Source organism: Bubalus bubalis, chromosome 20 (assembly GCF_019923935.1).
Source record: "Bubalus bubalis isolate 160015118507 breed Murrah chromosome 20, NDDB_SH_1, whole genome shotgun sequence".
In the NCBI taxonomy this organism is placed as follows: domain Eukaryota; kingdom Metazoa; phylum Chordata; class Mammalia; order Artiodactyla; family Bovidae; genus Bubalus; species Bubalus bubalis.
The window spans coordinates 10,903,317-11,046,142 of NC_059176.1; the positions used below are offsets into that span (position 1 = coordinate 10,903,317).

Consider the following 142,826-nt stretch of genomic DNA (forward strand, 5'->3'; position numbering starts at 1 on the left):
CCCAATAAATTCCCTTTATGGTTTAAGCTGTTTGACCTGGGTCTTCTGTCACTCACAGTCTAATCCCCTACCTGATACATGCTCTCCTGGGGACCACACAGGCCAGCCTCCTGCATGATGAGAGCCTTCTGGAGGCTTGAGATGTTTTGAAGTTGCCTTCAAGATGCTGGCTGCAACCTCTGAGACTTTGACACACTCTGCTTTCCAGGGAAGCCTGAACATGGACCCCTACCTGGGTCCCAGGACCCGGGGCCAAGGCTCTGGCTTTTGCCTCCAACTAGGCTGAGCTTGGCAGTAATAGTTGGGAAGCCCAGATTCTCCAGCCTGTGAACTCTAAAAAGTTCTGTAACGGAAACATCTGGGCCCTCTGCTGGCCCCAGGGTGCACACCCCTGAGACTGCCATAAGTCACGACGGCACGTCGAAGGTTTTATTGCAGTTATGAATTATGGATATGGCCTGGGCTATGCACTTTTCATTATTTTTTTCCTGCTGCAATTAAGCCACAAATCATACTTGAGAAATGGGAGGGTGACCGAATTAGTCAGGATTCGTTCCTAATAAGCTGACCCTGGAAAAGTCATCCAGGATGGGTCAGATGTTTGCCAGGTCCCAAGAGCGCAGGCCGGGAGACCAACACTATCTCCTCGCCCAGGTTTCCAGATAATGGACTCTGTACATCAGAGAGGCTCATGCTGCCTAAACACACGTTTAACCCACTCGGTGCCTCTGTCTGGCCTTAGCTGGAAAGCAGAGAGACCCCCAAGGAGGATGGATGAAAGTGGGGGCTGGTTTGATCCAGGGCCCTTGACTGATGGCTGTCAGACTGAAGATCAGCTTTCTGATCCCCTGAGAGGTGGTGATGAGGGGTGAGTGGGGCATCCTGAGTTCCTGAGAATCTGGGATAAGAGGGTTTCTACCCTGTTGGATTTTGAGCATAAACTTACTAGCATGGAAAATGAGTGCAATTGTCCAGTAGTTTGAACATTCTTTAATACTACCCTTCTTGGAAATTGGGATGAAAACTGACCTTGTCCAGTTCTGTGGCCACTCCTGGGTTTTCCAAATTTGCTAACATATTGAGTGCAACACTTTATTAGCATCATCTTTTAGGATTTGAAATACTTCTGCTGGAATCCCATCATCTGCACTAGCTTTAATGACAGCCTACTCATTGGGAAAGACCCTGATGCTGGGAAAGATCGAAGGCAGAAGGAGAAGGGGCTGACAGAGGTTGAGATGGTTGGATGGCATCCCCAATTCAATGGACATGAACTTGGGCAAACTCTGGGAGATAGTGAAGGACAGGAAAGCCTGATGTGCTGCAGTTCATGGGGTCGTAAAGAGTTGGAGACGACTTGGGGACTGAACAAGAACAACCCTGTTGGAGCATGTGAGTCCTTACTTTTTTAAAATTAATTTTTTTATTGAAATACAGCTAAACTTATGGTGGTGATCATTTTACAATATATACATAGATATCAAGTCATTACGTCTTACACTGAAAACTAATACAATGTTATATGTTAATTATGTACCAAAAAAATAAAGACAAAAAAAGAAATACAATGTACACATAGCAAAAGTGCACTGCTTGATGAATTTCCTACCTAGGCAACGGGCACCCAGATCAATGCAAGACTTGGCCTCTACAGAGAGGAGTGAGTCACGCTCTTGGCCCTTAAGGAGCTCACAGTCAGCTAAAGAAAAGGATGCATAAATAACTCACAATAATATTAATCCAAATGAAGCCAAGGTATAGCGGTGCCAGGCCCATTGCACTTTACACAGGACAAGCCTTGTGGTCCTATCTCCTGCTGCTGCTTAGAACGTGGTGGATGTAATTGGGCTTTCTGACTCCCGTGCAGTTGGGTCAGGTGATTAGTTCTGGCCAATCAGTGTGAGTGGGCATAACCATAGTCTCTTGTGGGTGAAGGATTTAATTGCTGGAGGAGACTCTCCAAGGCTCTTTCCCTCTGCAGTGGTGATTAGTGGTATTTGAGATGGGGATCTTGGAAGGGGAAAAGGTTGAGCCAGAACCTTCAGTTGACCTCAGAGGACGAGGACGTGCTGATAGATTCCACTTTCCTGATAAGCCATTGAGATTGTAGGGGAGGTGACTTTCTTTCTTTCTTTGAATTTTATTGTGGTTTACTTTCTAATCTTTTTTTGTCTTTATTTTTTAATTGAAATACAGGTGATTTACAATGTCATGTTGATTTCAAGTGTATAGCAAAATGATTCACTTATATATCAATTTTTAAAATTCTTTCTCAGATTCTTTCCCATTATAGGTGATTACAAGGTACTGAATGTGGTGCCCTGTGCTACCCAGTTGATCTGTGTTGGTTATCTGTTTCATATGTAGTATTGTGTGCATAAGTTAATCCCAAACTCCTAATTTATCCTTCCAAAATTCTTTCCCATTTGGTAACCATAAGTTTATCTTCTATGTCTGTGAGTCTATTTCTGTTTTGTAATTAAGTTCATTCATTTTTAGATTCCTCATATAAGTGACATAGTATGATATTTATCTTTCTTTGTCTGACTTATTTCACTTAGTATGATCATCTCTAGGTCCATCCATGTTGCTGCAAATAGCATCATTTTATCCCATTTTATGGCTGAGGAATATTTGTAGCGTTGATGGTTAACACAGCAGAATCAAACACATCCTTATGGTTCCAAGGCCTGCTCGTCCTTATAAGATTTTTGATGGCAACTATGATATTAGATCATAACCAAAGCTGACAATTAGGAATGACTGATTAATCTCATTTAGCAATCGCTGACATCAGTAGAATATTGGTGTCCTCATCTTCCAGCCATCCAGGTAAACCATGAGGACATTCTCTGATGTGCCATCTGCATCCCTCCTGTCTTATCCCCATGGCCAAGCCAGTGCTCCCCTGAGCTGTCTCTCATATTTCTTTCCCTCTCTCCATCGCCATGGCCGCTGCCTGAGTTGAGGCCTGGTCACCTGTCACCTGGACACTGCAGGGGCTGAGAGAGCCTCTTTGCTTTCCAGTCTTGTCCTGACACCCAGCTCCAATCCCTCCTCCCCATCACTGTCAGCAATCTTTCTCAAACACAGATATGACCATGACTGCCCCTGTCCACTTCCCCACCTAAAAATCCTTCAATGACTCTGTTGTTTACAGCAGGACTTTTCAAGAAAGTCAGCACACACAGTTGTAACCTGTACTGACTCTAAAGCTGGACAGTCCATGTGTGAATCTTAGCTCTGTCATCTGCGTGTCACTGAGTGAGTTGCCCAACCTCTCTGCACTTCAGCGACTTCATCGATAAAAGTGAGGGGAATAGTAATAATAATAGGTAATAGCAATACCTACTCCACAGGACTGTGGTGAAGATTAAATAGCATGTTCCAGTTACCTATTGTTCCAATAATAGAACACCCCAAACCCTAGCAGCTTAAAATGATGATTTTATTAATGTTTCTCACATTTCTGGGGACTTACAGAGCTTAGCTGGGTAGTTACTTGGGTCTCTCACATGGTTTTAGGTAGATGGTGGCTGGGTCTGTAACCATCTCCAGGCTTCCTCTCTCATCTGTCTTGCGGGAGATATTGGCTGTGGGCTGGGATCTCAAGGGTTGGGAGAAGAGACTTCTTGGTGCAGAAGGAAGGCTGTCAAGGTTATGTTATAAGAAAAGCATGTGAGACACAGGAGTCTGTTATGACCATCTTGGAAAATACAGTCTGCCACATAGTGGACAGCAAGTGCATAGCAAGTGCTCCATAAATGTTAGGCAATCCACTCCAGTACTCTTGCCTGGAAAATCCCATGGATGGGGGAGCCTGGAAGGCTGCAGTCCATGGGGTCGCTGAGGGTCGGACACTACTGAGTGACTTCACTTTCACTTTTCACTTCCATGCATTGGAGAAGAAAATGGCAACCCACTCCAGTGTTCTTGCCTGGAGAATCCCAGGGACCGGGGAGCCTGGTGGGCTGCCACCTATGGGGTTGCACAGAGTTGGACATGACTGAAGTGACTTAGCGGCTTACTACTGTTATTATTTTATGAACACAACCTTCATTTGGAAGAGAAGTATATGAAAAACAATGTAGAGCAATGGGGTGGGGGGTGAGGGTGACACAGAAGCCCCCACATCAGCCAAAGCTTTGAGGAAGCTTTTCCAACTCTAAGGTCTCTGCCGTACCCAGTGGAAAGGCACGGGGTTACCCCCATCAGAATGCTTGGTAATAAGCAACAGAACTCCTTGAGTAAGTTTAAAGCAAAAAGGAGGTTGTAAAAGGACTCTGAAAACCCTCCACGGCTCCAGGAAAGCCTGCAGTGCAGGCTTGGAGGCTCACAAGCAGAAGCCATGGCTCCACTTAGAGGAGGAGCCTGTGCCACTGCCCCTGAACAGACAGGAAGCTGGTGCTGACGATGTGGGGCGCTGTGTCTCACCATGCTCAGCAGGATGGAGTCTGCAAGGCCAACCTACAAGGTATCCATGTTGTACCATCAAGTCCCCCATGGCTGTGTCTGATCGGTGGATTCAAGGTCACATGGCTGTGCCCTAGCTGCAAGGGAGGCTGGGAAGAAGCATCACCAGGTTCTGCCTTGGGAAGCCTGGGCTTTCCTGGTGGCTCGGCCATAAAAAATCCACCTGCAATGCAGGTGGACCCCTGGGTCAGGAAGATGCCCTGGAGGAGGGCATGGCAACCCACTCCAGTATTCTTGCCTGGAAAATCCCATGGACAGAGGAGCCTGGTGAGCCACAATCCAAAGGGTAGCAAAGAGTCAGGCCTGACCAAAGCAGCTGAGCATGCATGCACCTTGGGAAGGCTAGGACTTTTAAGAGGGTTACTCTTAAGTACAGGAAGAGAGCTCAGAGGTTCTGGGAGGCTAGGGAGCAGCACGCATGCCTGCCATCTCCACACCAGCCCCTTTCCAGTCCCATGAACCTTCTCACACTCCACTGCCCCACTGCCTCTCGTGGCTCCTCCTCGTCCTTGTTCCCTGGTCATCTCTGACCCAGCTCCCCTGCACTAAGCTTCTTCTGCCTCCTCTCCTGCCCCTCCTTTGTGCTCCATGGTACCCATGCAGACCTCCTTCTCAGCATCCACAGAAGCCAATTGCTCTCATTCATTTTCCTTCCGTCTTTTCCTTGGGCTGAGTCTCTCAGGCTGTCGCCCTCCTTTCCATCTCTGACTCCATGTATAGCATGGAGCTGGCATGAAGTCGGTGCCCCTGGTACGTGTGTGAGGAGACGAAACGAATGACAAAGTCTGCATCACAGAAGTTTATGCTGCCCTCTGCTGAGGCATCTGGAAGCCCTTACTTGGTCTGAGATCTGAGGTTTCTAAGTGAGCCCACATTCACCAGGCTGCTTTTCTTTCCATTCCCCCAAGAAAATAGAATTCTAGGAGGTCTTCCTCCCATAGAATAAGACTTGAGACTATAACCAAAGGAAAATATGCCAACAGGAAGCGGGGCTGTTTCCTGGCTGAGTAATGCCCCTGGAGTGCGTGGTGACCCTGCCTTCCCAGCTAAACATTTTCCTCCCAAAGTCAGGGGATGGGTGAGAGGTCCAGCCTCATCTGGTTTCCTCTTGATTTATCCTGACCTACCCGGGAGGAAGGCCGTGCCGTTGGCAGGGACTGGGAGTTAATCCAGCACTAAGTGAGTAATTAAAAGTGAGGCCTTGGGTATTTGCGTAATGAGCTGAGAGTGCTTCCCACTGAGCTGTTGGGCAGTTTCTCCAATCAATGTCATCTTCACTTTTAATGGCAAGTGACACTGTTTATATAAAAGGAAGGAGAAGAAGAAGGCACCTGGGTCTCCCCCGGCCCAACCTGTCTGCCCTTCCTTCCCCTCTATGATTTCAACTCCCTCAACCCTCACTACGGGGCTGGGCCACAGCAGGCCGGAACTTGGGTCTATGGTGGCAAACACTTATAGGATGGTTCCAGAACCCAGTATATGGCGTTCCATTAGGCTCATAGCTCAGTTGGTAAAGAATCTGCCTGCAATGCAGGAGACCCCGGTTAGATTCCTGGGTCGGGAAGATCCACTGGAGAAGGGATAGGCTACCCACTCCAGTATTCTTGGGCTTCCCTTGTGGCTCAGCTGGTAAAGAATCTGCCTGCAATGAGGGAGACCTGAGTTCGATCCCTGGGTTGGGAAGATCCCCTGGAGAAGGGAGGGGCTACCCGCTCCAGTATTCTGGCCTGGAGAATTCCATGGACTGTATAGTCCATGGCGTTGCAAAGAGTCAGGCATGACTGAGTGCCTTTCACTTTCACTTTCATTATATTCTGTAATAACCTAAATGGGAAAAGAGTTTGAAAAAAGGATCCATGTATATGTATAACTGAATCACTTGGCCATACACCTGAAACTGACACAACATTGATATCAACCATGCTCTGATATCAAATAGAAATTTAAAAAAGAAAAAGGACACTGTGATGAATCCCCAGTCCGATGAGGGAGACACCTGGTCCCTGATTCATAGGTGAGAAGACAGGAGCCCGGAGAGGTTTAGTACTGATGTCCCTTGGCCTCACCTGAGTGTTGGGGTCCAATGGCAGGCGTGTATCAGAGCTGGTTCTGTCTGCCTTCTTATCCAGGGCCTCACAGCTTGGTGCTGACTAGAGGGGGCTCAGCCTGCATCCACTGGTCCTGCCCTGAGGTGCAGTGTGTTTTAAAGACATCTCAGCAGAGAAGAGAGACTGGAGAACCATGTGTCATCTTGACAGTGCTGATCCCACCCCAGGAAGGGGCAAGAAAAACAAAAGTGCTGAGACTTCGTGTTTTCTCACCAGAGGAGGACCCAGAACCCTGCTCTTCTGGCCTCCATGGGGAGACAGACTGGGAAGTTGTTCTGGTGGGGCTGGGGGCTCACTCCTCCTGTGACCTGGTGACAGTGACCACCCCCAGACAGCCTCATGGCTCTGCTCACAGATGTTCTCAGAGCTTTGCCTCTGGCTACAGGACACTCATATTCTCCAATCCCCTTCTGGGCTAGATCTGATCTACTAGGGGTGTGTGTGTGTGTGTGTGTGTGTGTGTGTGTGTGTTTTAATTTAATCCTATATTGCCCTTCAAGCTTAGTAGTGGTAGTAGTGAAGTTGCTCAGTCGTGTCTGACTCTTTGCGACCCCATTGACTATAGCCCACCAGACTCCTCCATCCATGGGATTCTCCAGGCAAGAGTACTGGAGTGGGTTGCCATTTCCTTCTTCAGGGGATCTTTCTGATGCAGGGATCGAACCCAGGTCTCCCACATTGTAGGCAGACACTTTACTGTCTGAGCCACAAGGGAAGTCCCCAAACTTGAGGATCAGCACATTGACATTTTTGGCAAACTAAGGTTCTAGTTCTGGGCTTCTAGTTCTAGTTCTGGGCTTTCCTGGTAGCTCAGTTGGTAAAGAATCCACCTGCAATGCAGAAGACACCAGTTCAATTTCTGGATCGGGAAGATCCCCTGGAGAAGGGAAAGACTACCCACTCCAGTATTCTTGGGCTTGCTTGGTGGCTCAGTTGGTAAAGAATCCGCCTGCAATACAAGAGACCTGGGTTCAATCCCTGGGTCAGGAAGATCCGCTGGAGGAGGGCATGGCAACCCACTCCAGTGTTCTTGCCTGGAGAATCCCCATGAGAAGTGGAGCCTGGTGGGCTACAGTCCATGGGGTCACAAAGAATCAGACATGACTGAGTGACTTTTACTTACAAGATTCTAGGAGGGCTTCCCTGGTGGCTGAGATGGTAAAGAATCCTCCTGCAATGCAGGAGACCTGGCTTCACTCCCTGGGTGGGGAAGATCCCCTGGAGAAGGGAATGACAACCCACTCCAGTATTCTTGCCTGGAGAATCCCTATGGAGCTTGGCATGCTACAGTCCATGGGGTCGCAAAGAGTAGGACAATATCAAGCAACTAACACACACACACGCACACACACACACACACACACACACAGAGGTTCTAGGAAGCAAATCTTCCCAGCAGGGATGGGCTTTTGGCTCTAAGAGGGAACCACAAGATAATCATGTCTGCTTAGGGCTCTGCCCCCACAGACCTTTTGCCAATGTTGTGTTACCTTTGTGGGCACTCCGAAAACGCCTTGGGCATTGACTTGTCCTTATCAAAATGTGAGTCCCAAATCTGGATATAGTGTGTTCCATCCAGTCCAGGCCCAGTCCCTGCAGAGAGCTCACCTGTAGTGAAACACCCCAGGCTTCCTCTTTGAATATCTGTCCTTGCTTTCCCTCAAGTTTGCCGGGCACACTGGCATGGGGTTCAGGGCATGTTTGCCTCTGCCTGACCCGTCTGCTCCAGGTTCTCCAGAGCAACCCCACGTCTTGGCTCCAGTGTGGCTTTCCCAATGAGACCATCTCTGAGCAACCCCTCCCATCCCCACACTGCTCCATCCCCCCATCAGCCTTGCGCTACAGTGACTGGCAGGTCTCATCTCCACCCCGTACTCTACACATCTCATATTTACACTGCTGTTGCCACTTGTCTCCTAGCTAAAATGGAAACACCATCAAGGCAAGAACTTGGCTGTTTGCTCACTGCACTGTTCCTAGCTCCTGGGACATTCATGGCACGTGGTAAGTCTCCAGGAAAGACCAAAGAGTGAAGGAAAGGCTACCCCAAGCCCAGTGGATTTTCAGCTTCCTTTGTTATCAGGCTCCGTGGCCCCAGAGTTCAGTCTTCCCACCGTGAGTATCCCACCTGATGTCCTAGGTGTAATTTCCAGGTCACGTGTGTGTCCTCTAGACCCAACGCTACTGCATATGTGGACGTCTAAAAGGTTTGTGATCCTTTCTCTTTTGTTTCTTCTAAAGACTAAGTCAGATTTTCAAAATTTGACAGTTGATGATAATTGCTTATATGTGGGATCTAAAAAAATGATACAATTGAATTTATTTACAAAACAGAAATAGACTCATAGACATAGAAAGCAATTTATGGTTACCAAATGGGTAAGGGGAGGGATAAATTAGGAGTATGGGATTAACAGATATATTCTACTATATATGAAATAGATAACCAACAAGGACCCAGTGTATAGCACAGGGAACTGCAATCAACATCTTGTAATTGTCTATGATGGAAGAGAATCTGAAAAAGAATATCTATATCTGTATATCTGAATCACTTTGCTCTACACCTGAAGCTAACACAGCATTGTAAATTAACTATACTTCAATAAAAAATAAATTAGATAAAAAATGTTTTTAGTTTGATGGTTTAGACTTTTTTCTTTCTTCCTCTCTTCCGCCATCTTCCTTCCTTTCTTTCCTTCTTTCTCTTTCTGCTTCCTCAGATAACATGACTACAAGAACGTGACATCTTTTTTTCTCTGAAATTACTGTACTGCGCTGCCAGGCTTGACCCCTCCTCTGCACTCCAGACCTTTATTTCCAACTGCTAACAGCACCTCTCCCCGCGTACAAGCACACCGCAACATAGAGGTGGGGTCCTGATTTATAATCCAGATGAAGGTGAGACTGAGTGGCCCCTTCTCCTTCCATCCTGCTTGAAGCCCGCCCTGCCTGCCCCCAGGCTGTAACTCCATAGCACCTCAGGGCACAGAGCTGGAAAAGCAAGCTCTTGTACTAGCTCCCAGGATAAATCTGGGCTGAATTGGAGACCTAAATATAAAAACAAGTGAAAAAATGTAAAAGGCCACAAGGAAATAGACATGATTATTTATCTTATCTCAGAGTGGAAAGACCTTTCAGATGTATTTATTTGAGTAGTTAATATGCAGTAAGCAGCTCAACAGGCCCCAGCTGACATGAACAGGCATGTCATCATCAAGTACATTTCAACCACTCTCCTCCCCTGAACTTCCTCCCAGCTCCTCACTCAGAGTCTTTATTTTAACAATTATTGTCAGTTTTTTTGGATATATTTTTATTAAAAAAATTTTTTTTAATCGTATGTAGTGGCATGAGCAAATCTATCTCAGTTCCTCGACCAGGGATTGAACCTGTGGTCCCTTCAGTGGAAGTGCAGAGTCTTAACCACTGGACAGACAAGGAAGTCCATGTTATCTCTTTAAAGATATTATGTGTATTTAAAAATATGGAAGCACATTACACACACTGCTCTGCATCTTTCTTCTCATGCAGCAATTTATTATTTTTTATGAATAGTCATAGATCTACTTTCTTTTAAAAAATTGTTTAATGTATTTTAATAGCAAAATTATAGGAATAGCACAGAAGACAGTATTAAAATTTGCAGCATGCAGGTCAACTCAGAAATAGGAAAAGATGGAATTTTCTGCATGATAAAAACAGTACAAACATACAAACACCGCTTGTTTGCTATCAGGGGAAAAAAAAACACTTGTCCTTTTCTGTGTTTTAAATTCAAATTCTGGGTTGTCCAGAAAATTTTAACAGGTTTATTTACAATAAGTTGAACTGTTGAAAGTCTTGCTGAAACACCCTGACCTGCATTACTGCTCTATGTCCCTGCACGTCTATTGGAAATTCATGTACGAAGAAAATGGAAAAACTGCCAATATTTGATTGCTGACCCCTACTTTTCTACTTGCAGTCATTTGCTTCAGTACCTCTGATCCCATGGTGGGGCAAAATTGAACATTCAAAACTGCTAATAACAAGGAGAAGGGATTTGTTTTTTTAAAAAATAAGATGTGTCCCACCACAGTGAGGTCTTGAGTGTGTTCTCCTTGAGTGTGAAACGAAAGTTGCATGTCTTTCAGCGTAATGCTTAACATTACGGCATGCAGAGCGCAAGGTCAATGTCTTCAAAAACTTAATGACATAGGTTCTACAGCCAGGAAGCCAACTGCTTTGCAAAAGCCATGAATTAGAGGCCTCTTTATTGGTTCTCCATCTCCTTGGGATGGAGCTCAGCCAGCTGACATTTTCGGGTCCCTTTGCCATATTGAGTGTAGAAGTTTTACATACTCAAATCCATCAAATTTCCTTTTATGGCATTTGGATTAGGGTCATGCCTATGAGAAAACACACACATACACACAGAGGTATATTCCATAAATACAAACAAATTTTTCCTATATTTACTTCAATACATTTTTTTAAATTTCATTTTTTTCATTTAAATTGTTGCTTCATTTGAAGCATATTTACATAGAGAATGAAGAAGCAGTCCCAGATAATGAAAGAGTCATTTCCTAGGCAGGTTGATAAGGAGTCTAGGGGTCCCCAAGGAGAGAGGGGTCTGGAATTCTCAAGGAGGAAGAAAGGACAAACTTTTTTCTTTCTCCACATTCCTTAAGATTATATAACAATAATGTATCCTGCCTGAGGACAGTCTTTGGATTAAACCTTCTGGCTAATTCTGTTATCTTAAAATGTAAATTATGGAAGTAGGTCTGATGAGGTCTTTACAACCTCCAGACATTCTTTGAATTATATAACTTCATTGTTAACACTAGCAAGAGGGTACTCTTTCTGCCCCTTTCTGATGCCTATGTCAGAAGCTTTCTCTATCTCCTTTATACTTTAATAAAACTTTATTACACAAAAGCTCTGAGCGATCAAGCCTCGTCTCTGGCCCTGGATTGAATTCTTCTCCTCCGGGGGCTAAGAATCCTGGTGTCTTCTCGTGATTTAACAACAGCCTTTCATCTTGGGGGCTCATCTGGATCCTTCAGGACAAGGTAAGGATGCTTGGAGCTTTAGTTCTTTGTTCTCTTAGCGAACACGTTTTCTGCTGTGCTTTACTAACTCTACGGTGTGCTTGTGTGAATGAATGGCATGCCCTGCGTAAAGCAAGTAAGGAGCCCTGCTCTGCGGTTCCAAGGTAATCTCATACGGCTCATGGCAGAAACCTGTCAGGGCATTATATTGACCTGCCAATGCCAAGAGGCACCCAATGTCTCCTTCGGGAACCAACCAGAAATGGGCAAAGTGTGTGGACTCTCCTTTCTCGGTCAAACTTTTCGGTCTCTTTGACCATTTCATAACTCCTTGGGAATTAGAAGTACTAACCTAATCTATCGGATCATAGACTTTCAAGGCACTTGTGATCTATACTGTTACTGTGTACTGTGGCTTAGGTCCCAAACTTGGATTGATATTCAAGAAAGCGCCTAGCCTCGCTAGGAATCGAAAGTTTGGAAGCTAGATGGAGCTCTAGATCCCAGAACATCTCTGAGGTTAAAGGTTACTCAGATTGGGACTGCAATGGGTTTTTTTCTTTGGTAACGCTGGCTCTTAGTGGATCAGAGGAGGCTATTATACTGGTGTGGTGATGCTTGGAAAGAACATCTCAGTTTTATGTTCATGTCCGTCTTATTGTGGTCAGGAAATACTCAGGGTCGTGCACAGGCACTCAGGTGATGAATGTTTCCCACAGCGGTCTTAGCTTGGGAGGCATTCCAGAAGGTTACTCTGATTCACCCCGGGTGACATCAGAGGCAAGCAAGGTTAAGGGTAAAGAGCTGGACATCAAGTAGGGATGCTATCAAGTCTACCCCTGGTACATCCCCACTCCATCTCGGTGGTAGAACCCGGAGGGACGAGTACGGCGCCTGAGTCGGTAAGGAACAGACTAAGTCTGACCAGGAAGGAAAAGCTTTTGGTGTAACATCTGTCTACACCCCCATCTAGAGCAGGGAGGGACACCTCTGGTAGAAAAATGGCGCTGGTCGCTTTTTTTCTCTCTTACAGATGGGAGCTAACAATTCCAGCCTCACTCCTTTGAACTGTATCCTGAAAAACTGGGATAGATTTGATCCCCAGGGCTTAAAGAAGACACACCTGGTCTTCCTATGTGATACTGCATGGCCACGGTATCCATTGGAGGATGGCGAACAGTGGCCAGTTGGAGGGTCTCTTAAGTATAATACTGTTCTACAATTAGACCGGTTCTGTAAGGAACAAGGGAAATGGGTAGAAGTAGCATACGTGTTGCCCTTTTTCTCTCAGCGAAATATGCCAGACTTATGTCCTAAGGGTATAGATTTGGGCATGAAACCTTCAGCTCCCTCCTGTCCTCTTACTTTGCCCCTGTACCTGGGACTTCAAACTGGGATTCAAACTGCCCACATGGAGGTCCAAACAACTCCTGTCTCAGTACGACCTCAGACTACTCTGGTTTCAGTAGAAACTCAGACCATCGAAGTAAGAGGTGAGATGGAGGACAGGAGACAAAGAGAGGAGGAAAAACAGGTTTCTCCAATCTATCCCCGGGATCATATGCACAGAGCAGCCAGAGAGACTGAGGAACAGCCAGCCACACAAGCTGTTGCCTCTTTATGAAACATCCACCGGAAGAAATAATCAGTCTGTGAGAGTTAATAAGCCTTTCTCTTATCAAGAAATACAAAGAATCAAGGAGGATCTGGGAGACTATTTAGATGACCCAGAAAAATATATTAGAGCTTTTAAAGGTGTTACTTTGCTTTATGACCTCACTTGGAAGGATGTGATGTATATCTTGGGACAAACGCTGACTCCTGAGTCAAAGACTCGAGTTTTGGGAAAAGTGGTTGCTTATGGAGATGAATGGCTGGTAATGAATCAGTAGGGAAGAGGGAGAATGAGATAGCGGCCCTCCCCACTGGGAATCAGGTGGTCCCAACTATAGAACCAGACTGGGACTACAACACAGCTAAAGGAAGATGGGATCAGAGTCATTTTGTTAGATGTATTCTTGAAGGACTTAGGCACGTGCGTTCTAAGCCTTACTATGGCAAATTGGCAGACATAGAACAGGAAGAGAAGGAAGCTCCTGGTAAATTCCTAGATAGACTGAGAGAAGGCCTTCGCAGATTCACTGAGATTGATTCGGAAAGTGAAGAGGGAAAAGTGATCTTAAAGGATAGATTTCTCACTCAGTCGGCTCCAGATATCCGCCGTAAGCTATTAAAACAGGCGTATGGACCAAATCAGTCTTTAGATACTCTGTTACAACTGGCTCAGACAGTCTATTATGGTAGGGAATATGAAGAAAAGAAAGAAAGGCAAAAAAAGACAAAGGAAAAGGCGGAAGCCTTCTCCATGGCTATGAAAAACGTTCTTAAACAGCCTGAGAAAAATGCCCAGAGGGACCCAGGTGAAAAGGGCTGGGCTTACTATTACTGTGGAAAGGAGGGGCACCTCAAGCAGGATTGCCCTCAGGCATCTAAGCCGCCCCCGGCTCCATGTCCGGTCTGCAAAGGACCACACTGGAAGAGAGACTGCCCCCAGAGGCGTAGGTCTCCGGGGTCAGACTCTCAAGACAATCAGGACTGAAGGTGCCCGGGGGTCCCTACACAAGCTCCCGTCCTAATTACACCTGAGGAATCCCGGGTATTAATAATTGTGGGGGGGGGGTGCCAATCCGTCGATTTCCTTGTAGATACTGGGGCAACTTATTCTGTGCTTACTGAAGCCCCTGGCCCACTTTCTTCCCGATCCGCTTCCATAATGGGACTGTCTGGACGAGCCAAAAGGTATTATTTCAGTTATTCTTTATCTTGCAACTGGGGTTCTGTGCTGTTTTCACACGAGTTTCTGATCGTGCCAGAATCTCCCTCACCCCTTTTGGGAAGGGATATACTGAGCAAGGTCCATGCCTAATATGGAGTCCTTCCTTTCTCTCCATTTAGTTGAACAAAATGTAAATCCTAGAGTATGGGCTGATGGAAAATCTGTGGGTCGAGCACAAAATGCTATTCCTGTAGTTGTTAAGCTCAAAGACCCGCACGTATTTCCACATAAGAAGCAGTATCCACTGAAACCTGAAGTTAAGGAAGGGTTAAAAACCATCATCGAAAATTTAAAGGAGCAGGGACTATTAATTCCCTGTAAGAGTCCTTGCAACACTCCTATTTTGGGTATAAAGAAATCGAATGGTAAATGGAGACTAGTTCAAGATTTACGAATAATAAATGAGGCTGTAGTTCTTTTACACCCCGTGGTGCCTAATCCTTATACTCTATTGTCTGAAATTCCTGAATGGGCCAAATATTTCTCAGTAATTGATTTAAAAGATGCCTTCTATTCAGTGCCTTTGGCGGAAGAAAGTCAATTTCTATTTGCCTTTGAAGACCCTACGCAGCCAGCTTCTCAAGTTAACCTGGACAGTTTTGCCCTAGGGATTTCGTGACAGTCCTCACTTATTTGGACAAAGTTTGTCACAGAATCTGCAAAACTTTAATAGCTCTGAAGCGGTGGTGTTACAATATGTAGATGATATTTTGCTCTGTGCTGAGACAGAGGAAGCTTGTTCGCGAGCCTCAGAAGATTTCTTAAACTTTCTGGCAGGGAGAAAAGGCTCAGCTTTGTCAACAATCAGTTAGATATCTGGGTCTAATCATATCAGAAGGGACTAGGGCCATAGGCCCTGAGAAAATTAAACCTATACTAAATCATCCCCTACCTATGACTTTAAGACAATTGAGAGGATTTTGGGGAATCACAGGTTACTGTCGCATTTGGATTCTGGGTTACGGGGAACTTGCCTGGCCTTTATATAAACTTATAGCTGAAACTCAGCAGGCCCAAACCGACAAACTGGTTTGGTCTCCAGAAACTCAAAAGGCTTTTAAGGTTCTTCAGATTGCTCTCCTGCAAGCTCCAGTTCTGAGCTTGCCCACAGGGTCAGAATTTAATTTGTTTGTCACTGAAAGAAAAGGTGTGGCATTGGGAGTTTTGACACAATCCCGAGGGCCTCACCAGCAACCTATTGCTTATCTAAGCAGAGAATTAGATGTAGTTTCACGTGGGTGGCCCCACTGCCTAAGAGTAATTGGGGCAGCGGCTTTATTAGCACCTGAAGCTTTAAAAATAATTAATGGACGAAAGCTTACTGTACTGACTTCTCATGATGTGAGTGGAATCTTAAATTCTAAGGTTAATATTTGGATGACAGACAGTAGGCTTCTTAAATATCAGTCACTGTTGTTAGAAGGACCAGCAACTAAGCTTAAAGTTTGTGGAAATCTAAATCCTGCCACTTTCCTTCCTGAGGAGGAAAATGAAACACCTGATCATGATTGTTCTCAATTCCTAACTTTAAACTATGCGGATACCCCATTAGACAATCCTGACATGGAACCAGTGCTCAGTTAGCGGAGCTTATGGCTCTGACCCGAGCTCTAGAGTTAAGCAAAGGGCAGCAGATGGGCCTGATAATCTGTGTGAGTCTATTTCTGCTGACTCCAAAAATCCTGAGTCTGCAGTTTGATCCTCAAGACAATGTCTTCCTGTCCTGGGCTCACCCCTATGCTGCATTCCACAATCAGTCTAACTGCTGGGTCTGCGGAGCACTCCCCTCTTCATCAGTGGAAGGCTTCCCGTGGTGGACATCCCCACTTCAAGGAAAAGACTTTCTCCGAGTCTGTGAATACCTTTGACAACAATCACATGCGATGCCTCTTCTTCATCTGATGACATCTACCAACCCTAAAATGGACTGGTGCAACACTTTGTACTTTAATTATGGACATGATGTGACTTTTAATTTCGATTTTAACTTGTTTTAATGACTATGTTGCCTGCATCTGTAATTGTATAACTGGATTTGTTTCTAGCCGCATGAAAGCTTTTAAGTTACAAATGGTTGCTCAAACTCCTGCTACTGCTGTAGCTTCCTCCAACTACTATTTGGGGCCCCTGGATCAGATATCCTCAATATGAGGATTAGGAGAATATGTTGCCTCACCAATTTAGGGACAACGCCCCTTGTCAGCTTGGAAGCAGTTATGGAACGAGAACGACGCCCCTTTTCCCTAGGCAACATAATTCTCCTAAAAGAAAAGGGGGGAATGAAAGAGTCATTTGCTAGGCAGGTTGATAAAGAGTCTAGGGGTCCCCAAGGAGAGAGGGGTCTGGAATTCTCAAGGAGGAAGAAAGGACAAACTTTTTTTCTTTCTCCACATTCCTTAGGATTATATAACAATAATGTATCCTGCCTGAGGACAGTCTTTGGATTAAACCTTCTGGCTAATTCTGTTATCTTAAAATGTAAATTATGGGAGTAGGTCTGATGAGGTCTTTACAACCTCCAGACGTTCTTTGGATTATATAACTTAATTGTTAACACTAGCAAGGGGGTACTCTTTCTGCCCCCTTCTGATGCCTATGTCAGAAGCTTTCTCTATCTCCTTTATACTTTAATAAAACTTTATTACACAAAAGCTCTGAGCGATCAAGCCTCGTCTCCTGCCCTGGATTGAATTCTTTTCCTCCGGGGGCCAAGAATCCTGGTGTCTTCGCGTGATTCAACAACAACCTTTCAATAATTTTGTCAGTATCATTTCAGTTCAGTTGCTCAGTTGTGTCTGACTCTTTGCGACCCCATGGACTGCACGCCAGGCCTCTCTGTCCATCACCAACTTCTGGAACTTGCTCAAACTCAAGTCCATCGAGTCAGTGATGCCATCCAACCATCTCATCCTCTGTTGTACCCCTCTCCTGCCTTCAGTCTTTCTCAGCATCAGGGTCTTTTCCAATGAGTCAGTTCTTTGCATCAGGCAGCCAAAGTATTGGAGCTTCAGCTTCAGCATCAGTCCTTCCAATGAATATTCGGGACTCATTTCCTTTAGAATTGACTGGTTGGATCTCCTTGCAGTCCTAGGGACTCTCAAGAGTCTTCTCCAACACCGCAGTTCAAAAGCATCAATTCTTTGGTGCTTGCTTTCTTTATGGTCCAACTCACATCCATACATGACCACTGGAAAAACCATAGCTTTGACTAGACAGACCTTTGTTGACAAAGTAATGTCTTTGCTTTTAAATATGTTGTCAAGGTTTGTCGTAGCTTTTCTTCCAAGGAGCAAGCGTCTTTTAATTTCATGGCTGAAGTCACCATCTGCAGTGATTTTGGAACCCAAGAAAATAATGTCTGTCGTTGTTTCCATTGCTTCCCCATCTATTTGCCATGAAGTGATGGGACTGGATGCCATAATCTTAGCTTTTGAATGTTGCGTTTTAAGCCAGCTTTTCCACTCTCCTCTTTCACCTTCATCAAGAGGCTGGAGAAGGGAATGGCAAGACACTTTAGTAGTCTTGCTTTGAGAACCCCATGAGCAGTTTGGCAGCATACTTGCCACATTATCCCAACAACATTGGCTGAAAAGTGCATCTTTCCCCCCACTTTACTGTCACAGTTACCATGGCTTACACTGGGGAGGATTCTTTAGCCTACATGTGTACCATACAAAGTTGAATAGTTTTACATTTTACAAATATATAGCTTTTACAATAAAAAGTTACAAATCAAGGAGCATCTTGGAGACATACGTAGATTGCACTTTTGTTGAATTGGTGCTGAGAATGGGTTTCACAGGTTAGAAGCAATTGGAATTGGGGAAGAGGGTTGGGACAAGATCATTAAGGAGCTAAGGAAACAAATGGGCTTTTGTTTTTCCTCGGATGGATCTGTAATCACACCAGTACACATTGTTTTAATTAATGTAGATAGATAATACTTTTTAATAACTGGGAGATTAATGAATGTGTTTCCCTTTTGTTTGAAAGAATTCTATCAGCTGCTCTAACTTTTTAAAAGAGTCATTTTATGTCTACTACTGTCAAATTATGAAAAGCTCCTGTTGGTTTGACTGTTATTGCATTAAATCTTTATTTCATTTGGGATAAATTGGCATTTTTTCCCCATCTTGTCTTCTTATTCAGAGACATGTTCTCTTGATTTTCTTAAGTCTTCTTTTATGGCCCTCAGCAAAGCTTCATATTTTTCTTCATAGAGATTCTTCCATTATCTTTTTAGAGTCGTTCTTAGAGATTTTATGTTTTTTATTGTTATTGTAGAGGGAGTCTCTTTTTCTCTTTATGTCCCCTCATCTGTTATTGCTGGTATATTAAAAAGTTATTAACTTTGGCATTTTTATCATAGATTTGGCTATATTATTGCACTCTCATTTCTTTTTAATAGCTTTTCAGATGATTCCCTTGGGTTTTCTTGATATATTAGATGATCTAAAAATAACTTGGTTTCATCTCTTCCTCCAGAAATTATATCTCTTTATTTCTACTTCATTCAGAATTGCATTGGGTGGAAATTAAAGAACAATGTGAACTAATAAAAATACCCCTGGCCTCCTTTTCTTGTCCCGATTTAATGGCAGCATCTGGGATACTTGACCATCAAATGTGAGATGAAGTTAGATGTTCGACTCTTCCTAGTTTTCCAAAATGTTGCAGAAACTGAAATTGAGAATAAATATTAAATTTTATCAACTGCCTTCATAGTATCTGTTAGGACTGCTTGGTTTTATAAATGCATTACATTAAATTAATAGTTTATTAATTATTAAACCACTTTGCCTTGCAAGTTTCTCTGCAATGTCACAGAGAACATTGTTACAACTAATTTGAATTTTGGCTTGCTAATGTTCATTTGTTCTTTTATTCACAACTTATATAATATAAACTGGGCTTCCCTCCTGGCTCAGCTGGTAAAGAATCAGCCTGCAATGCGGGAGACCTGGGTTCGATCCTTGGGTTGAGAAGATCCCCTGGAGAAGGGAAAGGCTACCCACTCCAGTATTCTGGCCTAGAAAATTCCATGGACTATACCCATGGGATCGCAAAGAGTCAAACACAACTGAGCGACTTTCAGTTCACTTTATATAAATAACTGCATGTGTATCAAGAACTGTGTGTGAAGGTCTATCCTGACATTCACAGAACCTAGAGTGAGACTGTAAATAAAGGCCCTGGGATCAGAGTATAACTAGAAGTCCACACAGCATGTGCTTAAGCATTAAAAAGTTGTGAACCAAACTAGTGAACCACGAAATCATATATAATCTATCCTACCATTTCAAATATACCTGTACAGTAACAAAGCAAATAGTCTGCAGGGTTATAACTTTATGATTAAAAGTTGGCAAAATAATTGAGAAAGATGAATTTATATATAAAATATATATTATATATAAATACAATATATATTTATATAATATAATAATATATTAATAATTATATAACATATATAATATATAGTAATAGTATAAATATATTATAGATAATACATTATAATATATTATATATTATAACATATCATATATCACACAATATAATACATTATATTATATATTATAATATATATTATAGTATAATATAATAATACATCATATTATATATTATAAAATAATATAATATAATATTACATTATATTATATAATTATAATATATTTATTAGAATTTTAATTATATAATATAATATAACATATACAATATATATTATATATTAATATAACATATGATGTAATATATAATAAATATATTATTTTATAAATATATAAAAAAATATTGTATATGATATATGTTACATATATCATATATAAAAATATATATTATAGATATAATGTATATATATAATATATATAACAAATTATATATATTATATATAATTATAATTATATAATTATAATTATATATAATATCAATTATAACATCAAATTATCATATATAATATCAATAATTATATAATAAAATAATAATATATAACATATGTAATATATAATATGTAAATATATATTATATAAATTTGTAATATAATATATTATAATATTATATATAATATACTATAATATATAATATATCATATTTAACATCATAAGCTGGAATCAAGATTGCTGGGAGAAATATCAATAACCTCAGATATGCAGATGACACCACCCTTATGGCAGAAAGTGAAGAGGAACTCAAAAGCCTCTTGATGAAAGTGAAAGTGGAGAGTGAAAAAGTTGGCTTAAAGCTCAACATTCAGAAAACGAAGATCATGGCATCTGGTCCCATCACTTCATGGGAAATAGATGGGGAAACAGTGGAAACAGTGTCAGACTTTAGTTTTTTGGGCTCCAAAATCACTGCAGATGGTGACTGCAGCCATGAAATTAAAAGACGCTTACTCCTTGGAAGGAAAGTTATGACCAACCTAGACAGCATATTCAAAAGCAGAGACATTACTTTGCCAACAAAGGTTCGTCTAGTCAAGGCTACGGTTTTTCCTGTGGTCATGTATGGATGTGAGAGTTGGACTGTGAAGAAGGCTGAGCGCCGAAGAATTGATGCTTTTGAATTGTGGTGTATGAGAAGACTCTTGAGAGTCCCTTGGACTGCAAGGAGATCCAACCAGTCCATTCTGAAGGAGATCAGCCCTGGGATTTCTTTGGAGGGAATGATGCTGAAGCTGAAACTCCAGTACTTTGGCCACCTCATGCGAAGAGTTGACTCATTGGAAAAGGCTCTGATGCTGGGAGGGATTGGGGGCAAGAGGAGAAGGGGAGGACAGAGGATGAGATGGCTGGATGGCATCACTGACTCGATGGACATGAGTCTGGGTGAACTCCGGGAGTTGGTGATGGACAGGGAGGCCTGGTTCAGTTGCTCAGTCGTGTCCGACTCTTTGGTCGCAAAGTCGGACACGACTGAGTGACTGAACTGAACTGAACATACACATGGGGGTGTGCAAATGTGGCAAAATTAAGGACTAACAAAACTAGGAGCAGTGAATCTGGTTCTTTTATTTTTCTTCCAGTTTTATTGAGATATAATTAACATACAGCACTGGTTAAGTTCAAGATGTATAGCATAATGATTTGAGTTGCATACATTGTAAAATGATGATCACAATGAATTTAATAACATCTATTTATGGCTCAGCTGGTAAAGAGTCCGCCTGCAATGCAGGAGACCTGGGTTCAATCCCTGGGTTGGGAAGATCCCCTGGAGAAGGGAAAGTCTACCCACTCCAGCATTGTAGCCTGGAGAATTCCATGGACTGTATAGTCCATTGGATCACAAACAGTCAGACACGACTGAGTGACTTTCACTTTCTTTCATTATATCATATATATACAAAAGTAAAGCAACAGAAAAAATACTTTTCCCTTGTGATGAGAACTCTTAGGATATACTCTCTTAACTTTCATATATAATGTATATCACAGAATGCTAATTATCTTTCCCGTGTTGTATATTATAACCCCAGTACTTAACTGATCTTACAACTGGAAGTTTATATCTTTTGACCACCTTCCTCCAATTCCGCCTGCCCCCTCACTCCGCCCCCTCACTGTGTAACCACAAATCTGCTCTATTTTTCTATGAGTTTGTTTTTGAGTATAATTGACCTACACCATGGTTAATTCCTATTTCCCAACATGGTGATTCGATATTTCTATACGTTTCAAAATGAGGGTATATTGTTTTTAATTGTGCTATTCTTTTAACTTTTCTACACCTTTGATCTTTTTCTGCCTGGAAAATCCCATGGACAGAGAAGCCTGGTAGGCTGCTCCATGGAGTCACAAAGAGTCAGACACGACTGAGCAACTTCACTTTCTTTCTTTCATTTTTTTAACTTTTCTACACCTTTGATCTTTTTCAAAATAAGATGGAAGAAATATTTCATTAGTTTCTTCTCTGTTTTCTTTGTAGAATACTAGAAACTTCTGATTTGATTTCAGTGCTTGTGTGGAAATCTCTCCAGAATGTCTGAGCTGGTCTCTCTTGGAGCCTGGCAACAGAACTAAATCTCTTGCTTGTTGATTGGATCTGTGGCACTGGGGTTCCTCAGAATCAGCATCTTCTCTGAAAAGTGATGCAGGTATCAGCATATTTGGAGGTTTGCATATTTTGAGGGGTGAAGGGGGAAAGAGAATTAGCGAGAAATGCTAGGGAATAGTTGAAAATGGATACAGACTCTTAGCTGGTTGAAGAGGGAAATGAACACAAGAGAGAGTCTGAAGAAGGGGGGAAATTGGTAGTCAGGGATTGGATAATTTAATAGTCTGAAAAGGTATTGGAATGGAATGCTTAGAGTGAGCATGCTCTAAACACAGAAGCTAGTGGTCCAGGGCGAGAGGCAGATATTCTGAGAGCATCATGTGAACTGCAGTCAGTTATTGGTCATGACCAAAGCTAGGGGGCAGCTGTGGGAACAGAGATCCCAAAGGGTAGAGGAGGACTTCCCTCGTGGTCCAGTGGTTGAGAATCAGCCAATGCAGGCTCCATGGGTTTGATCCCTGGTCCGGGAAGATTCTACAGGCCCAGGAGGTCCACATGCCACAACTGCTGAGCCCACCCTCTAGAGCCCAAGAACAGAAACTACTGAGGCCCGCCCACCCTAGAGCCCTTACTGCGCAAGAGAAGTCATTGCAACAAGAAGCGCTTGAACCACGGTGAAGAGTAGCCCCACTTGCCACATCTAGAGAAGCCCTTGTGCAGCAACAAAGATCCAGTGCAACCAAATAAATAAATGAAATGGTATTTATAAAAAACAGGATAGAGGAAAAGATGGCTGGAAATGTAGGCATTCACTGAGAAGCAGAATTCAGCGTATTGTCTAAACCCAACAGAACACATTACCAGCTGCCTGATTTTGGACTAGTTACTTTACCTCCCTGAGACTCAGTTTCCTCATCTGTAAAACAAAGACAATGAGGTAGGACACAGTGGCCCCTGGGCTGGACACCTGGTATTTGTCAAGTGGAGTAAAATTCAAGCTTTGTTCTCACCCAGACACTCCAAGGATAGACAAAGCTAGTGGTAAAGGCTGAGCTCTGCTAAAGCAAAGAGATAAGGTACCCACTCCTGAGGTTAGGGAAGACTTCTTTGTCTGCAAATGTGCAGGAAGGCTTTTGGGGGGTCGAAAAGGGAGGGACCCCCAAAGGGAGGAGGCCCCACCACATAATAAGTGTGGACATTCACCGACTGACCTCTGTGGTGGGACCCATCTTAGCAAACAGCTGGACATGCATCTTGGGGAGGATCCATGGACCAGTCATGTGTGAAGAAAGATACAAGATAATTGGCCAAAGATAAACAAAGACCCGGAAGGACTGTCCTATACAAGTGATTGCACTCTTCCTCATTCAGGACGCTCACATTCTTCTCCAGGTGTGTGTTTCTGCCTAGTTTCTGAGTTGAATTAGAGAAGGAAATGGCAACCCACTTCAGTATTCTTGCCTAGAGAATTCCATGGACAGAGGAGCCTGGCAGGCTACAGTCCATGGGATCACAAAGAGTCGGACATGACTGAGCAACAACACATGCTTCACTCCCATACATTATGCTGTGTCTTTAATAATAAACTTTGCACCTGCTCTTACAGATTTTTGCCTCCTTGAAACATTCTTGCTTTCAAACAGGGGCAAGGGCCAGGGCCATTTTGCTTCTAGTCCCTGGTGGCCTAGTGACTAGGTCTCTTGGTTTTCATCCAGGTTGCTATTATTATTGTTCAGTTGCCCAGCTATGTCTGACTCTGCGACCCCGTGGACTACAGCATGCCAGGCCTCCCTGGCCCATGCTATCTCCTGGAATTTGCTCAAGTTCATTACCTAACACACGAGAGCTGCCTCTGCAAATGTGTTTCAGTGATTTCCAAGAAAAGACCCCCAGTTTATTACCATCTCCTTCCGCTCCTCTAAAGTAGAGTAAAAAATGTCAAATGACTTCCAAAAGCAAATGATGTGACATTTTTTATCCTAAAAAGTTATGGAAAACTGCTTACTTTGTTGAGGTAGTACCTTGGTGTGCACACAAAGTTTAAACCTGGTGTGCCCAGGTTTAGTTCCTGGGCGGTGAACTAAGATCACTGCTCTCCCTCTGAGATCAACAACAGCCCTCACTCACAGGATGTGCACTTGTTAAGCACAGAGGACGGTGTGCAGTGTGTGATGCATGCTCAGTGAATATCATCTACAGTTATTGGATTGAACTATTTGAAATTGCTAATATTCAATTGCTTTTGTCCACCCAAGATGGCTATTTCATAGGCTTTAATCTAATCCTATAACATTTTATTCTTTTCAATAAATGTCATGTATTGTATTTCCAACACAATATGGTTTAATACTTACAAACTATTTTGCAATTTCCTGATTTGAGGGTGGAAAAAACATGATTTACTCAGGCTTTGGAGATTCTGAACCTGCTTGGAAAAAAATGCATGTACCACCCACTAGGGACCCCCCTCACCTGTGGCCTTGGATCAGCATAGCTTAGGCTCAGGGAATTGATTTCTGTCAATCCATGAATCTCCTTGAAGGAGATCCAACCAGTTAATCCTAAAGGAAATCAGTCCTGAGTATTCACTGGAAGGACTGATGCTGAAGCTGAAACTCCAATACTTTGGCCACCTGATGCAAAGAACAGGCTTATTGGAAAAGTCCCTGATGCTGGGAAAGATTGAAGGCAGGAGGAGAAGGGGACGACAGAGGATGAGATTGTTGGATGGCATGTGATGGACATGAGTCTGAGTAGCCTCCAGAAGTTGGTGATGGACAGGGAGGCCTGGCGTGCTGCAGTCCATGGGGTCACAACTGAGTGACTGAACTGAACTGAATCCATAAATGGATTTCTCTGTCTGGATGTTAGCCAGCCTCAGGGATGACCTCTAAAGACCTGGGTGTGGGTGAGGAGCTATATCATGGTGGTGAGGGAACTGGGATTCAAAGGGCAGGACGAGATCATGGGTCCTGAAGCACAGGAGGAGGTGAGCCATAGTGGATGCCTTGAGAATAGGGCTACCCAGAGAGTCTCCACGATCAAGGCTTCTCGGGCAGACGGTTCTGAGTCCCAGAGGATCTCTGAGTCAGGTTGCTTCCCCATTGGGCTCGAGAATTCCATTAATAATCTGATTACCATCAGCACAGAATGTTTTCTCCTTGGCTCTGCAACTTTTTATTTATTGTTCCACTTCCTGTGGCGTTTCTCTGCTGGCTGAATGTCAAGACCCAGCAACAAAGAAGAACTTGAAAATAGACTTTGAGTGCACACCAAGGTACTGCCTCAACAAAGTAGGCAGCTTTCCATAACTGTTTAGGATAAAAATGTCACATCATTTGTTTTCGGAAGTCATTCGAAATTTTTACTCATCTTTAGAGGAGCAGAAGGAGATGGTAATAAACTGGGGGTCCTTTCTTGGAAATCACTGAAGTTTATTTGCAGAGGCAACTCTTGTATGCTAGGTCATGAAGAGTGGCATAAACATGAGGCAACAATAATAATAATTATAGCTATAGTTTATGGCAGCTATTATGTGCCAGGCAGTATGTGAGACACGGTCATTATGTGGTCTTAGGACCACAGCCTTGTCTAACTCAATGAAACTAAGCCATGCCCCTGGGGCAACCCAAGATGGGCGGGTCATGGTGGAGAGATTTGACAGAATGTGGTCCATTGGAGAAGGGAATGGCAAACCACTTCAGTATTCTTGCCTTGAGAACCCCATGAACAGTATGAAAAGGCAAAATGATAGGATACTGAAAGAGAAACTCCCCAGGTCAGTAGGTGCCCAATATGCTACTGGAGATCAGTGGAGAAATAACTCCAGAAAGAATGAAGGGATGGAGCCAAAGCAAAAACAATACCCAGCTGTGGATGTGACTGGTGATAGAAGCAAGGTCTGATGCTGTAAAGAGCAAAATTGCATAGGAACCTGGAATGTCAGGTCCATGAATCAAGACAAATTGGAAGTGGTCAAACAAGAGACAACAAGAGTGAATGTCGACATTCTAGGAATCAGCGAACTGAAATGGACTGGAATGGGTGAATTTAACTCAGATGACCATTATATCTACTACTGCGGGCAGGAATCCCTCAGAAGAAATGGAGTGGCCATTATGGTCAACAAAAGAGTCCGAAATGCAGTACTTGGATGCAATCTCAAAAACGACAGAATGATCTCTGTTCGTTTCCAAGGCAAACCATTCAATATCACAGTAATCCAAGTCTATGCCCCAACCAGTAATGCTGAAGAAGCTGAAGTTGAACGGTTCTATGAAGACCTACAAGACCTTTTAGAACTAACACCCAAAAAACATGTCCTTTTCATTATAGGGGACTGGAATGCAAAAGTAGGAAGTCAAGAAACACCTGGAGTAACAGGCAAATTTGGCCTTGGAATACGGAATGAAGCAGGGCAAAGACTAATAGAGTTTTGCCAAGACAATGCACTGGTCATAACAAACACCCTCTTCCAACAACACAAGAGAAGACTCTACACATGAACATCACCAGATGGTCAACACTGAAATCAGATTGATTATATTCCTTGCAGCCAAAGATGGAGAAGCTCTATACAGTCAGCAAAAACAAGACCGGGAGCTGACTGTGGCTCAGACCGTGAACTCCTTATTGCCAAATTCAGACTGAAATTGAAGAAAGTAGGGAAAACCACTAGACCATTCAGGTATTACCTAAATCAAATCCCTTATGATTATACAGTGGAAGTGAGAAATAGATTTAAGGGCCTAGATCTGATGAACTATGGAATGAGGTTCGTGACACTGTACAGGAGACAGGGATCAAGACCATTCCCATAGAAAAGAAATGCAAAAAAGCAAAATGGCTGTCTGGGGAGGCCTTACAAATAGCTGTGAAAAGAAGAGAAGTGAAAAGCAAAGGAGAAAAGGAAAGATATAAACATCTGAATGCAGAGTTCCAAAGAATAGCAAGAAGAGATAAGAAAGCCTTCCTTAGCGATCAATGCAAAGAAATAGGGGAAAACAACAGAATGGGAAAGACTAGGGATCTCTTCAAGAAAATCAGAGATACCAAAGGAACATTTCATGCAAAGATGAGCTCGATAAAGGACAGAAATGGTATGAACCTAACAGAAGGAGAAGATACCAAGAAGAGGTGGTAAGAATACACAGAAGAACTGTACAAAAAAGATCTTCATGACCCAGATAATCACAATGGTGTGATCACTGACCTAGAGCCAGACATCCTGGAATGTGAAGTCAAGTGGACCTTAGAAAGCATCACTATGAACAAAGCTAGTGGATGTGATGGAATTCCAGTTGAGCTATTCCAAACCCTGAAAGATGATGCTGTGAAAGTGCTGCACTCAATATGCCAGCAAATTTGGAAAACTCAGCAGTGGCCACAGGACTGGAAAAGGTCAGTTTTCATTCCAATCCCAAAGAAAGGCAATGCCAAAGATTGCTCAAACTACCGCACCATTGCACTCATCTCACACGCTAGTAAAGTAATGCTCAAAATTCTCCAAGCCAGGCTTCAGCAATATGTGAACCGTGAACTTCCTGATGTTCAAGCTGGTTTTAGAAAAGGCAGAGGAACCAGAGATCAAATTGCCAACATCTGCTGGGTCATGGAAAAAGCAAGAGAGTTCCAGAAAAACTTCTATTTCTGCTTTATTGACTATGCCAAAGCCTTTGACTGTGTGGATCACAATAAACTGTGGAAAATTCTGAAAGAGATGGGAATACCAGACCACCTGACCTGCCTCTTGTGAAATCTGTATGAAGGTCAGGAATCAACAGTTAGAACTGGACATGGAACAACAGACTGGTTCCAAATAGGAAAAGGAGTTCGTCTGGCTGTATATTGTCACCCTGTTTATTTAACTTCTATGCAGAGTACGTCTTGAGAAACGCTGGACTGGAACAAACACAAGCTGGAATCAAGATTGCTGGGAGGAATATCAATAACCTCAGATATGCAAATGACACCACCCTTATGGCAGAAAGTGAAGAGGAACTCAAAAGCCTCTTGATGAAAGTGAAAGAGGAGAGTGAAAAAGTTGGCTTAAAGCTCAACATTCAGAAAACGAAGATCATGGCATCGGGTCCCATGACTTCATGGGAAATCGATGGGGAAACAGTGGAAACAGTGTCAGACTTTATTTTTCTGGGCTCCAAAATCACTGCAGATGGGAACTGCAGCCATGAAATTAAAAGATGCTTACTCCTTGGAAGGAAAGTTATGACCAACCTAGATAGCATATTCAAAAGCAGAGACATTACTTTGCCAACAAAGGTCCGTCTAGTCAAGGCTATGTTTTTCCTGTGGTCATGTATGGTTGTGAGAGTTGGACTGTGAAGAAGGCTGAGCACCGAAGAATTGATGCTTTTGAACTGTGGTGTTGGAGAAGACTCTTGAGAGTCCCTTGGACTGCAAGGAGATCCAACCAGTCCATTCTAAAGGAGATCAGTCCTGGGTGTTCATTGGAACGATTGATGCTAAAGCTGAAACTCCAGTACTTTGGCCACCTCATGTGAAGAGTTGACTCACTGGAAAAGACTCTGATTCTGGGAGGGATTGGGGGCAGGAGGAGAAGGGGAGGACAGAGGATGAGATTGCTGGATGGCATCACTGACTCTATGGACGTGAGTCTGAGTGAACTCTGGGAGTTGGTGATGGACAGAGAGGCCTGGCGTGCTGCGATTCATGGGGTCGCAAAGAGTCGGACACGACTGACTGATCTGATCTGAAACCTTTTAATCCATGGTCCAAAAGATGGAAAGAAATTGAGACCGTCTGTCTAAACCAGATATGACTCAAAGAAACCAACAAACAGACAAAGTCATCTCCAGAGTTTAAAAAGAGGCAAGAAAAAGGTGCCCAATGTAATGTATGTGTTGAGTGGCATCAACACAATTACAGCATCAACCAGAATTTTAAGACCCATGAGAGAGAGATGGAGCTTCTGGTAACATTCTACTTGAAAGGAACTTGAGTATCTCCAAGTGCAGTTGGTGAGAACTTGGTAATAGATCCCGTTGAGATGGCATCTAAGGGCAAATGGACAAGGATGAGAAAGTCAAGCCACACAGCACAGTGTGCAGTTCAGGGTCCAGAGGAAAGAGAAAAAGGATGCATGTCAGCCATAATGGAGATTGTTCTCTCGCCCTCATGGTTAAAAGTTTTCATTGCTTCCTTGATGCTGAGGAGCTAGAAGCACCATGAGAAACCCCAGACAATATCCACAATGCTTATACTTGTCTTAAATTAACTTAGTACACTTCTTATTCCAAGACATGGAATCAATGACTCTCAGTGAACTTTTCTTTTTCTTATATACAAGAGTTCTAGGCTTCCCTGGTGGCTCAGCACTAAAGAATCCATCTGCAGTGCAGGAGATGCAGGAGACCTGAGTTTGATCCCTGGCTCAGGAAGATCCCCTGGAGGAGGGCACGCAACCCACTCCAGTATTCTTGCTGGGAAAATCCTGTTGAGTCCTGCACCAGGTCACAGGTTCAAGCCCTGACACCACAGTCACAGAAGCAGAGCTCTGAACCAACATCACCTCCAAAGCTTACTGAGACCCTTTGTAACTGTTGCCAAAAGCCCCTGATCATCACTAACAAGTTTCCTGACCCCAAATTAGGCAAAGATGTCCGCTCCAGTAAACACCGTATAGAGCCCTAACCAATCACTTAACACCAACCTTCCAGTAGGAATTGCTTTTTATCTTGTGGCTATAAAAATTGGCTCAATTCAAGAAAGCTGTCAACTCTTCCTATAAAAGTTAGGAGACCTCCTGGTCTACCATGAGGCATTATCAGTGCCTTCATTGTCTGCTCTTTGTTCTTAATCAACTCACTCCGGTCTGAAATGCTCTGTGTCTGGAAATTCTTTTCCAACATTTCAAACTGCCTCAACAAATCCAACGGACAGAGGAGCCTGGAGGGCTACAGTCCATGGGGTCACCAAGAGTCGGTCACAACTGAAGTGACTGAGCATGCATGCACACAGAATTCCAGTTAAAGAAGCTTTCAAAATGTACAGAACTCACCTAATGTGATTAATTTAGTCAAGATTTGGGTGTTCAGAGTGGGCAAGTTAGATGATTCCTCTGGAGAGTCTTGGTTATCTACGGCTGCTAAAACTTCCAGATACCGGCATGGGTGGGACTAACCTAGATGGAAGCAGAGTGTGGAGCTAAAGGGACAGTGTCTGGGGGCCAATAGGGGACCCATAACTGAGCACAAGTGTCATTTTGATCCAAAGGATCTGGGCAGAAAACAGAAGGCAGAGTCTGAGCAGAGGAGCTGCAGAGACAGCTGCTCTTGAACAAGTAGGTTCAAGTTGAGGGATTGAGACAATGCCTGAGAAAGCTCCCCCGCCCATGGACACATACTTACGTGAGTCAACAGGTTGGGACACAAGAAAAGCAGCATCTCCAGCAAAATATTAACTTAATGTATTCAGTCGCACAGTTGTGTCCAACTATTGGGACCCTGTGGACTATAGCTGCCGGGCTCTTCTGTCCATGGGGATTCTCCAGGCAAGAACACTGGAGTGGCTTGCCATGCCCTCCTCCAGGGGATTTTCCCAACCCAGGGATCAAACCCAGGTCTCCCACATTGCAGGTGATTCGTTATCATCTGAGCCACCAGGAAGCCCCCACTAACCTAATAGTGATAACAAAAATAATAGTAGATAATTATCTTATCCCACCAGTTTAGGCATATGAGAAATGTTGTAGCCTTCCTTTAAAAAAAAAAAAAAAAGTAAATTCCTCTAGCTCTGAGTCTCCATCCAATTGATTGGAAATTCATTTCTAAAGTGTGTTGCCATTCCCTTCTCCAGGGGATCTTCCCAATCCAGGGGTTGAACCCAGGTCTCCTCCATTGCAGGCAGATTCTATACCGCCTGAGCCAACAAGCAAGCCCTATTAAATTGTAGGCAGCCCTCAGTTCTTCTGCCCTAGTGGTGCTTTGGGGATGCTCATTGTCAGGATCCTTATTGTCATGGTCATGCTGCTTGATTCTCCAATATCCATTCAAATATGAATCAGTTGTTGTCATCTGAGCCTCTTGCCACATTCAGATGGTTTCCTAATGTGAGGGATTCTGCGTAAAACTCTCAATGAAAGTGAAAGTCACTCAGTGTTGTCCGACTCTTTTCAACTCAGGGACTGTATAGTCCATGGAATTCTCCAGGCCAGAATACTGGAGTGGGTAGCCTATCCCTTCTCCAGCAGATCTTCCTGACCCAGGAATTGAACCGGGGTCTCCTGCACTGCAGGCGGATTCTTCACCAACTGAGCTATGAGGGAAGCCCAATGAAGCATGGATTCAAATCTAGGTCTTTCTGATCTAACGCTTCTTCTCAGGCTAACTCTATGTACAATGTCCTTAGAATGGGCAACGTAGAGTTGGGGTGGAACACTGGGTAGGAGGCCCCATTTCGTCCTCCTATTGAAGCATCAGAGATATCTGATGTATCATCACCCCTCTGCCCAGGTAATCCAGGTCAGTATTTCACCTGAAATTAGTGGTTTAGATGGATAGGAAATTCTCTATTTGGGCAAAGGCCTTTGTGGCCTCTGTTGAGAAGGAAGCTGTGAGTACAATCTCCATGGGAGCTTTTGTCTAAGATAAGAAGATAAAAATACATTTGATACTCTGGAGCAATTTGATGGCTTTAGTTAAGGAAATCTCAGCTGAAGTGGAATTAGAGTCGACCTTTTAAAAAAGATTTGGCTTTAGCTTTTCTGAAGAAATGGCTTCCAATTCTGAAATATAGAAAACCCTGTGCAGTGGGAAATTATGATCAATTGCCTTGAACCTTCCTGGTATGAAATATCAAACCCATCTAGGGTTACATAATTGTTTCCAATACTTGGAAACATATAAACACTTAATTTCATTGTTTGATGGGTCCTAGTTGTGGTCTCATGCTGGCCAATTCTAGTTACACTGTAACCAGTTACACTCAGAGAGCTTTTGTTCTCCACATTATTTAAAGTTGCTTTTTGAAGAGATAATTTTGACATCACTCAAAATGAATTAAAGGAATACAGTCAAATCTGCCTCAAAAACTTCCCCAGACACCAATGTCCCCTTCCCAGAGGCAAGCATGTTTTTAACAACTTGAACGTATTTTATCCAGATATGTTTTGCTCATATACAAATGGCAGTGTAGTTTACTATCGTGCACCTTGCTTTTTTAATGTACTTAGCGGTATTTTTCACTTTTCACTTTCATGCATTGGAGAAGGAAATGGCACCCCACTCCACTGTTCTTGCCTGGAGAATCCCAGGGAAGGGGGAGCCTGGTGGGCTGCCATCTATGGGGTCGAACAGAGTCGGACACGACGGAAGTGACTTAGCAGCAGCAGCAGCAGCAGTATTTTAGTGATCTTTCCCTATCAGTTCACAGAGTCACGATGAATGTGTTCATTCTTTTGTCTGCATTAGATTCCATTATATGCACAGAATTCCATGCATTATATGCAGGGACTGTTACTTACGCAAACTGTTGCTTATTGATGGTGTTCTTAGGTTGTTTCCTTTTCTTTTTCTTTCCTTTTTGCAATTTCAATGAAGCTGCAACGAATAACTTTGTTTTACATATTTATCACCATTGTAAGTATACCTATAGAATAAATTCCGAAAAATGGATTGCTGGGTTAAAAGGTATGTATAAATTCACTCAGTCATGTCTGATTCTCTGTGACCCTGTGAACTGTAGCTCTCCAGGTTCCTGTGTTCATGGAATTCTCCAGGCAAAAATACTGGAGTGGGTTGTCATGCCCTCCTCCAGAGGATCTTCCCAGCCCAGGAGTCGAACCTGGGTCTCCCGGATTGCAGGCATATGTACTTAATAATTTTCAGAGTTATCATCAGATATCTATCCAGAGAGGCTGTTTAAATTTAAATTTGCTGAAAGAATATATGAGTCCCTATCACTATTTCACAATTTCCTACACTGTCATCAGTACCGCATCAACTATTTTTTCCCTTTCCTGACTGTGCCAGGTCTTAGGGGCAGCATGCGGGATCTTAGTTCCCTGACCAGGGATTGAACCCAGGCTCCCTGCATTGGGAGCAAGGCATCTTAGCCACTGGACCACCAGGGAAGTCCCAGCATCAACTTTGGTCTTTGCCCAGTCTAACAGATGAAGCAGAGCTTCTCATTTGTAGTTTTAATGTGCATTTCTCTTAATCTGAACAATATTTTTATAAGTTTAAGAGTCAAGTTCATTTGTTTTATTATGAACAATTATAATTTTTTTGTCAACTGTTACATTGGGTCATTAGTCTTTTTCATATTGATTTATAAGAACTCTTTAGATAAAAATGAAATTAGTCTTCTTTCCATGATATAAATTGTGTGTGTTTCTCCTAGTTTTTTTCCTTTGTATTTTGACTCTGATTATGATAGTTGTCATGCAGAGACTTTAAAAATTTTATATGTATCTAAAATTATTAATCTTTTAAAAACAGTTTTGAGGTTTTATTGCTTAGTTACAAAGGCATTCCCTTCTCCAAGGTTTTAAGTTCTTTTATGATTTCTTCTAGTACTTTTTGGGTTTCACTCTTTACATTTAAATCTTTCATTTCTATGAAATTCATCCTGGTGTATGCTGTGAATGCAACAGTTAGGATAATCTCGTGTATGCTGCGGTAACAACCAGAAGCCTCATCACTGAAAACAACAAAGGTCAATTTCCTACTCCTATTACCTGTTCACTTGGGTTAGCTGGTGTCTCTGGGATCCAGGCTGACAGGGAACATTGTTGGTCTCTGTGCCAGGAACATAGAGGTGTGGTGGCTCATGCCCTGGCTCTTAAAGTTGCCCCTTGGAAGGAACACATTTGTGTTCACATTTCATTGGTCAAAGCAAATCACATGGTCAGAGAAAGAACTGGAATATTTGTGAACAGACTCAGTGATTACGGCCAGAATTATGATCCAACTTGTATTTCCAGATAACCACTTTGTTGTCTCAGTTCTACTGACTAATCCACATTTTTCCCACTGATTTGAAATGCCTTCTTCATTGTGGTCTAAATTCCATTATGGGTTTGGAATTATTCTATTAACTCCAATGATCAGTCTATTCATGCAGCATTTGGTTTTATTTGTGTTTATAATTAATAAATTACAATTTCATAATTTATTAATGAGTTATATAATATGTTTTAATATGTTAGTCCTCTCCCAATATTTTCTTTTTTCTTAATATTTTCTATTGTTTCAGAATCTTACTGACTGTTGTTGCTTGCTTATTTTTTTCAAATGAATTATAGAATTAGCTTGTTCAGTTACAATATCCTACTGATGATTGTATTGAGTTCCCATTAAATTTCTAATTTAACATGGAAAGAACTGACATTTTTATGATGCTGAGTCTTCCTCCCCAAGATCATGTTGTACCTCTCCTTTTGTTTGGAACTTCTTTTTGTTCTTCAGCAGCATTTAAAATGTTGCCTCCATTACCATGACATTTCCCAGGTTTGTTCCTGGCTGTGTTGTCATTGGTATTGCTGTTGTATAAGAAGAAGCTCTCCCTCCTTCCCTTCCTTCTTTCCTTTCTTCCATCTTTCCTTCTATCCTTCTTCTTCTCTTTCTTTCTCATTCTTTGTATGTGTGAAAGTTACTGATTGCTCCAAACTTGGTAGAGTGGATAGGCATGACTCAGTGTTGACTCGGGGTAAGCTAGAGTTGCTCACAAATATTTCAATCCTGCTTTTAACCTGCAGAGATCATTGTACAATGAACTCGAGCATTATGGTTGTTATTCACAAGGTTTGTTTATTTGAAAAATTGGCAAGAGGGAAGTAGGTTAATATCAAGGGGGAAAAGAACCTTATCTGAAAACTCCCAGCTTAAGCCACTCAGGCATTTCCTAAGCAGTGAAATAAATGAAAATAAGTGGACCAAAGTCCTGACACAGTGCTTGAAACCTATTAGATGATTTATCAGATATTTCTGGAGTACAGCTGAGTCCAGGGACAGACTTTTAGAGCTTGAAGGGGCTTGAGAATGGCTAGAATAATGACTTCTCAACTCTGGTTGAGTTTGAGAATCACTGAGAAAAAAAGCACTGATATCTGATCCCACTCCAGACCAGTGACATCAGAAACTATAGGAGTGAGGCTGGGGGAGAATGGGGAAGAAGACCTTTTATAACTTCCCAGTTGATTTTATTTTACTGCCAAAGTGGAGAACCAGGGCTTTAGACCAGTGTTCTTGCTGAGCAGGTGAGGAGAGAGTGGGGAAGTCGGAGGAGGTGTCTGTGGTTGAATTGAGACCAGAACTAGGTCTCAGGGTGCCCAGCCCAGGTGAGAGCAGCTGTGCTCCCCAAGATTGCCCCTGGCAAGCTCCTGAGGGCAATGGGGTAAGCAACTCATTTCCCCACTGCAATGACCCCATGAAGGAGGGACTACACGGTCCCCATTTTACCAGGGAGGGATATGAAGCCAGTTCTGCAACTCACCTATGGTGACACAGCTAAAAAGAATCAGAATTCGGCAGAGCACCCAGGGCTGCCTGATTCAGAGGTCCCTGTGCCCCAGGCTGGCCGCTCGTCCGCTCCAGCCATGAGGCTTAGAAATGTTACCAACCTCTTTCCCTTCCCTGGGGTAGCAATCCGTTATATCTTACAGTGTCATCAGGAATTGCTTAGCCTTTAATAGTTTAAGCAGTGTGACTTCTTTCTCAGTTGAGATTTTACTTCAAGAACAGGGAGCATGGGACTTCCCTGGAGGCCCAGTGGTTAGGATTCCCAGCTGTCACTGCTGTGACCTGGGTTCAATCCCAGCTTGGGGAACCGAGATTCTGCAAGCTGCATGAGCCACCAAAAAAGAAAAAGGAAAAAGCAGGGGAAGGAATGGCCCAGCTTGGAGCAGAGAGGGGCCACCGAGTGTCTCCTCTCTGCTCCATCGTCCTATCATCCTCGCCTCGGAGGAACAGTGTTTGAAAAGCACAGGGGTTTATGCTTGTGGGATCTTTTTCTGCTCTGATATCAGAGGGTGAAGGCTGAAGACAGAAAGAAGGAAAGAATGAGAGGAATTTGTTATCCGTTCAGCCAACAATGGACATTGAAGGTGGCCTCTACTTCTGTTCCATTGTCAATACGGCTGCAGTCAATGTGGGGTTGCAGATATCTCTTGCAGATCTTGATTTCAATTCTTTGGGGGTAAATATCCAGAAGTAGGATTACCGGATCATGTGGAAATTCCTTTTGAAATTTGTGGAGTATCCTCCATAGCAACTGTACCATTTACATTCCCACCAACAGTGCACAAGTGTTCAGGTTTCTCAACATCATCGCCAACATTTTAACTTTCTGATAACAGCCAGTCTAAAAAGTGTGGTGATTTTTTGTGGCTTTGATTTGCATTTCCCTGATGATTAGTGACCTTGAACATCTCCTCTCCCTGTTGACCATTTGTATGTCTTCTTTGGAGAAATGTCTATTCAAACCCTATGTCCATTTTTTTGTAGGCTTATTTCTTTTTTTTTTTTTGCTGAGTCATAGAAGTTCCTTATATATTTTGGATACTAACCTCTGATGAGATAATAGGGTTTACAAATATTCTCTCCCATTTCGTAGGTTTTCTTCACTGTATACCTATGGTGGGATATTATTCAACCTTAAAAATGAAGGGGATTGTGTAATAGATGACAACACGGATGAAACTGGAGGACGTTGTGCTGAATGAAATAGGCAGGCAGAGAAGGACAAGCCCTGTAAGATTCCACTAATATGAGGTCTCAAAACAGCCACACTCATTTAAGAGCCAAGAGTAGGATGGTGGTTACCAGGGACTGTGGGAAGGTGAGGTGGGAAATTGTTGTCCAATGGATAAAACGTTGAAGTTATGCCAGATGAAAATGTTCTAGAGATCTGTTGTATGGTCTTGTGCCCGTCATTAACCATACTGAGTTGCACACTCAAACATTTGTTAAAAGGGAGGTCTCATGTGAAGTGTTCTCACTACAACAAAAGGCGGGGAAAAAAGGGAGGAATTCAGCTGACCCCCTTCACTTCACACTGCATTTCCTCTCCAGCCGCACCTGAGATTTCTGTGCTTCAGTTTTGCCAACTCCAGATCCTGCAGACCGAGCCCCCTCCTTATCGAGGGCCTGGTTTTAAGGGCCACACCTTCGGGGCTCTCAGGTTACACACCCACCTCTCCTAATGAGCAGACGGGCATCTGGGTGGCGCGTGGGGACCAGCCATATTGGACCACTTTTCTCTGCCACTCCTCCCCGCCGGCTCAGGGCAATCAGAGGCCCGGATGCCAAGCCTGGTTTGGGGAGATTTTCTCCAGCAGGCTCCCTCCACCCCTGCCCACCCCTCTACCTCCTCCGGGCCCTGGCAGCTGCAAGGGGACCTTTAGACCCGCTAAGTGACAGGGCTGCAGGGGCCAGAGCGGGCAGCTTCAAGCTACTTCTGGAAACAATTTCTTCTGCTCTGCTTTGGGAGTCTGCAATTTTCTCTCCTGTCTCCCTGCTGCCTTTCGCTGGAGCTATCCCTGGGGTTCTGCTTTCCCTGTTGCCCTATCCTGGCCCATGTGTATGTATGTGTATGTGTGTGTGTGTGTAAGACAGAGGATGGCTCTGTGTTAACACTTCTCCCCTCACTCCTAGATTCCATCTCTCTTTCTCCTCTGCTCCTCATGTGGGAACAGCCCAAATCTGCCGGAATTCCAGCCAGCCAGGGTCCCCTGATTGCCCATTCTGGCCTAGGCATGCTTTGCAGCCCTGAAAGATCCAGATGTGGCCCAGACATGGTCCAGTCTGTGGTCCGCATCAGAGGTGGACACAGGCTAAATGCCCAGGGTGGGACTCAAGGCTCGGGAGAGATGTAGAGGGCTCCGAGGGACCGGGGGTGACATCGCTTCCATTTGGGGGGCTCAGAAGTGGGGCTTACTCAAGCTTTTCCATCCCTGGGCTTCCACTACTGTCAAATGCAAGGGACCCATCTCTCATGGGATTGGGGTGAGGGTGGATGAGGGGTGTCAAGTATCGCTGTGGCCGTCATGTTATATACAGATGGACTTGCTCCTGGTCACACAACCACTAGCTGGTGTCAAGCTGTCACCTGGGACCCCTGGCTCCCCAGGTCTTTCTGAAAGGCCATCCTGCCTCGCTTGTCAAGTTAAATCCATCCTCAGTTTACCCTCTGTTGTAACTGTGGCTGACATTCTGCCAGTTCCATTGGGAACTCCTGGAAGGCAGGGCTGGGTTCCCCTGTGTATGGAAGGATGATCTTTGCCAATGTTACCTATACTGCCCATGTGCTTGCCTGTTCCAGAAGGCTCACCAGTGTTTGAGCTTCACTGTCGCAGGATTTTTGGGTCCTGGAACTGAGAATCAGATAGGAGAGGGTCCCCTCACGTTTGGTATCATGGATGCCTGAACTCATGCAGAGACTTGGACCAGATTGTCCTTCAGGGTGTGGATGGGGGATGGGCAGATCAGAGGGATGAACAGGAAGGAGGCCCTTAAACCCAGAAGAGAGGAGACAGGGCACATGAACAGGGGCTCCAGCACTTCCATCCCTAGCAAAGGCCTGGGGGGTGACCAGACCTTGTACAGGGCCCCTCAGGATGGGCGAGAATGGTCGGAAATGTGGACATATGAATGCTGGTGCTGCTAAGTCACTTCAGTCATGTCTGACTCTTTGTGACACTATGGACCGTAGCCCATCAGGCTTCTCTGTCCATGGGATTTGCCAGGCAAGAATACTGGAGGGGGTTACCATGCCCTCCTCCAGGGGATTGTCCCGACCCAGGGATTGAACCCGCATCTCTTACATCTCCTGCATTGACAGGTGGGTTCTTCACCACTAGCACCACCTGGATACTGGCTGGCTTCACAGCCCCTGCAGGCCTGGACAAGGAGTGACTCAGCAGGGCCTCTGAGAGTGGCGTAGCATGCGACAGGACCAGGAATCTCCCAGCCAAAGAAGGGCCTGGAAATGAGCCTCAAATGGCCAGAAGAGACTCTCTGCCAGCTCCCAGGATGGAACCCAGATTAGATCTGACTCTTCCGGTGTTAGTCGCTCTGTCAGGTCTGATTCTTTGCAACCCCCATGGACTGTAGCCCACCAGGCTCCACTGTCCATGGAATTCTCCATGCAAGAATACTGGAGTGGGTACCCATTCCCTTCTCTAGTGGATCTTCCCTACCCAGGGAACGAACCTGTGTCTCCTGCATTGCAGGCAGATTCTTTACTGTCTGAGCCACCAGGGAAGCACCATATGTATGTGTAAGTTTTCAGTGGTTTCCAGTTTCTCTTCTAAAATGAGACCCCTCAGTCTGTGGCTAGACACATGGTCACCCAAGACAGAAATGATACATCTCTGCCTCTATTGCAACTTGAAACACCATGTGACTAAATTCGGGCCAATTGGAGATGAGCTAATGATACATGTGTAACTCATGGGTTGTAACTTTTCCCTTGTTCCTTTCCAGTGGGCTGGAAGGTGGAGGCCCTAGTCTGTGGTCTTTAAGCTTGCAGGTGAGGACAATACCCTAGGCATGGCAGACCCACCATTTATAAGAAGCCTGGATAAAGCAGAACTACCATGCCAGCTCACTTTTATGTACGATCAAAATTGAAACTTGTCTTATCTAAGCCACTATCATAGGCAGGCCAGCTTTGAATGCCCGCTTTAGATGAGATGCAGTTTACCACAGTCCCCACTCAATCTTATGCATTCCCAACATCACCTCAGTTGACATCCAGTAATGAACTTGTGCTTTTATTTTTTTTCCCCCTAATCCCCCCTTGGCCCATCTAGCCCCATAGCCATTTGAGATTGTCGTCCCCGCTGTCAACCCTCAAAAAACAAAAAAGGACACACTCTTCCCCATACTTTTTACTCCTCTATTTTGACTCCAGGGCGCCCCCTTCTGGTAGGCTAGCAATATTGATTCATTGGTGCTTGCGGCACGTTCTCACTGGAGATAAGAAAAAAATCAGTAAGTTTTTTTTTTTTTTTTTTTAAGCATTTGACAATCTCTTCTTGATTGCAAGGAACAAAAGCCAAAGGCTAAATTCATCTCTAATAAATTGCAAAAATACTTGGGGAAGTAACAATGTCACGAATTACCCATATAGTGGTTCAGACAGTAAAGAATCTGCCTGCAATGCAAGAGACCTGGGTTCTATCCCTGCATCAGGAGGATCCCTTGGAGAATGGAATGGAAACCCACTCCAGTATTCTTGCCTGGAGAATCCCATGGACAGAGGAGCCTGGTAGGCTATAGTCCATGGGGTCACAAAGAGTCAGACATGACTATCACTTTCACCACACCTCACAGGAAATCAACTAGGTGACTGAAATGCATTTCTGGAACTAGAACAAGTACTGGGGGGCAAAAATCACAGTCCTGCCCACAAGGATTTTTTATTTCACATTTTTATAATGGAACAATTCAGGCATAAACTAAGCCTAAGCAAGAATCAACAAAGTTACCTTGTGCTCCTCTCAGCTATTATTGCCTACGCTGCGGCCATGATGTGTTTTAAGAAAATAAAAACCAATTCATCTCTGACAGTAAATGTAAAATGTTAAGTGAGAGTGAGATGGGATCGCATGTCACAGCCCCTTGACCAGCACTCAGCCTGGTCTTAGGGTTGTCTGACGGCCGCATCACTGCTCCAGGAGGGCATCTGGTGAGGCAAGGGCGGGATTCGATCCCAGCTGTGTCTGTTCCCAGATCCTGTGTGGCGCCCTTGTGTGCAGTTAGAGAACAGGGATTTGAGCCAGCTGGCTGCCCAAGTCGCCGTTGCTGTACCTGACATGAAACAGAGCCCACAGCCAGTGACAAGCACCCACCGTAGCTTAGAATGGGGAAAAAGCCTTTATTTAAAACACGATTTTCCCTCAAAACTCGCGTTACTACAACAATCTTTGTCTGCAGGCTTCAATGGAGAAGGCAATGGCAACCCACTCCAGTTTTCTTGCCTGGAGAATCCTGTGGACAGAGGAGCCTAGTGGGCTGCTTGCTGTCCATGGGGTCGCACAGAGTTGGACATGACCGAAGTGACTTAGCATGTGTACATGCATTGGAGAAGGAAATGGCAACCCACTCCAGTATTCTTGCCTGGTGAATCCCAGGGACAGAGGAGCCTGGTGGGCTGCCTGTCTACGGGTTCGCACAGAGTCGGACATGACTGGAGCAACTTAGCAGCAGCACCAGCAGGCTTCAAAAAGGTATTGCTATGATTTAGTTCAGCCTCACACAAGCACTGAAGGGTCAGTGCCACACTAGGGCCCTGGTGACCACACCCACGTGACCCCTCCTGCCGTCACAGGGGCGGGAGCTTTTAGCACCAGCTACTTGGAGCGGGGTCACCTGGCCAGAAGCCTGGGCGTCCTTGACCTCATGAGGAATGCCCGACCTCAGTCCCCAGGTCACACTTACTGAATCAAAATCAGCTTTTTAACAAGATCCTCAGAAAGGCTGTGCACACAAACAAATTTGAAAATCACTGATCTAGAAAATGAGTGAGAGAGGAAAGTCTAGCTTTGAAATAAAACACACCTGAATCCCTTCTCAGCTATTTTCTAGCTGAGTGAGCTGGGGCATGCATGTGTCTTTCAAGCTCTGAACCTCAGTTCAGAGAAGAGAGAAATAGTGGAACTGTATGAAATTGCCTTTTCTGCAGGTGAAAAAAAAAGGCCAAATAGAATCAGTTTCATATGGTTCAACTTAATAGTTGTTCAGATGTTGTGGAAATTAATTTTAATTAATTAATTATTTTTTGGCTGTGCTGGTTCTTTGTTGCTGCTCATGGGCTTTCTCTAGCTGTGGTGAACGGCAGCTATTCTTTATTTGTGGTGCACGGTCTTCTCATTGCAGTGGTTTCTCTTGTTGGGGAGATGGGCTCCAGGCCTGAGGGCTTCAGTGGTTGCAACATGCAGGCTTAGTTACCCTGGGGCATGTGGAACTTTCCGGACCAGGGATCGAATCTGTGTCCCCTGCACTGACAGGCAGAGTTCCATCCACTGTGCCACCAGAGAAGTCCTGGGAATTAATTTTAAAACAAGATGAAGTGTATAACGCACCTGGCTCACAGGTGTGTTCTTAGTGGCACAGCCTTGACCTCCCTTGGTGCCCTCACCCCAAAGGTTCCCACAGAAACCAGGCAAGGGAGCCAGGGTACATGGGATATCTCATTAAACCCAATTCTGCAGCAGAATCTCCCAGCACGTGGGCCAGTGATAATTTTCATGGTTGTATCAAGCTTGTACAAGAGTACCTGCCTTCATCCCTGCTTCAGAATATTTCCCATTTCACATCTAGATGAAGAGGTGGAATCCTAGATGCCAGGTGATATATCCAGGGCCACGTGGAGACTTGGAAGCTGACTGGGTCCCCAGAGTGGTCTCTTACTGTCTTCCTTCAGAGTCATCCAGTGCACCCACAGGGGGCATGATCCCAGTGGGTTGACAATCTTCCTCCCTAAAATCAGGGAAAATTTCTGTGTGCAAAGTCATCGCCAGGAAAGGCCAAATGAACTCAGCACCTGGGTGGGGGGTGTGGGGTCAACATGGAGGTGAGGTCTGAGAGCGAGCTAGGGGCAGCAGCAGCCTCTGAGCTCTGCTTATCCAGAGTCATCACAGTCTGGTGAGTGGCCAGTAAGGAAAATTCTGAAATCATCACTTGACCCCACAGGAGGAATTCACCAGGGTTTATTTCTAGGGAGTCCCTGAAAGGCATCTTGAGGAAGCGAGGACTGGAAGATGGAGCAGCAGAGAGCCAGGAAAGGGATTTTCAGGCAAGAGAAGAGTGTGATCGAGGTCACAAGGGAAGGCAAGCCAGCACCACACAGGCTGTGCCCACATGTGTGGCTCTTGGGGCATGTGGGGTCATGGAGCACGTGTGTGTCATGTGAGGACGTGGCCGGCTCACCAAGCTGGCTGGGGCCGGGACTCCAGCCCCACCTGCGGCCCCACACTCACCTGAAATAGAAATGTTCACCTGAACCTTAGAGAAGCTGGGGACAGACAGAAGGTCTGCAGGTACTTTGACACAGAAGCTCGTCCCTGAGGGGGAATAGTGAGAGGCTGGCCTCCTGGAATAAGGCTCCCTTGGCACATTACCCACCTTTCAGCATGACCAACAGTGAGGAGAACAACCCTGAGTGCAGGATGTGTGGGAATCCGTGCATGGAGGAGACAGAGCTGTGAGCATGGGAGGTGTTGGGACCTGAGCTGAGTCTCAGGTGTTTGCAGCCTGACTCCCTGAATTTCAGTTTCTTCCTTTGCACCCCCCTGACCACTCAGGGTTGCCATAGAGATGAAACCAGAGATGCAGATGGCCATTCTTTATCCCTGGTGGCTCAGATGGTGAAGGATCTGCCTGCAGTGCTGGGGACCTGGGTATGATCCCTGGGAAGGGAAGATCCCCTGGAGGAGGAAATGGCAACCCACTCCAGTATTCTTGCCTGGGAAATCCCATGGACAGAAGAGTCTGGCGGGCTACAGTCCATGGGGTCGCCAAGAGTCAGACACGTCTGAGCGACTAACGCTTCAACGAGGGAAGGCAGAGCTCATGGAGCCATGCTCCAGCCTCTCCTGGGACATTTGCTCCTGCACCTCCTGCTGTGATGCTGTGCCCATCACCAGAGTGCAGGCCAGTTTGTCAACCTTGCCTCCTAGGAGCCTCTTTTATGACTCTTTCAAACGTCAAGGTGGCTCATTCATTTGGCTGGAGTGGTTTTTAAATGGTAAATATGAAACAATAGGACTTTCTATTTAAATGCAACATTAACAGAAAAGTTAATATGTACTCAACAGAAAGAGTATTTGCAAAACTTCTGCAACTCAAAAGCTTTGTCCTTCCTGAACTGGCTTGGCAGCAGGGGTAGCACCCAGGTGGCCTCCAGCCTGAGTGCTGAAGCAGGGTGAACATGGATTAGTGGGTGCCAGCCAGACTTCATTATCCTCCACATTTATTTATTATGACTGTATTTTTTAATCTGCTCATCCACTGTCTGGACATAAACATGCACAGGCTCACTTTTTTCCTTGACTTCTTGAGACTGTCAATTCTTTCTCTTGATGTTTACTAAAGGGAGGCACAGCAGGTGGTTATTCATGGTTTCATTCATTCATTCTTTTAATTTTATTTTTTAACTTTACAGTATTGTATTGGTTTTGCCATATATCAACATGAATCCACCACAGGTATATGCCTACTTCACACTGACGATGCATTAAGTACTGGGGAATAAAGCGCCATCCTGATTTCAAGGACTTTTTTTTGTTTGTTTCATATTATTATTATGGAAGAATTCAAACATAGACAAAAATAGAGAGGATGGCTTTATGAACCCCACATAGATACAATCTACTTCAGTCACTATCAACACGAGACCAGTGTAATTCTCTCCTACCTCCAATCCCTTTACTCCTTGGGTTGTTCGAAGGAAAACCTACACAGAATTTTATTTTTTATTTTATTTTATTTTGGCTGCACTGGGTCTTTGATACAGTGGGTGGACTTTCCTAGTCGTGGTATGTAGGCTCTCGAGAGCAAGGGTTCAGTTGTGGTGTGTGGTCTTAGCTGCCCCATGGCATGTGGGATCTTAGCTTCCTGACCAGGGATGGAACCCATGTCCCCTGCATTAGAGTGTGGATTCTTAACCACTGGACCATCAGGGATGTCCCTTTGATAGTGTCTTTGGACTTGAAAAGCTCTAATTTTGATGAAGTCCAATTTGCCTCCTTTTATTGTCGTTGCTCATGCTTTTGGTGTCAAATCTAAGAATCCTGTTGGGGGCCAGAGTGAGGCACTCGGCCCGTGGCAAAGGTCATGAGGAAGGAGGCTGGACATACGCAAAGGCGGGATCGAGTCTCAGGAGTCCCCCTGGAAATCCTCGAGCATCTACCCCCATAACCAGAGCCTGCCTGCTTTACTACTTTGTGCTCTCACCTACACCTCTGACTTTACGGGGGGCTGTCCCCCACCACCTCTTTTGGAGAAGGAGTTAACTTAGAGCTCCAGTTAATAATAATTCCTGGGCGTGATAGGAGTGTTTCAACCTACAAACTCCTCTGAAGGTTCTCTAGCCTGCCTGACAGGCTTGTCCGGCCACATGTGATTGCTCACAGCCTCCCAACCGTGAGAGGCACGAGATGCTTTAAACCTTCTAAAAACAGGTTCCTTAGAAAAGTTAGAAAACTATTAGTATAAGTATAGTGGGCTGATTAGAAATTGTATTGGTGAAGGGTTTTTCATTTGTTGAGCCAATGTTTGTTGCTAAGTCTCCACATCCCCTGCCCTTACACACATTAATGAATATATAGAAGAAATAAGTATTAACCTTTGATATTAATCATGTTAGACCTTACGCTAAGTAAATTCTTTCCTTAACTAAAACCCACTACACCCTCACCCTATAGGAATGTAACTGTATTTGGGTGGCATCTGTTTTAAGAATAATCACCCCTGGAGAAATAGGTGTCCTGGTTGACTGACCGCTGTCACAAGGAGAGGGTCATAAATTGTCAGCAGGCCCCCTGGCAAGAAGATGATATAACACCCCTAAGACCTCTGTATACATTTATATGAAGCACCTGACTTTGATAAAAGTCAGGACTGCTGACCCTGCCTGACTTTTGCATAACATCTCAGTGTATAAAAGTAGACCATGGAAAATAAAGAATTGGGATCAGTTCCTCGAAAGACTGGTCTCCCCATGTCTCTCTTTCTCTCACTCTGGCTGAGTCTCCATCTGGAGCGCAGAACCCATCATGCTTGCTAATTATGCCTGGGCTTCTAAGATCTGACCGGGGAGGCCTCAGTGTCTCCTCTCCTTCGGGAGAACGGAAGGACACCTGTAGCCTACGTAAGTGGTGCAAGCTTCTTGTCTTGAAGTTTTATTGGTCTCCCACGTAAACCAAGCTACTCAGCCTCTTTTCTCCACTGAATTTTCCTACTGAGCTATCCTTATTCTATTACTCTTTATATCTTTAATTAATATCTAATTGAAGCTATTGTATCCTGACCCTCGCCGACGCCGTCCCCTCTTCGAATACCCTGGATCAGCCTGGGCTGGACCCCGGCAGAACCCACTGTCAAATCTAAGGTTGTGAAGATTACCTCTTTGTTCTAGGAGTTTTTATATGTTACAGTTAGCTCTTCGATCCATTTTGAGTTAATTTTTATACATGGTATGAGGTAGGAGTTCAACCTGACCCATTCTGTTATCAAAGAATATATCACAATATATTTTCACTGAAGGTACTTATCTGTGTACATTGCTACACTCAAAGCTCCTTGAGAGCTGGGACTCTGACACTTCTGTACACCACTGTATTCCAATAAGACTGTAGTGATTAACAGATACTAGGTACTCAATAAATATTCAGTGAATAAATGAATGAATGAGTGAATAAATTGCTATAGTTTTTGCTACAGAATGTGAACACTGATATGTTTAGCGCAGACTTCTAACTTTCTGTTTGTTTTCTTTTTGATTCCTCTATATTTTTTACTTTTTCTCTTGCCATATTTTTGGGTTATTTGAAGAGTTTTTATGTTTTTGTTTTACTCAACTGTTGGCTTATCAGCTGTATTTCTTTGTCTTACATTTTTTCAGTAGCTTAGAAATTGACAATAAATCTTTAACTTATCAATGTGTACCTTCAAGTAACATTATACTTCTTTGTGTAAAATGTAAGAAACTTACATCAATATTTTTTATTTTTTCCTTTTGTACTTGGTGCTATTGTTGTCTTTAATTTATATACATTATAAACTCCACAACATATTGCAGTTTGTTGTTGTTGCTATAAACAATCGACATCCATCAAAGAGTTCCAAAATGAGAAAAAAAAGTCTACTTTTCCTATTTTTGGTATTCTTCATTCCTGGGTTTAGGTACCAAATTCTGTCTGTGTATTTTCCTTCTGTCCCAAGAACTTTCTTTTCCATTTTATGTAATGCAGGTCTGCTGGCAATAAGTTGTCCAGTCTCTTGTTCGTCTAAAAAAAAAAAATCTGTACTTTGCCTTCAATTTTGAAGAATACTATTTTTGTGTGTAGAATGTTGGTAATAAGACAACAACCATTTTCTGTTACTAATTCTCGCATTTCTGGCATTCAAGTCTGACTAGGTGGTTAGAATCTTTCACTCTGGGTGTCTCCTGTGGCTACTCGTGGACAATGGCTGACTGAAACCATCAAAGGCTTCCTCACCCACATGTCTGGTGGCTGATGCTGGCTGTGAGCAAAGACCTCAGCCAAGCTGCGGTCAGGACACCTACATGAGTCCCTTGCATGTGGCATGGCCCTCTTCACCGCACTGTGCTAGACCACAGGTCACACAGTCACTTGCACACCACCCACCATATTGGTCAAGGTCATTATAAACTACCACCCAGGGAGTGCCAAGGTCACTCTGTGGGACAGAAAGTATGGTTTTGGTTCTCTCTGGGAAATTTATTCCTCCATGTGTTGTAGCTGTTCAGTCATTCAGTTGTGTCTGACTCTTTGCGATCCCATGAACTGCAGCACACCAGGCTTCCCTGTCCTTCACTATCTCCCAGAGTTTGCTCAGACTTATGTCCATTGAGTCAGTGATGCCATCCAACCATCTCATCCTCTGTTGCCCCCTTCTCCTCCTGCCCTCAATCTTTCCCAGCATCAGGGTCTTTTCCAGTGAGTCAGCTCTTCACATCAGGTGGCCAAAATATTGGAGCTTTAGCATCAGTCCTTCTGATGAATATTCAGGATTGATTTCCTTTAGGATGGACTGGTTTGATCTCCTTGCAGTCTATGGGACTCTCAAGAGTCTTCTCCAGCACCAGAGCTTGAAATCACAATTTAGACTTATGATATATTGCTTTCTTGTTAGTCCTTTTTCTTTTCTATATATTTCCTACTTTGACTAAAATTCTATTCTTTTATCTTTTTTTTTTTTTTTTTTTTTTTTGCCAATGACCATTTGGAGAATAAAATAGACCTATATATATTTTTAATATTTATGTTCTTTTTCTCAATGGCCATAATTGGATGTATGTCTCAATTATCTTTGGAAATTGCTGGGAGCCAGCACGGGAGATCCCACCCATGACAAGGTCATGTGGAAGAGCCATGACGAGCAAGGCAGATCATGACTCGAGGGACCCCCGGATCTGCTCGAGCATCTACCCCAAAACCAGAATCTGTCTGTCTTACTATTTTGTGCCTTTCACCAACTCTTCTGACATTAACAGGGGGCTATTTCCAACCACCTTTCTCTGAAAAAAGTCAACTTAGGGCTTTAGTTAATAAGTCTCCTGGGCATGATAGTAGTGTTTCAATGCAAACCCCTCTGATGGCTTTCTAGCTTGCCTGACAGGTTTATCCAGGCTCTTGCAGCTACGAATGTGATTGTTCACAGCCTCCCAATTGTGAGAGACATGGGAAGCCTAAAACATTCTAAAAATATAGAGCCTTTCGAAGAGTTAAAAACGATTAGAATAGTGCTGGTGTAAGATTTCATTGTTGAGCCAATGCTTGCTGCCAAGTTCCCATACCCCTTATCCATTGTGAACCTGGGAGTGCATTGGTTAACATAGTTGGAATGTAAAAAAAACAAGTAGCAGCCTTGAAATTAACCACATCAGACCTTTGAGCTAACTGGCTCTTTCTTTGTTGTAACTCACTGCACCTTTGCTCTGTGAGAATGTAACTCTGTTTAGCACTTTCTGAGGCTGACATAGATTAGAAATATAAAGAAAAAACACTTCAAGGGAAAATAAGTATTCTGGTTGAGCAGCCTTTATCAAAAAAGGGTCATAAAATGTCCACAGGCCTCCAAGGCCAGAAGATAATGTATACAACATTGTTTATGGGAAAGGTATGCAGAAAAAATCCTGTTTTCAATAAAGACAAAACAGATGTAATGTTTGGGCTGACTCTGCATAACTTTGCATCTTTCATTTCCCTCTATGTACAAGTCAAAGTATAAAATTTCCTTTTGAAAATAAAATTATGGGCCTCGCTCACCAAAGCTTGGTCTCCCCGTGTCATTCTTTCTTTCCTTTTCTTTCTTTCTCTCTCTGTTCTTCTTTCAGGATGACTCGTTGGGGTGCAGAGGCTCTCTGAGTTCACTTTTTTGCTTGGGCTTCTAAGACCCGATCGGGAAGGTGCCCTGCGTCTTCACCGGGGAGAGGGCGTCCTGCGTCCTCACTCCACCGAGAGGGCGCCTGCGGCCTCCGTGAACAGAGTAAGTTCCGTGTCAGTTTTATTGGCTTTCTGTGTAAACGAAGGAAGATCAAGCCTCTTTCTCTCCCCTTTTACTTTCCTTATTGCCGGTGCCGTCATCCTGAGGGATTCCCTGGATCCTACCGGGGCTGGACCCTGGCAGGAAATTAGATACCAACTCTTTATTCCAATCAAAATATACTATTTTTTACCCACCAATTTATATTAAGCTCCACCTGTCCCAAATCCCATGCCTTTTTCTCACCCTAATAAGATGAGACCATCAACAATACTTAACCCTATTTTTCTTTCTCAGTCTCTCTCTCTTTCTGTGTCTCTCTCATTCTTCTTGCTCCTGCCTTTATGAAACATTTGAGAGTTCCTTATTTCAATTGTTTTTCTTTGCTGTCCCTTGTGGTAGACTGAAAACTGGCTCACCAAAATATATCCAGATTTGAATCCTTTGAAATTTGTGAATGTTACCTCTAGAGCAGAAGAAAATAAAAGATGTAAGGGTGGCAGGATTTTTGCAGATGTGATTAACTGAAGGATCTTGAGATGGAAGATAGGGAGTTTATCCTGGATTGTCCATGTGAAACTTCAGAGTTATCACAAGAGTCCTTGTAAGAGATTGGTTCAAAAGAGAATCAACCCAGAGAAAAGGAAAATCGGTGTGACTATGGAGGAAGAGATGGGAGGGCTCTACCCTCAAGTCAAGGGGTATTGGCAGCCAGCAGCACGTGCAAGAAGCAAGGAGTGGAGGCTGCCCTAGAGGCTGTGTTTCAAGTCACCCAGTATGTAGCAATTTGTATAAGCAGCCATAGGAGCTTACACACCACTCAGGCCCTGGGTTTTCTTAGATATAAAGATGAAAGGAGCAGCATTCTCTCTTGCTACACTGTTGTGTTGAGTGCCACCTCTTGGAGATTCCTGGGTAGTTCTTTGTTCTCTGGCTTCCATATTCTTGCTCAGCCCCAGGGACAACAGACTCAGCCTAACTATGTGTGTTCATTTGCTCAGTTGGGTCCAACTCTTTGCGATCCCATGGACTGCAGCACTCCAGGCTTCCCTGTCCTTCACCATCTCCCAGAGTTGGCTCACATTCATGTCCATTGAGTCAGTGATGCTATCTAGCCATCTTGTCCTCTGCCTAGCTGCTGCTGCTGCTACTGCTAAGTCGCTTCAGTCGTGTCTGACTCTGTGCGACCCTATAGATGGCAGCCCACCAGGCTGCGCCGTCCCTGGGATTCTCCAGGCAAGAACACTGGAGTGGGTTGCCATTTCCTTCTCCAATGCATGAAAGTGAAAAGTGAAAGTGAAGTCGCTCAGTCGTGTCCGACTCTTAGCGATCCCATGGACTGCAGCCCACCAGGCTCCTCCGTCCATGGGATTTTCCAGGCAAGAGTACTGGAGTGGGGTGCCATGCCCTCCTCCAGGGATCTTCCAGACCCTGGAAGCCCACATCTCCTGCATTTCCTGCACTGGCAGGTAGACTCTTTACCATGGCACCACCTGGGAAAGATTGAAATTTTTCCTTCCTCCCAAGTCCCTTCCCTGGAGATTGACACTGATGAAGATGTAATAATCAAAATCATCAACATGAATTGGAATCATACCTAAACAAAGAGGCAGTCATTTGTGGCCCACGGGGGATTATCTAGTAGATTTTCTGCCTGTGGAATAAGCAGCAGCCACCTGGCCCCACCCAGAGAGTCCCATCTGAAGCCTTGTGGGACTGAACAGATGATTGGCAATCTGACTACCTGCTCAGGAGCTAGGAGAAGGGGGCTGGGGAAAAAGAAGGAAGCAGAGGATTTTTCAGGACCAATAGGCCATAGAAGAAGAGCAAGAAGGAGACAAGAAGGCAGAGAATGAGAAGATTCCACTGGGGAAGGGTTCCCTGCAGTTGCAACGAGGGTGGGATGGAATGGGGAGCTGGAGGAGGGGCAAAGAAATACACCAAAACCCCATAACATGCATGGCTGAAAGCCCTGATGTGAGCCTGAACTACCGCAGGGAAAAGCTTCTTCACATCCAGAGTCCAGATTTTGTGGACTCTGGGGCTCTGACCACCTCCCAGTAAAACCAGGTCCCTGGCCAAAGCTCCCTACAGATTGTTTCTGTGTATCTAACAAGCTAATAATTATATTTTACTAGAAATCAGCGAACTGAAATGGACTGGAATGGGTGAATTTAACTCAGATGACCATTATATCTACTACTGCGGGCAGGAATCCCTCAGAAGAAATGGAGTAGCCATCACGGTCAACAAAAGAGTCCGAAATGCAGTACTTGGATGCAATCTCAAAAACGACAGAATGATCTCTGTTTGTTTCCAAGGCAAACCATTTAATATCACAGTAATCCAAGTCTATGCCCCAACCAGTAACACTGAAGAAGCTGAAGTTGAACGGTTCTATGAAGACCTACAAGACCTTCTAGAACTAACACCCCAAAAAGATGTCCTTTTCATTAAAGAGGACTGGAATGCAAAAGTAGAAAGTCAAGAAACACCTGGAGTAACAGGCAAATTTGGCCTTGGAATACAGAATGAAGCAGGGCAAAGGCTAATAGAGTTTTGCCAAGAAAATGCACTGGTCATAGCAAACACCCTCTTCCAACAACACAAGAGAAGACTCTATACATGGACATCACCAGATGGTCAACACCGGAATCAGATTGATTATATTCTTTGCAGCCAAAGATGGAGAAGCTCTATACAGCCAGCAAAAACAAGACCGGGAGCTGACTGTGGCTCAGACCATGAACTCCTTATTGCCAAATTCAGACTTAAATTGAAGAAAGTAGGGAAAACCACTAGGCCATTCAGGTATGACCTAAATCAAATCCCTTATGATTATACAATGGAAGTGAGAAATAGATTTAAGGGACTAGATCTGATAGATAGAGTGCCTGATGCACTATGGAATGAGGTTTGTGACATTGTACAGGAGACAGGGATCAAGACCATCCCCATGGAAAAGAAATGCAAAAAGCAAAATGGCTGTCTGGGGAGGCCTTACAAATAGCTGTGAAAAGAAGAGAAGTGAAAAGCAAAGGAGAAAAGGAAAGATATAAACATCTGAATGCAGAGTTCCAAAGAATAGCAAGAAGAGATAAGAAAGCCTTCTTTAGCGATCAATGCAAAGAAATAGAGGAAAACAACAGAATGGGAAAGACTAGGGATCTCTTCAAGAAAATCAGAGATACCAAAGGAACATTTCATGCAAAGATGAGCTCGATAAAGGACAGAAATGGTATGGGACCTAACAGAAGCAGAAGATATTAAGAAGAGGTGGCAAGAATACACAGAAGAACTGTACAAAAAAGATCTTCATGACCCAGATAATCACAATGGTGTGATCACTGACCTAGAGCCAGACATCCTGGAATGTGAAGTCAAGTGGACCTTAGAAAGCATCACTATGAAGAAAGCTAGTGGAGGTGATGGAATTCCAGTTGAGCTATTCCAAACCCTGAAAGATGATGCTGTGAAAGTGCTGCACTCAATATGCCAGCAAATTTGGAAAACTCAGCAGTGGCCACAGGACTGGAAAAGATCAGTTTTCATTCCAATTCCAAAGAAAGGCAATGCCAAAGAATGATCAAACTACTGCACAATTGCACTCATCTCACACGCTAGTAAAGTAATGCTCAAAATTCTCCAAGCCAGGCTTCAGCAATATGTGAACCGTGAACTTCCTGATGTTCAAGCTGGTTTTAGAAAAGGCAGAGGAACCAGAGATCAAATAGCCAACATCTGCTGGATCATGGAAAAAGCAAGAGAGTTCCAGAAAAACATCTATTTCTGCTTTATTGACTATGCCAAAGCCTTTGACTGTGTGGATCACAATAAACTGTGGAAAATTCTGAAAGAGATGGGAATACCAGACCACCTGATCTGCCTCTTGAGAAATTTGTATGCAGGTCAGGAAGCAACAGTTAGAACTGGACATGAAACAAGAGACTGGTTCCAAATAGGAAAAGGAGTTCGTCAAGGCTGTATATTGTCACCCTGCTTATTTAACTTATATGCAGAGTACATCATGAGAAATGCTGGACTGGAACAAACACAAGCTGGAATCAAGATTGCCAGGAGAAATATCAATAACCTCAGATAGGCAGATGACACCACCCTTATGGCAGAAAGTGAAGAGGAACTCAAAAGCCTCTTGATGAAAGTGAAAGTGGAGAGTGAAAAAGTTGGCTTAAAGCTCAACATTCAGAAAACGAAGATCATGGCATCTGGTCCCATCACTTCATGGGAAATAGATGGGGAAACAGTGGAAACAGTGTCAGACTTTATTCTTCTGGGCTCCAAAATCACTGCAGATGGTGACTGCAGCCATGAAATTAAAAGACACTTCCTCCTTGGAAGGAAAGTTATGACCAACCTAGATAGCATATTCAAAAGTAGGGACATTACTTTGCCAACAAAGGTCCGTCTAGTCAAGGCTATGGTTTTTCCTGTGCTCATGTATGGATGCGAGAGTTGGACTGTGAAGAAGGCTGAGTGCCAAAGAATTGATGCTTTTGAACTGTGGTGTTGGAGAAGACTCTTGAGAGTCCCTTGGACTGCAAGGAGATCCAACCAGTCCATTCTGAAGGAGATCAGCCCTGGGATTTCTTTGGAAGGACTGATGCTGAAGCTGAAACTCCAGTACTTGGGCCACCTCATGCGAAGAGTTGACTCATTGGAAAAGACTCTGATGCTGAGAGGGATTGGGGACAGGAGGAGAAGGGGACGACAGAGGATGAGATGGCTGGATGGCATCACTGACTCGATGGAGGTGAGTCTGAGTGAACTCCGGGAGTTGGTGATGGACAGAGAGGCCTGGCGTGCTGCGATTCATGGGGTGGCAAAGAGTCGGACATGACTGAGTGACTAATCTGATCTGATATTATAAATTCTATTATGAAAATATTTTAAAGTTACATTTAACTTTGATTTGAAAAGTTTGCTAAAACAAAAGGAGAAGGGAGAGGAAGCGGGGGAAGAGAGAAGGTGACTGAATGTGGCTTTAAAATGTAAAATAGTTGCTATCTGGCCTTTTACAGAACACATCTGGATTATGGACCCCAACTCCATTAAGGATGATATTCCAGAACTAGAGAGATGACTCACCTTGAGCCCTGTTTTGTTCCCTCCTGGATGCCCAGTTTCTAGGTGAAAGCCTGGCTCATGAAATCACCTTTTGTAAATATTTGTCAGATAAAAGAAGTGAGGTAGGAGATGATGGGTCCTGGGCTACATAGCTGGGGTTTGTCAAGTGGAGTAAAATTCAAGCTTTGTTCTCACCCAGACACTCCAAGGACAAAGCTACCAGCAGAAGCTGAGCTCTGCTGAACTAAAGAGATAAGGTGTCCACTCAGAGGTCCAGGAAGACTTCCCTCTCTGCATATGCGCAGAAAGGCTTCTTGGAGGTCAAAAAGGAGGGGCCCCTACCCCACAATAAGTGTGGACATGCACCCAGAGGCCTTTTCAGTGGGATCTGTCTTAGCAAAACGTTGAGCATGCATCTTGGGGAGGGACCAAGGACCCAGTCTGGTGTGAAAAAAGAAACAACATAACTGGCTAAGTGTAAACAAAGATCCAGAAGGCCTGTCCTGTATAAGTGATTTAAATCACCTTTTTATTTCGCTTCTCATTCAGGATGCTGCCACTTCTTTCCAGGTGTGTATTTCTGTCCTGCTTCTGAATTAAAGAAATGGCTTCTCTGTGTGCTCCCCCATACACTGCACTATGTCTTGAATAACAAACTTGTACCTGTTTGGCAGGTTTTGCCTCATTGAAACAGTTTTGCTTTCAAATAGGGTACAAAATCAGAGAACTTTGCTTCTAGCCTCTAACCCTTGATGGATTGGCAGTTAGGTTCAATGCCTAGACAGGGAAATAAGATCTGTCCCTCCCAGAACAGATGGAATAAAGGAATGAGCAATATTACAAATGTGCTTGTAACCTATACCGTCCATGGGTAACAAGGACAAAAATGAATATTAAAAAAAAAAATCTGTGGAGCTTTCTTTCTATGGAGCGGAAGTTGGTCTCTGTCTTGGACAAGACCCTCCATGCATTCTGGGAGAAATGCTTTCTTTTACTTCACACAGAGGAAGAACCAATCTCAAATCTCTTCTGTATCATAATTTTCTTATATTCTCATCAGTACCTAGAAAACAGAGTTCCATGACCATCCTTGCAGAAACAGTGCATGTGGAATTGAAGAAAAAGCCAGTATCAAAAACCCTGCAGGTGGCAACTAAGACCCTCTGTAGCAAAGTAAATAAATATATATTTTTAAATAAAAAAAATTTTTTTTTTTTTAAACAAAGCAGACCAGTAAGCTGGAGTCAAGATTGCCGGGAGAAACATCAACAACCTCAGACACGCAGATGACACCACCCTTAAGGCAGAAAGCAAAGAAGAACTAAAGAGCCTCTTGGTGAAAATGAATGAGGAGAGTGAAAATGTTGGCTTAAAATTCAACAGTCAGAAAACTAAGGTCATGACATCCGGTCCCATCACTTCATGGCAAATAGATGGGGTAACTGTGACAGACTTTAATTTTTTGGCTCCAAAATCACTGCAAATGGTGACTGCAGCCATGAAATTAAAAGACACTTGCTCCTTGCAAGAAAAGCTATGACAAACCTAGACAGAATATTAAAAAGCAGACACATTACTTTGCCAACAAAGGTCCATCTAGTCAGTGCCATGGTTTTTCCAATAGTCATGTATGGATGTGAGAACTGGTCTATAAAGAAAGCAGAGTTCCAAAGAATTGATGCTTTTGAACTGTGGTGTTGGAGAAGACTCTTGAGAGTCCCTTGGACTTCCAATCGATCCTCAAGGAAATCAGTCCTGACTATTCTTTGGAAGGACTGATGTTGAAGTTGAAACTCCAATACTTTGGCCACCTGATGTGAAGAACTGCTGCTGCTAAGTCACTTCAGTCGTGTCTGACTCTGTGCAACCCCATAGACAGCAGCCCACCAGGCTCCCCCATCCCTGGGGTTCTCCAGGCAAGAACACTGGAGTGGATTGCCATTTCCTTCTTCAATGCGTGAAAGTGAAAAGTGAAAGTGAAGTCGCTCAGTCGTGTCCGACTCTTTGAGACCCCATGGATGGCAGCCTACTAGGCTCCTCTGCCTATGGGATTCTCCAGGCAAGAGTACTGGAGTGAGGTGCCATTGCCTTCTCCAGTGAAAAACTGACTCATTGGAAAAGACCCTGATGCTGGGAAAGATTGAAGGCAGGAGGAGAAAGGGATGACAGAGGATGAGATGGTTGGATGCCATCACCAATGGATATGAGTCTGAGTAAGCTCCAGGAGTTGGCGATGGACAGGGAAGCCTGGCATGCTGCAGTCCATGGGGTTGCAAAGAGTAGCACACAGCTGAGCGACTGAACTGAACTGAGACTAATGAGGACTATAGGAGCTCAGGGAGAGGCTGAGAGATGATGGCCCTGGAGCATTAGTCTGGAACTCCAGGGGACAGAGGACATCCAGGACAAATCAGCCCCCCACAAACATTCTCAGCAGCACTCAGAAAAACGGAAAATTCTTTAGCTTTACATCAACTGGAGTTCAGACTAAGTCAGTTCAGTCTTAAGGAAAATAATGGCTCTCCTGAGGCCAGAGAATTTGGGAACACTTGGGGAAAATATTGGGGCAATAATTAGCACTGATGTGTAATGTCCATTCTCATGATGTGCTCAGCATATAGATTAAACAAACAGAGCAGACAGCTCTGTCCTACTCCTTCATGAGAAGTGCCGGGCTGGATGAGTTACAAGCTGGAATCAAGACAGACGGGAGAAACATCAACAACCTCAGATATGTGGATGATACCACCCTAACGGCAGAAAGCAAAGAGGAACTACAGAGCCTCTTGATGAGGGTGAAGGAGGAGAGTGAAAGAGCTGGTTTAAAACTAAATATTAAAAATCTAAGATCATGGCATCTGGCCCCATTACTTCATGGCAAATAGAGGGGGAAAAGGTGAAAGTAGTGTCAGATTTCCTCTTCTTGGGCTAGAAAATCACTGCGGACCGTGACTGCAGCCATGAAATCAGAAGCTGTTTGCTTCTTGGCAGGAAAGCTATGCCAAACCTAGACAGTATGTTGAAAAGCAGAGACATACTCTGCCGCCAAAGGTTCATACAGTCAAAGCAATGGTCTTCCCTGTGGTCATGTACTGTTGTGAGAGCTGGACAGTTAAGAAAGCAGAACACTGAAGAATTGATGCCTTCAAACTGTGGTGCTGGAGGAGACTCCTGAGAGTCCCTTGAACAGTAAGGAGATCAAACCAGTCAATCTTAAGGGAAATCAAGCCTGAATACTCATTGGAAGGACTGATACTGAAGCTGAAACTCCAGTATTTTGGTTATCTGATGTGAACAGCTGACTCATTGGAAAAGTCACTGATGCTGGGAAAAACTGAGGGCAGAAGGAGAAGAGGGCGTCAGAGGATGAGATGCCTGGATAGCATCATCAGTACAATGGACATGAACTTGGGTAAACTTCAGGAGATGGTGAGGGACAGGGAGGCCTGGTGTGCTGCAGTCCGTGGGCTTACAGAGTCAGACAAGTCTGGCCAACTGAAAAACAACAACAAAAATGTCCATTCTCATTTTCTCTCAAAGTAATGCATGTTTATCTGGGACATGGCTACACAATGTAGAATGTTGGCTGCACTGAACAGCCTCCCCTGCAGCTAGGTGTGGCCCTGTGACCAAGCAATGGCCGATGGAACAGAAGTGGAAATAACATAGGCAACATTTAGGACATTTCTTTCAAAGGTAAGGTTGTGCTTTTCCCTTCCCCACTTCCCATTAACTGGAAGGTTGACGCAGCAATGGGCCACCTGGCAAACAAACCTTAGTAATGGAGAGCAACAAGCTGGAAGGAACCTGGGTCCCTGACAAAGTGAAACCACCAGGTCCTCCTGCAGACCCTGCCGGCATCTGGAGTACGTGAGAGGGAAGTAAACTGCAGCCTTGTTTCAGCCACTGTTTCTTAGGGATTGTGTGTAACTTAATATATATTATCAGTTCTGCGATATATGGAGCCTGAAAGGACGCATCATTTCAGAAAGATGCGATCAAACTCTCCTTGGTCACCTCAGTGTCTTACAGTCAAATGAATGTTTATTACGTCCTCTAAGGATGCAGTACCGCACAAAACAAGTGAAAAATCCTGTCTTAACAGAGTTTACATTTAGAATTATTTCACTTAACCTTTTAAGACACCCCTCCTTTCCCAGGGAAATGCATCTGCCTTTAGAGATGAGAAGATGAAGGTGGAAGGGTTTCCATAAAGGTTTTGAGGTCACACAGCTGGTGAGTAGACTTTCAGGATTCAGGTTTATCTTCTGCCAAAGCCACATTCTCACCACTAACACAGTGATCTCCAAACGGAGTTCGGTGGAGTCCCTCGGGGTAACAGAGGTTTGTGGTGGTCTTTCATGGACGGATGGTTGTGAGTGTAAGAGATGAAGGGGCAGATGTTCCGCCGCTAGCACAAGGAAGGCTTGAGATTAGTTCAGAGAGTGTCCTAGGAGACCCCAAGGGCAAGAATGAGGGACAGCCGGCTCTTGAAGTGAACCGATAGTGAATGGCAACGGGACAAACCAAAGCACGGCAGGCGCCCAAAGACAGATGGCACCAGATACCAGAGGCCCCGACACTTGCGCTTCTGACCCTCTAAGGGACCCTCGGGCGGAACAGCCCTGTCTGGGAATGGGAGCACATCTCAGCGTGCAAATCGAGCCATATTCACATAAAGGGTCCTGCATTTCAATTTTGTCTGAGTTTGTGTTTGGGGATCCTGATCACACACCCACACTTGCACACACACATCAAGACAAGTGAGTCGTAGAAGAAACGCAGTGTTAGCCAAAGGTGTCCCAGAGTGACACAGCTCTGGGGAATATTTTCAAATATTCTTTCCATTTTCTGGGTTTTTACATGGTCTTTAATGAGGATATGACAAACGGGGGGAAAAAAACTAAGAAGAGTCAATATATATATTTTTTAAAAGAAAAAGAGTCAGAGATATTTTTCAACGTCCCTTTTTATATATTCTGAGCTTTCACACACCCCTCAATGGATTTTCCTAAATGGGAGAAATCACTCTCAAGGCAAATTTCTGTTTATTTTTAGTTTAGGTTTTCTGGTGGGGAGGGACAAAAAGTGAGTGGTTTCTGTAACTAGGTTGTTCAAATAGATCTAATAAACTCTGTTATTGGAAATGGTAGGCTGTGAATTTCCAGTCAGAGGACATAACATTTCACAAGCCTGGGAGGAGAGCTTTGCATGATAAACAGGCAGCAGCACCCGGATAACTCCAGCAACCGGGCAGGCGGCGGCTCTGGATTCACTGTCCACATCCCACTCTCGCAGGGAGGTAATCCGTGATGCTCCCACACTGGGAGCCAAGGGACCCCTTTCCCAGGGTGGTTCTGGCCTCAGTCAGGGGTCAGTAGAGCCTGAGGCAGGAGGGAGGCAGGAGGATGTGTGTCTGATGCTGGGAGGGTTCTGAGCCCTCTGAAGACCAGTCCTCTCTCTGGGTCTCTGTTTTCATCCTGCAAAGGCAGGGATGTGCCACCATGGCTTCTGGGGGCATTTTTGCTTTTGAGTCTTTGGGGTTGTGATTCAACCCCGCTGTGCCCCATCCAGCTGTGCATCCAGCGTCAGGTCAGAGCTCCCCCATGGCTCCTGAGGTGAGTCTCCTTGCCTGGCATAGGGTGCTGCTCTCAGAGAGCCCTGGGGATGGAATTAGTACAGTGGGTCCATCTGGGCAGAGGCTGCGGGGTCTCCAGGGGGTTTTCTGGGCTCCATTGCCTCTCCAGGGACCCTGGCAAGCAGACAGGAGCTGAATCTGCCCAGCACTGAAAAGACAGACGGCTCAGAAACAGAGCCAGCCCTCCAACCTGGCCAAATGCTGCTTTGCTTGCTTAATTACCAAGTCGTGACCGACACTTTTGGAACCCCATGGACTCTAGCGTACCAGGCTCCTCTGTCCATGGGATTCTCCAGGCAAGAATACTGGAATGGCTTGCCGTTTCTTCCTCCAGGGGATCTTCTTGACCCAGGGATCAAACCCATGTTCCCCGTGTCTCCTGCATCGGCAGGCGGGCTCTTTACCATCTGACCCACCAGGGGAGCATCTGGCTAGCTATTTTTCCAGGAAGAATTTTGGGGAAAAACGTTTAATTCTTTGTGAAAGAAACCATTGCATCAGCTCTGCATACACAAACTTTTGGGAAGATTGATTGCCCCTGTCCTCAGGCTTGCTCCTAGGCCTTTCCCCTGGGCTTGAGACTCAGCTCAGGCTCCTCCCTCCCACCTCCTCCTCGCCTTCCCTCCCCGCTCACCACCCCTGCAGTGCTCTCTCCTCTGAACCCTGAGATGAGGGGCAGAGACCGAAGGGAAACAGTCCTGTTTGCTGAGGTCACAGCTTTGACCTCAGTCTCTCCTGAGGCATCTGGGCAGTAGCTCGGTCCTCTGTCCCCAGGGATCACAGTCTGGCTTGTAGAGTCCTAGAGAGGGTGGCCAGTGGAGGGGGTGACACGTCTGGAACTCCTCTTAGGAGCCCAGCACCCTCATCCTGTATGTCATCTGAGTCATTCCACGTGTTGGACAGAGGTGGGAGCTGAGGATCAGAGAGGTGCAGTCACTGCTCGTCACCACACAGCACTCACAAGTGGTCCAAACAAAATCCTCGACCAGGTCCCTGAGACTCTGAGGTCACCCTGCTTCTCCCCACTAGGAGGCCTTTCCAGGTTCTTGATGGAAACACCCTCCATGTGTTCACATGGCAGAGGCTGAGCTTTACACCAGCCCTCCTCAGGGCAGCCAGGCTCCAGCACGGCTCCCACTGCCTGTGGCGGCCTCTCTCCTGAACGCTCACTGCGACCAGGTATCTCGACGGGAGAGCCTCCCTGAGGTCACACCCTTGTCCTCAGAGACGGGGAGAGGTGCTGTGTCCTCTGATCAGTGCAGGGCTCCTTCCTGGGGGGACAGAGAGGGGACACGGTGGGAAAGGAGCCCTGCTTCCTAGGCCCCTCTGACAGTGTCAGCTCCCGGGAAGAGGGAGATGGGTTCTTGCTGGACAGCACCTCACACCCATCACCAGCTTCCCCACCCTGGAGCCAGGCACCCCAGGCTCCTCACCCTTAGTACTCCACTGCTTGCTGTGTGACCTTGGAAAAGCCCCTTCCCCTCTCTGTGCCCAGTCTCTCCACTGGGGAAATTGCTAACGATCACAGCCCTTGATCAAAGGGTGAGAGGGAGCCCAAGAGCCTCCTCGTGTGTTGGGAGCCCAGCAAGGTGCCTACCCCTGAAAGGTCCCAGAGCAGCAGGGCAAGAGAACAGAGACCACGGGGGATAGAGGGTAGGGGTTGGGACATCATCTGACAGGTGGAGACTGAAAGGAGCTTTGCTTTTCAGACATGAGGGCAGAGAGAATGTCCCCTCTCCTGGCTCTGGGGCTCCTGGTGGCTGGACTGTGCTCCAGGGTCCACTGCCTCCCGGAGAATGTGACCCTAGAAGAACAGCACAATGGGACGTCTGTGGATGACCACTCATTAGCCTCCAGCAACACTGACTTCGCCTTCAGCCTCTACAAGCAGTTGGCTTTGGAAAACCTCAATAAGAACATCATCTTCTCCCCTCTGAGTGTCTCCATAGCCTTGGGCTTCCTGTCCCTGGGGGCCCGTGGCTCCACCCTGACGGAGATCCTGGAAGGTCTCAAGTTCAACCTCACAGAGACCCCCGAGACAGAAATCCACCGGGGCTTCCAGCACATCCTGCAGACGCTCCATCGACCCAGCAATGAGCTGCAGCTGAGCGTGGGCAACGCCATGTTTGTGCAGGAGCAGCTGACGCTTCTGGACAAGTTCAGGGAAGACACCCGGGTGCTGTACTCCTCCGAGGCCTTCCCCACTGAGTTCAACGATTCCAATGCTGCCATGAAGCTCATCAATGACTATGTGAAGAATAAAACCCAGGGGAAAATTGAAGACTTGTTCAAGAACCTTGACTCCCTCACGAAGATCATCCTGGTGAATTACATCTACTTTAAAGGTGAATACCTGGATTGGGGTTGGGGGAGACGCACATATAGTTCTCAGGCTTCAGTATCATTTCTAACCCAGCTCAGCCAACTATGTTACCAGCAACCCACTATAGAGAAATCTCCTCGTGGCTTGGGGGGCTTAAACACCAAGGCCCACTCTGACCATAGTCTTTGTCTATTTTAGCTTTTTCCAAATTGCTTTTCTCATTGTAGAGCAGTGATTCCCTTATGTGAGGCAGAGGGATGCTTTTTTTATTTATTTATTTGTTTGACTGCCTTGGTTCTTAGTCACAGCACGTGGGATCTTTTGTGGCAGCAGGCAGATTCTACAGTTGTGGCAGGCAGGTTCAGCAGTTGTGGCAGGCTGGCTTTGCCTGGAGGCGTGTGTTATCTTATTTCCTGACCAGAGGTTGAGCCTGTGTCCTTTGCATTGCAAGATGGATTCTTATCCACTGGACCACCAGAGAAGTCCCAGAGGGAGACTTTATTCTGAGTTAAACTTGCCTGCCTGCCAAAAGAAGGAGAGCTTTCCTTTCAGATCTATCCCGTGGGGGATGGGGACTCCAGCTTCCTTCCTGATGAGACACTTTAGGACACGCTCAGGAAGGCCTCGGCTCCACACACTGGGGGCTGTGTCAGACGTGGAGTCCCTCTAAACAGACCTTGTCTCTGGGGGTTGAGGTGGGGCTGGTGGCCATCTTCACAGTGAGACAGCCTCTGAGCAGCCTGGCCATCTCAAGATTCTTCAGTGGTGGGCTTCTGCTATCTTGAGGCAAGACCACATCTGGGGAAAGTCTTGGGGTTGGACAATATCTGGGCCACAATATCTTCTTTTTCTTAATTCATTTATTTTTTAATTGAAGGATAATTGCTTTACAGAATTGGGTTGGTTTCTGCCAAACATCATTATGAATCAGCCATAGGTATACACATGTTCCCTCCCTCTTGAAACTCCCTCCGGGGCACAATATCTTTCCAGATTCTAGCTGGTCCCATGCGCAGTCCCATTGATAGCAAGTTGCTATGGCAAACCTCAGCCAGGAGATTCATAAGAGTTAGAGTGAAGGCAGAAAGACTTCACCCAGGGAGCCAACAGTGCAAAAGGGACTCAGAATAGATAAGGCACAAAAAATTATCATTGAATCATGAAATGGTCAGGTGTCTAATAGACCCTAGCTGTGGCGGACAAGTTAGCCCTGAGTTAGGGGCTCCTGGATGAGTCCAGGGGTACCCTTCCTTCATCTGTGTTTTCATCTGTAAATAAAGGCACGGGATGGCATTTCCTTGGAAAAGGAATCCAGGCATGATGTGCCGTGTTTGTTACCTGTATCTCGCATGCTTTCTTCTCCTAACAACCCACTCCATCTTGAGAATTTCTCCTCTAAAATCTCCTCCCCAGGGGCACCCTCTCTGTCTGCTCCTGCCTCTCCCCATGGGGACACAGGCAGGGATGGAATCAAAGAAGGAGGTGGGGATGGATACACACCCCAGAGCCCTAATCTCCCATAGAAGTCCCTGCCTCAGCAAGAGACTCATTCTCCTGGGTGGAGACTTGTGTTGACCCCACCCTGCCCTCTGGGTCCCCGTGTGGCTCCTGCTCCAGTTGGGCTCACAAGGCCGTGGGGACGTGTGTCCTCCCTATAAAGCCAACAACTAACCCCTGGTCACTTGTTCCCTTGAAGGACCAGGAGGTCCCATATCTCCCCAGGCCCAGCCTCATCGCCATCTCTCACTTGCCCTCCACATTTCAGGTTGACTTTGCATGTAGCACAACTAACTAGCTTTGTTTCATGCCCCCCTTCTCAATCCTGACCTGCGGGGTTCACCCCATCCCCAAGGGCTTACCCATCTTCCCAGGTGTACGTGCACAGCTGGCAGGCCCACCCCCAGAGGCATGTGGTGTGGGGCGCTGCTGGCGCAGGCAGGGCTGAGGAGGGAGAGACTTGCACTCACAGACTCCTCACTTGTCCGCCCGTCTCCAGCCAGGTGGAAGATCCCCTTTGACCCCAAGCTCACTGAGCAGGCAGAGTTCCACGTGAGCGAGAACAAGACAGTGGAGGTGCCCATGATGAGCATTGGGAGCCTGGTGACCCCTTACTTCAGGGACGAGGAGCTGGGCTGCACGCTGGTGGAGCTCACGTACAGCAGCAACGACAGCGCCCTCTTCATCCTCCCCGACGAGGGCAAAATGCAGCACCTGGAAGCCAAGCTGACCCCGGAGACGCTGACGAGGTGGCGAAACTCCCTGCAGCCCAGGTGACTGTCCCCAGGACCCGGAGCTGTGGGTTCACCTGCCTTCTCGGTCCTTCCCCCTCTTCCTGGACTCCTGACCCCCAGCAACAGGGCCTCAGGAATGTGTGGGACTGGGGACAGAGAGCCTGTACTGAGATATCTTTGCCCTTTGCTGCCTGGGTGGCTCTGAGCCTGATTCTTTCCTTTTGGAAGATGATGGCATCAGAGGCGACAGGGCCTTCCTCTCACACTAACACGTGCTGTGTCGTGAGGATCCTCAACAAAGCCCCCAACACGCGTGCTGTTGTCTCATGTCCCCACCTCTTGGGTGGGGGAGCAGATGGAATTGTATCAGCTGAGGGCTCAGGTGAGATAGACGCTGAGAATCAGCTTTGCATGGGCTGCACGTTCATTCATTCATTTATTTAACCAACCATTCAGCACTGCTTTCACAGGCTGATTGAGAAGCTATTGTGTGCCAGGGACTAATTATGCTCTGAGGGTAGGTCAGCAGATAGAACAGTAAATTCTCTGCCCTCGTGAGCTTACTCTGTGATTGAGATAAACCTACGAGAAATAAATGTAATGAATAATTTGGTGTGTTGAATGGTTAGAAAGGGAGAGACAGGGATAGTAAAGCAAAAAAATAAAAAAGAAAGAAAATTGGACCCAGAGGTATTTTGTGATTGTAACTAGGGGCGCCCTTAGCTGGTGTTTGAGGTGAGGGACTGAGCCATGCAGATGTGCTGGGAAAAGCCCTGTTGGCCGAGGGAACAGCCAGTGCAAAGCCTCTGAGGCAGGAGCGAGCCTGGTGTGGTTGAGGATTAGTGAGGCCAGAGCAGGAGAGCAGAGGGAGTGAGAGGGGAAGCTGGGAGAGGTCGGGGTCCTCAGGGAGGACTAAGGTCACCTAAGGCCTTGCAGACACTTTGACTCCCCCACTGTCTAAGGGAAATGGAAACTCATCACAAGGTTTTGGGTCAAAGAGTGAAAGATCTGAGCGATGCTTTAAAAGGATCATTGAGGGTGCCGAGTGGAGAGCAGATGGCAGAGGACATGCATGGAGGCAGGGAGGCCACCAGGACCCCAGAGGGGTCACTCAGGGGAGGGCACTGGGGGCTGGACCAGGAGGAGCAGGAAGTGTGGGGAGGGGTCGAGTTCTGGGTAAACGGAGGGTAGACACACAGGCCAGGAGGTGGGATTCAGGAGACCTATCTTAGGGGGACAAGGGGAGAGACAGTGCTGGGCCAGGGTCTGCAGGGGCGGGTAGGGAGGGGGTGAGGGCAGCATGAGGGGGGCGGGGGTACCCCAGACCCAGAGTCCCACTCCCAGGTTCACACTCCCCCGGCCACTCCCTATGCTTCTCTGGGGCTCAGCTCCCTGCTGCGAGGGGAGGGGTGTCCTTGACCCTCTGTTCTGAGTGTGGGATTTGCAGACCCAGGAGGGATGGATGTGGGAGGCACTTCATAAAGCACAGGGAACTGGAGACCTGCCTGCATGTGAAGTAGAAGCTGCAGCCCCTTCCCGACTCCTGTCCAGGGGACCTGAGGCTTTGGGGCTCCTGACTCCCAGCCTCCCCTTCCTGCAGATCCCAGGAGACCCAGGACAGGGGACCCCCTCGCCCTGCCTGTGCTCCCTTCCCAGCCCTTCCCTCTCCAACCCCAAGAGCTACCACAGGGCAGCGGCCCAGTGAATAGCTGTAAATGGAGAAAATATGCATCAGACACCTTGATTTACAATCACTGAGGAGACATGTATCTATACATTCCTGGCCCATAAAGGATGCTCAGTAGGAATTTATTGACTCGTGTATAAAGGGGGGAGGAAGGATGAATGTAAGGAAGAAAGAAAGTAGGTCAATGAGGAGGAACAACTACCTCCGTGTTACGAGGGACCCAAGGTTTAAGAGGAGCCTCAGTCTCCTCGCATTTAGCATCTGTCAGACCAGTCACCATGGTAAGAGTCTTAAGGGAAGTACAGACAGAGAGATGGGGAGGGAACCTGGGGGTGGGAGACAGCATCTCTTACTCCAAGAAACTGCTGGCGGCTCTGCTCAGATGCAGCAGCCCTACCCACAAGGAGCTCACTGGGAAGGCAAGACAGAGACTCTGAATTGGATGATTCAGGCCCCCCAAACCCTTGAATGCAGCCCCCAGCCCTCCATGTCCCACTGTTGTCCCTGCCAAGCCCCTCACCACCTTGCAGCAGCCCCTCTTTCCTGCAAGTGCCTCCACCTGCCTCGTGGCCTCCTCTTCAATCAGCCCACTGCTTCCCCTCCCCAGGGACTCAAACTGGATGCCACCTCCTGCAAGAAGCCTTCCTGGTGACCCTGGTACATCCCTCCCGGTGCTCCCTCCTTCCCCTCCCCCAAGCACGGTCTCCCAGCAGCTGTGGAATCCGTGTTGGAGAAGGGTGATTCCTGAGCCCTGTAGGCTTGCAGGGGAGAAGCAGGGCCAGGTGGGGGCAAGCCCACAGCCCCTGCCTTGGCACGCTGCCCTGAAGGTGAGATAGCTGCAGACAGGAATGTATAATGAAGGAATTAAAGAGAGTTAGCCTGAGGAATCTGGAAACTGAGGAAAGGAGTGCTTATTCCAGGGAGAATGGGGTGGATGGAGACGAAACCCAGGAAGACCTAGCTGAGATGTGGGAGAACGGTGAGCACCAAATTGAGTAAGCCATCAAGTTTATTTTCTCACCTCCTAGGTTGATAAATACCCTCTACCTGCCAAAGTTTTCTATCTCCAGTGACTATAATCTGCAACACTTCCTTTCTGAGCTGGGCATCCAGAAAGTCTTCACCTCTGAGGCTGACCTGTCAGGAATCACAGAGGTCATGGACTTAGAAGTTTCCCAGGTGAGTTTTTAAACTTTGGACATTTCATCTTCCACATGGGAGCTTGAAAGGTGACAGCCAGGCAGACCTTTGGGTAATCTTGAATTCGCAAAACAACTACATTGCTCATTACTCAGATCAGTTCAGTTCAGTTTAGTCACTCAGTCGTGTCCAACTCTTTGAGACCCCCATGGACTGCAGCATGCCAGGCCTCCCTGTCCATCACCAACTCCCAGAGTTTACTCAAACTCATGTCCATTGAGTCGGTGATGTCATCCAACCATCTCATCCTCTGTCGTCCCCTTATCCTCCCACCTTCAATCTTTCCCAGCATCAGGGTCTTTTCCAATGAGTCAGTTCTTCGCATCAGGTGGCCAAAATATAAGAGCTTCAGCTTCAGCATCAGTCCTTCCAATGAATATTCAGGACTGATTACCTTTAGGATTGATGAGTTTGATCTCCTTGCAATCCAAGGGACTCTCAAGAGTCTTCTCCAATACCACAGTTCAAAAGCATAAATTCTTCAGCACTCAGCCTTCTTTATGGTTCAACTACACCTGTACATGACTACTGGAAAAATCATAGCTTTGGCTACACAGACCTTTGTCAGTAAAATGATGTCTTTGCTTTTTAATATGCTGGGCATTACTCAGTTACCCTGCCTGCAACCCTCAAGCCCACAGGAGCTGGGTTTTAACCATCTTGGGGGCTGGTTCTACCTTCTTTGTAATGAATTTTGGGATAGACATCAGTCTTGGGAATGTGCCTGAGGTGGAATCAGCTGTAAACCCCCATCCTTTGCCGCACCTTTTACTGCCTATGGGATAAATTATTAAAGCCCTTAGTCCTGAATCTTGTCATTTTTAAAAGACATGATAGTTCTTCGCTCCTGTGCAGTGCTCAGCAGAGCAGGTAAGAGGTAATAGGTATAACAGTGGCTCAGGGCCATCGTGATGAATATACACTAAGAGCAGGAGAGAAGAACACCAGGGGTCCTGGTGCTGCGATCTGAGAAGCAGAGAAGTCAGAGTGAATGAGGGGGCGGGTGCTGGGCAGCCCTGCAGTCTCCCCTGCGCCCACCTGCCAGGGGACCTGATAAAGCAGACACAGATGCTATGGGGCTTTGTGGTCCAGGGATGGGAAGCCAATCCTAGGCAAGGTGGCTGAGGGATGTGTCAGCTGGGGCAGGAGAGAAGCAGAAAGCAGTGATTGCCCATCTGCTGCTTTGACATAGAGGGACTGTGGGCAGTTCCCTGAAAGAAAAATGCCTCTATCTGCCCCTCCCCCTACACTAGGGAGTGTTTGGGGACAGCAGAGTCTCTGGACTCAGACAGAGGGGATTCAGATCAGGGAGCCCCTGTTCTTTGCTTCTCTGACCCTGGGCGCAGGACTTACAGCCTTTGACTGCACTTTGCACAGCCGTGGGTCATGTATATGTGAACCCGCTGACAGGTTTGTTGGGAAAAACAAAGTTGAAAAGGTAGACAGCATAATGACAGGCCAGTGGCAGAAGGTGGATGAATATCAGTCCCCTTAGAGGCGCTCAGGCGACTGCTCACCTCCTGCCCACCCCGTCTCCAATCGGTAATACTCTGCTGTCCCCACAGATGGTCCACAGCGCTGTGCTGGACGTGGACGAGGTGGGCACGGAAGGAGCTGCTGCCACGGGAGTAGAACTTTCCTTCAAGTCCGCATTTAGAATTGTGCGTTTCGACAGGCCCTTCCTGATTGCCGTAGTTCTCAAAGACACCCAGAGCATCACCTTTTTGGGGAAAGTCACCAACCCCAATCAAGCCTAGAGCTCTGCTCTGTGTTGTGGGTCCCCTCCCTAAGGAGCAGGGTGCCCAGGTCCCTGGGTGCAGCCTGGCCCCTGGGAACTGAGGATCCACCCTGCCTGTCCCCACCTGCTCACCTCTGGGGAGGTGACAGTGATGATGCTGGGGGCTCTACATGCACAGGGAGTCTGCGTCCTGGTCACGAGGAGGCTCCTTCGACAGCAGTAAACCACCTTCCTTGGACTGCACTTCTTCCTGTGTGTCTCTGCCCTGATCCACCTGACTCCATGCCCTGCTGCTGCCTGGGCCCCGAAGTCAAGCGCCCAGACCTCCCCACCCCTGGGCCCCTCTGCTTTAGACTCATCAAAAGGCCCAGGAGCGGGCTCTGTGCCTGTGACTGAGCCCACTGGACCTCAGGCCCAGGACAGGGAGGGGCCCCTGCTGCCCACTTCCGGGGGTTCTGGTTCCAGGTCAAGGTCCACTTCTTTCTCCCCAGGGCCTGGGATGTGTCCTTGCGCTCACCTTCAGGGGCTCCAGCCCTGACATCTTCTGGCACAGCCCCTGGACCCTGCCATCCTACAGCTGAGCTGGGCCTTTCTCCCTCCAGGATCACCCCTCCGTCCCCCAGCACCCCAACCTGGGAGACTAGCTACTTGCAGGTTTCCAGCTGGGCTCCTCCACCACCTGATGTGTTCTACCTCCTCCCCTGACAGAGGCAGGGCTGGCCCAGGCTTAGGGGGCCTGGTGACTAGAGTGGATGAGATCAACGTGCCTTGGTTAATCAGGGTCAGACCGTGAGCCACAGCCACGAGCACAGTGGCCAGCAGCCATTCCCGAGGGGCCTCCATCCTCTGGGGTCCTTGGTATGGAAGCTGGGGCAGGAAAGGACAATGACAGCAGTCACCGTGATCAGTGAGCCACGGAGCATGTGCTCTGTGCCAATGCCTCAAGATCCCGCCCCCCTTTCAGCATCACGCAGTCCCACCTGGGGGGAGGGGCAGTTTACAGGTTCCCACTCGACCAAGATGGAAACAGAGGCTCAGGAAGCTGGGGGAGCTGCCCGAGGCCCAGCAACGGGTAGTGCTGGAGTCAGGACTGAGCCCAGAGTCTTGCAGGAGGAGGCGAGTCCTGACCAGATGAGAGGATCACAGAGCAGACAGCTGTCTGACAGAAGGCCAGGTACCTTGTGCACCTGCTGGAGTGCCCTGACCTCCCCGTCCATGCATGTTCTCTTTCCACAACCCGGCGTGGGGATCCGGCTTCCTGCACACTGGTCCCTGGAATCCAGAGACGTCACAGGTCTCAAGTCAGCTGGGTCTTTTCCACCTTGTCCCCTCTGCCCTCTCTGGGTGGCACCCAAGCCCCCATCCTCCTCTTCCCTGCCGCTCCTCCCTGCCCCCGCCCCTCCGCTGCCTCCTAGGCTCACGCACAGAGCATCAGTCTCATCAGACACCCTCAGAGCCCCTCCTCCAGCTGACCCCTCCTCAGATCCCCTTATCCCAGAGCCTGACTTAGCCCATCTGAGCCCCATTTCTCATCCCTGGTCTTGAACTTGCAGGGAGTTCCCAACGGGGAGCAGGTGCAGGAAGAGCCTCCTGTGCAGGGGGGTCCTGGAGACCTGGGCTCAGCTCCAGGCTCCACTGCTGCACTGGGGCCCTGCCACCTTCCTCAGGTCACCCAACCTCTCTGGGCCGCTCCCTCCTCTCTGTGGGGTTGTGTGAGAATCCCTCATCCCAGAGTGTGTGTGCTAAGTTGCTTCAGTCATGTCCAACTCTGCGAGGCTTCTCCCTCCTTGGGATTCTCCAGGCAAGAATACTGGAGTGGATTGCCATGCCCTTCTGCAGGGGATCTTCTTGACCCAGGGATAAGAACCTGTGTCTCTAACGTCTCCTGCATTGGCAGGTGGGTTCTTTAATACATCCCAGGGTTGTAGGAAATCACAGTGAACATGAGCCTGCCTAAGACCTGGCTCAGGGCAGACCCCCGGAAGGCAGCTGGTTTTATTCCCCTGACCTGAGGCTGTATCCTGCCTAGTGATTCTGACTCGGCAGGTCTCGGGGGACCCAGAATCTGTGTTAGTAAGCTGACCCTTGGATCCACTGAGTCAGCCACTGTCACCCTTTTAAAGGGAAACTCAGGTTCTTTCACTTCCTGCTGGAGACCCCTGATGGCCCCCAGCTGTTCAAGAAAAATATCCACCCTCCTAACCACAACCTCAGTGCCCCATATGATCTGTTTTTGCCAACTTTCTGACCTCTCCTATGACCATCCTTGCCCACCCTCTGTTGCAACAACTCTGGTTTTCCTGCTGTTCTAGATTTTAGAAAGCTGTTTCCTGCCTCAGGACATTTGCACTTGCTGTTAGCTGCTTGAATGGCCTTTTTGCAGCCCCTTCGCAGGCACACTCCCTCACTTCACTCATTCTCTGCTCTAAGGTCACCACCTTAGAGAGGCCCCACCTCTATCCTCACCACCTCAGTCTCAACACTCTCTACCCTGCCCATCTGAAAGGATATAATACATTGGCTTGGTGTCCTCTCTAGAGCGTAAGCTCTGGTTTTCCATATGACCATGGGCAGTCCTGGACTTTTCTATACTTGAGGTCTCTGGTCTATGAATGGAAGAATCAACTGAAATTCAGCCTCCAAGAAATCTTCATCTGTAATGTTTGATCCTTATCAATCACAGGCAGAGAACAGACAGCTCTCTATCTGTCCATTTGCTTAGTAATCTGCTTTTTGAACATCTCAACTTGGTTAAAATATTTATCAATTTCTAACATTTTAACATTCATTCATTTGTTCATTCACTCATACACCAAGACATCAACCAAAAATCTACCATCTCTTGGCACTTGAGCTACCTGCTGGGGATGCAAGAAAGAGGATACACAGCTGTTTCCTGGGGGATCTTGGGGCCAGTGGGGACTGACACAGAGAATTCACACAAAGCAGTATGTCCTGGACAGCCAGGGCCCTACAACCACAGACTTCCAAGTTGACAGGACACTGAAGACTCTTGAGAGTCCCTTGGACTGCAAGGAGATCAGACCAGTCCATCCTAAAGGAAATCAGTCCTGAATATTCATTGGAAGGACTGATGCTGAAGCTGAAGCTCCAATACCTTGGCCACCTGATGCGAAGATCCGACTCACTGGAAAAGGCCCTGATGCTGGGAAAGAGTGAGGGCAGGAGGAGAAGCAGGCAACAGAGGATGAGATGGCTGGATGGCATTAATCACTCAATGGACATGAATGTGAGCAAAGTCTGGGAGATAGTAAAGGACAGGGAGGTCTGGTGTGTTGCAGTCCATGGGGTCACAAACAGTCAACGTGACAGTGATTGAACAACATGATGCAATGTGAAGGTTGTTCAGTTCAGTTCAGTTCAGTCGCTCAGTCGTGTCCGACTCTTTGCAACCCCATGAATCGCAGCACGCCAGGCCTCCCTGTCCATCACCAACAACCGGAGATCACTCAGACTCACGTCCTTCGAGTCAGTGATGCCATCCAGCCATCTCATCCTCTGTCGTCCCCTTCTCCTCCTGCCCCCAATCCCTCCCAGCATCAGAGTCTTTTCCAGTGAGTCAACTCTTCACATGACATGGCCAAAGTACTGGAGTTTCAGCTTCAGCATCATTCCCTCCAAAGAAATCCCAGGGCTGATCTCCTTCAGAATGGACTGGTTGGATCTCCTTGCAGTCCAAAGGACTCTCAAGAGTCTTCTCCAACACCACAGTTCAAAAGCATCAATTCTTCGGCGCTCAGCCTTCTTCACAGTCCAACTCTCACATCCATACATGACCACAGGAAAAACCATAGCCTTGACTAGATGGACCTTTGTTGGCAAAGTAATGTCTCTGCTTTTGAATATGCTATCTAGGTTGGTCATAACTTTCCTTCCAAGGAGGAAGTGTCTTTTAATTTCATGGCTGCAGTCCCCATCTGCAGTGATTTTGGAGCCCCCAAAAATAAAGTCTGACACTGTTTCCACTGTTTCCCCATCTATTTCCCATGAAGTGATGGGACTGGATGCCATGATCTTTGTTTTCTGAATGTTGAGCTTTAAGCCAACGTTTTCACTCTCCTCTTTCACTTTCATCAAGAGGCTTTTGAGTTCCTCTTCACTTTCTGCCATAAGGGTGGTGTCATCTGAATATCTGAGGTTATTGATATTTCTCCCGACAATCTTGATTCCAGCTTGTGTTTCTTCCAGTCCAGGGTTTCTCAAGATGTACTCTGCATATAAGTTAAATAAGCAGGGTGATAATATACAGCCTCGACAAACTCCTTTTCCTATTTGGAACCAGTCTGTTGTTCCATGTCCAGTTCTAACTGTTGCTTCCTGACCTGCATACAGGTTTCTCAAGAGGCAGGTCAGGTGGTCTGGTATTCCCATCTCTTTCAGAATTTTCCACAGTTTATTGTGATCCACACAGTCAAAGGCTTTGGCATAGTCAATAAAGCAGAAATAGATGTTTTTCTGGAGCTCTCTTGCTTTTTCCATGATCCAGCAGATGTTGGCTATTTGATCTCTGGTTCCTCTGCCTTTTCTAAAACCAGCTTGAACATCAGGAAGTTCAGAAAGGAAAAATCAGCCCCGGAGATAAGCTCCTTTATTCTTTATTGACTTCATCTTTGAACAAATATTCAGTCAACACCATATGAAGGACGGGCAGCCTGGGCCCCATTTGGGAGGAAGTGGCCCCGTTATTCCAGAGACGGAAATGCAGAGCCCTGATTACAGCCATGAGTAATGGCAGCAAGATGAGGCCTAGACAGGGGAGCCTGAAAGAGGCATGGAGGGCAGTTAGTTCTTGGAAGGCTTCCTGGAAGAGGTGGCCCCTGAGCTGAGACGGGATGATGGATCAGGAGAGAGCCAAAAAGGGATTTCAGCAGAGAGGAACGTGATCAAGCTCATGGAGGTAGGGTGAGCTGGTACTCCACAGCTTGTTGCCCACATGTGTAGCTCTTGGACCCCGAGGGGCAGAAGCGTGTTTTGGGAGGAGGTGACCTGTGGCCGGCTCACCAAGCTGGCTGGTGGCTGAGAGTCCAGCCTCACCCCTGGCCCCACTCTCACCTGAAATTGAAATCTTCACCTGAACCTTAGAGGAGCTGGGGACAGACAGCAGGTCTGCATTGCCCTTGACACAGAAGCTCATCCCTGCAGGGGGATTGTGACAGTCTAGTCTCCGGGGATGATCAGGACTGTTCTGAGGCTCCCTTGGCCCATCACCCACCCTCAGCACCACCAACAGTGAGAACAACCAGCCCCTCAGTGTAGGGTGTGTGGGAATCCATAGGTGGAGGAGAAAGAGCTGTGAGACTGGGAGGTGCTGGGCTTAAGGCTGGGGTCCTGCACTGAGGCTCAGGGATTTGCAGTCCTACTCCTTGAGTCTCAGTTTCCTCCTTTGCCCCCTTGACCACTCAGGGTGGCCATGGAGCTGAAACCAGAGATGCAGATGGACCTTCTTTACACCAGGGAAGGCTGAGCTCATGGGAGCCACACTCCAGCCTCTCCTGGGTCATTCTCTCCTCTGGGACACCTCCTGCTGTGACGCTGTGCCTGTCACGGGAGTGTAGCCCAGGTCATCGAACTTGCCTCCTAGGAGCTTCTCTTACGACTTTTTCAAATGTCATGATGGCCTGATTACTTTCCTGGAGTGGTTTTTAAAATAGCAAGTACAAGTCAACAGAACTTTCCACTTTTATGCAGCATGAACAGAAAAGTTAATATGTACTCAACAGAAAGAGTGTTTGCAAAACTTTTGCAATTCAAAAACCTTGTCCTTCTTGAGCTGGCTTGGTGGCAGGCATGGCACAGAGTGACCTGCATACTGAGAGCAGAGACAGGATGTACAGGGGTTAATAGGTCGATGCCAACTTCATTATCTCTGAATTTAATGTCTGGGCATTTTATATAAATGGAACCATACAACATGAGATCTTGTGTGTCTGCCTTCTTTCACTTAGCATGATGTCTTCAAGGTTCATTCATGTTGTATACGTGTCAGTAGATGTGTATACGTGTCACTTCATTCCTTTATATGGCTGAATAATGGTCTATTGTCTGAGTATACCATACTCTGCTTATTCATTCGTTAGCTGATGGACAGTTGCCTGTTTCATTTTAGGGGGTATTATGAATATGCTACTCTAGCCATTCTTGTTCAGGTATTTTTGCGGACATATGTTTTTATTTTGCTGGGGTGTACACCTAGGGATGGAATTGCTGGGTCATATGGTAACTCTACCTTTAGCTCTTTGAGGAAACAACAAGCTGATTTCCACAGCAGCTGCACCATTTTACATTTCATCAGCAATTTATAGTGGTTCAAATATCTCCATATTCTTTACAACACTGGTTATTTCTATTATTGCTAGTTATTTTTACCATTATGGTAGATGCAAGGTGGTATCTCATTGTGGTTTTGATTTACATTTCCCTGAGGATGAATGATGGTTCAGTGCTTCTTGGACTTTTGTGTATCTTCCTTGGGAAAATGTCTATTTGAGTCCTTTGTCCAGTTTTTCATTGGATTGTTTATCTTTTTATTATTGAGTTGTAAGTAACCTTTAAATAGTCTAGATATACTTCCCTCAACAGATATGTGATTTGCAAATATTTTCTCTCATTCTGTAGGTTGTCTTTTTGCTCTCTTGGTAGTGTCTTTTAATTCACAAAAGGTTCTAACTTGGGTGACTTCTAGCTTATCTCTCTTTGTTGACAGTCTTCATGCTTTTGGTGTTGGATCTAAGAATCCATTGCCAAATCCAAGGGCATGAATATTTTCTTCTACATTTTCTCCTATGAATTTTATAAGTTTAGCTGTTATACTTAGGTTTTTGATCCATTTGGAGATCATTTTTGTACATGGTTTGAAGGAGAGGTCCAAAATGACCCACTCTATTTTCAAAGAATATATTATGATGTATTTTAATTGAAATTGAATTGACTATTTTTGCTACACTCAAAGTTTCTTGAGAGCTGGGATTCTGACTCTTTTTATTGTGTTCTCAATAAGACTATAGCAATTAACAGATAATAGGTACTCAATAAATATTTGGTGAATAAATGAATGAATAACTTACTATAGTTTGTTACTGAATATGATCATTGACATAGTTAGGGTAAACCTTCTAACTTTCTATTTGTTTTCTATTTAATTCAGCTGTATTTTGTGTTTTTTCCTCTTGCTATATTTTTGGATTCTTTGAGGAACTTTTTTTTTTTTTTTTTGAGGAATTTTTATGTGCTTTTGTTTTACTCAACTGTTGGCTTATAAGCTATACTTCTTTGTTGTTAATTTATTTTTCAGTTAATTGAGAATTTATAATAAATCTCCTGGGGAAGACCTTAGTTCTCTAACTTTCCTGCTCTTGCTCTGGCCTGTTAGCCACTCAGTCATGTCTGACTCTTTGCGACCCCATGGACTATAGCCCCCCAGGCTCCTCTGTTCATGGGATTCTCCAGGCAAGAATACTGGAGTGGGTTGCCGTTTTGTTCTCCAGGGGATCTTCTTGACCAGGGATCAATACCAGGTCTCCCTCATTGCAGGCGTGTTTTTTACCATCTGAGCCACCTGGGAAGCCCAGGGACAGGCAGACTAGCTTGGCTAGTCAAGTCAGGGTCAACCCTCCCTCCAGGGGTCGCTGTGGGCCTAGATCTTCCCGGAATCCTCTGTTTCCCAGCATCTCCCAGGACACTAGGGCCAGGGTCTCCCGGTGATTGTCCACCCATGAGACAGGAAACCTCACACTGGTTGTCTCAGCAGGTCCCCTGCCGTTCAAGGCCCCATTAGTGCCAAAACCAGTTTGATTGATATCTGTGGATTAATACGTTCCTTCTGTGACTTGTCAACCATTTTTTCTCTCTAGGCTTCTTATCATCAGCATTCAAATGTGCTCACTTTTCACTTAACTTTCAATTCTTAAAAAATATATGTGTTCTATTGCTTTTTTTTTTCCCACTTCCCTAGTGGCTCAGACAGTAAAGAATCTGCCTGCAATGTGGGAGACCTGGGTTTGATCTCTGGGTTGGGAAGATGCCCTGGAAAAGGAAATGGCAACTCACTCCAGTACTCTTGCCTGGCAAATCCGCTGGACAGAGGAGTCTGGTGGACTAAAGTCCATGGGGTCGCAAAGAGTCAGACACAACTGAGTGACTAACACTTTACTTACAGCTTTTTTAAGGAAAAAATCTTTCTCCTATGTAGATTTTTTAATATTGAAGTATATCTGATGTATATGCATAGTTTTTATATCATCATTTTGAGGGAATAAAGGTCAGAGAGGAGTAAATATACACCTTATTTTATTTTATTTAAATAACTTTATTTTGGCTGTGCTGTGAGACTTGTGGATCTTGGTTCCCTGACCAAGGATTGAACCTGGGCCCCAGAAATGAAAGCTCTGAGTCCTAACCACTGGACCACCGGGGAATTCCCCACACCTTATTTTAAACACGTTCATTTTCCTGAATGTTTATAATCCAAATGATTTGATTTTAGAAGAGAAAGTCTTCAGGAAGACAAATAATCATTTAAAAACCGTTGAATCTCAAAAAAAAAAATGTCTTCCTTTATACTCCCTCTAGCTCCCCCTTGTCTGTCATTTTTTTTGATACAAAATTGCTAGAGAGAAATGTCTCCCCTTGCTGTACCCCTTGCGCATCGCTCATTCTCTCTGAAATTCTACCCCCTGCTTTCTCCTCCCACATCTCAACTGTCACTGCTCCTGCAAGTCACCAAAGACCCCCACTTGGTAGGTCCAGCCTGTCCTGTAAACCCTCTCTGTCCTTTTTCTCTCTCCCACTGTGTCCCTGTGACCCTCTTCCTCGTCTTTTTCTGTCTCTTTGGGTGCCCTCTCTTCCTCTTTCTTGTCCCTGAAGTGTGGTCATTCCTGATCACGGGGCCCCAGGCTCCCTTCTGTTCACACTGTCCCTAGGAAGTCTCGTCTCGCCCACGCGTTAGCAGATTTCCGGGTCCTGCTCAGAGTGCCTTATTCGCCGGCAGATCCCTAGAAGCAAATGCTGACTGTTCTTTTCGTCGTGGATGCGGGCCAAGATGCCAGGCATCTCAGGTCTATATATAGGAGCTGATCCTCTTCCTCCCATATCCTCCTCCTCCCATATCCTCCTCCTCCTGTGTTACCATCTCTCCAAATGGCTCCCTCCAGTTCCCTAAGCTCCCAAGCTGGCAACCTGAGTGTCATCTTTACTGCAGACTTCCCTTACTTCTTCATGAATAACTGATGCCTCAGTCCAATCTGTGGTATCTCCTAGCTGTGTCTCAAGAGATCCCTTTTCCTCTATTTACAGATCTATATACGCTGATCTATAATCCCTTGACCTTGTCTCCTAACTGTGGGCCATTCCGCCTAGGCAGAACAGTGTTGAACTGTGAAGAAAGCACTGGGTCTGAAGACGTGGGGGTATTGCGTCCAAGCAGACTCAAGGTTAACCATTTTACTAGTTAGCATGATTTTACAGAGCTTCACGCACAGATCACAGAGGTTCAGGGAGCACAAGGCAGCTCCACAGGATCACTCGGTATTCCAGAACTCATCTGGGTTTAGAGTCCAGACATCCTGACTCTCTTATTTACCGCACATTTGCTGGGGACCACCAGCCTCAGCCGTGAATTCTACCTTCTTGGCGTTGCAGTACCTCACTCAGACCACCAGAGGACCCCATGGATCACACAAATCTGGTCTTAAAACTTGCTGAGTGGAAGGGACGATCGTTTTGACAGCATCTCAGTAATGTCTCAAACGGGGAAGTTAGGAGAAATACAGGATTTCATTTGCTGGATTTAGTTCATAGTGTCTTTAGGGTGATAGAAAGCATGATCAGGGTTTACAAACAGCACGAGAAGTCAGTGGTCTTAGCTTTGCAGCCTACGAGTCTCTGCTGTTACTCTTAAATCAGTTTGCTGTGGCTGTATCTGGGTACACAGGGGGCTTAACAAGCTGCTGTAAATACATTCTGGACTAAGTGAGTACCTCTTGGGTATGGCATGTCTTTCTGGGAAGTCCTGGTACAGTTTTCTTTGCAAATTGTGATTTTACTTCCATTGCTTATTGGGATTGACAACTTTGCCCAGAAAGAGGATGCTCTGGCTGTCCTGGAAACTGATGACCATCAGGAAGAGACTGTTGAAATGCACAGTGATGGATTAGGTGCTTCTATCAGAGAAATGAATCTTGATGCCCATGGTGGCAGCTGCTTCAGTGTGCTCCTCAGTCATCTAAACCACAGCCGTTAAACAGCACCCTGGGGCCAATAGGACTTCATACACTTAGATGTCAGAGCAGGTGTCTGGTTTGGCTGTGAGGGCAGGCAGTGGGGTGGGTCTGTGGAATCCAGCCTTTGAAATGCGTGGCCTGTGGGTTACAGTCCATGAGGTCGGAAAGGGTCGAACATGGCTTAGCAAGTGAACAACTGTAACAATAAGAGCATTGGTAGTGACAGCAAAAGCTGTTAACTGTTGGTCTTTTGGGGAAGATGCTCTCTGGTCATTTAAGGGCAGTGGTAGTTCACAGGGTCAGGTAACTTGGCCAAGGCTGTGTTACTATTAAATGTCAAACCAAGATTTCAGCTGAAGCCTGCTGACTCCAGAGTCACCATGGATAACTGCCGGCAGGGGGAAATATAGCTATATACAAGTCATCCTGTGTATTCAAGCTCAAGGTACCATTGCCTATTCAAACTCAAAGTACCGTCTTGTTTCCAGATTACTCTTTCTTTCCCCATTAGACTCTCCTATCATCCCTCCTGATTTCCCCAGTCTGAAACATAAAATCCCATCAATTGAAAAACTCTCTGGTCATTATTTTCAATAGAATTATTTCTCCGTTGTGCCAGCCACTCATGTTTCCTCCATGCCTGTAGCCAAGGGAAACGATGACTTCCAGAGCATCCTCTGCCCTCTTTATGTCCGGGTCTGCACTGCTGAGATACTGGAAATCACACCCCTACAGAGGTCAATGACCTGACCTCCAGCTCCCGAGGGATCCCACTCCTGCCTGCTAGAACTTTGAGGTTTCCTGATGTCTCCTTGTCTCCCCTGTCCCAGACTTCTGGTCCATTTGCATCTCCAAGAAGGACTCAGTAAGTAGATAACATCTCTCTGTAGCACAGGGAAAGCAGGAGTCATTTGAGGGGAGCTCCCTCACCTTCTGGTCACGAGATTAGAGCCACACTCTCACCCTCTTGTCCTCTCTCTAGGATGGAAGGTGTGCCATGCCTCTGGTCAAAGGGCTCCTCTCTTGTGCTTGGCATCACATCCATCCCCACCTCATCATCTCTGATTAACTTCTTCCGTCTTCTATGAGATCACTCACCTAGAGCCAAATATCCTAGAGTGTGAAGTCAAGTGAGACTGAGGAAGCATTACTACAAACAAAGTTAGAGGGGGTGACAGAATTCCAGCTGAGCTATTTAAAATCCTAAAAGTTGATGCTGTTAAAGTGCTGTACTCAATATGTCAGCAAATTTGTAAAACTCAGCAGTGGCCACAATACTGGAAAAAGTCTGTTTTCTTTCCAACCCCAAAGAAGGGCAATGCCAAAGAATGTTCAAACTGTTGTACAGTTTCGGTCATTTCACATGTTAGTAATGCTATGCTACACTAAGTCACTTCAGTTGTGTCTGACTCTGTGCGACCCCATCGACGGCAGCCCACCAGGCTCCCCCATCCCTGGGACTGTTAGTAAGGTTATGCTAAAAAACCTTCAAGCTAGGCTTCAGCCGTAAGTGAACCGAGAACTTACAGATATACAAGCTGGTTTTAGTAAGAACAGAGGAACCAGAGATCAAATTGCCAATATTTGTTGGATCGTGGAGAAAGCAGGGGAATTCCAGGAAATCATCTACTTCTGCTTCACTGACCACGCAAAAGCCTTTGACTGAATTGCTGTTGTTCAGTCGCTCAGTCATGTTTGCCTCTTTGCGAGCCCATGGACTGCAGCACGCCAGGCTTCCCTGTCCTTCACTATCTCCCGGAGCCCGTGGACTGCAGCACGCTAGGCTTCCCTGTCCTTCACTATCTCCCGGAGCTTGCTCAAACTTATGTCCATTGAGTCGATAATGCCATTTAACCATCTCATCCTCTGTCGTCCCCTTCTCCTCCCACCTTCAATCTTTCCCATCATCAGGATCTTTTCCAATGAGTCAGTTCTTCACATCAGGTGGACAAAGTATTGGAGCTTCAGAATCAGCCCTTCCAGTGAATATTCAGGGTTGATTTCCTTTAGGATTGACTTCTTTGATCTCCTTGTGGTCCAAAGGACTCTCAAGAGTTTTCTCAAGCCCCACAGTTCAAAAGCATCAATTCTTCAGTATTTCTCCTTCTTTATGTCCAACTCTCACATACATACATGACTACTGGAAAAACCGTAGCTTTGACTATATAGACCTTTGTCAGTAAAGTGATGTCTCTGCCTATTAATATGCCATCTAGGTTTGTCATAGCTTTTCTTCCAAGGAGTAAGCATCTTTTAATTTCATGTCTGCAATCACTTTCCAGTGATTTTGGAGCCCAAGAAAATAAAGTCTGTCACTTTCCATTTTTTCCACATCTATTTGCCAGGAAGTGATGGAACTGGATACCATGATCTTAGTTTTCTGAATGTTGAGTTTTAAGCCAGGTTTTTTGCTCACCTCTTTCACTCTTATGAAAGTAGCTGGTCTCCCATGATGGGGTGCTGGGGGGCAGAGGGGTGGTCCTGGGGGGAGGAAGGCCCAGCTCAGCTGCAGAATGGGGATGCCCAGGGACTGTGCCAGCAGAAGTCAGAGTCGGAGCCCCTGCAGGTGAGCACGAGGGCACATCCCAGGCCCTGAAGGGAGGAGTGAACCTGGGCATGGAACCAGAGTCCCCAGAAGTGGGCAGCAGGCAACAGAGCCCCTCCCTGTCCTGGGCCTGTGGTCCAGTGGATTTGGTCACAGGGACAAAGCCTGCTCCTGGGCTGGTTGGGGAGGCTGAGGCAGAGGGGCCCAGAGTCTGGGGTGGGCTGAGCATGTGTGGGAAGTCAGGGGCTTATCCTCGGGGCCCAGGCAGCAGCAGGGCGTGGAGTCAGGCAGATCAAGGTGGAGACACACAGGAAGGAGTGCAGTCCAAGGAAGGTGGTTTATTGCTGTCAGAGGTCTCGGAGCCTCCTCGTGACCAGGACGCAGACTCCCTGTGCATGTGGAGCCCCCAGCATTGCCACTGTCACCTTCCCAGGGGTGAGCAGGTGGGGACAGGCTGTCCCGAGGGACCTGGGCACCAGTTCCTTACCACTCAGAGTGGAGCTCTAGGCTTCACTGGGGTTGATAACTTTGCCCCAAAAGATGATGCTCTGAGAATCTTTGCTGAGTATGGAAAATAGAAATGGCCTGTTGAAACACACCGTGGTCATTGGGCATACGAATCCAGAGAACAGGTTAACTTTACTTCTTACGGCAGCAGCTGCTTCTGCGCCCAGCTTCCCCACGTCCACCTGTCGGGACACCAGAGCAGTACCCACCGGAGACGGGCTGGGTGGAGGTGAGCAGTCACCTAGCGCCTCTGAGGGGGCTGACATTCACCTACCTGCCGCTGGCCTGTCACTCTGCTGTTAACCTGTTCAGTTTGTCCTTCCAACAACTCTCTCAGCCGGTTCACATAGATGTGACCCATGGCTATGCAAAGTGCAGTCAGAGGCTAAGTCCTGGGCCCAGGGTCAGAGAAGCAAAGAGCAGGGGCTCCCTGATCTGGATTCCCCTCTGTCTGAGTCCAGAGACTCTGCTGTCCCCCAAACACCCCCTAGTGCAGGGGGAGGGGCCATGTCAAGGCACTTTTATTTCAGTAACTGTCCACAGTCCCTCCATGTCAAAGCAGCAGATGGGCGAGCACTGCTTTCTGCTCCTCTCCTGCCCTGGCTGACATGTCCCTGAGCCCTCAGCTCCCTTGCCTAGGATTGGCTTCCCAGCCCTGGACCACGAGGCCCCATAGCATCTGTGCCTCCTTTACCAGGTCCTATGGCAGGTGGGGTGCAGGGGAGCCTGCAGGGCTGCCCAGCCACCCTACCCCACCATTCTCTCTGGCTTCTCTGCCTCTAGGATCACAGCACCAGGACCCCTGGTGTTCTTCTCTAGTTGCTCATTGTGCATTTTCATCACAATAGCCCTGAGCCACTGTTAGTCATGATTATCTCTTACCTTTTCTGCTGGGCTCCGCACATGAGCCAAGAAGTATCACGTTCCTTTTAAAAATGACAGGATTCAAGGGTAGAGGACTTTAGTTATTTGCTGCCATGGGCAATATAATTGGAGCACGAAAGTTGAAATAAAGTGTTGGTCGCTCAGTTGTGTCTGACTCTCTGGGACCCCATGGACTATAGCTCCCCAGACTCCTCTGTCCATGGGATTTCCCAAGCAAGAATAGTGGAGTGGGTGGCCATTCCCTTCTCCAGGGGGTCTTCCCAACTCAGAGATCCAACCCGGGTCTCTCTTATTGCAGATAGTTTCTTTACCCTCTGGGCCACCAGGGAAACCTCACTTTGGAGGGTGGGGATTCACTGCTGACCCCACAGCAGGGTCTTTCCAGTGACTGGTTTCTGGGTCACATTTCATTTAGGGAAAATGGGGACCAGTCCCCAACCCTGTTGGACCACAGCTGTCCTTGGCTTGAGGATTTTAGAGTGAGGGTGATTTTATAATGAGAAATGCAGTTATTTTGCAAATTTAAGATTGTCCAAAATCTGTCTGACCTTCTACCTTTCAAGCTTTGATGCAAAGGATGAATTGTCGGAAGTTTAAAGACCTACCTGGGAAACTGCCCGGTTCTGGGCCCCTGTTACTCCTGACAGGTCAGCCTTGCGGGTGAAGACTTTCATCATATCCAGGTGGGGAAGGATGTTGTCCAGATGATAGTCTCTGGAGATGGAGAATTTTGGCAGATGGAGATCACATATCCGCCTAGGAAGTGAGAAAAAAAACTTGAACGTTTGCTTGACTCGGGGCCGGCCTAACTTTCTGCCACCTCACAGCAGGTCTGGTTTTCTCTCTGCCATTCGCTTCTCCCTGTGATGAGCGCCCCTTCCTCAGCTTCTAGACCCCTTGGGCTAACCCTCCTTAATTCATTAATTATCCATTTGTGTCTGCAGGTGTCTAACATGCCAGATAGTGCGCCAGGGCTGGGCTGTGGCGGTTCCTAGGCCAGACCTTGTAAACGCCTTAAGCCCCTCTTTGCAGGAAGCTGGTGGCTGACAGCGACCTTTTTGTCTTTCACTGTAGCAAAGCTATGCATATGAATTCTTTTTGGTTGCCCTGGGTCTTCATTGCTACCCACCGGCCTTCTCTAGTTGTGGCGGGTGGGGGCTACTCTTTTTGCTGCATGCAGGCTTCTCCCGCAGTGGCTTCTCTGGTTGTGGAGCACAGGCTCTCTAGGCACTTGGACTTCGGTGGTTGTGGTACACAGGCTTAGTTGCTCCATGGCATGTGGGATCTTCCCAGACCAGGGATCAAACCCGTGCCCCCTGCACTGACAGGCGGATTCCTAATCACTGCACCACCAGAGAAGTCCAAAGCTATATCTAAGCTTTTCACCTGGTGCCCCCCTGCTTAACTAACCTCTGGTCTAAGCACCCCTTTCAAAAGCTCTTGATCACACAGTACCTTAACTAATCTGTGGATTCTTTTCCTTGATTAAAGAAGTAGAAATGAAGAATAAGGAATTATCAGGTGACTAGACCCTTTCCCTAGATTCCCCTTCAGCATCTGGGGAGCAGATGCTGTGAGCAAGATAGCATCTAAAAAAGGTCACAAGGAGTCCACAGGTGTGTACTCAGTGGGAGACGGGGAAGAATCTGACCCATTACCTCAATGGTTAACTGAGATTACGTCCCCTTTTTCCCCTTAAAAACTTTCGTGGTCAACCAGAGTCTTAGGAATTGGTTCTAGGAAATGAATCCAACTTCTCCCCATGTTGCCAGACTCTTGAATAAAGCAAGCTTTCCTTCTCCAACCAACACTTGTCTTTCTGGTACTGGATTCTTGGTGGCCAGTAGCCCAAACTTGAATTCCATAAGAGCCCTGCTCCTCAAGCCTGCAGGGCACAGAGACACTTTCACTCCGATAGGGATCCATAGCTGCTGGAAGACTATGCTGGTGGGGCTGCTTCACGGGCACCAGGAAGGCTTCCTGCAGGAGGTGGCATCCAGCCTGAATCCCAAAGAGAGGACTAAGCTTGCTGGATGAAGAGGAGGGCAGGAGGCAGGAAGATGTACTTGTAGGAAAGAAGGAAGCAAGAGGGGCTGCTCCACAGCATAAGGGCAGCCTGAGAGTGGGCTGCAGGGAAGGGCGGGCCGGGCAGGGACTTACTGAATGTCCTCCACGGGCCAGGTGTGTGTAGATCCATGTCCCCTCAGTGCTTGTAAATCAGGGTGTCTAGTGAATATTCTGTCCATTTACAGCTATTCACTGAGCACCCCCCCCCAATAAAATAAAGTCAGCCACTATTTCCCCATCTATTTGCCATGAAGTGATGGGACCAGATGCCATGAGCTTAGTTTTCTGAATGCTGAGCTTTAAGCCAGCACTTACTCACTCACCAAGTATTTGTTGAGTGCCCACTGTGTGCTAACCCCTGTTGTTGCTGTTCGGTTGCTAAGTCACGTCCGACTGTTTGCGATCCCATGGGCTGTAGCCCCCCAGGCTTCCCTGTCCATCACCCGGAGTTTGCTCAGCATCAGTCCTTCCAGTGTATATTCAGGCTTAACTCCTGTAATCTTATAGAGAATATAATCCTGTACAAAAGTGTCCGAGTCACCACTCTCGAAGAGTTTTGAGTGTAGTAATGGGCACTGATGAGTAAACTTGCAGTTAAAATACATATTGTGCTTTATTAACAGAGTGGATCAGATGGACTTCTATCTCAAACCATGTATAAAACTTAACTCAGGGATTTCCCTGGTGGTTCAGTGGCTAGAACTTCACACTCCAATGCGGGGGGCCGAGGTTCAATCCCTGGTCAGGGAACTAGATCTCACGTGCTGCAGCTAAGACCCTGTGCAGCTGGATAAAGAAATGTGTATTTTTAAAAACTTTACTCAAAATAGTTCAAAGACCTAAGTATAACAACTAAACCGAAAAATATCAGAGAAAAGCAAAATTAACCTCCTTGGATTTGGCAATGGATTCTAAAACCTGACACCAAAAATCATGAGCAGCAACAAAAAAGGAGATAAATTGAACTTTTTCAAAATTAGAATTTTTGTGCATCAAAAGACACTATCAAGAGAGCAAAAAGACAAATTACAAAATGAGAGAAAATATTTACAAATCAAATATCTGATAAAAAAATTGTATCTGTAATACTTAAAGAATACTGACAACTCAACAATAAGACAATCCAATGAAAAACTAAACACAGGACTTGAGTATCATTTCCAAAAAAGATACACAAATGGCCGGTAAGGACTGAACAAAATCTGTATGTGTGTGTGTGTGTGTGTGTGTGTGTGCATGTGTGTGCGCGCGCTCAGTTGTGTCCGACCCCAAGGATTCTAGCCCACCAGGCTCCTCTGTCTGCAGAATTTTCCAGGCAAGAATACTGGAGTGGGTTGCCATTTCCTCTTCCAGAGAATCTTCCCAACCCAGGGATCAAACCTGTGTCTCTTGCATCTCCTGCATTGTCAGGAGGATTCTTTTTACTAGAGCCACCAGGGAAGCCACCTGGTCAGAAAAAAATCTGACCATCATTCATACACAGAAATGCAAGTAAAAAGCACAATGAGATACCACCTGATATCTACTAGAATAATGATGATAATGATAATAATATATAATACCAATAATAATGATAAATAAACAACCGGTGTGGTCAAGAATACAGAGAAGTTAGAACCCTCGTACACTGCTGGGGAGAATGTAAAACGGTGTAGCTGCGGTGGAAATCAACTTAGTGGTTCCTCAAAGAACTAAAGGTAGAGTTACCATATGACCCAGCAACTCCATTCCCATGTACACACCCAAGAAAAACGAAAACATATTTTCACATAACAGCCTGTACCTGAATGTTTGCAGTAGCGTGACACCTAGAAACCGGAAACAGATAAATGACCAGCAGCTGACAAATGGATAAACACAATATGATGTATTCAGACAATGGACCGAATTCAGCCAATGGAATTCAGCCATGAAAAGGAATGAAGGATCGGCCGCATACCCCGTGGACGAACCGTGAAAGCATCAAGCGAAATGAATGACTCCAGGGACGAAAGGTCACATATTGTATGATTCCCTTTACAGAAAATGTGCAGACTTTAAATCTGGAGACAGAGAAAGCATATTAGCAATTACTTATTAGTGTTGGGGAAAGGCAGTAGTGGAGAGTGAGAGCTTAATGGGTATAGGTCTCATTGTTTTTTAGTCATTTAGTCGTGTCCGACTCTTTTTGGCAACCCCCATGGACTGTAGCCCACGAGGCTCCTCTGTCCATGGGATTTCCCAGACAAGAATACTAGAGTGGGTTGCCATTTCCTTCTCCAGGGGATCTTCCTGACCCAGGGATCAAACCCCACATCTCCTGCGTTGCAGGTAAATTCTATACCAATGAGCCCACAGGGAATTTGGAGATGATTTTTTAAAAGTTGGAAAGTAAAACATAGTGATGATTTCACAGCAATTGGGAATGTACCAACTGCCATTGAATTTTACACTTTAAAATGATTGATTTTAGGTATTTAAATATAATCTCAATTTCAGAGAGAAAGAAGAGAGAATTTGATGTAGGGTAACTAAACTCCCTGTGTAGACATTGTTTGGATTCTAATTGAAAGAAACCAATTAAAAAACAAACAAACAAACATTTGGGAACCACTGAGGGAAGCAAAGACTTGATATTTGAAAATATTAAAGAAGTATGTTTTATTTTCAAAGTATGATGTACTATTTTGGGTATGACTTTTAAAATTCTTACAGTTAGAATGTAAAGGATGTGTAAGATTTACTTTGAAACAACAAAAAGGGGGAAAGTGATTGAGAGGTAGAGAAAAATGATGCTGGTCTATACTGATAATGACTGAAGCTGCTGATATATGTGTGGGGGGTCATCATGCCATCCTCTTTATTTTTGTATCTATCTGAATTCTTCTGTAATAAAAATCTAAAACACGCAAAAAAATCATTGAGGACAGGACTGTGCTTTATTCATCAGTACTTGATAGACCCTTGGCATGAAGTGGGCACTCCAAGGGAATGAATGAATGAATGAAGACATGAATGGATAAAACCAAGCATCTCATCACAGCCCCTGCTGCACCCTCCCTTTAGTGAACATCGGGAGAAAGAATCAAAGATCCTGAGAAGTCAAGGAAAAGTGAGACTGGATGTGTCTAAGTGCAGGCAATCGATGAATCTATTAAAAACAAAGTCAGAATGAACAAAGCTGGGAGAAAATTAAGTCTTGCTCACACATCTTTAACCCATAAAATTCCTGCCTCTGCACTCTGTTTGGCGGCTACCTGTGTGCCATCCCTGCCACCAAGCCAGCTCAGGAAGGACAAGGCTTTTGAATTACAAAAGTTTTGCAAGCCCTCTTTCTGCTGAGCACTTATTAACTTTTCTGTTTACACTGCATTAAAGTAGAAAGTTCAGTAGATTATTCATTACTATTTAAAAAGCACTCTAGCCAAAATGAAGAAGCTGCCATGACATCACGACATTTGCAAGAGTCATAAGCCAAGCTCCTAGCAGGCAAGATCAAGGACGTGAACCCTGCTCTCCACTCATCCCTCCTCTCGCTCTACAGCCTGGACCACTTTGGCCCCATTTGCTGCAACATCTCCTTTAAAGCCCAGCCTGCATCCTGTCCTGGCCCTGACTCTCTTCTCTATACAGCAGCTGGAGTCATTTTCCTACCAGTCATTTCTCCTCATCTCGACCCTCTATTTAAACCCCTTTAAAGCTTCCTAGGACTCTATGGAAACTTCTCAGAACCCTTGCTGAGTGCCAGGGACCTGGTTCTCCAGTGACTCCATCATGGCCCCAACCTCTCTGCAGTCCCTCCACATCCTGCTCCAGTTGCGTCCAGTTTCTTTCCCTACTTGATACTTTCCCACTCGTTTTTTTTTTTTTTTCCCTAGCTGGAAATATTCTCCACTCTGTTTACCCTTAACCTTCTATTTTTCCTCTACTGGCAAAACTGAGATCCCTTCCTCCAGGAAGCCCCCCCGACTTCCCCTGAGTTTGGTTCTCCCCTCTCAGCCTCCTTGTTCATCACCCATCTTCCCCATTATACCCTAAGTCCCACGAGGACCATAGCTGAAAATCCTTATGGGCAAAATGGGTTTGTGGTTTAGTGTTCCTCTGACATCCATCTGGTTAGGATAACATCCTGCCTGCAATAATCTCTAGCAGTATGGCCTTTAGGGAATTACAGAGCCTCTCTGTGCCTCTATTACCTCATTGGTAACACAGGATGAGGAACAGCAAGTATCTTGTGTGATCAGCTCAAGGACTAAATGGGTTATTTCAGGTAGCGGTCTGAGCAGGCTCCCTGGCAGAGAGACCTCAACCCTGCATTTGTGGATGATGTCTTTATTGTCCGGAGCTGTTCTCCCTGGAGATGACAGAGTCCCTGATCACAGCAAGGGGAGGCAGGGCTGGGTGTTGCTCTTACTGCACGTGTGTGCTTACTGCTCTTTCACTCCCAGGACACCTCTTCTGCCTGCTGATGGGGATCCACTGTCAGGGGAGGAGGTGGAACTGGTCAGGAGGTGACAGAGCTCAGCTGGAAACCTGGAAGTAGCTGGTCTCCCAGGTTGGGGTGCTGGGTGGCAGAGGGGTGATCCTGGGGGAAGAGGCCCAACTCAGCTGCAGGAGGGAAGGGTCCAGGGGCTGTGCCAGAAGAGGTCAGGGTTGGAGCCCCCTACCATTGAGCACGAGGGGATATCCCAGGTCTTGGGGAGGGAGGCGTGAACTTGGACCTGGAATCAGAGCCCCTGGAAGTGGGCTTTGGGCAGCCGAGCCTCTCCCAGTCCTGGGCCTGCGGTCCAGTGGGCTTGGTCACAGGCACAAAACTGGCTCCTGGGCTGGCTGGTGAGGCTGAAGCAGAGGGCCTCAGAAGTAGGGTGGGCCTAGTGTGTGTAGGATGTCAGAGGGGCTTGTCCCTGGGGCCCGGGCAGCAGCAGGGCGTGGAGTCAGGCAGATCAGGGCGGAGACACACAGGAAAGAGTCCAGTCCAAGGAAGGTGCTTTATTGCTGGTGTAGGGTTCAGCGCCTCCTCCGGAGCAGGGCAGACCCCGTGTGCACAGGGGCCCCCAGCATTGTCACTGTCTCCTTCCCGAGGGTGAGCGGGTGGGGTTGGATAGGGGGGCTGCTCCTCGCCTCGGTGCACAGAGGTCAGGCTGCTCCGAGGGACCAGGGCACCCAGCTCCTTCTTCAGTGGACCCGCCATTCGGAGGGGAGCTCTAGGCTTCCTTGGGGTTGGTGACTTTCCCCAAAAAGATGATGCTCTGGGTGTCTTTGAGAACTATGGCAATCAGGAAGGGCCTGTCGAAGCTCAAGGGGATGTGATTATTTATGGATGTGATTCCCACCTTGATTCCCGTGGCAGCAGCTCCTTCCGTGCCCTCCTCGCCCACGTCGAGCACGGCCTTGTGGACCACCTGTGGGGACGCCAGAACATTATCCATTGGAGATGGGGGAGGCAAGATGTGAGCAGGGGCCTGAGCGCCTCTGGGGACTGGCATTCATCCACCTGCTCCTGGTCTGGTCTGTCACTGCGCTGGCAACCTGTTCAATTTGTCTGTCCTCCCATCAGACTGTCAGCTGGTTTGCCGTCGTGATGCACAGGTGTGCAAAGTGAGGTTGTCATTGATGGGTCAAGGGTTAGAGAGGCACAGAGCCGGGACTCCCTGATTCTGGAACCCTCTCTGAGTCCAGAGACTGTGATGCCCCCGAATTCCCCCTAGTGTGGGGGCAGGGGCCACATCAAGGCATTTTGTTTTCTTGCAGGGAACTATCACAGTTCTCCAGTTCCAAGCAGCAGATTTGGATGGAAACAGCTCTCCTCCTCTCCTGTCCCAGCTGACATGTCCCTGAGGCCTTGGCTACTTTGCCTAGGATGTGATTCCCCATCCCTGAACCCCTCTGGCTTCTAGCACCCGTGTCTGCTTTATCAGGTCCTCTGGCAGGTGGGGTGCAGGGGAGACTGCAGGGCTGTCCAGCACCCACCCCTCTCATTCACTCTGATTCCTCTGCTTCTCGGATCACAGCACCAGGACCCCTGGTGTTCTTCTTTCCTGCTCTTAGTGTATATTCATCACAATGGCCCTGAGCCACTGTTATGCCTATTACTTCTTACTGCTCTGCTAGACTCTGCATGCTGGATAAGAACTATCACCTCCTTTTACAGATGAAGAAAACTAAGGGATATAGGATTTGCCTCTATAGGAGTGAAGAGTAGAGCTTGGCATGGGGTCCACCGCTGATATCACCCAGGTCTTTCCCAGTAATGGAATCCGGGTCACATATTTCAAGGATGTGGGGACAACCCCCAATATGATGGTAACCCTAGGCTTGGGGAGTCCTGGGAAGGGCTACTGAATTATAGGAAATTCAAGGAATTTCTAAATCCAAAATTAGCCAAGCATCTGCCTGTCTGCCCCCATTCAAGCTCCTAGAAGAAGGATGAATTGTCCAAAATTTGGACTCACCTGGGAAACCTCTAGCTTGTGGTCATCTGTGATTCCTGACAGGTCCGCCTCCTGGGTGAAGACTTTCTTAATTTCCAGCTGGGAAAGTATGTCTTTCAGTTTATAGTCACTGGAGATGGAAAACCTTGGTAGGTTGAGTTCATGTATCCGTCTAGGAAATACGAAAAATGAACTCATACTTGACTCAGCTTGATCTTCCATGGTTTACTCTCCAACCACCACCTTACCTCTGGGGGAAAAAGTACTCCTTTCCTCAAGTTTCTAGACACATTTGGCTAACTCTTCCTAATTCATTAATTATCCTTTCCTTTCTGCAGGAGTCTAACCTAGGGACAGTGCGCAGAGGTTGGGACCTGCCCCTGCTCCTCCCCTGCAAGCTTGCAGGGCACAGGAAACACCCTCCTCCAGCATGGATTCCACAACTGCTGGGAGACTGTGCTGCTCCACAGGCACCGGGAAGGCTTCCTGCAGGAGGTGGCATGGAGCCTGAGTCCCAGGGGAGGGGATGGATCTAACTGGGTGAAGAGGAGCCTAGGAGGAGGTGGATGCACTTGCAGGAATGTGGGAAGCCAGAGGGGCTGATCCACAGCACAAGGGCGGCCTGAGTGTGGGCGGCAGGGAAGGAAGGAGCTGAAAGGGGCTTGGAGGGGACCTGGGGGGCTGGGGGCTGCAATCAAGGGACCTGGGGGCCTGAATCATCCTATTCAGCGTCTCTGTCTTGCCTTCCTAGTGAGTTCCTTGGGGGTAGGGCTGCTGCTTCTGAGCAGAGCTACCAGCAGATTCTTGGAGCAAGAGATGCTGTCTCCCACCCCGAGGCCTCCCTCCCTCTCTCTCTCTCTGTGTTTCCCTTAAGACTCTTGTCAGGGTGTCTGGTCTTACAAATGCCAAATATGAGGAGGCTGTGACTCCCCTTAAGCTCTGGGTCCTTTTGGAATACAGAGGTAACGATTCTCCTCATTGTCATTTTTCATTTGTTCACTCATCCTTATCCATTTACTCAATAAGATATTACTGAACATCCTCCGTGGGCCAGGAGTGTGTAGATCCATGTCGCCTCAGGGCTTTAAATCAAGGTGTGCGGTGAATATTCTCTCCATTTACCTCTATTCACTGCACCCCTACTCTGTGGTAGCTCTTGGGGTTGGAGGGGGAAGGGTTGGAAAGGGAGCACAGGCAGGGCGAGGGGGTCCCCTGTCCTGGGTCTCCTGGGATCTACAGGGAGGAGGGGTTGGGAGTCAGGAGCCCCAAGGTGTCAGGTCCCCTGGATAGGAGTCGGGAAGGAGCTACAGCTTCTACATCACTTGTGGGAAGATCTCCAGTCCCTTATGGTTTATAAAGTGCCTCCCACACCCATCCCCCCTGGGTCTGCAGATTCCCACACTCAGAACAGAGGGTCAAGGACACCCCTCCCCTCGCAGCAGGGAGCTGAGCCCCAGAGAAGCACAGGGAGTGTGAGCCTGGGAGTGGGACTCTGGGTCTGGGGCACCCCTGCCCCCCTCATGCTGCCCTCACCCAATCCCTACCCACCCCTGCAGACCCTGGCCCTGCGCTGTCTCTCCCCTTGTCCCCCTGAGATAGGTCTCCTGAATCCCACCTCCTGGCCTGTGTGTCTACGCTCAGTTTACCCAGAGCCAGACCCCTCCCCACACTTCCTGCTCCTCCTGGTCCAGCCCCCAGCGGCTCCCCTGGGTGACCCCGCTGGGCTCCTGGCTGGCCTCCCTGCCTCCATGCTTGTCCTGTGCAGGCAGCTCTTGTCCTGCCCAGGCGCTAGGTGCCCCGGGCGATCTTTTTAAAACATTACTCGGATCATTCACTCTTTGGGCCAAAACTTTGTGACGAGTTTCCATTTCCCTTAGATGGGGGGAGTCAAGGGGTCTGCAAGGTCCCATGTAATCTGTATTTCCCCTGGTTTCCCTGACCTTGCCCAACTTCCCCTCTCACTCCCTCTGCTCTGCTGCTCTGGCCTCACTAATACTCAACCACACCAGACTGGCTCCTGCCTCAGAGGCTTTGCACTGGCTGTTCCCTTGGCCAGGAATGCTTTTCCCAACACATCTGCATGGCTCAGTGCCTCACTTCAGACATCACCCAAGGACACTCTATTTACAATCACAAACTACCTTTGGGAATAATTATCTTTTTCCTTTATTATCCCTCACCTCTGCATTTCTCACCTCTCAAAGTAACAAATAATTCAGTTATTTTATTTGTTTCTTGTCTATCTCCTGCAATTACAAAATAAGTGCTGTGAAGGTAGGGGATTTAGGGGCTTATTTGCCTACTTATCCTCAGGGTCTAAATTATTATTATTATTATGAGAATAGTCCCTGGGGCGTAGCATATCCTGAATTAATCTGTTCAGCCAGTGTTGAGTGGATGAATGAATAAATGAGTGATTATGATGGAAAGACCATGCCAAGCTGGTCCTCACCCTCTGTCTCACCTGAGTCCTCAGCTGCCTACAGTTCCATCTTCCTCCCTCCACCTACAAAGGGTGGCGCCATGGAGAGAATGTGCATGAGTGTTGGCGGCTGTGTTGAGGGTCCTCATGACTCAGCACATGTTAGAGGCAGTGGAAACCTCAGCCACTGTCCCCTCTGAGGTCATCATCTTGTAGAAGGAGAAATTCAAGCCCAGACCCACACAGGCAGCAAAGAGCAAGGTCACCCCTGGATGGGTTCTCCCAGCAGTTCCCACATCCCCTGGACATTCCAGAGGCCCTGTTGCTGGGGGTCAGGAGTCCAGGAAGAGGGGGAAGGACGGAGAAGGCAGCTGGGCCCACAGCCCTGGGTCCTGGGGACAGTCACCTGGGGTACAGTGATTCTCGCCACCTCGTCAGCATCTCTGGGATCAGCCTGGCTTCCAGGTCCTGCATTTTGCCCTCGTCGGGGAGGATGAAGAGGGCGCTGTCGTTGCTGGTGTACGTGAGCTCCACCAGCGTGCAGTCCAGCTCCTCGTCCCGGAAGTAAGGGGTCACCAGGTCCCCAATGCTCATCATGGGCACCTCCACCGTCTTGTTCTTGCTCACATGGAACGGTGACTTGTAAGTTTGTTTGGGATCAAAGGGCGTCCTCCACTGGGCTGGAGGCGGAGGGATAGGTGAGGAGTCTGTGAGTGCAGAGACTGTGTCCTCTCCCTCCCCCACCCCCTGGTCCCTCAGAGGGAAGACCCTCCCCACAGCAGCCCCCCATACCACGTGCCTCTAGGGAGGGCTCTGGTAGGTGTGACCATACACCTGGGAAGGTAGGTAAACACTGGGAATGGAAGTGAACACAGATCAGGATTGAAAAGAGGAACACGAAGCAAAGCTGGTTAATTGTTCTACATGAGCAATCAACAGGAATGTGGAGGGCATGGGCGAGACAGAGGTGAGGCTGGGCCTGGGGAGATATGGGACCTCCTGGTCCTTCATGGGAACAAGTGACCAGGGGTTAGTCGTTGGCTTTTCAGGGAGGACACAGGTCCCCACAGCTTTGTGAGCCCGGCTGGAGCCAGAGCCACACGGGGACCTGGAGGGCAGGGCGGGGTCAACAGAGGAGAGGACTCGGGTCTCCACTCAGGAGGATGGATCCCCGCTGAGGCCAGGACTTCTAGGGGAGTTCAGGGCTCTGGGGCTTCAGGGAATGTGTATCCACCCCCACCTCCTGCTTCGTTTCCACCTCTGCTTCTGTCCTCATGGTGAGAGGCAGGAGCAGAGGGAAAGCAGGGCTGGCTGGTGTGCCCCTGGGAAGGAGATTTTGGAGGAAAAAGTCTCAGGATGGGATGGTAGAAGAAAGCACAGGAGATACAAAGAACAATCCAGGGAAAGTCAGCCCTGAATTCATATTTCAGAGCAATTCCATTCTTGGCCTTCATTTACAGATGAAAACGTTGGCCCCAGAGGGCCATTCTGAGCTCTGCCAGGAACCCCTAGCTCAGGGCAATCTTGTGCTCCACATCTGGTGGGTCTTAGACACCTGACCACTTCTGACTCAGTGATCCTCTCTGGGTCCCTATTGGCCCTTCTTGCTCCCTGTGCAAAATCCATCTGCCTCTACTCCGCCCCTTGTGAATATCCAGGCTGAGGTTTGCCATGCTGACCTCCTGATACCGGGACAGGGCATCAGACCAGCTTGCAGCTGGGAGAAGATCCTGTCTAGGAGGCTCCCTTCTGCAGAGGCTGCTCCCGGATGGTGGCCTGGCCTGTTCCACCCTAAGCTGATAGAAGAGCACAGATGAAGACCCTGGGGATGCACAGGCTCCTCAGAGTCTGTCTCACTGTGAAGCCCACCGGCCTCACCAGGAGCCTCCAGAAACCAAGTCCCCTGGCAGGTCAGAACCAGCCCATGGTGGGCACAGCTGAGGGTTCCCGAGGGTTCCAACACCACCTCATCAGGAAGGACACACACAAGAGTGATGAGAATGGGAAAACCCTTCCTCTAGCAGCCGGGTAAGATTAAGTCAAAACAAAACTCTCCCTCTGCGTCAGACAAAGGGTTAGCAGCTTCCCTGCACTAACGTCCTGTAATGAGCATTGGAGTTTGGGAAATAATCCCAAAACACACAAAGCCTATGGTTGGTGCAGGGTCTTGATGCCCCAGCATCCTAAACTGAGGGCTCGTGTGCAGTCACTAAGTCCTGTCTGACTCGGTGACCCAATGGACTCTAGCCCACCAGGCTCCTCTCTTCATGGGATTTTATAGGCAAGAACACTGGAGTGGGTTGCCATTTCCACCTCCAGGGGATCTTCCCAATCTGGGAATCGATCTCATGTGTCCTGCATTGTAAGGCAGGTTCTTTACCACTGAGCCACCAGGGAAGTCCACTCCTCTATAGTATTTTGCCTAATGACACAGTTGGCTGACCCAGAACAGAAATAGCCTGAAGTCAACAACAACAACAAAAAAAATTGTGCAGTTCCTTTTGAATACTAATCCGGGAACCTACCTTTAAAGTAGATGTAATTCACCAGTATCACCTTTGTGAGTGGGTCGAGGTCATTGAACAAGTCCACAATTTTCCCCTGAGTTTTATTCTTCACATAGTCATTTATTAGACTCTTGGCAGCTTCAGGATCCTTGAAGTTGGTCGAGAAGGCCTCGGAGGCGTACAGCGCCAGAGCATCTTCCCTGAACTTGTCCAGCAGCTTCAGCTCCTCCTGCACGAACATCGTGTTGCCCACGCTCAGCTGCAGCTCATTGCTGGGTCGACTGAGCATCTGCAGGAGGTGCTGGAAACCCTGGTGGATTTCTCTCTCGGGAGTCTCTGTGAGGTTGAACTTGAGACCTTCCAGGATCTCTGTCAGGGTGGGGCCACGAGCCCCCAGGGACAAGAAGGCCAAGGCTATGGAGATGCTCAGAGGGGAGAAGATGACATTCTTATTGGGGTTCTTCAAAGCCAACTGCTTGTAGAGGCTGAAGGCAAAGTCGGTGTTGCTGGAGGCTAATGAGTGGTCATCCACAGATGTCCCTTTGTGCTGTTCTTCTGGGGTCACATTCTCCGGGAGGCAGTGGACCCTGGAGCACAGTCCAGCCACCAGGAGCCCCAGAGCCAGGAGGGGGAACATTCTCTCTGCCCTCATGTCTGAAAAGCAAAGCTCCTTTCAGTCTCCACCTGTCAGATGACGTCCCAACCCCCACCCTCTATCCCCCGTGGTCTCTGTTCTCTCAGCCCTGCTGCTCTGTGACCTCCCAGGGGTAGGCACCCTGCTGGGCTCCCAACACATACGAGGAGGCTCTGGGCTCCCTCTCACCCTTTGGTCAAGTGCTGTGATCATTAGCAATTTCCCCAGTGGAGAGACTGGGCACAGAGAGGGGAAGGGGCTTTTCCAAGGTCACACAGCAAGCAGTGGAGTACTAAGGGTGAGGAGCCTGGGGTGCCTGGCTCCAGGGTGGGGAAGCTGGTGATGGGTGTGACGTGCTGTCCAGCAAGAACCCATCTCCCTCTTCCCAGGAGCTGATACCGTCAGAGGGCCTAGAAAGCAGGGCTGCTTTCCCACCATGCCTCCTCTCTGTCCCCCCAGGAAGGAGCCCTGCACTGATCACAGGACACAGCACCTCTCCCCGCCTCTGAGGACAAGGGTGTGACCTCAGGGAGGCTCTTCTGTTGAGGTGCCTGGTCGCAGTGAGCGTTCAGGAGAGAGGCCGCCACAGGCAGCGGGAGCCGTGCTGGAGCCTGACTGCCCAGAGGAGGGCTGGTGTAAAGAACAAGGAGGGCAGAGTGTTCTGCTCAGCCCCTGCCACGTGGACATGTGGAGGGTGTTTCCATCAAGAACCTGGAAAAGCCTCCTAGTGGGGAGAAGCAGGGTGAGCTCAGAGTGTCAGAGACCTGGTCGAGGATTGTTTGGACCACTTGTGAGTGCTGTGTGGTGACGAGCAGTGACTGCACCTCTCTGATCCTCAGTTCCCACCTCCGTCCAACACGTGGAACGGCTCAAGTGACGTACAGGAAGAAGGTGCTGGGCTCCTAAGAGGAGTTCCAGACGTGTCACCCCCTCCACTAGCGACACTTTCTGGAACTCAACAAGCCAGACTGTGATCCCTGGGGACAGAGGACTGAGATGCTGCCCAGAAGCCTCAGGAGAGACTGAGGTCAAAGGTGTGACCTCAGCAAAGAGGGCTGTTTCCCTGCAGCCTCCGCCCCTCATCTCAGAATAGAGAGGGAAGCTGGGGTAGGAGGGGGAAGGCGAGAGAGACAAGAGGCAGAGATGGGAGGAGACTGGAGGGGAGCGGAGGAGGGGTGTAGGGCAGGAAGCTGAGCTGATTCTTGTCCAGAGACCAGGGGAAAGGCCCTCACACAAGCCTGCGGAGAGAGGCGATCGATTGCCTAAACTGTTAGTTTACTCAGGAGTGGTACAATGGTTTTTGCCAAATGAGTTAACCATTTTCTTCCAAAACTATTCCTGGACTATTCATTTGTTCTGATTGCAGGGCTGGCTCTGTTTCTGAGCTGTCTGTCTTTTCAGTGCTGGACAGACTCAGCTCCTGTCTGCTTGCTGGGGTCCCTGGAGGGACAGTGGAGCCCAGGAAACCCCCTCCCCCTAGAGACCCCTCAGCCTCTGTCCAGAGGAACCTGGTGCACTAATTCTGTCCCCAGAACTATCTGAGAGCAGTGCCCTGTGCCAGGCAAGGAGACGCACCTCAGGGCCCTCGGAGGACCTCTGACCTGACGCTGGATGCACAGCTGGATGGGGCATAGCTGGCTCGAATTACAACCCCAAAGACTCAAAAGCAGGAATGTCCCCAGAAGCCCTGGTGGCACATCCCTCCCTTTGCAGGATGAAAACAGAGACCCAGAGAGAGGACTGGTCTTCAGAGGACTCAGAACCCTCCCAGCATCAGACACACATCCTCCCGCCTCCCTCCTGCCTCAGATTCTACTCATCCCTGGCCAAGGACAGAACCACCCTGGGAAAGGGGTCCCTTGTCTCCCAGTGTGGGAGCATCACGGATTACCTGCCTGTGAGAGCGGGATGTGGGCAGTGGATCCAGAGCCGCCGCCTGCCCAGATATTGGAGTTTCGTCTCTTTGTTTGTCTATTTATCCTCCAAAGATATCTTCTCTGGCTTACGAAATGTAGGAGGGAACAAGACCTCAGCCTGGAAATGGGCAGATGAACATTTCTGGTAACAGGATTCATTAGGTGTACGCAAACAATATAGTTACCGAAATAGGGCTTTTTCCCCTTATAAAATAGCTAGTAAATAAACCCACAAAAAAACCTTTCGCATGTTAGAGTTCTCTTCTGCTTATGAAATACTCACTGAGGAATATGTGACAACTCAGAAAACATCAAATGAATCACTGAAAACTACTCCAAATTATTGTTCTTTTTAAAGAATTACTGATTCTTATTAGTGTTTTATTCCTGGTCTGATATCGTCTTTAAGGATCACAGAGAAATCCCAAAAATGTAGAGAAGGGCTTGTAAAGTATTTCCCAGAATGCTAGCGCCCAGGGAAATCCAAGTTAACATTGTGTTGTGTATTTTTTCTTTGAAGTGTGTGTGTATGTGTGTGTGTGTGTGTGTGTGAGTGTGCACATTTGCATATGTGATAGGACATGATTTTAAAATGCAATACACTATTTGTTTACAGCTTGATTTGTAAGTTGAAGCACTCCTCCCCCATTCCCACAGAAGGGGTGTGAGCCCAAGGTCCCCAAAGGGTGTCTGGAGTACAAGTGTTTGGGTCCTCCGGTCTCCAGCACCATCTGTTTGGGGGACCTGCTGTGACTTGGACATTGCCCTGCTCTCCTTCAGTGTTGGTTCACCCTAGGAGCTAATCGTCCTCCCTTTTTGACCTTGAGCTCTCCTTAGCTGTCTCAATGAGATAATTTCAGGTATTTCCTGGGCTCATGGGAAAACCTGTCCCTTCATCCATCATAGTCACATCCTTCCAGCCATGACAATCCCTTACAATCCCTGCCAGACTTCTGGAGATCCCTGGGGTCCTACCAAGCACAGTTTGCAAACCACTGACTTAGTGATGTTGGGCTTCCCTGATGGCTCAGCAGGAAAAGAATCTGCCTGTAATACAGGATACCTGGGTTCGACTCCTGGGTCAGGAAGGATCCCTGGAACAGGAAATGGCAACCCGCTCCAGTATTCTTGCCTGAAAAATCCCATGAACAAAGGAGCACAGCAGGCTAAGGTCCAGAGAGGTTGCAAAGAGTTGGACACCACTGAGCATGATGACGGCTTTGAGGTGAGCTTCGATCCTGAAAGTACTCTTTACCAGTTGTGTGATCCCAGGATATTTATTGAAAATCCATGGACTTTAATCTCTTTATCTCTAAAATGCAGATAAGAAAGTTTCCCTGACTGGATAGAGGTGGGGGAGGTGTCTGCATGAAGAGTTAAGTCAAATAACACTAGGTGTAAGCTCTCAGTTCAGTTCAGTTCAGTCGCTCAGTTGTGTCTCTTTGCAACCCCATGGATTGCAGCACGTCAGGCCTCCCTGTCCACCACCAACTCCCAGAGTTCACTCAAACTCATGTCCATTGAGTCAACGATGCCATCCAGCCATCTCATCCTCTGTCATCCCCTTCTCCTCTCGCCTTCAATCTTTCCCAGCATCAGGGTTCAAATGAGTCAGCTCTTTGCATCAGGTGGACATGCATCAGGTGGACAAAGTATTGGAGTTTCAGCTTCAACATCAGTCCTTCCCATGAACATTCAGGACTGATCTTTAGGATGGACTGGTTGGGTCTCCTTGCAGTCCAAGGGACTCTCAAGAGTCTTCTCCAACACCACAGTTCAAAAGCATCGATTCTTTGGCAGCTTTCTTTATAGTCCAACTCTCATATCCATACATGACTACTGGAAAAACCATAGCCTTGACTAGACGGACCTTTGTTGGCAAAGTAATGCCTCTGCTTTTTAACATGCTGCCTAGGTTGGTCATAGCTTTTCCTTTCAGTCCATTCAGTTCTTTTCCTTCCATGTCCTTTTAGTCTCCAGTAATTTCCAGAATTGACAATATATTTTGAAGTTACAGAGAATCCCAAAGAAAATAGCAGCTAAAATAAGACTATAGCTTATTTTTCCCTTGTAAGTCCTGATATTTTAAGCAGGGGGTTGACATGTTGATTCCAATTTGTCAGGGACTAGCTGAGTGACTTCACTTTCACTTTTCATTTTCATGCATTGGAGAAGGAAATGGCAACCCACTCCAGTGTTCTTGCCTGGAGAATCCCAGGGACGGGAGCCTGGTGGGCTGCCATCTATGGGGTCGCACAGAGTCGGACACGACTGAAGCGACTTAGCAGCAGCAGCAGTAGCTATTGACTTCCTATGGGCTTCCTTTGTAGCTCAGTCGGTAAAGAATCTGCCTGTGGTGCAGAAGACCTGGGTTCAATCCCTGAGTTGGGAAGATCCCCTGGAGAAGGAAATGGCAACCCACTCCAGTATCTTTGCCTGGAAAATCTCATGGACAGAGGAGCCTGGTGGGCTGCAGTCCATGGGGTAGCAAAGAGTCGGGCATGACTGAATGGCTAACACTTACAGGCTGCTTGTATTCTTCATGTTTTTTGCCAGGTCCCAGAGGGCTCATTGCCACATCCACCTGCCATTTAATGGGAGTCAAGAGGGGAAGCTGGCTTGAAACTCAGCATTCAAAAAACTAAGGTCATTCAGTCAGGATGCTATATTCAAAAAAATAGCATCCAGTCTCATCATTTCATGGCAAATAGAAGGAGATACAGTGGAAGCAGTGACAGATATTATGTTCTTGGGCTCCAAATCACTGCGGACAGTGACTGGTGCTGGTTTATTCGCTAAGTTGTGTCCAACTCTTGCGACCCCAAAGATTGTAGCCTGCCAAGCTATTCTGCCCATGGGGTTTTCCAGCGAAGAATACTGGAGTGGATTGCTATTTCCTTCTCCAGGGTGTTGACTAAAAAATGGTGTACAACTTGAGAGTTGTGAGTTAAGTTTTATTTGGGGCAAAATGAGGCCTGCAGCCCTTGAGGCAGCATCTCAGACAGCTCTGAAAAGTCAATATATAAGGTTTTGGTGAAGGGGAGTTCAATACCATGAAGCACTCAATTTACAAACGGTTTTTGTTAGTCATGAGGGTCTGATGTCAACTTGAAGGGAGTTAGTGCTTCTCTAGATATGAGGAGATGCAAGGATTGAGATCATAAAATCTCTTCCTAAAAACCTCCAACTGTCTAAAGACCTGTCCCACCAGAGTCCCTGGAGCACAGAGCGCCTCACTCCACCCTGAACTCCCTCAGGGGTTGCTGAAGGTCAACAGCTATAGCAGCATAGGGTTCAATCTCCATAGAGGCAGATGGCAAATGTCTTTGTTGTTCAGTCCTTGGCAATGCTCTTGGTAAGTGCCAGTTTGTAGTTGACAAGGGGATCTTCGCAACCCCGGAATCAAACCCAGGTATCCTGCATTGCAGGCAGATTCTTTTCCAACTGAGCTATGAGAGCACCCATGAAATTAAAAGATGCTTGCTCCTTGGAAGGAAAGCTATGACAAAACTAGAGAGCATATTAAAAAGCAGAGACATCACTTTGTTCACAAAGCTCTGTATGGTCAAAGCTTGGTATTTCCAGTAGTCATGAACACATGTGAGAATTGAACCGTAAAGAAGGCTGAACCATGAAGAATTGATGCTTTTGAATTGTGGTGCTAGAGAAGACTCTTGAGAGTTCCTTGGACAGCAAGGAGATCAAAACAGTCAATGCTAAAGGAAATCAACCCTGAATGCTCATTGGAAGGACTGATGCTGAAGTTCCAAATACTTTGGCCACCTGATGCAAAGAGCCAACTCACTGGAAAAGACCCTGATGCTGGGAAAGATTGAGGGCAGGAGGAGAAGTGAACAGCAGAGGATGAGATAGTGGGATGGCATCATCGACTCAAGGCACATGAATTTGAGCAAATTCAAGGAAATAGTGCAGGACATAGGAGCCTGGCAAGCTGCAGCCCATGGGTTCACAATGAGTTGGACATGACTTAAAGACTGAACAAAAACAATTTTTGATGGTCTAATTATATTAGGCTGGAAAACTAGCTTTGTACCCAACACCCAATTTAGACCATAGAGAAAAGGAAGGGCATACTAAGCAAATAAATTAGACTATATATATATATATATATACACACACACACACGGTAAAAAAAGAAATTAATACAATTTTAGTCACAGTAGGAAGCGTAATGAGAAGAAAAAGGAGTAAAAAGAAAGCAAAACATCATAAATCTAAATGATAATATAGGGAATACTTGGGAGGAAATATTTTGCAAAGAGAACCAAAGCAATATTTTTCACCCAAGTATGTGATCTTGGCAGTTCCTGGCTGGGCCTTTATGACTGTCAGCCGTTATGGTGGAGGGCAAGTGATGCCTGCGGTTTCTGAGTTTAGAACAGCACTGTGAGGAAGGCCAAGCCACATGGAAGTAACCCATGTGCGTGTCCTGACCACAGCTCAGCTGAGATCTTTGCTCACAGCAGCATCGACCACCAGGCATGTGAGTAAGGAAGCGTCCGATGGCTTCAGTCAGCCGTGGTCCGCGAGTAAGCACAGGAGACACCCAGAGTGGAAACAGCCTTACTGAGCCCAACAGAATTGAGTGACAAAATTGTGAGAGACAGTAACAAGAAATGAGTGTTGTTTTATAAGATGACATTTGTATAACCAGCAAGAGCATTTTTTAATTGAAGGCAAAATATTGATTTTTTTTTGACAAACAAAATCTTAGATAATTCATTACCAGTAGACCTACATTACAAAGTGTTAAAGTAAGTTCTTGGGACAGAAAGTAAATAGGCAAACAAAAATTTGTACAGAGGAATAAGAGTGCCAAAAATAATGAAAAGTGTTTTTTTTTTTTTTTTTTTCCTCTCTTATTGTGAAACTCTTTGATGGGCAATTAACTGTGTGTAGAAAATAAAAGTTGCAATGTATTATGGGATTTAACACGTGTAAATTATAGAAAAGAGAACAATTGCATATGGGACAAAAGGATGAAAAAAAGCCAGAATACTGAGGTAAGGTTTTATAGTTTACTTGAAGTGATATAGTATTATCAGAAGATACATATTGATGAGTTAAAGATTTATTGTACATTCTCAATACCCTGAAAAAATGCACAAACTAAAAAGTATAGGTTTTAATCCAACAGTTGACCAAAACAAAAACATGAAAACTCCTCAAATAATCCAAAAATACAGCAAGAGAAAAAGAAAAAAACAAAATACAGACGGATCAAATATAAAACAAATAGGAAGTTAGAAGATCTATGCCAGTCATATCAATAATACCTTTCTGTGACTAAAATTATGGTGATTTACTCACTCACTCACTCACTCATTTATTTACCAAACGTTCATTAGGTCCACTATGTGTAATGCCTGTAGTCCTGCTGAGAATTCAACAGTGTACAAATATCAGGATACCAGCTCTCAAGAAGCTTTAAATATTATAATGGGCACAGATACTAAAGTCTCAATTAAAATACATTGTAATATATTTCTTTAAAAATAGAGTGGGTCAGGGTGATGGTTCACACCATATATAAAACAAGTCAAAATGGATCAAAGACCCAAGTATAAGTGCTAAACAGATAACACTCTTAGAGTACATCATAGAAGTGAATTTTTATGATCTTGGATTTGCAACAGATTCTTAGATCTGACACCAAAAGCATGAGCAGTAACAACAAAAATAGGTAAATTGGACTTCATCAAATTTAAACTATTTTGTGCATCACAAGTCCACTATCAAGAGGGTGAAAAGAAAACCGACAAAATGAGAAAAAATATTTGCAAATCATACATCTGATGAGGAAATTGTATCTAGAATATTTAAGGAATATTTACAGCTCAATAATAAAAGACAAAAAATCCAGTGAAAAAGTGGAAAAAGGACTTTAATAGACATTTTTTCAGAAAACATACACAAGGGACTGCTAAGCACTGAACACATGCTCACCATCCTCAGGGAAATCAAAGCCGCAGCAAGACATTAACTCAAATCTAAGAAGGCTGTATTAATAATAATAATAATAGAAAATCAACAGCACATGTTTCAAGAATATGGAGAAATTGGACCCCTTGTACATTGCTGATGAAGAAGTCAAATGGTGCAGTTGCTCTGGAAATAGGTTTGGAGGTTCTTCAAAGAGGTAAATGTCGAATGACCTTGCATGCATGCTGCTAAGTTGCTTCACTGTGTCTGACTCTTTGAAACCCCATGGACCGTAACCCACCAGTCTCCCTCTGTCCATGGGCTTCTCCAGGCAAGAATACTGCAGTGGGCTGCCATGCCCTCCTCCTCCAGGAGACCGTCCCAACCCAGGGATCAAACCCAGGTCTCCCACACTGCAGGCAGGTTATTTAACATCTAAGCCACCAGATGAAAAAGGAATGAAATACTGAAACACAGGCAGGGTGGATGTATCTTGAAAGTATCATGCTGAGGGAAAGAAGCCAGTCACCAAAGGTCACATATTGTATCATTCCCTTTATATAAAATATTGAGATATTAAATCCAGAGATACAGAAATGTCTATTAGTAGTTACCAGGTCCTGGGGAAAGGTTGTAATGGGCAGTGAGAGCTTAATGGATATGGGGTTTCCTTTGGGGGTGAATAAAACTGTCAAAACTAAAAAGAAGTGATAGTTGTACAGCATTGTAAATGTGCTAATCACTGCTGAATTTTACATGTTAAAGTGGCTAATTTTGTTATATAAATTTCACTTCAATATGGAGAGAGAGACTTAGAGATAAAGTAATTAAATGCCATGTGCAGACATTGGGTCTACAATGCATCTTAATTCAGAAAAAAAATTTTTAAGTTTAGGCACCACGTAGGGGAATAATTGGAGAAGGCAATGGCACCCCACTCCAGTACTTTGCCTGGAAATTCCCATGGATGGAGGAGCCTAAGAGTTGGACACAACTGAGCGACTTCACTTTCACTTTTCACTTTCACTTTTCACTTTCATGCATTGGAGAAGGAAACGGCAGCCCACTCCAGTGTTCTTGCCTGGAGAATCCCAGGGATGGGGGAGCCTGGTGGCTGCCGTCTATGGGGTCACACAGAGTCGGACACGACTGAAGTGACTTAGCAGCAGCAGTAGCAGGGGAGTAATAACTTGATATTGGATAATATTAAAGAATTATGTTTATTTTAAGTGTGATATGCCATTTTAAGTATTTTTAAAAATTCTTGGAATTAAAATAACAGGATGTGTAAGATTTGCTACAAAACAAACCCAAAAGAGGAAAGGGGTTAGGACGTAGGGAATAATTATATTGGCCCCATGTTGATAATGACTGAAGCTGCTGATATGTACGTGACGTTATATCATCCTCTCTGTTTATGTAATGTCTGAATTTTTCCATGAAAACAAAACAGTCCTTGAGGGAGAGACTGTGCTTTGTTACCCAGTCTGTAATGCATCCTCAGGATGAAGTGGATGCTCCACAGTGAATGTTTTGCAAACACTCTATCTGCTGAGCACATATTAACTTTTCTGTTCATGCTGCATTAAAGTGAAAAGTTCTATTAATTTATATTGTTAAATAGATTTATCATTTAAAATCACTCTAGCCATAATGAAGTAGCCATCATGACATTTGAAAGGTTATAAGCCAAGTTCCCATGATGGGTGTAGCCTCACAGCAGGAGGTGACCCAGAGGACGCAGACTCCCTGTGCATGTAGAGCCCCCAGGATCGTCACTGTCACCTTCCCAGAGGTGAGCAGGTGGGGACAGGCAGGGTGGACCCTCAGTGCCCAGGGGCCAGGCTGCACCCAGGGCCCTGGGCACCCTGCTCTTTAGGGAGGGCACCCACAACTCAGAGCGGAGCTCTAGGCTTGACTGGGGTTGGTGACTTTCCCCAAAAAGATGATGCTCTGGGTGTCTTTGAGAGCTATGGCAATCAGAAAGGGCCTGTCAAAACGCACAGTGGTTCTCTGAAAGGACAGTTTTTCTATGGCGATTCCCGTGGCAGCAGCTCCTTCTGTGCCCTCCTCGTCCACGTCCAGCGCAGCGCCGTGGACCACCTGTGGGGACACCAGAGCAGTACCCACCGGAGACGGGGTGGGCAGAGGTGAGCAGTCACCTAGTGCCTCTAAGGGGCTGACATTAACCCACCTGCCACTGTCACTCTGCTGTCTGTCTGTTCTATTTATTTGTCCTCCCAACAAACTGCCCACTATTTGTATAGTTGTGATACACAGATGTGCAAACTGAAAGCCAAGTCTGTGAGTGATGTGTGCAACACCAGAGAGGCAAAGAACTCACTGTCCTAACCCAGAAACTGTGCTGCCTCCGAATTCCCCCTATTATATGGGGAGGGGCCAGGTCAAGGCATTTTTCTTGCAGGCAACTGTCCACAGTCCCTCCATGTCGAAGCAACTGATGGGTGAGCACTGCTTTCTGCTCCTCTCCTGCCCAAGTGACATGTCCCTGAGCCCTCAGCTCCCTTGCCTAGGATTGGCTTCCCAGCCCTAGACCACGGAGCCTCATAGCATCTGTGCCTCCTTTACCAGGTCCTATGGCAGGTGGGGTGCAGGGAAGCCTGCAGGGCTGCCCAGCCACCCCCACCCCACCATTCACTCTGGCTTCTCTGCCTCTAGGATCACAGCACCAGGACACTGGGTGTTCTTCTCGCCTACTCTTAGTGCATTTTCACCATGGTTGCTTTACAGACTTTGTTAGTACCTATAACCTCTTACCTGCTCCTCTAGGCACCAAACAAGAACCAACAAATATACACTCCTTTTAAAGATGAAAAGTTGGGGGATGCAGAAATGTGATCGTTCCCCTCTACAGGCAGTGAACAATGGAGCCTGATATGGGGTCCACTGCTGTTTCCACTCCGGGTTCTTCCCAATGACAGGCTTCTGTGTCACTTTATAATTCAGGGAAGGTGGGACCTGATGTCATCGTGATTGTAACCCAGCTCTCCTGGGCTTGGGGAGTCCCAGGGAGGGAGACTGAGTTGCAGGAAAAGCAATTATTTTACAAATTCAATGTGACCTGTCATCTGTCTGGCCTCCACATTTTGCGCTCTGATAGGAGGATGAACTCTCCACACTTTAAAGACTCACCTGAGAGACTACCAGGTCCCTGGTCCCTGTGATTCCTGACAGGTCAGCATTGCCAAATATTTTCTTAATGCCCATTTTGTAGAGGGTGTCATTCAGTTCATAGTTGCTTTTGATGGAAAATTTTGGCAGGTAGAGTTCATGTATTCGTCTAGGAAACAAGGAAAATAAATTTGAACACCTGCTTGAAAAGATGTCTGCCTTTTCCCACCTCACAGCATGGTCTTCCAACAATTCCTCTTAACCAACCCCCTTCTCCCTGGAATAAGAACTCTGTTTTCTCAGTTTCCAGACCCCTTGGGCTAACTACCCTTATTTTGTTTCGTATCCATTCCAATCTGCAGAAGTCTAACATGCCAGGCAGGCACCAGGGCAGGGGGAGCTTAAGGAGTCTGCAAAGCCCCAAGTGACCTGAGTCCACCCTCAGGGGGGACCTGACCTTGCCCAGCTTCCCCTCTCACTCCCTCTGCTCTCCTGCCCTGGCCTCAATAATCCTCAACCACAACAGGCTCGCTCCTGCCTCAGAGGCTTCGCCCTGGTTATTCCCTTGGCCAGAAATGCTTTTTCCCAACACATCCAGCAGGCTCAGTCTCTCACTGCAACATCACCTAAGGGCTACCCTATTTATGATCACAAACTACCTCTGGATACAATTTTCTTCTCCCTTTTACTGTGCTTTACTCTCCCCACCTCCCTATTTGTCCCCTTTCAACCTAGCAAATAATTTATATTTATTTCCAGTCTGTCTTCCACAATTATAGAGTGCCATGAAGACAGAGAATTTAGCATTTTATTTGCTGACCTACCACAGGGTCTAAGTCAGTCCCTGAGGTATAGTATGTCCTCAGTAAACCTATTCAACCAGTGCTGACTGGGTGAGTGAATAAATGAGTGACTACAATGGAAAGACAGTGCAAATATGGTCCTTAGAACCCATCACACCTGGGCCCTCACATGATTCTATTCAATCCTTCTGAAGAGGAAAAATTAAAATTTTACATAACCTCCTGCCCGTTCTGCCTCTGTAACTCAGCTTGCTTCTTCCAAAGCCTGGATCACATAGGTCACGTAGTCTCAGAAAGTGGGGACTTTGAATACTAGGAACTGGAGCTTATCGCACTCTCCCTTGTTCAGCTTTTGGCAGTTGCCCAGCCCCTGCAAACCTGCTTAATCGTGCCTGTCCATGCAAAGGCCAGGCATCCTCCACCCCATTTTGACTTCTCTTCCCATGTGGGTGAAATTGCTTAGATTAAACCAGCGTATTAACAGCTAGTGTTGTCCACTATAGTCTGCTACAGTCTGTCTATAAAAACTCTGTAACCCCTTTGTTCAGGGCTCAGAGCTTAGAGTGTTAACTCCTCTGGGCCAACCGGCATAATAAACCTGAGTTCTCCAACTCTCTGAATGTGGTGCTTGGTTTCTTGCATATTGGTTTCTGCAACTCTTCTACCTTCAAAAGGAGGAGTCGTGGGGAGAAGAACATGAGTGCTGGGTATCATGTTGAGTCCTCACGACTCAGCCCTTCTTAGTGTGAGGCGAACCTTCAGCTCCTGCCCTTTCAGATGTCATCAACTTACAGAAGGATTTAAGCACTGAGCCAGGCAGGCTTAAAGGGCAAGGTCATTGTGGGATGGGCTCTCCCATCCTGCCCCTGCCCTGCACATTCCTGAGGCCCTGTTGCTGGGGGTCAGGAGTCCAGGAAGAGGGGGAAGGACCAAGAAGGCAGCTGAACCCACAGCTCTGGGTCCTGGGGACAGTCACCTGGGCTGCAGGGAGTTTCGCCACCTCGTCAGCGTCTCTGGGGTTAGCTTGGCTTCCAGGTGCTGCATTTTGCCCTCGTCGGGGAGGATGAAGAGGGCGCTGTCGTTGCTGGTGTACATGAGCTCCACCAGCGTGCAGCCCAGCTCCTCATCCCGGAAGTAAGGGGTTTGCAGGTCAAGGGTCATCATGGGCACCTCCACCGTCTTGTTCTTGCTCACGTGGAACTCTGCCTGCTCAGTGCGCTTGGGGTCAAAGGGGATCTTCCACGTGGCTGGAGGCGGGGGGACAGGTGAAGAGTCTGTGAGTGCAAGAGCTGCAGTCTCTCCCTCCTTGGCCCTGGTCCTTGAGTGGGGAAGACCCTCCCATGGCAGAGGCCCCCCATATCATGTACCTCTATGATGGGCCTTCTCAGTGTGCATGTACACCTGGGCAGGTGGGTAAGCCCTTGGGGACAGAGGTGAACCCCGCAGGTCAGGACTGGGAAGCGGGATATGAAACAAAGCTGGTTAGTTGTGCTACCTGTGAAGTCAACAGGCATGTGGAGGCAAGGGAGAGATGGGGAAGAGGCTGGGCCTGGGGAGATATGGGACCACCTGGTCCTTCAAGGGGACATGTTAGTGACCAGGCGTTGGTTGTTGGCTTTGTAGTGAGGACACCTGTCCTCATGGCCTGTGAGCCCGGCTGGAACAGGAGCCACACAGGGACCCAGAGGGCAGAGGAGGAGACTTGGGTGTCCCCCAAGGAAGAGGGAGACCTTAGTGTCGGGGGGTGGGCTTCTTGGGGAGATTGGAGCCCTGGGGCTTCATGGAGCATATACCCACCCCTGCTTCCTGCTTCATTTATACCCCTGCCTGTGTCCCCATGGTTAGAGACAGGAGGAGAGGGGAAGCTGGGTTGGTGGGGTACCCCTGGGGAGGAGATAGTCCTGGGACAGGTCAGGGTGGTAGGAAATTAGAACACAGAAAAATCAAGGAAGAAACATATTAGATCTGGCCTGGATTATTAAGAATTTTCCAGAGAACTGGGAATCTATGGCTTCATTTACAGAGGAAAATACAGTTTCAGGAGGGCTGCCCAGGGCTCTGCCGGCAGTTCCCAGTTCAGGGCGAATATGTCCCCCCAGCAGGTGTCTCTTAGGCGCCCGACCACCCCCTCGCTCAGGATCATTCCCTGTGTCTTTATTCTGTGTTCCTTTAGCACCGCTGGCCCTGTGTGTGAAATCTTCCTGCCTTCACTCTGCCCCTTATGAGTTTCCAGGATGAGGTTTGCAGTGTTGGGTTTCTACCAATGGGACTGGGCCCTGGACCAGCTAGAATCTGGAAAAGAGTCTGTCCCAGGTATTGTCCTTCCCTGAGGCTTCCCTCTGGGGTTGCCCTTGCCAATGCTACCCTCATAGCTGTAATGGCTGCTGGCCATAGCAGTTGGCCTGCTGCTCAGAGGCTGTCACAGCATGAAGCCGGCCACCAGCCCCAACTCCACCCACTGAGACCAAGTCCCCTTAGAGGGAGCACAGGTCAGACACAGCCCACAGTGTACAGAGCACCGGCCTCCCTTGTATGTGTTAAAAGAAGCTGGGGTTCCCGGCTACTCCAGAGTGACCTTAGAGGAAAGCTCCTTCCTCCAGGCAGTCAGGCAAGTTTGAGAATAATAAGGCTCTCTACGGCTCAGATGGTAAGGAATCCGCCTGCAATGCATGAGACCTGGGTTCCATCCCTGGGTTGGGAAGATCTCCTGGAGAAGGGAATGGCGACCCACTCCAGTATTCTGACCTAGAGAATTCCATGGATAGAGGAGCCTGACAGGCTACAGCCCACGGGGTCACAGAGTCAGACTAAACTGAGTGACTTTCTCTTCACTGTGGCTCAGACAGGGTTAACAGCTCCCCAGCCCTTGTGTGTTGCAATGACAGATGTGATTTAGAAAACCCCCGAATAGACAAAGACTATGACGGGGACAGGGTCTTAGTGCCCAAGCTGTCCTCACTGATGACGTCCTCCTCTGTAATGCCCAGCAACAGAATTGGCTGAGCTGAAATAGAAGTAGCTCTGAAGACACAAAACTAAGCATGTGTTTCCTTCTGAGACAAACAGGGCACCCACCTTTAAAGTAGATGTAGTTCACCAGGACCAACACCGTTCTTGGGGAAAGGTACTTGAACAACTCCTCAATTTTCCCCTGGGTTTTATTCTTCACATAGTCATTTATTAGCCTCCTGGCACGTTCAGGATCCCCGAAGTTGGTCGAGAAGGCCTTAGAGGAGTACAGCACATGGGCATCTTCTATGAACTTGTCCAGCAGCTTCAGCTGATCCTGCACAAACATGGCATTGCCCACACTCAGCTGCAGCTGGTTGCTGGGTCGATTGAGCGCCTTCAGGAGGTGCTGGAAGCCCTGGTGGATCTGTGTCTCCTGGATCTCCGTGAGGTTGAACTTGAGACCTTCCAGGATCTCTGTCAGGGTGGGGCCACGGGCCCCCAGAGACAGGAAGGCCAAGGCCATGGAGACACTCAGCGGGGAGAAGATGACATTCTTATTGGGGTTCTTCAAAGCCAACTGCTTGTAGAGGCTGAAGGCGAAGTCGGTGTTGCTGGAGGCTAATGTGCGGACATCCACCCTTCTGTGTAGGTCCTTCACCACCACATTCTCTGGGAGGCAGTGGACACTGCAGATCCCAGCCACCAAGAGCCCCAGAGCCAGGAGGCGGGACATTCTCTCTGCCCTCATGTCTGAAAAGCAAAGCTCCTTTCAGTCTCCATGTGTCAAATGATGTCTCAACCCCTGCCACTGTCCCCCGTGGTCTCTGTTCTCTCAGCCCTGCTGCTCTGTGACCTTCCAGGGGTAGGAACCTTCCTGGGCTCCCAACACACACGAGGAGGCTCTGGGCTCCCTCTCACCATTTGATCAAGTGCTGTGACAGGTTCCCCAGTGGAGAGACTGGGTGCAGAGAGGGGAAGGGCCTTTTCCAGGGCCACACAGCAGGCCGTTGAGGAGTGAGAATAAGGAGCCTGGGGTGCCTGGCTCCAGGGTGGGGAAGCTGGTGATGGGTGTGAGTTGCTGTCCAGTGAGAAGGCATACCCCTCCCAGGACAGACTCTGTCAGAGGGCCTAGGAAGCAGGGTTCCTTTCCCACCATGTCCCCTCTCTATCCCCCCAGGAAGGAGCCCTGCAATGATCAGAGGACACAGTGCCTCTCCCCGTCTCTGAGGACAAGGGTGTGACCTCAGGGAGGCTCTCCTGTCGAGATGCCTGGTCACAGTGAGCGTTCAGGAGAGAGGCCGCCACAGGCAGTGGGAGCCGTGCTGGAGCCTGGCTGCCCTGAGGAGGGCTGGTGTAAAGAACAAGGAGGGAGGAGCGTTCTGCTAAGCCCCTGCCATGTGGACACATGGAGGGTGTTTCTGTCAAGAACCTGGAAAGGCCTCCTAGTGGGGAAAAGCAGGGTGAGCAGAGTCTCAGAGACCTGGTCGAGGATTTTGTTTGGACCACTTGTGAGTGCTGTGTGGTGACGAGCAGTGACTGCACCTCTCTGATCCTCAGTTCCCACCTCCGTCCAACATGTGGAATGACTCAGATGACATACAGGATGAGGGTGCTGGGCTCCTAAGAGGAGTTCCAGACATGTCACCCCTTCCACTGGCTACCCTCTCTAGGACTCTACAAGCCAGACTGTGATCCCTGGGGACAGAGGACCAAGCAACTGCCATAAGCCTCAGGAGAGACTGAGGTCAAAGCTGTGACCTCAGCAAAGAGGGCTGTTTCCCTGCAGCCTCTGCCCCTCATCTCAGAAGAGAGAGGGCTGCTGGGGTGGGAGGGGGGAAGGCGAGACAGACAAGAGGCAGAGATGGGAGGAGACTGGAGGGGAGAGGACGAGGGTGTAGGGAAGGAAGCTGAGCTGATTCTTGTCCAGAGACAAGGGAAAGGCCTTCACACAAGCCTGGGGAGAGAGGCGATCGATTGCCTAAACCGTTAGTTTACTCAGGAGTGATACAATGGTTTTTTCCCAAAGAGGTTAACCATTTTTTTCCAAGACTTATTCCTGGAGGAATTGTGCTTTTTCCTCTGTTCTGGTTGGAGGGTTGCCTCTGCCTCTGAGAAGCCTGTCTCTCCAATGCCGAACAGACGCACCTGACAGTTAGCCTGGCCAGGGGTCCTGGAGAGATAGTGAAGTGCAGAAATCGCCCCTGGAGACCCCTCTGCTCAGAGGGACCTGGTGCACTAATTCTGTCCCCAGAGCTACCTGAGAGCAGCATCCTGTGACAGGCAAGGAGACGCACCTCAGGGCCCTCGGAGGACCTCTGACCTGATGCTGGATGCACAGCTGGATGGGGCACCACTGGCTCGAATCACAACCCCAAAGACTCAAAAGCAGAAATGTCCCCAGAAGCCCTAGTGGCACATCCCTCCCTTTTTAGGATGAACACTGAGACCAGAGAGAGGACTGGTCTTCAGAGGACTCAGAACCCTCCCAGCATTGGACACACATCCTCCCGCCTCCCTCCTGCCTTAGGTTCTACCGACCCCTGACCGAGGCCAGAGCCACCCAGGGAAAGGGGTCCTTTGGCTCCCAGTGTGGGAGCATCACGGATTACCTGCCTGTGAGAGCGGGATGTGGGGAATGGATCCGAAGTCACCGTCTGCCTGGATGCAGGTGTTTCATGACTGCGTTTGTCTATTTATCCTGCAAAGACCTCTTCTCTGGCTTGCGAAATGTAGGAGGGAACAAGGTCTCTGACTGGAAATGGGCAGATGAACATTTCTGGTAACAGGATTCATTAGGTCTATGCAGACAATCTAGTTACCGAAATAGATGTTTTTCCCCTTAAAAAATAGCCAGTAAATAAACACACATAAAAACCTTTCGCATGTTAGAGTTCTCTTCTGTTTCTGAAATACTCATTGAGGAAGATGTGACAACTCAGAAAACATCAAATGAATCACTGAAAACTACTCCAAATTATTGTTCTTTTTAAAGAGTTATTGACTCTGTTTTATTAGTGTTTTATTCCTGGTCTGATATCCTCTTTAAGGATCATGGAGAAACCCTGAAAATGTAGAGAAGGGCTTGTAAAGTATTTCCCAGAATGCTAGCGCCCAGAGAAATCCAAGTTAGCATTGTGTTGTGTTTATTAGTCACTTTTCTTTGAAGTGTGTGTGTGAGTGTGCAATACACTATTTGTTTACAGCTTGATTTGTAAGTTGAAGCACTCCTCCCCCACTCCCACAGAAGTGCTGTGAGTCCGAGGTCCCCGAAGAGTGTCAGGAATACCAGTGTCTGGGGCCTCTGATCTCCAGCACCTTCTGTTTGGGGGACCTGCTGTGACTTGGACATCACCCTGCTGTCCTTCATTATTGGTTCACCCTAAGAGCTGATTGTCCTCCTTTCTTGACCTTGAGGTCTCCTTAGCTGTCTCAATGAGATAATTTCAGGTATTTTCTGTGCTCATGGGAAAAACCTGTCCCTTCATCCATCATAGTCACATCCCTCCAGCCATGACAATCCCTGCCAGACTTCTGGGGACCACTGGGGTTCTACCAAGCATAGTTTGCAACCAACTGACAATGATGTTGGGCTTCCCCGATGGCTCAGCAGGAACAGAATCTGCCAGTAATACAGGACACCCGGGTTCGACCCCTGGGTCAGGAAGGATGCCTGGAGCAGGAAATGGCAACCGGCTCCAGCATTCTTGCCTGAAAAATCTCATGAATAAAGGAGCACAGCAGGCTAAGGTCCAAAGAGGTTGCAAAGAGTTGGACATGACTGTGAAGGAAGCAGCACAGTGATGGCTTAGAGGTGAGGGTGTGGCTTTGAAATGAGGTAAGCATCAATCCAGATAGCACTGCTTACCAGCTGTGTGATCCCACAATATTTATTGAAAATCCGTGGACTTTGATCTCTCTATCTCTAAAATGCAGATAAGAACGCTTCGCTTTCTGGAAAGAGGTGGGGGAGGCATGGTATGAAGAGTTAATCAAATAACTCTAGGTGTAAGCTCTGGTAGGACAGAATTTTGTTTCTTTTTAATAGTGCTGCATGCTTACTGAATCTCACAGATGTTCATTGACAGTAAGACACTGAGATGGTAAAGAAGAGTTTGGCCTCATCTGTCCTGAATTCATGATCTGTGTCCTTTGAGTCTCCAGTAATTTCCAGAATTGACTGTACATTTTGAAGTTGCAGAGAACCCCAAAGAAAATAGTGGCTAAAGCAAGACTACAGTTTATTTTCCTCTTGTCCTGATTTAAGCAGTGGTGGGTTGAAATGGTGATTCCAATTTGTCAGGGATCCAGTCTGCTTGTATTCTTCATGTTTTTTGCCAGGTCCCAGAGGGCTCATTGCCACATCCACCTTCCATTTAATGGGAGTCAAGAGGGGAAGCTGGCTTGAAACTGAGCATTCAAAAAACTAAGATCGTAGCATCCAGTCTCATCACTTCATGGCAAACAGAAGGAGAAATAATGGAAACAAAGGCAAATTATTTTCTTGGGCTCCAAATCACTGTGAACAGTGACTACATCCATGAAATTAAAAGATACTTGTTCTTTGGAAGGAAAGCTATGACAAATCTAGACAGCATATTAAAAACAGAGACATCACTTTGTTCACAAAGGTGTGTATACTCAACACTATGGTTTTCCAGTAATCATATAAAGATGTAAGAGTTGGACCATAAAGAAGCAGAATGCTGAAGAATTGATACTTCTGAATTGTGGTGCTAGAGAAGGCTCTTGAGAGTTCCTTGGACTGCAAGGAGATCAAAACAGTCAATCGTAAAGGAAATCAAGCCTGAATATTCATTGGAAGGAATGATGCTGAAGTTGAAGCTCCAAAGACTTTGGCCACCTGATGCAAAGAGCCAACTCACTGGAAAAGACCCTGATGCTGGGAAAGATTGAGAACAGGAGGAGAGAAGTAAGAGGCAGAGGATGAGATGGTTGGATGGCATCACCGACTCAATGGACATGAGTTTAAGCAAACTTGGGGGGATGGTGAAGGACAGGGAAGCCTGGCAATCTGCAGTCCATGGGGTAACAAAGAGTCGGACATTACTTAGAGACTGAACAACAATAATTTTTGATGGTTTTATCTTATTAGTCTGGAAAACAAACCCTAGATGTAAGTCAGGAGGAAAATAATATTCTATCTTGGTGAGAGGGAAAAAAAGTGTACTTTGGAGCACGGTCCCAAGATGGCGGAGGAATAGGACAGGGAGACCACTTTCTCCCCTACAAATTCATCCAAAGATCATTTGAACGCTGAATGACTTCCACAAAACAACTTCTGAATGCTGGCAGAGGACACCAGGCACCCAGAAACGCAGCCCATTCTCTTCCAAAGGAGGTAGAACAATTTATAAAAGACAAAGAGGCAAAAGAGTTAGGGATGACAGAGACCCATCCTGGGGAGGGAATCGTGAAGGAGAAGTTTCCACACAGCAGGAAACCCTCTCATTGTCAGGTCTGTGGAGAGTTTTGGAATCTCAGAGGGTAACATAACCAGGAGAAAAAGAAAAAATAAAACACCACAGAATATGCACCTAACCACAACTGCCAGCAGAGAAGTAGCCCAGATGCTCGCCTCTGCCACCAGCAAGTGGGGGCTGGACAGGGAGGCATGGGCTGCATGCTTAGGATAAGGACTGGGCCTGAATGCCCTGAGGACAATCTGAGGGAATTTAGGTGAGACAGCAACCCAAACTGTGGGATATGCAGAGAGAAAAAAAGAGAGAGAGAGAGAGAACTTTCCGGCAAAAGGCTCTAACCTAATGTGCAACCTGGCCCTCTCATAGAACAAAGGATTGAGGGAACACCAAAGGAAAGCTAGCCGCCTGCATACAGGCCCCTCCCCCACCACCGGAGGCAGAGAGGCAGGCGAGCCACAGCCAGAGTTGGAAGGCAAGGGGCAGTCTCAGCCCCAGAGATGGCACCCTCCAGCAACCTGTGAGCAGGCCCTCAGTTGCTAACCATGTCTTCCTGGGATCCTGGACGGTTGACATCCACCAGGAGGGTCACAGCCTGAGATCAGCTCCCCAGAGGAGACACACGGCACACCTGAGATGGTGCTCTCCGGGGTGGGTGTGGGGGGCCGGAAACAGAGCAGCTGGGACCGGGGAGGTGATTAACATGCATAGCCCATATGGGACAGTGCACTCACCAAGCACCTGGTCACTTGAGCTGCTCGGATCTGGGAAGGGCACAAAACGCATGCCCAGCTGAATCTGTGCCCTTGTGGAGTACACGAGAAACTGAACCTGAGCAGCTTAGACCTGGAAAGTGCACGGAACGCAGGCCTGCTTTGGACAGTGCCCCTGCAGAGCAACCTGGAGCCTGAGCAGTGTAGACCCGGGAAGCACATGCCGCTGTGAGCTGGGACAAACTCAGTGTGGTCCACACACTTTAAGCACTCCTGACACGCAGTGATGTTTGCAGTGTTCCTCCCTCCCAACAACACAGCTGAACAAGTGAGCCTAAATAGAGTGAGCACCTTCGCCCCCTTGTGTCAGGGCAGAAATTAGGCACTGAAGAGGCTTGGAAAGAGAGGAAGCCAAAAAAACAAAGAAGAGGGAACTGCTCTGGAAGTGACAGGTGCCCAGATTAAAACTCTGTAGTTAACATTGACTAAGCATTGGAAGGGGCCTATAGACCTTGAGATGGAGAAGGCAATGGCAACCCACTCCAGTACTCTTGCCTGGAAAATCCCATGGACAGAGGAGCCTGGTAGGCTGCAGTCCATGGGGTCACGAAGAGTCGGACATGACTGAGCGACTTCTCGTGCACTTTTCACTTTCGTGCATTGGAGAAGGAAATGGCATCCCAGTCCAGTGTTCTTGCCTGGAGAATCCCAGGGACGAAGGAGCCTGGTGTGCTGCCATTTATGGGGTTGCACAGAGTTGGACATGACTGAAGTGACTTAGCATCAGCATAGACCTTGAGAAGAAATACAAGCTGGAACAAGGAACTATCTGAAACTGAACTGACTCCACACTGCCCACAAAAGCTCCAGAGAAATTCTTAGATATATTTTTACTACTATCACTTTTAAATTTTTAAAAATTTTTAAATTCTTTATTACGCCTTTAATTTTCATTTTTATAACCTATTACCTTGCAAAAAAAGACACTGTTTTTAAAGCAAATTCCATATATATATATATATATTTTATTTTTTGTGATTGATTTTGTTTTGGGTTTTTAATATTCTTTTTTTGATAGTCTAACCTCTACTCTCAAAATTCTCCAAGCCATGCTTCAGCAATACATGAACCGTGAACTTCCAGATGTTCAAGATGGTTTAGAAAAGGCAGAGGAACCAGAGATCAAATTGCCAACATCTGCTAGATCAACGAAAAAGCAAGAGAGTTCAGAAAAATATCTATTTCTGCTTTATTGACTATGCCAAAGCCTTTGACTGTGGGGATCACAAGAAACTGTGGGAAATTCTGAAAGAAATGGGACTACCAGACCACCTGACCTGCCTCTTGAGAAACCTGAATGCAGGTCAGGAAGCAACAGTTAGAACTGGACATGGAACAACAGACTGGTTCCAAATAGGAAAAGGAGTACATCAAGGCTGTATATTGTCACCCTGCTTATTTAACTTATAAGCAGAGTACATCATGAGAAATGATGGGCTGGAAGAAGCACAAGCTGGAATCAAGATTGCCGGGAGAAATATCAATAACCTCAGATATGCAGATGACACCACCCTTATGGCAGAAAGTGAAGAGGAACTAAAAAGCCTCTTGATGAAAGTGAAAGTGGAGGAGGAGGAGCTAAGATGGTGGAGGAGTAGGACGGGGAGAACACTTTCTCCCCCACAAATTCATCAAAAGAACATTTAAACGCCGAGTAAATTCCAGAAAACAACTTCTGAATGCCGGCAGAGGACATCAGGCACCCAGAAAAGCAACCCAAGTCTTCGAAAGGAGGTAGGAGAAAATATAAAAGACAAAAAAAGAGACAAAAGAGGGAGGGACGGAGTTCCGTCCCGGGAAGGGAGTCTTAAAAAGAGAGAAGTTTCCAAACACCAGGAAACCTTCTCACTGCCGAATCTGTGCCAAGCCTTGGAAGCACAGAGGGCAACATAACAGGGAGGAAAAATAAATAAACAATTAAAACCCGCACATTGCGAGCCCTACGGTAACTCCCCCAGTGGAGAAGCAGCGCAGACACCTGCATCTGCCATTAGCAAGCGGGGGCTGGGCAGGGAGGCGTGGCGCAGGCTGCATCGCAAGGATCTGGCCTGAATACCCCGAGCGCTATCTGAGCGAAATAATTTGGGCTAGCAAACCAAACTGTGGGATATCTGCCACGCGAAAAGCCAGCCCTAACCTAAGACACCGCCAGGCCCACGCACGGAACAAAGGACTGAACAGAGATAGCTGGCGGCAGACCATCCCCCTCCGGTGATAGGCAGCCCGAGCCGGAAGGGGACAATCACAGCCCAGAGAGACATTATCTATAAAACTGTAAGCAGGCTTCTTTGCTAACTAAAACTTCTTGGGGGTCTGGACGGTCAACATCTGCCTGAGAAGGTGCGCCGGTTGCACACCTAGATAACCAAGCGGCAGGGAGGCGATAAGTCGCAGCAATCACGCGCGCCAAACACCTCATCATCTGAGCTGCTCGGATCTGGAAAGGGCACAAAACACAGGCCCAACCGAGAGTCTGCGCCTCTGAGGACTACCCGAGTGCCTGAACCTGAGCAGCTTGGACCTGGGAAGTGCAGGCAGCCCAGGGCCGGCCATGGATGGTTCCCGGCGGAGCAACTTAGAGCCTGAGCAGCGTGGGCAGGGAGGCTACATGCACCGTGAACGGGGGGCAGACCCAGTGTGGCTGAGGCATTGCGAGCACACGCCAGTGTTATTTGTTTGCAGCATCCCTCCCTCCCTCCCCTCAGCGCGACTGAACAAGTGAGCCTAAAAAAAAAAAAAAAAAGTGTCCTCCACCGTCCCCTTTGTGTCAGGGCAGAAACCAGACACTGAAGAGATCAGCAAACAGAAGAAGCTATAACAGAGGGAACCGCCTTGGAAGCTACAGGCAATATATTAAAACCCTCTGGTAAGTACCAACTACATAGGAAGGGGCCTATAGATCTTGAGAAATATAAGTCGGGCCAAGGAACTAGCCAAAAATGAACTGAACCCACAATACTCACAACAAAACCGGAGAAAGTCCTAGATATATTTTTACTATTTTTACGATCATTCTTTCTTTCTTTCTTTTATTATTTTTTTAATTAAAAAAAAATTTTAAGTCCTCTATTATTCCTTTAATTTTCACTTTTATAACCGATTACTTTGCAAAAAAAAAAAAGAAGACCCTTTTTTTTTAAAGTAAACTTGATATATATATATTTTTATAATTTTTTGACCTTGTTTTTATTTTTTTTCCTTCTTTTCTTTAACATTGTATTTTTGAAATTCCAAACTCTGCTCTAGATTTTTAATTTTGGCTTTTTGGTATTTGTTATCAATTTTGTACCTATAGTTTTTTTTTTTTTATAATTTCTGTGACCCTTTTTTCTTTTTCTTTTTTTCTTTTTCTCTGTTTCTTTCTCTTCTTCTTTTAAATAACATTGTATATCTGAAATTCCAAACTCTACTCTAGATTTTAAATTTATGCTTTTTGGTATTTGTTAGCAATTTTGTACCTGTATGTTCTTTATAATTTATGCGACTTTGTTTGTTCTTGTTTTTTTTCTCTCTCTCTCTCTCTTTCTTTTTCTTCTTCTTTTTTTAACATTGTATTTCTGAAATTCCAAACTCTACTCTAGATTTTTAACTTTTGCTTTTTGGTATTAGTTATCAATTTTGTACCTATATTTTCTTTATAATTTTCGTGACCTTGTTTGTTTTTGTTTGTTCGTTTTTTCTCTCTTTCTTTTCCTTCTTCTTTTCTTTAACATCGCATTTTTGAAATTCCAAACTCTACTCTAGATTTTTAATTTTTGCTTTTATGTATTTGTTACCAATTTTATACCTTTAAGAACCCAGTCTTCAGGACCCATTTTTCACTAGGGAGCGAGATTACTGGCTTAACTGCTCTCTCTCCCTTTGGACTCTCCTTTTTCTCCACCAGGTCGCCTGTGTCTCCTCCCTAACCCCTCTCTACTCTACCCAGCTCTGTGAATTTCTGTGTGTTCCAGACGGTGGAGAACACTTAGGGAACTGATCACTGGCTGGATCTGTCTCCCCTCTTTTCATTCCCCCCTTTTATCCTCCTGGCCACCTCTGTCACCTTCCTCCTTCTTCTCTTCTCTGTATAACTCCGTGAACAACTCTGAGTGGTCCAGTTGTGGAGTGCACATGAGGAAGAGATTACTGGCTAGCCCACTCTCTCTTCTATTGATTCCACCTCATCTCATTTGGGTCACCTCTAACTCCCTCCTCCCTCTTCTCTTCTCCATATAACGCTGTGAACCTCTCTGGGTGACACTCACGGTAGAGAAACTTTTCATCTTTAACATAGATGTTTTATCAATGGTGCTGTATAGAAGGAGAAGCTTTGAAACCACTGTAAAAATAAGACCGATAACTGGAAGCAGGAGGCTTAAGTCCAAACCCTGACTCCAGGGAGCTCCTGACTTCAAGGAACATTAATTGACAGGAGCTCATCAAATGCCTCCATACCTGCACTGAAACCAAGCACCACACAAGGGCCAACAACTTTCAGGGCAAGACATACCAAGCAAATTCTCCAGCAACAAGGAACACAGCCCTGAGCTTCAAGATACAGGCTGCCCAAAGTCACCCCAAAACCATAGACATCCCATAACTCATTACTGGACATTTCCTTGCACTCCAGAGAGAAGAAATACAGCTCCACCCACCAGAACACCGACACAAGCTTCCCTAACCAAGAAACCTTGACAAGCCACCTGTGCAAACCCACACACAGCGAGGAAACGCCACAATAAAGAGAATTCCATAAACTGCCAGAATACAGAAAGGACACCCCAAACTCAGCAATTTAAACAAGATGAAGAGACAGAGGGATACCCAGCAGATAAAGGAACAGGATAAATGCCCACCAAACCAAACAAAAGAGGAAGAGATAGGGAATCTACCTGATAAAGAATTCCAAATAATGATAGTGGAATTGATCCAAAATCTTGAAATCAAAATGGAATCACAGATAAATAGCCTGGAGACAAAGATTGAGAAGATGCAAGAAAGGCTTAACAAGGACCTAGAAGAAATAAAAGAGAGTCAATATATAATGAATAATGAAATAAATGAAATTAAAAACACTCTGGAGGCAACGAATAGTAGAATAACAGAGGCAGAAGATAGGATTAGTGAAGGAGAAGATAGAATGGTAGAAATAAATGAATCAGAGAGGATAAAAGAAAAACGAATTAAAAGAAATGAGGACAATCTCAGAGACCTCCAGGACAATATTAAACACTACAACATTCGAATCATAGGGGTCCCAGAAGAAGAAGACAAAAAGAAAGACCATGAGAAAATACTTGAGGAGATAATAGTTGAAAACTTCCCTAAAATGGGGAAGGAAATAATCACCCAAGTCCAAGAAACTCAGAGAGTCCCAAACAGGATAAACCCAAGGCGAAACACCCCAAGACACATATTAATCAAATTAACAAAGATCAAACACAAAGAACAAATATTAAAAGCAGCAAGGGAAAAACAACAAATAACACACAAGGGAATACCCATAAGGATAACAGCTGATCTTTCAATAGAAACTCTTCAAGCCAGGAGGGAATGGCAAGACATACTTAAAATGATGAAAGAAAATAACCTACAGCCCAGATTATTGTACCCAGCAAGGATCTCATTCAAGTATGAAGGAGAAATCAAAAGCTTTTCAGACAAGCAAAAGCTGAGAGAATTCTGCACTGCCAAACCAGCTCTCCAACAAATACTAAAGGATATTCTCCAGACAGGAAACACAAAAACGGTGTATAAATTCGAACCCAAAACAATAAAGTAAATGGCAACGGGATCATACTTATCAGTAATCACCTTAAACGTAAATGGGTTGAATGCCCCAACCAAAAGACAAAGACTGGCTGAATGGATACAAAAACAAGACCCCTACATATGTTGTCTACAAGAGACCCACCTCAAAACAGGGGACACATACAGACTGAAAGTGAAGGGCTGGAAAAAGATTTTCCATGCAAATAGGGACCAAAAGAAAGCAGGAGTAGCAATACTCATATCAGATAAAATAGACTTTAAAACAAAGGCTGTGAAAAGAGACAAAGATGGTCACTACATAATGATCAAAGGATCAATCCAAGAAGAAGATATAACAATTATAAATATATATGCACCCAACATGGGAGCTCCGCAATATGTAAGACAAATGCTAACAAGTATGAAAGGAGAAATTAACAATAACACAATAATAGTGGGAGACTTTAATACCCCACCCACACCTATGGATAGATCAACTAAACAGAAAATTAACAAGGAAACACAAACTTTAAACGATACAATAGACCAGTTAGACCTAATTGATATTTATAGGACATTTCATCCCAAAACAATGAATTTCACCTTTTTCTCAAGCGCACTTGGAACCTTCTCCAGGATAGATCACATCCTGGGCCATAAATCTAGCCTTGGTAAATTCAAAAAAAAAATAGAAATCATTCCAAGCATCTTTTCTGACCACAATGCAGTAAGATTAGATCTCAATTACAGGAGAAAAACTATTAAAAATTCCAACATATGGAGGCTGAACAACATGCTGCTGAATAACCAACAAATCACAGAAGAAATCAAAAAAGAAATCAAAATTTGCATAGAAACTAATGAAAATGAAAACACAACAACCCAAAACCTATGGGACACTTTAAAAGCAGTCCTAAGGGGAAAGTTCAAAGCAATTTAGGCATACCTCAAGAAACAAGAAAAAAGTCAAATAAATAACCTAACCCTACACCTAAAGCAACTAGAAAAGGAAGAAATGAAGAACCCCAGGGTTAGTAGAAGGAAAGAAATCTTAAAAATTAGGGCAGAAATAAATGCAAAAGAAACAAAAGAGACCATAGCAAAAATCAACAAAACCAAAAGCTGGTTCTTTGAAAGGATAAATAAAATTGACAAACCATTAGCCAGACTCATCAAGAAACAAAGGGAGAACAATCAAATCAATAAAATTAGAAAGGAAAATGGAGAGATCACAACAGACAACACAGAAATACAAAAGATAATAAGAGACTACTATCAACAATTATATGCCAATAAAATGGACAACGTGGAAGAAATGGACAAATTCTTAGAAAAGTACAACTTTCCAAAACTCAACCAGGAAGAAATAGAAAATCTTAACAGACCCATCACAAGCACGGAAATTGAAACTGTAATCAAAAATCTTCCAGCAAACAAAAGCCCAGGTCCAGACGGCTTTACAGCTGAATTCTAGCAAAAATTTAGAGAAGAGCTAACACCCATCCTGCTCAAACTCTTCCAGAAAATTGCAGAGGAATGTAAACTTCCAAACTCATTCTATGAGGCCACCATCACCCTAATACCAAAACCTGACAAAGATCCCACAAAAAAAGAGAACTACAGGCTAATATCACTGATAAACATAGATGCAAAAATCCTTAACAAAATTCTAGCAATCAGAATCCAACAACACATTAAAAAGATCATACACCATGACCAAGTGGGCTTTATCCCAGGGATGCAAGGATTCTTCAATATCCGCAAATCAATCAATGTAATACACCACATTAACAAATTGAAAAATAAAAACCATATGATTATCTCAATAGATGCAGAGAAAGCCTTTGACAAAATTCAACATCCATTTATGATCAAAACTCTCCAGAAAGCAGGAATAGAAGGAACATACCTCAACATAATAAAAGCTCTATATGACAAACATTATCCTCAATGGTGAAAAATTGAAAGCATTTCCTCTAAAGTCAGGAACAAGACAAGGGTGCCCACTTTCACCATTACTATTCAACATAGTTTTGGAAGTTTTGGCCACAGCAATCAGAGCAGAAAAAGAAATAAAAGGAATCCAAATTGGAAAGGAAGAAGTAAAACTCTCACTATTTGCAGATGACATGATCCTCTACATAGAAAACCCTAAAGACTCCACCAGAAAATTACTAAACTAATCAATGAATATAGTAAAGTTGCAGGATATAAAATCAACACACAGAAATCCCTTGCATTCCTATACACTAATAATGAGAAAACAGAAAGAGAAATTAAGGAAACAATTCTATTCACCATTGCAACGGAAAGAATAAAATACTTAGGAATATATCTACGTAAAGAAACTAAAACCTATATATAGAAAACTATAAAACACTGGTGAAAGAAATCAAAGAGGACACTAATAGATGGAGAAATATACCATGTTCATGGATTGAAAGAATCAATATACTGAAAATGAGTATACTACCCAAAGCAATTTATAGATTCTATGCAATCCCTATCAAGCTACTAACGGTATTCTTCACAGAGCTAGAACAAATAATTTCACAATTTGTATGGAAATACAAAAAACCTCGAATAGCCAAAGCTATCTTGAGAAAGAAGAATGGAACTGGAGGAATCAACCTACCTGACTTCAGGCTCTATTACAAAGCCACAGTTATCAAGACAGTATGGTACTGCCACAAAGACAGAAATATTGATCAATGGAACAAAATAGAAAGCCCAGAGATAAATCCACGCACATACGGACACCTTATCTTTGACAAAGGAGGGAAGAATATACAATGGATTAAAGACAATCTCTTTAACAAGTGATGCTGGGAAAACTGGTCAACCACTTGTAAAAGAATGAAACTAGAACACTTTCTAACACCATACACAAAAATAAACTCAAAATGGATTAAAGATCTAAACGTAAGACCAGAAACTATAAAACTCCTAGAGGATAACATAGGCAAAACACTCTCCGACATACATCACAGCAGGATCCTCTATGACCCACCTCCCAGATTATTGGAAATAAAAGCAAAGATAAACAAATGGGACCTAATTAACCTTAAAAGCTTCTGCACAACAAAGAAACTATTAGCAAGGTGAAAAGGCAGCCTTCAGAATGGGAGAAAATAATAGCAAATGAAGCAACTGACAAACAACTAATCTCAAAAATATACAAGCAACTGCTACAGCTCAACTCCAGAAAAATAAATGACCCAATCAAAAAATGGGCCAAAGAACTAAATAGACATTTCTCCAAAGAAGACATACAGATGGCTAACAAACACATGAAAAGATGCTCAACATCACTCATTATCAGAGAAATGCAAATCAAAACCACTATGAGGTACCATTTCACGCCAGTCAGAATGGCTGCGATCCAAAAGTCTATAAGCAATAAATGCTGGAGAGGGTGTGGAGAAAAGGGAACCCTCTTACACTGTTGGTGGGAATGCAAACTAGTACAGCCACTATGGAAAACAGTGTGGAGATTCCTTAAAAAACTGGAAATAGAATTGCCTTATGATCCAGCAATCCCACTACTGGGCATACACACTGAGGTAACCAGAATTGAAAGAGACACGTGTACCCCAGTGTTCATCGCAGCACTGTTTATAATAGCCAGGACATGGAAGCAACCTAGATGTCCATCAGCAGATGAATGGATAAGAAAGCTTTGGTACATATACACAATGGAGTATTACACAGCCATTAAAAAGAATACATTTGAATCAGTTCTAATGAGGTGGATGAAACTGGAGCCTATTATACAGAGTGAAGTAAGCCAGAAAGAAAAACACCAATACAGTATACTAATGCATATATATGGAATTTAGAAAGATGGTAACAATAACCTTGTGTACGAGACAGCAAAAGAGACAGTGATGTATAGATCAGTCTTATGGACTCTGTGGGAGAGGGAGAGGATGGGGAGATTTGGGAGAATGGCATTGAAACATGTATAATATCATGTATAAAATGTGTTGCCAGTCCAGGTTCGATGCACGATACTGGATGCTTGGGGCTGGTGCACTGGGACGACCCAGAGGGAGGGTATGGGGAGGGAGGAGGTAGGAGGGTTCAGGATGGGGAACACAGGTATACCTGTGGCGGATTCATTTCGATATTTGGCAAAACTAATGCAATATTGTAAAGTTTAAAAATAAAATAAAATTAAAAAAAAAAAAAAGTGAAAGTGGAGAGTGAAAAAGTTGGCTTAAAGCTCAACATTCAGAAAATGAAGATCATGGTATCTGGTCCCATCACTTCATGGGAAATAGATGGAGAAACAGTGGAAACAGTGTCAGACTTTATATTTTGGGGCTCCAAAATCACTGCAGATGGTGACTGCAGCCATGAAATTAAAAGACGCTTACTCCTTGGAAGGAAAGTTATGACCAATCTAGATAGTATATTAAAAAGCAGAGAGATTACTTTGCCAACAAAGGTCTATCTAGTCAAGGCTATGGTTTTTCCTGTGGTCATGTATGTATGTGAGAGTTGGACTGTGAAGAAAACTGAGCACTGAAGAATTGTTGCTTTTGAACTGTGGTGTTGGAGAAGACTCTTAGAGTCCCTTGGACTGCAAGGAGGTCCAACCAGTCCATTCTAAAGGAGATCAGTTCTGGCTGTTCTTTGGAAGGACTGATGCTGAAACTGAAAGTCCAATACTTTGGCCACCTCATGCAAAGAGTTGACTCATTGGAAAAGACTCTGATGCTGGGAGGGATTGAGGGTAGGAGGAGAAGGGGACGACAGAGGATGAGATGGCTGGATGGCATCACTGACTAGATGGATGTGAGTTTGAGTAAACTCGGAGTTGGCGATGGACAGGGAGGCCTGGCATGCTGCGATTCATGGGGTTGCAAAGAGTTGGACACGACTGAGCAACTAAACTGAACTGAACTGATTAAAAAGAATGTATTTGAATCAGTTCTAATGAGGTGGATGAAACTGGAGCCTATTATACAGAGGGAAGTAATTCAGAAAGAAAAACACCAATACAGTATATTAACACATGTATATGGAATTTAGAAAGATGGCATCGATGACGCTGTATAGGAGACAGCAAAAGAGACACAGATATAAAGAACAGACTTCTGGACTCTGTGGGAGAAGGTGAGGGTGGGTTGATTTGAGAGAACAGCATTGAAACATGTATATTACCTGTGTGAAATAGATCATCAGTCCAAGTTCGATGCATGAAACAGGGCACTCAAAGCCAGTGCAGTGGAACAACCCAGAAGGATGGGATGGGGAGGGAGGAGGTAGGGGGGTTCAGGATAGGGGACACTTGTACACCTATGGCTGATTCATGTCAGTTATGGCAAAACCACCACAGTATTGCAAAGTAAGTAGCCTTCAATTAAAATTAATTAATTTTTTAAAAAGTACACTTTGGATGAAAGACTTGGTATCTAATTTCCAAGAACATTTGTACCCAACACCCAATTTAGACCATAGAGAAAGGAAAGCCCATAGAGAAAAGAAGGACATACTAAACAAACAAATCGATTATTATATGGCAAAAAAGAAAGTAAGACAATTTTAGTCACAGTAGGAAACATAAGGAGAAGAAAAAGGAGTAAAAAGAAAGCAAAACATAAATCTAAATGATAATATAGGGAATACTTGGGAGAAAATATTTTGCAGAGAACCAAAACAATACTTTCCATCTTAGGATGTCATCTTGGCAGTTCCTGGCTGGGCCGTTATGACTGTCAGCTGTTATGGTGGAGGGCAAGTGATGCCTGTGGTTTCTGAGTTTAGACCAGCACTGTGAGGAAGGCCAAGCCACATGGAAGTAACCCATGTGCGTGTCCTGACCACAGCTCAGCTGAGCTCTTTGCTCACAGCAGCATCGACCACCAGGCATGTGAGTAAGGAAGCGTCCGATGGCTTCAGTCAGCCGTGGTCCACGAGTAAGCACAGGAGACACCCAGAGTGGAAACAGCCTTACTGAGCCCAACAGAATTGAGTGACAAAATTGAGAGACAGTAACAAGAAATGCATGTTGTTTTATAAGATGACATTTGTATAACCAGCAAAAATATATTTTTTAATTGAAGGCAAAGTATTGATTTTTTTTGACAAACAAAATCTTAGACAATTCATTACCAGTAGACCTGCATTATAAAAATTGTTAAAGAAAGTTCTTGGGATAGAAAGTAAATAGGCAAATAAAAATTTGTACAGAGGAATAAAGAGTGCCAAAAATAATAAACAGTGTTTTTTTTTTAATCTGATTGTGAATCTCTTTGATGGGCAATTAACTGTGTGTAGAAAACAAAAGTTGCTATGTATTATGGGATTTAACACGTGTAACTTATAGAAAAGGGAACAATTGCAAATGGGACAAAAGGGAGAAAAAACAAGAATACTGAGATAAGGTTTTATAGTTTACTTGAAGTGATATACTATCATCAGATATGTATTGATGAGTTCAAGATTTATTGTACATTCTCGATACACTGAAAAAATACACAAACTAAGAAGTATAGGTTTTAACCCAACAGTTGAGTGAAACAAAAACACGAAAACTCCTCAATCCAAAAATACAGCAAGAGGAAACACAAAACAACACAAACTACAGATGGATCAAAGGTAAAACAAATAGAAAGTCAGAAGATCTACCCCAGTCATATCACTAATCCCTTTTGGTAAGTAAAATTATAGCTGGACTATAGCCCACCAGGCTGCTGTGTCCTTGGGATTCTCCAGGCAAGAATACTGGAGCCACGCCTTTTTCCAGTGGATCTTCCCGACCCAGGGATCAAACTCATTTCTTTTAGTTCTCCTGCATTGGCAGGCGAGTTCTTCACCACTAGCGCTACCTGAGAAACCCATCACTCACCCTTATGGAAACGCAAATCAAAACTACAATAGACACTACCTCAAATCTAAGAGGGATATATTAATAATAATAATAGATACTAAACAACATGTGTTTTCAAGGATGTGGAGAAATGAACCCATCGTACACTGCTGGTGAAAATGGTGCAGTTGCTCTAGAAATTGGTTTGGTGGTTCTTCAAAGAGCTAAATGCAGAATGAGCACATGAGCCAGCAATTCCATGCCTATGTACACACCCAGGGAAAATGAAAACATGCGTCCACACAACAGTGTGCACGTGAATGTGTAGAGCAGCTTATTTATAATACCCCAGAAACCTAAAACAGCCAAACGATCAGCAAGGTGACAATTGGAAAAACACGGTGCTGTATACTCAGACAATGGAACACGCTTCAGCCACAGAAAGGAATGAAATACCAATACACACGCAACACAAATGAATCCTGGAAACATTATGATACATGAAAGAAGCTGGCCACCAAAGGTCATATATCATATTATTCCCTTTATATAAAATATCCAGATGTTAAATCCAGAAACACCAAAAGCATATTAGGAGTTACCATGCCCTGGGGAAAGGGTAGAATGGAGTGAGACCTTAAAAGATATGGGGTTTCCTCTGGGGTGATTAAAATGGTTAGACACTAAAAAGAAATAATAGTTTCACGGCATTGTGAATGTGATAATCATTATTAAATTTTATACTTTAAAATGGTTAATTTTATGTTGTGCAAACTTCACTTCAGTAGAGAGACCTAAGGAGAGAGTAATTAACTCTCTCCTTAATTAATTAACTCGTAATTAAATGCCTTGTGTAGGCATAGTGTAGACATTGCTTGGATCTTAATTTTAAAAGAATTTGTTTTTTAAGTTTAGGCACCCATCAGGGGAGTGATAACTTGATATTTGATAATATTAAGGACTTATGCTTATATTTAAGCATGATATGCCATTTTAAGTATTTTTAAAATTCTTATGATTAAAATAACAGGATGTGTAAGATTTGCTACAAAACAAATCCCAAAGAGGGAAAGGGTTAGGAGGCAGGGAATAATTGTATTGGCCCCATGTTAATAATGACTGAAGCTGCTGATATGTATGAGTTTATGTCATCCTCTCTATTTTTGCAATGCCTGAATTTTTCCATGAAAACCAAAAGTCCTTGAGGGAGACATTGTGGCTTGTTTCCCAGTGCTTAATGCATCCTCAGCATGAAATGGGGGCTCATGAGTGAGTGAAGGAAGGAGGGAAGGCGTGGATACTGTGCATATCATCGTACCCTTGTGTTCCTTCCCTTTACAACATCAAGCGAACATCAAGAGAAAGAATTGAAGATCCTGACAGGTCAAGGAAAACTGAGACTGTGTGTGTTTATGTCCAGGCAGTAGATGAGCAGAATAAAAATAAGTCATAGGAAACAAGACTCTTAAGAGTCCCTTGGACTGCAAGGAGATCAAACCAGTCCATCCTAAAGGATATCAGTCCTGAATAGTCATTGGAAGCACTGATGCTGAAGCTGAAACTGCAATAGTTCGGCCATCTGATGCAAAGAACTGACTCCTTGGAAAAGACCCTGATGCTGGGAAAGATTGAAGGCCGGAGAAGGGGACAACAGAGGGTGAGATGTTCAGATGGCATCACTGACTCAATGGATGTGAGTTTGAGCAAAGTCCAGGAGTTGGTGATGGACAGGGAAGCCTGACGTGCTGCAGTCCATGGGATTGCAAAGTGTCAGACACGACTGAGCGACTGAATTGAACTGATAGTAAACAAAACTGGGAGCAGAAGTTTTGAAAACACTCTCTCTTTGAGTACATACTAACTTTTCGGCAGCATTAAAAAAAAAAAATAGCTGCTCATCTCCCACCAGGAGCACCCAGACCTGGGTGCAGATGCACCCTGAGACTTAACCAGCTCCTTGCACACCTGGACCCAGGACAAGAGGGTCACAGCCCTGAGCTGGGGCAGCTCACAGTCTCCTCCAGGCAATGCCAGGTGGCCCCGACCAAGGGGCAAACAGCCATGAGCATCAGCATTCAGGCAGGAGAGGAGTTAATTCTCAAGAGAAAGACTCTCGGGATGTTCGTATTGCCTCTGGAACCATCCGACTCGGAAGAACCATTTCAGTGACCTCCTGTCTTCTCACACATGTTCATACATGTACACACACACACTCTCTCACACACACACACTCTACCGTTTATCCCACTGTCGAGAAAACTGAGGGCCAAGGAGGCCCACCCCTGTGCCACGGGGCAGAGTGGCCTTTCTCCATCTCACCGACACCCAACAGACTGTTTGTGCCCATTCCGGTGACCCCACATTTCTCACCCTCAACTCTTTCTGCCCTAGGCTGTGTCGTCCCACACTGAGTCTCAGATCCATGACTGCATGTCTCTCTGGGCCGTGTTTTCAGGCCTCTCCACCTCCATCCTCAGCCCTGCAAAAGGCATCTCAAACTCCACAAGGAGGCTGCTAAGGAGGGAGACACAGAGCCCATGACTCGGAAGGGCGAGCACCAGGAATTCCTGGAATCAGACGTCAGGGAACCCCTTGCGGAGCCTGGCACATCTACATGACATCATGGTCCCCTCTGTCCCATCTCAGGCTTCCCCCTACCCCACCTGCAGGGCAAATATCACTCAGCAAGTGATGTTGGCTCCTACACTGGAAATCAGCAGAGGCCTTGGAGCTAAGGAGACACCAGAGCATCCTATCAGGAAACCCACCTGTCCCTCACGGGGGAAGTCTTGACCTTGACTCTCATCCTCCACTGGTCAGGATCTCCTCCCGCCTCCTCCATCCCAGGCACTCGGCTCTCTCCAGGGATTCTGGGTGCCAGCCCCCTGGGTTGTTCCTGTGCAGCCCCGGGTTAGCGGTGCTGTCAAGCCACATCTGATAACTATCCCTAAGGACTGTGCCAGGCTGCAGCCTTGTGGCTGGTCACCCCACCCCCTGACTCTCTCCTAAGGCCACACAAACAGACCCAAAGAACCAGCAGCATCTTTATCACACACAAGCCAACTCCAGCCCAGCTCTTGCCAGGCTGAGGGCTGAATTCTAGAAAAGTTGACTGCACCCCCTCTTAGCTCTCCTTCTCTGGCCTTCCAGCCAGGGCGGGGCTTCCCTCATTCTGCTCACCTTGTCCTTGCCCCACCCCTCTGTGGCTTTAGATCACTGCATCCCAGGAACCACTCATTCTCCCCTTACTCCTAAGTCCCCTTCTCTGTCCGCTGTCTGCCTCTCCCGTGGTCCTGGGGTGACGGCTTTCCTCCCTGGCTCCGCGCTCCTCCCCACTCTGTTCCTCTCCCTGGTGACTTGCCCTTTTGGGTGTCCTCCTATGTGCACCCCTTGGCACTCAGCTTAGGGGACCTCCTTCCATCTGTGCTCACCTGTCCATCCTGGGAGGATCAATCCTGATGCTTCCCTCCTGCCTGGTTCTCTCCTGAACTTCCCCTGAGCAGATGCCTTCAGTGCCTCCTGGGAACCATGCAAATCTCCTCTGTTTAAATCCCTTTAAAGCTGCCTAGGACCCCATGGAACTTTCCCAGAACCCTCACTGAGTCCCAGGCCCCCGGTTCTCCAGCGGCTCCATCACGGCCCCGTGCTCCCTGCCGACCCTCACTTTCTGCTCCAGTTGTGCCCAACTTCTTTCCCTTTCTTGAAAATGCCCCCCTCGCTTGTTCTCTTGCTGGCAACACTCTGCTCTCTGCTCACCCACAACCTTCTACCTTTCCTCTGCTGGCAGCACTGCAATCCCCTCCTCCAGGAAGCCTTCCCTGAGTGCCCACGGAGTCTGGTCCTCCCCTCTCAGCCTCCAATCCCTTTCTTCATCACCCATCTTCCCCATTATATTCTAAGTCCCATGAGGCCCATTGCTGCAAAAATCTTTATGGGCCGAGTGGCTTTGTGATTTAGAGTGTTCCTCTGACATCCATCTGCTTGGGATAGCATCTTGTGGAGGTAATTTCTAGCTGTGGGGGAATTGTGACCTTGGGGGAATTACTGAGCCTCTCTGTTCCTCAGTTTGCCCATTGGTAAAATGGGATGAGTAACAGCAAGTATCTCATAAATAGATGACATGAATAGGTTATTCCAGGTAGAGGTCTTAGCAGCTTGCTTGGAAGAGAGATCTCTTCCAAGAGATGTCAGTTGTGGGTGACGTCATCATTATCGTGTGCTCTCCCTGGGGATCTCACAGCCCCAGTACATCAGGGGGATGAAGGGCTGTGTGTTCCTATTATTACACATTGTGTGTCTATTGCTCTTTGACTCCTAGGAGCGCCATATTGGTGGCTGATGGGGCTCCTCTGTCAGGGGAGGAGGTGGAATTGGCCAGGCGGTGGAGGAGCTCAGCTGGGAACCTGGGAGTAGCTTGTCTCCCAGGTTAGGGTGCTGGGCGGCAGAGAGGTGATCCTGGATGAGGAGGCCCAGCTCAGCCCCAGGAAGGAAGGGTCCAGGAGCATGTGCCAGAAGAGGTCAGGGTCAGAGCCCCTGCAAGTGTGCACCAGGGCACATCCCAGGCCCTGGGGAGGAAGGAGTGAAACTTGACCTGGACCCAGAGCTCCTGGAAGTGGTCATCGGCAGCAAGGGCCCCTCCCAGTTATAATCCTGAGGTCCACTGGGCTTGGTCACAGGTGCAAAGCCTGCTCCTGGGCCGGCTGGTGAGGCTGAGGCAGAGGGGCCCAGAGGTGGGGTGGGCTGAACGTGTGTGGTAGGGTGGGAGGCTTGGCCTTGGGGCCCAGCAGCAGGGCGGAGACGCACAGGAAAGCATCCAGTCCAAGGAAGGTGCTTTATTGCTGTTCTGTGGCTCAGAGCCTCCTTGTCACCAGGACATACAGGCCCCGTGCACCTGGAGCCCCTAGCATTGTCGCTCTCACCTTCCAGGGATGAGCAGAGGGGGCCAGGCTGCTTCCAGGGACCTGGACACCCAGCTCCTTAGGGAGGAGGGCAGCTCTAGGCTTCCTTGGGGTTGGTGACTTTGCCCAAAAAGATGATGCTCTGAGTGTCTTTGCAGAATATGGAAATCAGAAAGGGCCTGTTGAAACTGACAGTGAGCGTGGGCACGCGTGATGAAGTCGCCATTAAGATAGCTGTGACAGCAGCTCCTTCCGTGCCCTCCTCGCCCACGTCGAGCACCGCCTTGTGGACCACCTGTAGGGACACCGGAACATTACCACTGGAGACGGGAGGCAGGGTGTGAGCAGGGGCCTGAGCGCCTCTGAGGACCGACGTTCATCCAGCTGCTCCTGGTCTGTCACTGTGCTGACAACCTGTTCAATCTGTCTGTTTCCCATCCAACTATCAGCTGGTTTGCCATTGTGATGCATGCATGTGGAAAGGGAAGCTGAGAGTCCTGGGCCCAGGGTCAGAGAGGCAAAGAGCAGGGGCTCCTGGATCTGGACCCCTCTCTGTCTGAGTCCACAGACTCTGCTGTCCCCCAAGCACCCCCTAGTGTAGGGGGAGGGGCCAGATCGAGGCACTTTTCTTGCAGGGAACCATCCACAGTCCTTCCATGCTGAAGTTGCAGATGAGCGGCACTGCTTTCTGCGCCACTGTGGCCCCTGCTGACGTGTCCCTGAGCCCTCAGCTACCTTGCCTAGGATTGGCTTCCCAGCCCTGGACCACAAGGCCCCATGGCCCCTGTGCCTCCTTTACCAGGCTCTCTGGCAGGTGGGGTGCAGGGGAGACTGCAGGGCTGTCCAGCCACCCCCATTCATTCTGACTTCTCTGCTTGTAGGATGGCTGTACCAGGACCCCTGGGGTCCTCCCCTCCTGCTCTAAGTATATATTCATCACGATGGCCCTGAGCCGTTGTTAGTACCTCTCACCTGCTCTGCCCGTTTCTTCATGCTGGGTGAGAACTATCACCATATTTAATAGATGAACAAAACTGAGGGCCACCGGACTTGAACTACTTGCCTCTTTAGGCATGAAAAGTAGAGCTTGGCATGGGGTCCACTGATTCCACTCCAGGGGAATTCTTTCCCAGTGATGGACTCCTGGTCACATTATATTTCAGGGAAGGTGGGGACAACTCCCAATATGATTGTAACCCAGTCCTGGGGAGGGTGATTGATTTATAGGAAATTCAATGAATTTGCAAATTCAGAATTAGTCAAACATCTGCCTGTCTGCCCCCATTCAAGCTCCTATAAAAAGGATGAATTGGGCAAAGTTTAGACTTACCTGGGAAACTGCCAGCTTGTGGTCATCTGTGATTCCTGAGAAGTCCGCATCTCTGGTGAAGATTTTCTTGATACCCAGCTGGGAAAGGATGTCTTTCAGCTGATAGTAGCTGGAGATGGAAAACCTTGGCAGGTTGAGTCGATGTATATGTCTAGGAAATGAGAAAGATAAACTTGAATTCACGCTGGACAGTGTCTGCCTTTCTTCCACCTCACAGTTTGACCTTCTGTGGTTTCATCTCCAACCACCTCCTTAATACTGGAAAGATGAACTTCCTTCCTCAGTGTCTAGACCTCTCAGGCTAACTCTCCTTAATTCCTAATTATGCATTCCTGACGGCAAGAGTCTAATGGCCTTAGGGATGGGGTTATGGTGTTGCCCTCAAAGCTCCTCGCCTCTCCCCTGCAAGGTTGCAGGCAAGGAAAACACCCTCCTCCAACAGGGATTTCACAATAGCTAGGAGATTGAGCCTGCGAGGCTGTTCCACAGGCACCAGGAAGGCTTCCTGCAGGAGGTGGCATGGAGCCTGAGTCCCAGGGGAGGGGACGGATCTAACTGGGTGAAGAGGAGCCTAGGAGGAGGTGGATGCACTTGCAGGAATGTGGGAAGCCAGAGGGGCTGTTCCACAGCACAAGGGCGGCCTGAGTGTGGGCGGCAGGGAAGGAAGGAGCTGAACATGGGCTTGGAGGGGACATGGGGGGCTGGGGGCTGCAGTCAGGGGGCTTGGGGACATGAATCATCCAATTCAGAGTCATCCATCTTGCCTTCCCAGTTGAGGACAGGACAGCTTCAGCTTCTGAGCAGAGCCGCCAGCAGGTTCTTGGAGCAAGAGATGCTGTCTCCCACCCCGAGGCCTCCCTCCCTCTCTCTCTCTCAGTATTTCCCTTAAGACTCTTGTCAGGCTATCTGGTCTTAGATGCCAAATATGAGGAGGCTCCCCTTAAACTGTGGGGTGCCCCGCACAGCTGCCCACACCCCCTCCCTACCCGCCCCTGCAGACTCTGGCCCAGCTGCCTCTCCTTCTCTTGTCCCCCTGAGATCGGTCTCCTGAATCCCACCTCCTGGTCTGTGTCTACTCTCGGTTTACCCAGAACTCAACCCCTCCCCATACTTCCCGGCTCCTCCTGGTCCAGCCCCCAGCGCTCTTCCCTGGGTGACCCCACTGGGCTCCTGGTGGCCTCCCTGCCTCCATGCATGTCCTCTGCCATCTGCTCTCCACTCAGCACCCTGGGTGGTTCTTCTAAAACATCACTCAGCTCTTTTGCTCTTTGACTCAAAACCTTGTGATGAGTTTCCATCTCCCTTAGATGGTGGGGGAGTCAAGGGGTCTGCAAGACTCCAACTGACCTGAGTCCTCCCTGAGGACCCCGACCTCTCCCAACTTCCCCCCTCACTCCCTCTGCTCTCCTGCTCTGGCCTTACTAATCCTCAACCACACCAGGCTCGCTCCTGCCTCAGAGGCTTTGCACTGGCTGTTCCTTTGGTCAGCAATGCTTTTCTCCATGACATCCACATGACTCAATCCCTCACCTCAAACATCACCTAAGGTTATTCTAATTATAATCACACACTAACCCTGGATCCAATTTTCCTTCTCTTTTTCCTTTATTTTCCCTCACCTCACCATTTCCCATCTCTCTGAGTACAAACTTATTTAGTTATGTATTTCTTATCTGTCTCCCCCAATCACAAATAAAGCGCCATGAAGGTGGGGAATTTAGTGTTTTATTTGCTGACTCGGGATCTAAATTATGCCCTTAGACATAAAACGGTCTCCATTAATTAATTCAACCATTGCTAAGTGGATAAATGAGTAAATGAGTGACTATGATGGAAAGACAGTGTCAAGCTGGTCCTCAAAGCCTGTCTCACCTGACCCCTCAACTGATCCTGATTCTATCCCTTCCTCTCCACCGTCGAAAGGCAGAGCCAAAGAAAGAACTGCATGAGCATTGGGTGTTCTGTTGAGGATCCTCCTGACTCAATACGTGTTGATGTGAGAGGAACCCTCAGTCCCCTTGCCATCCCCTCCTCTGATGTCATCATCCTATGGAAGGAAAACTTTTGCCCCAAAATCCCTAAGGTAGCAAAGGGCAAAGTCATCTCAGTACAGGTTCTCCCACCACTGTCCCACCCCCGGACATTCCTGGGGCCCTGTTGCTGGGAGTCAGGAGTCCAGGAAGAGGGGGAAGGACCAAGACGGCAAGTGAACCCACAGCTCTGGGTCCTGGGGAGTCACCTGGGCTGCAGGGAGTTTCGCCACCTCGTCAGCGTCTCCGGGGTCAGCTTGGCTTCCAGGTCCTGCATTTTGCCCTCGTCGGGGAGGATGAAGAGGGCGCTGTCGTTGCTGGTGTACGTGAGCTCCACCAGCGTGCAGCCCAGCTCCTCGTCCCGGAAGTAAGGGGTTTCCAGGCCAAGGGTCATCATGGGTACCTCCACCCTCTCGTTCTTGCTCACATGGAACTCTGACTCGTAAGTACGGTTAGGATTAAATGGCGTCTTCCACAGGGCTGGAGGAGAAGTGATAGATGAGGACTCTGTGAGTACAAGGGCTGTGTCCTCTCCCTCTTCTGCCCTGATCCCTCAGTGGGGAAGACCCTCCCTGCACCAGCTGTGCCCCCATACCATGTGCCTCTGGGGTGGGGCTGCCAGGTGTGCACATACACCTGGGCTGATGGATAAACCTTTGGAGAAGGGGGTGAACCCCGCAGGTCAGCATCGAGAAGTGGGGCATGAAACAAAGCTGGTTAGTTGTTCTACATGCAATGTCAACAGGAAATATGGAGGGCAAGGGAGAGATGGGGATGAGGCTGGGCCTGGGGAGATACGGGACCTCCTGGACCTTCAAGGGGACATGTTAGTGGCCAGGGGTTAGTCATTGGCTGGTCAGGGAGGACACACATCCCCACAGCCTTGTGAGCCTGGCTGGAGCAGGAGCCACATGGGGATCCAGAGGGCAGGGCAGGGTCAACAGAGGAGAGGACTCGGGTCTCCATCCAGGAGGATGGATCCTCACAAGACCAGGAGTTCTAGATAGTTCAGGGCTCTGGGGCTTCAGGGAATGTGTATCCACCCCCACCTCCTGTTTGTTTCCACCCCTGCCTGTGTCCTCAAGGTTAGAGGCAGGGGTAGACGGAAAGGGAGGCTGCCTGGGGTGGCCCTGGGGAAGAGACTTGTAAGGAGAAAGTCCTATGGTGGAAAAGGAAAGGGAAGCACAGAAAATGCATAAACCAAACATAGCAGGACAGGCCCGGATTCATTTTTAAGAATAATTCAGTTCTCAGCTTTTATTTACAGACAACTACGGTGGCCCAAGAGGGCTGCTCTGGACTCTGCCAGGGACTAACTTGTCTCCAAGAGCTGGTGTCTCTTACATAGCTGACCACTTCCTGACTTGATAATCTATCTCTGGATCCTTATTGGCCCTTCTTGCTCCCTGTGCAAAATCCATCTGCCTCTACTCTGCCCCTTGTGAATATCCAGGCTGAGCTCTGCCATGCTGACCTCCTGTCACCAGGACCGGGCATCATCCAGCTTGCAACCAGGAGAAGATCCTGTCTAGGAGGCTCCCTTCTGCAGAGGCTGCTCCCAGATGGTGTCCTGACCTGTTCCACACTAAGCTGATAGAAGAGCACAGATGAAGACCCTGGGGATGCACAGGCTCCTCAGAGTCTGTCTCACCATGAAGCCCACTGGCCTCACAGGGAGCCTCCAGAGACCAAGTCCTCCGGCAGGTCAGAACCAGCCCATGGTGGGCACAGCTGAGGGTTCCTGAGGGCTCCAACACCACCTCATCAGGAAGGACACACACAAGAGTGATGGGAATGGGAAGATCCTTCCTCTAGCAGCCGGGTAAGATTAAGTCAAAACACAACTCTCCCCCTGTGTCAGACAAAGGGTTAGCAGCTTCCCTGCACTAATGTCCTGTAATGAGCATTGGAGTTTGGGAAATCCCAAGACAATCAAAGCCAATGGTTGGGGCAGGGTCTTAGTGCGGAAGCCCCTTAAGCTGAGAGCAGCCTTCTCTATAGTGTTTCGCCTAATGACAGTTGACTAAGCCAGGAAATAGCCCTAAAGCCTCAGAAAATAAGTATTTGATCCTCTGAACCCAAAAGTAGGCACCCACCTTTAAAGAAGATATAATTCAACAAGATTAAATTTGTGAGCTGGTCATGATCATTGACGAGCTTCTCAATTTTTCCATGAGTTTTATTCTTCACATATTCATTGATAAGCTTTACAGCAGCTTCAGAATCCTTGAAGTTGATGGATAAAACCTCAGAGGCGTAAAAAGCCTCTGCATCTTTCCTGAATTTGTCCAACAGCTTCAGCTCCTCTGGCAGAAATATGGCGTTGCCCACGCTCAGCTGCAGCTGGTTTCTGGGCTGATTGAACGTCTGCAGGAGGTGCTGGAAGCCCTGGTGGATTTCTGTCTCAGGGGTCTCTGTGAGGTTGAACTTGAGACCCTCCAGGATCTCCCTCACAGTGGGGTCATGAGCTCCCAGAGACAGGAAGGCCAAGGCTATGGAGATGCTCAGAGGGGAGAAGATGACATTCTTATTGGGGTTCTTCAAAGCCAACTGCTTGTAGAGGCTGAAGGCGAAGTCAGTGTTGCTGGAGGCTAATGAGTGGCCATCCACAGATGTCCCTTTGTGCTGTTCTTCTGGGGTCACATTCTCCGGGAGGCAGTGGACCCTGGAGCAGAGCCCAGCCACCAGGAGCCCCAGAGCTAGGAGGGAGGACATTCTCTCTGCCCTCATGTCTAAAAAGCAAAGCTCCTTTCAGTCTCCGCATGTCAGATGACGTCCCAACCCCTGACACTGTCCCCTGTGGTCTCTGTTCTCTCAGCCCAGCTGCGCTGGTTCCCAACACACACGAGGAGGCTCTGGGCTCCCTCTCACCCTTTGGTCAAGTGCTGTGATCGTTAGCAATTTCCCCAGTGGAGAGACTGGGCACAGAGAGGGGAAGTGGCTTTTCCAAGATCACACAGCAAGCGGTGGAGAGAGTGAGGGTGAGGAGCCTGGGGTGCCTGGCTCCAGGGCGAGGAAGCTGGTGATGGGTGTGAGGTGCTGTCCAGCGAGAACCCATCTTCCTCTTCCCGGGAGCTGACACTGTCAGAGGGGCCTAGGAAGCAGGGCTCCTTTCCCACCGTGCCCCCTCTCTGACTCCCAAGAAGGAGCCCTGTACTGATCAGAGGATACAGCACCTCTCCCCACCTCTGAAGAGAAAGGGTGTGAACTCAGGGAGGCTCTCCTGTCGAGGTGCCTGGTCACAGTGAGGGTTCAGGAGAGAGGCCGCCACAGGCAGCGGG

The 142,826-nt window shown here is 46.6% G+C and overlaps 4 protein-coding genes across 16 annotated transcripts in view; 1 reads left to right on the forward strand and 3 right to left on the reverse strand.

Annotated features, from left to right (window-relative positions):
- Positions 1-49,527: 49,527 nt before the first annotated feature.
- On the forward strand, positions 49,528-93,189 carry LOC102411401 (serpin A3-6). Of its 10 annotated transcripts, XM_025271427.3 has the most exons (6): positions 59,937-60,050; positions 61,416-61,565; positions 62,096-62,731; positions 64,706-64,979; positions 67,656-67,806; positions 92,556-93,189. In XM_025271427.3, the coding sequence occupies exons 3-6, from the start codon at positions 62,098-62,100 to the stop codon at positions 92,751-92,753; spliced, it is 1,257 nt and encodes a 418-aa protein (XP_025127212.3). In that variant the 5' UTR covers positions 59,937-60,050; positions 61,416-61,565; positions 62,096-62,097; the 3' UTR covers positions 92,754-93,189. The 10 variants fall into 10 exon arrangements, with proteins under 10 accessions (XP_044789229.2, XP_025127213.3, XP_044789231.2 ...); XM_044933294.2 differs by lacking the exons at positions 59,937-60,050; positions 61,416-61,565 and adding an exon at positions 49,528-49,666; XM_025271428.3 differs by lacking the exon at positions 61,416-61,565 and having other exon boundaries at positions 59,902-60,050.
- LOC102410741 (serpin A3-8) lies at positions 90,756-99,814 on the reverse strand. 2 transcript variants are annotated; one of them, XM_044933291.2, is made up of 5 exons: positions 99,676-99,814; positions 97,165-97,800; positions 95,046-95,319; positions 92,239-92,389; positions 90,756-91,188 (listed from the first exon to the last, which is right to left on the reverse strand). In XM_044933291.2, exons 2-5 carry the CDS (start codon positions 97,796-97,798, stop codon positions 90,991-90,993), a joined length of 1,257 nt encoding a protein of 418 aa, XP_044789226.2. In that variant the 5' UTR covers positions 97,799-97,800; positions 99,676-99,814; the 3' UTR covers positions 90,756-90,990. The 2 variants fall into 2 exon arrangements, with proteins under 2 accessions (XP_044789226.2, XP_025127208.3); XM_025271423.3 differs by having other exon boundaries at positions 99,672-99,814.
- A 7,026-nt stretch (positions 99,815-106,840) lies between these two features.
- Positions 106,841-115,289, reverse strand: LOC102411078 (serpin A3-5). 2 transcript variants are annotated; one of them, XM_044933301.2, is made up of 5 exons: positions 115,136-115,289; positions 112,650-113,276; positions 110,551-110,821; positions 108,793-108,940; positions 106,841-107,742 (listed from the first exon to the last, which is right to left on the reverse strand). In XM_044933301.2, the coding sequence occupies exons 2-5, from the start codon at positions 113,272-113,274 to the stop codon at positions 107,548-107,550; spliced, it is 1,239 nt and encodes a 412-aa protein (XP_044789236.2). In that variant the 5' UTR covers positions 113,275-113,276; positions 115,136-115,289; the 3' UTR covers positions 106,841-107,547. The 2 variants fall into 2 exon arrangements, with proteins under 2 accessions (XP_044789236.2, XP_044789237.2); XM_044933302.2 differs by having other exon boundaries at positions 115,140-115,286.
- A 20,815-nt stretch (positions 115,290-136,104) lies between these two features.
- Positions 136,105-142,826, reverse strand: part of LOC112580892 (serpin A3-7) — an 8,096-nt gene continuing 1,374 nt past the window's right edge. For both annotated transcript variants that reach the window (XM_044933300.2, XM_025271436.3), the window contains exons 2-5: positions 141,642-142,277; positions 139,755-140,025; positions 137,516-137,666; positions 136,105-136,480 (exon numbers count right to left, since the gene is read on the reverse strand). In XM_044933300.2, coding sequence (XP_044789235.2) covers positions 136,283-136,480; positions 137,516-137,666; positions 139,755-140,025; positions 141,642-142,275 — 1,254 coding nt within the window. In that variant the 5' untranslated portion in view covers positions 142,276-142,277 and the 3' untranslated portion in view covers positions 136,105-136,282. The remainder of the gene's footprint in view (positions 136,481-137,515; positions 137,667-139,754; positions 140,026-141,641; positions 142,278-142,826) is intronic.

Bases quoted from the DNA above. Each gene is read 5' to 3' on its own strand.
- LOC102410741 (XM_044933291.2), bottom strand. From the start codon at position 97,798: ATGAGGGCAGAGAGAATGTTCCCCCTCCTGGCTCTGGGGCTCCTGGTG. The intron at 95,320-97,164 runs GTAGGTTCCCGG...CTCCGCCTCCAG, and splicing joins GAATTACATCTACTTTAAAG to CCCAGTGGAGGACGCCCTTT. The intron at 92,390-95,045 runs GTGACTGTCCCC...CGTATTTCCTAG, and splicing joins CGAGAATCACTGTACCCCAG to ACGGATACATGAACTCAACC.
- LOC102411078 (XM_044933301.2), bottom strand. From the start codon at position 113,274: ATGAGGGCAGAGAGAATGTCCCGCCTCCTGGCTCTGGGGCTCTTGGTG. The intron at 108,941-110,550 runs GTGACTGTCCCC...CTTGTTTCCTAG, and splicing joins CGAAACTCCCTGCAGCCCAG to ACGAATACATGAACTCTACC. The intron at 107,743-108,792 runs GTGAGTCTTTAA...GTGTCCCCACAG, and splicing joins GGGACCTGGTAGTCTCTCAG to GTGGTCCACGGCGCTGCGCT.
- LOC102411401 (XM_025271428.3), top strand. From the start codon at position 59,960: ATGATAAACAGGCAGCAGCACCCGGATAACTCCAGCAACCGGGCAGGC. The intron at 60,051-62,095 runs GTAATCCGTGAT...TTTGCTTTTCAG, and splicing joins CATCCCACTCTCGCAGGGAG to ACATGAGGGCAGAGAGAATG. The intron at 64,980-67,655 runs GTGACTGTCCCC...CTCACCTCCTAG, and splicing joins CGAAACTCCCTGCAGCCCAG to GTTGATAAATACCCTCTACC.